Genomic DNA, 130,500 nt, shown 5'->3' with positions numbered 1-130,500 from the left:
CCACGCACGTATTTCTCCCTGGTGCCATAAAGTGAGTCTCATCGGCCCTATAACTGTGCACCCTGCCCAGAATGATGGAGTTCCCAAGCCTCTTCCTGGTGACCTTCTCTGGAGGGACCATTTGAAAAACTTGCAGGCCTTTGTCTGCAGGCTTTATTGTCGGAGGAAGTGCTTTGTGGATTGAGCTCTGTTCCCATCAGTTCCCATTGGGGCTCACTTCCTGTTACCCTAGCACAGATGCGGTACAAGCTCCTTCTTCAGGAGAAAAAACAAAAGCCGAGGAACAGCGAGGCAGGATCAGTTGCTGCAAAAGTCAAGAGAGGAAACTAGAGTCGGGGTGCTTCTCAGCCCGCACAACTCTGTCTCTCATCCCCCTCCTTTGTTTGCAGTTTAGGAAAGGTTAATGAGCCTGCTTGGGAATGGGATCTGTGGGATAGCTCAGTGGACTAAAGAGGGACTTGGGCTCTCCCTAAGCTACTGTCAGTCATGACTTAAGGACATTATTTCCCTGACCCCGTCCCCCTGGGTTTGATGATGGTCTCTACCACATCCCACCAGAATTCTTCAGGGTGGAGATAATCACTTGTTGTTTGAGCTGCTCCTGACTCCTCATTCAAATACTGAATTCAATACACATTTATTAAGGGCCTACTATGTGCCAGGTGATGGGAATACAAATAAGAAAAATAAAGACAGCCCCTGCCCTCAAGAAGCTTACAGTCTAGTGGGGGAAGACAACATATAAAAGAAATTCAGGATTTCCTCATTCTTTTTCTTGGATCAGACTATGATTTCACTGGTATGGGACAGTAGTATCAAGCACAAATAGAAACAGGGCCACTAAAACATCCCTGTGGGCCACATGCTGACTTGGAAAATCCCACGTGCTTATTTATTTTTTTATTAATACATTGGCATTGAGGGGAAGCTAGGTGGCGCAGTGGATAAAACACTGGCCCTGGATTAAGGAGGACCTGAGTTCAAATTCGACCTCAGACACTTGACACTAGCTGTGTGACCCTGGACAAATCACTCAACCCTCATTACCCCACCCCCCCCAAAAAAAAGAGTAAAAAAAAAATTAATACATTGGCACATTAAAATCGGACAGGAACTGCATTTTAATCTGGCTTGGGCTATACTCAGGAGTATTGTGGGCTTCACGTTTGACACCTTGGATAGGGAATTCCTGCTGAAGAAACTCTCTCCAAGGATGCCAATGAGTAATTCATCTGTAACTTAGACTCACTGAGGGGTGGAGACTCACACCCCGTTGTACCCCCAAAAGATATGTTTGGACTCTAGAGTCAAAAGCAGAAATAGGCAAACTAGGAAGACAACTGGGTCACCACACAAGGAGAGACAAAGGGGTACCCAGAACACCCCACTCTCCATAGTACATGGGTATTTATTTTGTGATGAACCAAATCGGTCCATTAAGCTTCTGGTGGACGGTAACCCACTGGGTTCCAATTTTTGAGTCTTACTTAAAGCACATGCCTTATTCCTGAGCTGCTGGGCATGTGCATGTCTCCTAGTTGTCAACCTAATAGGTGAAGATATTTACAAAGCTGGGCCTGACTCCTCCAGCCACTGTTTTTGTGTTCTCCCCTCTTCAATCGTGGTCCCAAGGATTACAGGGAGGAAATCTATATTTTTTGTGCTCCACTCCTAAACCTCCTTCCACACCCCTGTCCTCAGGTTCTTAAATAGCAGGGGGAGGGGACGATTTATACAATTAATCGCGTTCCACTCCCTGTCCCCCCTCTTGTCCTCTTACTCCAAGCTTTATTTCCAAGCTTTTAAATTCTCCCAGAAAGGCATGCCATTTTAAGAGGGTTTAAGAGAGAGATGATCCAAAAGCAGGGGCAATATGCTAGCGTTATCCAGGAAGGCGGAAACATCAACCATCATTAGCACTGCACTTAACAGATAAAATGATCAAATGAGAGATTTAGGGAAGCTCCAAAGAGAAGAGGTGAGGAAGAAAAGGTCACCAGCGCCAGCTAGTGGCTATATGATGGATCACAAGTGCATAAACCCAGTCAAGACAGTCTCTTTTAACTCTTCTTTTAACTTCTTGTGCCTGACTCCTCGTGTTTCATGGAGGGCTGAGCAGTAAAATTGAATGCATGCATGCATGAATGAATATGTGAATGAAAAAAGCACTTATTAAGCACTTACTATATGTCAAACACTAGGACACATACAGAAAAGATATATAGTCCTCAAGGAATTTGCTTACATTCTTTTATAAAATAGTTTGTTACTTTTATTTTTTAAATTATAAGCATTTTTAAAACTAATCTCTCAGGGGCAGTTAGGTGGCACACTGGATAAAACACTGGCCCTGGATTCAGGAGGACCTGAGTTCAAATTCAGCTTCAGACACTTGACACTAGCTGTGTGACCCTGGGCAAGTCACTTAACCCTCATTGCTCCACCTCCCCCCACAAAATTAATCTGCCCTTCACTGTACCCTATTGAGCAAATTTCAAACAAAAAACAAAGCCTTCAGTGTATCACTATACAACTCAAGGAAAACAAATTCCTGCATTAGCTATATCTGGAAAATGCATGTGGCTTTCTATATTTTAAGTTTATTACTTGTCAGGAGATGAGTATCATGTTTCATTGCCATTCTCTTGAACTTGTAGTTTATTATTACATCACAGTTCTAAAGTCTTTTAAGGCTGTTTTTCTTTATTATGTTATTACTGTATAAATTGCACTAGTTCTGCTCACTTTCCTCTGTATCAGATCATAGAGTTCTCAGTTTCCTGATTGTCCATTTTCAATCAATCAATAAATAAACATTTATTAAACATCTACTATGTACCAGGCACTATGCTCTCAAGGAGCTCACAATCTAAAGATTTCTTGGGATTATTTTTATGGTACAATAATATTTAATTATATTCATATACCATGATTTGTTTAGCCATTTCCCAGTAGGACACTCCCTTAGTTTCCAATTTTTAGCTAACATGAAAAGAGCTGATATAGATATTTTTGTACATATAAATCCTTTTCCTCTTTCTTTGATTTCTTTAGTGCATAGTCCTAGTAGTGGCATATGGCTGGGTCAATTTGGTAATTTTCTGGGCATGGTTCCAAATTGCTTTCCAGAATGGTCCAGGACCAATTCACAACTCCACCAACAATGTCCTAGTATATGTACTGGTTTTTCCAGAGGTTATTTACAGTCTAACAGACCAGACTCCCTTAGGCTTTGGTTACTAGGTCAGAACAAGTCAGTTCTATTGACACGTGGGAGACTTTGACTCCTTTTCGTTGGAATCAAATTAGTTAACACTTTAGTTGGAGTCATATTAGTTAACACTATATTGTTAACCCTATATTTTAAGAATTGAAACAGCTTATATCTAGTCACTCAGTTCTCTTAATCATGGTGGATGAGTTCTATGTGAGAATTCTTCCTTCCTCTCTGTAGACCATGCACATAAGACCAAGCTCCAAGAAGGCTGGAGTTACCCAAACATTCCATTTGGAATCTGGGGGTCTATCCTGGCAGCTTGTGGATGTGGTCATGTGGCAGTGCATCTACCTTTGCCCTACATTAACCTGGTCCTTGGGAAGAGTAGCTAGTGATACAGGGCTATACTCACTACACAGAAGCATGTAATTCTGAAACTAGAAGGAACTTCAAAGATCATCTAGTCAAACTCCCTTCCTGAATCTCCTTTCAATAACATTCCCCCATGGTGGTTGGTACATGATGAGTGTGTTCTGATTGAATGGGAATGAAAAATAAAGTATCATTTAAATGTAATATCCGTAATCAGAGAGCAGACAGCAGAAGCAATATGAACCAGTCTGGCTGAAGTCAGAAGAAAAAGGATGGGCAGATGGTTAAGTCTGGAAATAGACCTGAATTGGTCTGAAGGTAAGGACAGGTATCAGTAGTCATAATTGTAGTCACAGTCATAGTCGTGGTGGTGGTGGTGATGTTGATAACTACTATCTATATAGCTCTTTATCTTTAAAGTTTACAGAGGGGCAGCTAGATGGCACAGTGGACAGAGCACCAGCCCTGGAGTCATGAGTACCTGAGTTCAAATCCGGCCTCACACCCTTGACACTTACTAGCTGTGTGACCCTGGGCAAGTCACTTAACCCCAATTGCCTCACCAAAAAGAAAAAAAAAAGTTTAGAGTACTTTACATCCATTATGCTATTTGGTCCTCACAACAACCTCAGCAGATAAGTGCTACAGCTATCATCATCCCCATTTCACAGATGAGGAAGCTAGAGTTCAGAAAAGTGATCATCTGCCCAAGCTCATAGCTATCAGAGGCAGGATTTGACCCCAAATCTCACCTGACTCCCAATGAAGAACTCTTTCCACTACAGTATGCTCATCCACTCAATAGATACCTATTAAACATCAGGATCAGGGCGGCCAGGGGAAAAACAGCAGGAAGGTTGTACCAGTTCCATTATTGGGAGGTCATCGTGACTAAAGGTACATGGATAAGTGGGGCTGTGACTTGTAGAAGTCCCTCTGGGTCTTCCTGTAACTGACTTGTTCTCCTTCAGAGAAATTTGGCATATCTGAAACATTCCCAGCCCTTTGGACAACAGCTTGGTCACTGGATTCAGAACCGGTTGCATTGTAACACTACTGAAAATGGGGGATTTTGGGGGTAGAGTTGACAAGTCTACCTGAAGCCTCTAAAGCTAACTTTAATTAAACTTCCTATGCAAGCCAATCATACAGGCCATGTGGACACAAGCAGACCAAATGGGTGGCTTTCTAGTCTTAATATGAATAGATACACTCTTTTTATCACCTGACAACTTCCATTATATGCAGAAGACCTATATTAGAATTACTCAGCAGAAATTTACTTGGATATTCTCTTAAAAGAGTTAAGAGACTGGAGGTAAACCTAGCTGAAGGCTAAAATTTAACCTATTTAGGATCATCCTAGCACTTTTTTACTTTAGGACCTGGATCAGAGATGGCAACAGGTCCAGAATTAGGAGATGATTAACTTCCCAATATTCTATGACTTCCCCCTTAAAGCCACAAGATCTTAGAATTAGCTCATCCTCTTATTCAGTGAAAGAATTCCTTCCAGGACATCCTAAATGATTGCTCATCTAACCTTTTTGAATACTTCCAGGGACAGGGAACTAACTCACTATTTCTTTTTTTCTTTTCTTTTTTTGCAGGTCAATGAGGGTTAAGTGACTTGCCCAGGGTCACACAACTAGTAAGTGTCAAGTGTCTGGGGCTGATTTGAACTCAGGTCCTCTTGAATCCAGGGCTAGTGCTTTATCCAGTGAGCCACCCAGCTGCCCCTGAACTCACTATTTCATGGGGCAATCCATTTTATTTTTAGTCGGCTCTAATAGTTATTTAAAAAAAAAGTTTTCCTTATGATGAGTTAAAATCCCGGTCTTCTTTATGATAACCCTTCCAATATCACTGGTTTTTACTCTGTTGTCATGGCTCAAGGAAGAGCAACTGATGTATCATTAATTACTTAAGTTTTCTTTTACTTCCATAAAATGTTTTGTAGTTGTATTCATGTAGCCCTGAGTAAGTCTTGGTAGAGAGATTTCAAGATACTTAAGAAGGAGCAGCTATCTGGTTCAGTGGATACTTTATAGGACTTGGAGTTAGGAAGACATGAGTTCAAATCCTGGATCAGACCCTTGCTAATTGTGTAACTCTAGACAAGGGTCTTGACCCTCTCAGCCTTGGTTTCCTCATCTGTAAAATGGGATCAATGGCAATTACCTCAAGGTTGTTTCGAGGATCAGATACATTGAGATGAATATCATTTTATAAACCTTAAAGTGCTATATAGGTAAATGTCAGTTATTTTACACATTCTATAGTTACTTTGAATGGGATTTCTTTTTCTCTCTTCCAGCTGGCTTCTGTTAGCAACACACACAAAGGATGATGATTCTGACGAATTTACTTTATATCCTGCTACTTCATTGATTTGTTTCAATTAATTTTTAGTTGAATCTTCAGGCTTAAGTGCCATCTGCAAACAGCAATAATTTTGTTTCCTCTTAGTCTGTCCTTATTCCTTCCATTTATTCTTCTTGCCTTATTGCCATAGCTACCATTTCTAGAATCACAGGAAATAATAGGAGAGACTGTGAACATCCCCTGCGTACTCTGATCTTACTGAAAACGCCCACTTGTTTACTATGCTTTCTAGTTTTTAATGTGCTATATTTTTGTCAAAAGCTTCTTGTGCATCTTTTCTCCCCTAAATTGCTCGTCTATCATCTTCAGGCTTTTCTCTCCTTTTCCCCACTATTCTTCATTTCTCCTTTTCATTTCCTTTCCTTTTAATTCAGCAGGTCCTAATGGAACATCTGATCTCTGTCACATTTTATTCCCCACCCCAGCCCAGCCCATCTTCTCCCTCATCCCTGCCCCGATCTCTTTACTGCTCCCTTATGTATTCTTTATTAACATCTCACATTGATTGGGGCACCTGATGGTTTACAAAACACTTAACTCATGTCAACCCTTTGAGGTAAACAGTTCCGAAATCAACCTTGAAAATAGAACTAAGGCATGGAGAATTTGTGACTTTCCTGTTTTCACACAATTGAGCTGCGATTCAAAAGTCGGGGTTGGAGACTTTGACGCTGAACATTCCAGATCCCCAACACTGTGATTCCTTGTAAGCAGGCTCTCCAGTAGGGCCAAAGGCCAAAGTCCATAATAACCCAAATCTGCAGGTCTTCAATAAGGGACACTATACCCTGGCCAGATATGAGGATAGAGATCATTTCCATAGCATTCTGGGGAGTGAGGTGAGAGAAGATAATGGTCTGAATGAGCAATACAGGAGAGAAGATCGGGAAGAGTTCTTTTGAACTGCAGGCTCAGGATAATGTAGACTGAAAAGTGATGTCGCTATCAATAACCTGAATTTCAAGCGTTGTTGGTAAAAATGCCATGCTTTTGTCATTGCTGTGATGAATGTGTTTCTTGATGAGTCCTATTGTCTACAAAAAGGGTGGAGATAATCCCGGCTGGGACTATCACGACAGGGACTAGAGCCCGTAGGGACCACATGGTTACTTGTCTCATTGAGGGTATGAAAAGAGGGGTCAAGAAACAGGTTAATTATGAAAGGGTGAAGGAGGTGACACAAGGGCCTGATGAAAATCCTGCTGTCTTCATGAGCCGTTTAGCGGACTCTATGAAGAAATACACGAACTTAGACCCAGAAAAGGAGGGATAACTGTCCTCAATATGCACTTCATTGGCCAATCTGCTCCTGATATTAGGAGGAAACTTCAGAAATTGGAATTGGGCCCTCAAACCCCAACCTCAAAGCTCCTTGATGCTGCTTTTAAGATTTTTAATAACAGGGACCTTGCGATAGCGGCAGAGAAAGAAGAGAAGGATCGAGTACGCTCGATGGAGGCAAGCCTAGGAATGGTTTTGGGGCGACCTCTGTCTTACTCTCTGGTTCAGGTCCTAGCATGCAATCAAGGCACAAAGTGGGGATGGGATAAAAGGACCCTTAATGTAGACAGACACTGCCTATCACAGAATTAGGCTTGAACTCCCTCCTGTAAAGCAGGCCACACCCTGTCCTGCAAAAAGGTCCCACTTGACTCCTGATCTGATAAAGTCCCTTTTCCTTTTTTTGCTCTGGTCAGTTTTAATTTTTTTTTTGTTTAAGTCTGTTCCATCTAGGCTCAAGGATTCATGACACTGTGCCTACGTGTTGCCTCTGGACTCTCTGGGCCCCTCACAACTCCAAGCATTCCAGGCCTTCTCCACTTCTCTCCCCTCCCCCTCCCTTGCGCCGTGATTTCTTCGACCCCCGGTCAGCATGAAGCAGTTTCAGAAGAATCTTCGTCCCCTTTCCTTATATATAGAGAAGTGGGGAATGTCATGGGGCGCAGAGCACCCCAGAATTTCTCTGGGGCACACCGAGGAATCTTCTCCTTGAGAAACTAAACCAGAGGACAGATAAGGCCTAGAGGAACCAAATCGGACTGAGCTAGCTTGGGATTCCTACCCTTCATTCCGGTCTCCCTTATCCTGGGGAGATAAGTTTGGGTGTGGCTTCGGCCTTTGTGTTCTGAAGAGGGATCCGTAGCCACCCCTCACCCAATTCCTCTAGTCACTACTAGTGGGGGATGGTCCTCCACTCCTCACCCAATTCCCCCAGCTACCACCAGTGGGGGATGGTCCACCTTCATTAAAGGAACTTTTCACGGGCAGATGGTCCACCCCCATCAGTCCTCTATAAAAGTACCTTCCGGTCTCCTGTTCGAGGAGATTTGGTACCTCTGAGCCATGTGCTTTATGCCAAATCTCCCCATGAAAAGTCTAAGGATTTCTTTCATGGTTTCCCTCCCCCCACCCTTCCCTTCCCTTGCTCCTAAATAAACTATCACCTTGTTCTAACTATGTTTTGTGTGCAAGAGGGTGTAATTCTTTAAAGAGGAATTCCCAAGAACCCCAACCCCAACCTGTACCCCATTTTCCCACTATATCATCGAAAGACTGATTGAAAAGGGACCAGTGCAAATGTGCTTCTAAGTCCATACACGTTCAGGTGCTAGCCATAGGAAAATAAAAATCAGAACATATTGAAGTATCAGCATTATCTCCTACCAAGTACAGGCTAGCTCTTTCAGATTCTCCATTTCCCAATGAACCTTGCTAACCTATAAACAAGCAAGCTAAGGTGCTGCATTCAAAGCTCTTGACACAGGCCCCACATAATCTAAAATAAGATGCTGTCCCCCTCACCATATTAGCAGAAGCAAATGTTGCAATAAAAAGGCGTCAAGTGTTTAGAGAGCAAACCCCCCAAAAATTTACTCTTTGAACATTACAGGAACACAATGAAGGAAATTACAGAGGCCATGTTACATATACTTATTTACTTACAGTTACACATAGAGTGGAATGAAACAAAATTATTTTTTAAAAAACAGAGAAGCTTTTTTGTTCATGTTTTCCAGAAACCTTAGTTGTCTATTACTGGACCTATAGCATTGTGCAAAGGCAGCAGCACCTGCTGTGTACGAAAGATCCTGACAGGTTTGCAGCATGTTACTTTCCAACAGGTTTGAGGCAGAATTCACTGACTCTTTTTAGTTCTCGAAGGCTGTTAGTAGTGACGGCTGTAGTCTCTATACCACGGTTTCTATGGCAACTCAGCACTTGGGCTATTCTGGGCTATACCTATTCACTAGCCCTTCCATCAACACTATAGTGTTCAAAGGCCAATCTAAGCTGGTGGGAAACACTGAATATTTTATAAAGATGTTTAGATTATACTAATTGCCCAAGTCAAATAAACTCTTGGCTTAGAAAGATTCTCAGATGCTCTAAAACTTGGGGGGGGAAAAAAATCTTCCTAGCACCGGACAATACGATAGTATCAAGTCAGGCTCTAATTCAGGATATTCCTTCAGAGAGAAATAAAGGGGAAAAAGCTCCATCCTTGGGGCTCATTGTCATTCTTCTGTTCATTTTCCACACCATCCCCACTATCTGGATGCTTGCAACTAAGGCAATCAGCTCCACAGGAGCCTGCACGGCCCCCCTGAGGCCAAGTGGAGTGATGGAGGGTGTAACAACATGGCATGGGATGAGAAAGCAGAAAGAGAAGTCCATTCTGCCAATCGCCCTGGAGCACAATTCAAAAAACGATCACAAATTCAACCAGAAAATCCTATTTTTAGTTGCACCCTAATCCTAGGTCCTTTGGAAAGAATCGGTAGAAATAGTTGTTTAGGGTTGGTATCGACAGAAGAGGATGATTTTACAATGAAGACCAATACGATGACTGGGCACCGTGAACTCAAGCTCACTAAAGGAGGCTCTTCACCTCTGAGACTGAACAATGGCCCTATTACAACCAGAATTTCCAAGGGCTTCCCTTTGAACACTAACTCTTAGCCAGGGAAAACACTGTCAGACCTGCATTCCTTCCTCTGCACAGGGTCCACTCTAGGGAAGTTTCAGGAGGTCAAACTAGGCCCATGCTTCCCTAGTGTAGGCCACACCTTCCTTACTTTTACAGCTGCAGTCTTTTTGAAACAGCCCCACAAAGAATCAAAAAGAAAAGGTCCGAAACACTGGTGCCAGCGGTTCTCCATTTATCCCCATCAGTCCCATGGCTCTCCCAAAGAACAAGAGTGGTTCACATTTCCACACAAATACACTGCCTTGAACTGGCTTCACATGAAAAGCCATTCTAACTGACCCTAGAAGGTAATAAAATATGTAAACTGGCTAGAGGCCTGTCCAAAAAGGTGATTTTAACATAGGAAACACATAGACAACAGAGCACATAAACCTAAATAACTTAGTTATTACCCTCCCTGCCCTTTGTCAAACACAAACTTTGGCTCCAATGCAGTACACATACCTCCTCCACTCCAAATGGGAGATCTGTCATGTTGTGGCAAAGGAGAAAAGGCTAAGTCCCTTTTTGAATATGATTTCTCCAATATTAGGTCAGTCTAGGATCACAAGGTAGGAGGTTAACCCCTCAAATTGTACGTAACACCTGCACCTTAACTTTTTTAAGCTAACTTTTGTGAGCAAAATGACCCATGATACCCTTAAGGCAATGAGAATGATAACAAGTCAATAACAGGAAATGCCTCACAAGTTACCTTGCCCAAGGGAGTGGTTAGGCATTACTTTTCTATTACATCGGGAACACCCAACAGTAAAAAATCTTCACCCAAACAACTAATGCCATAATATGAAGTACTTCTCCAGGGCAGCACCAGAAATAACTAACCACCTCATAGACCAGAGGGTGCCAGACTGTCCCTTTCCCCTTCCAAACTGATGTCAGACCATACTGCCAGGGCTCTCTCTGTTCTGAATTAACAGAACATTAAGTTTTAAAAAAAAGAAGACAAAGAAGAATGCAAACAAGCATGGAGTTGTATTTTATTTTTAAGTAAGTGGCAAAATAACTGGGCTCAAGTTTGGATTCACTGCTACCTAGTGGAGAATGGTTATTTATTTGTTTTCACATGGGGGGAAATGTTAGAAACCAAATATGTAATTTGGTTGATTATGAGAAATTTTTTTAACGACCTCGGTCATCTCTGGATGAGAACAGTGCCCCTCAGCTGGCTTATTTTGCTTCGTCTCTCACCTCATTCAAACAAAGCTTCTGCTCTAGCAGACAGGGGGTTCTTACTGTTTCTTACTTGCTTTCACCTCTACAGTTACAGTAGCAAGACAGAGACCCAGAAACCAGAAATGTGTAAGGATGGGCTGGCACTTAAGCTGTATACAGAATACACTTCAACAATCAGGATAAACTTTCATTTCAATGATAACAGGATTTTTTTACTAATTTAAGAAAAACCTCAAACCCAGCTATGTTGGCACCAACAGAGGCAGCATGAAATAAAGTTTCTAACAAAGATGTTTGTTTAGTTAATAATTTTTGCAAGTTCAACTCATAGCCCACGACTGTTCTCACACACACACACACACACACACACACACAATGTGTGTGTGTGTGTGTGTGAGAGAGAGAGAGAGAGAGAGAGAGAGAGAGAGAGAGAGAGAGCCTCCTACTGACCAACCCACATCATTCCACTCAAATCTTTGGCACCGTCTCTGAATAACCATGCACACTCACCCTAATGAGGAGCGAGGACATGAGTATAACAACCATTCCTTTCAGCACAGATTTCATCAAAGGCATCATTCCAAGAGATACCCCAACACCCCCAACTTATTCTCAGGAGCCAGGGAAACATGACTGCATGAGTTCCCCTAAGAAGCCACAGTTTGGTACTTCTACCTCCCCATATGACTCCTTCAACTCTCAATACCAGGCAAGCTGGCTCCCTCCCATTCACAGTACAGAGCTTCAACCACATACAGCCCAGTGGACATAAATTTTAACAGGTCTCCTGTGAGCCATCAGCAACTTTTCTGATCTGATTTCCAGATATTTGAGACAGAGACAATAAAGGGCAAAGGTTCTAAAATGCAAACACAGACGTGTGTTTAGGCAAGAGGCAACTGACTGAAGAGGAGACAAGCTTGGCAACCACACAATTGTTTTGTCATTGTAAACGATAAGGGAAAAACAGAAAGAAAAGTATGTAATAGTTTAAATGGGAAAACACAACATAACCAAAATATTTGTTAAATACTAGAGCATTTATGCAAACTGTTGGTTTTTTCATGCTTTAATTCAGATAAACACATTCCAATCTCTGGATCCCAAGAAAATATTCCAAAAAGAGACTCCTGAACAGCCTCAGATGAAGATATAAACATTGAAATAAGGGATATGAAAGCAAGAGACTACACAGCTTCCCCAAATCCTAAGAGGATTCTTCCTGAAGACAGAAATAGAGGGTCAAATGACATATTCAAAAAATGGCTCAAACCCTCATATGTTAAGACTTTTATCATTGGAAATGAAGGATTTTACACAGGAAAATGACATAACAAAACAAAGAAAAGCCAAAAATATCAGTACAAAAATAAATCTGCCAGTATCCAAAGAAAGCTTGAGGCGATATTTAAAAGATAGATGCTGACAGAGGAACACAAATATCAGACTAAAAAAGACGTTACTGAGCTGCTACAATGCATGAGCTCTCAAGCCCACTTGATTCCAAGTATTCACCCTATTGTGTAAGTTGTCTGTTAGATAGTGGTTTCCCCATATTTTGAAAGAGTAAAAAAATGAAAGTTCACGATACTCTCTCAGAAGGCACAGTTTCCAAATAATCATCCAGTGAGTAGAATTAGAGGTAACAGTCACGTTATAGCATTAGTTGGCTCTGACAATTCCAATTGCAGGAGGCAGCAGGCTGCAAGTCCACGCTTCACTCTCTACGGTGACTCCCATCTAGATTGCACTCAATGGAAGTCTCTGGTTTAGAAAGCCTGAGAGTTCTGGTTTCCTTTACAGGATTCCTAGATGTCAAGAGGAATGAAAGAATTAGTCAACTTGAACAAGTATGTTTAAACATATGACCTTGTGGAAAAAAATAACATGTAAATGTTAGGACATTTGTCCCTGCAATTCACCCTCTCTGAGCGAGCCCTTCAGCAAACCTTTGGAAGGTTTCTCCAGTGACTCCCTTCTCTTCAACTTACCCTTTCCACGTGCATTTGTTCTGACCTTAGCATGCTACCCCATGGACACTGTGGGAGAAAGAATGCTGGATTTGGAATCGGAGGACTTGGATTCAAATTCTATCTGTATCACATCAACTTGGGGACCTCGCATCCAGTCCAGTTTGTGGATCCAGTAGCATATGCGCTTAAACAAAGAGGCCCTCCAGAAGGTCTTATGTTCATGGCTCACTTTAACGTAGCCATGATCTTGATTTCTTGGAGGCAAAGCTAAGCAAACAAAGGCCATGTGTTCCGCTGGCCCGGCCTTCTAGAACTTGGGTCACCTCTGCATTAAAACCAGGCATGGGGGCAGCTAGGTGGTGCAGTGGATAGAACACCGGTCCTGGATTCAGGAGGACCTGAGTTCAAACCTGGCCTCATTCACTTGACACTTATTAGCTGTGTGACCCTGGGCAAGTCACTTAACCCCAATTGCCTCACCAAAAAAAAAAAGAAAAAAGAAAAGAAAAGAAAAACCAAGCATGAGCATATGACTCTCTGGAGGGCTTCTTCATATAAGGCTGTGTATACTGTCCAAAGACCAGCTTCACTAAGTTGGGAGAAGCTCATCATCACATTGGCCATGGGGTGATGGATTTTTTTACCACACCAATTCTCAGAAAATAGCTAAGAAGTCAGAGCATCTGCAGTCTGCATCGATGAAGGGGGTGTCCACACGGCCAAAAGCACAGCTCCTTGAAAGACTGAAGGAGATGTACAAAGAATAAGACAAAGCCCCTGCCCTTCTGCCTAAGTGGGGAGATAAGCTGTAATCACAGGGAACAATATCATAGACTGCCTCATATTTTAGAAAACTACAAAGTGACACCATATAAGCAGAACAGAAATAAGGGTCTCATGTCGATTGATAAATGCAGTGTGTGGGCAATAAATTGAACTAGAGCTATTAAGACAAAAGCAGATCATGGGTTCCAGGTATATCTGCTCAAAGAGGTGGACTCCCAAGAGAAGACTTATGGGAAGATCTGTAGATAACAGGAGAAGGCACTGAGGGACTGCAATCCATCCTACTAGAGTGAATACCCACATTGGTGAGACCACAGATGCATTGAAATAAATATCCTTATGGACAAGAAGGGAAGATGTGGAGAGAGCTAACATGTTAGAAAGACCTTCTGGATGGGCTAACGTGAGAAAGGCCAGTTCTAGTAAAATGGCATTGACTATAAATCTTTAAAGTGCTAAATATGGGTTCAAAAAAAATCAAAAGCATAAGTGCATGATAGTAACATCTTAGGCCACAGATCATCTGGTACCCTACCCTAATTTTACAGATAAGGAAACTGAGGATGGTAGGCATGGCTAGGCAACATAGGGAAAAGGCTTAGCAATAGCAGTGGGGCATTAGTTCAAAGTAAGTCAACAGTGTGGCAGAGCAGCCAAAAAGCTAATGCAATCTTGGGTTGCATTAACAGAAGAACAGCATCCAGAACTGACTACTTGGCCCTGGCGAGGGTACGTGTGGAGCACTGGACATTTCAGGAAGGGCAACCACAGACTAGAGGGCGTCTAGAGAAGGGGGACAATGAGGGTGCATTAAAACCGTGCCATAGCAAGGTCAGCTGAATGGCATGGAGATGTTGAGCCTGGAGCAGACTGAGGGTGAACATGGTGGCCATCTTTAATTAGAGAAGAGCTCCCACAGAAAACGGATTAGACTTCTTTTAACTGAATGCAGAAGTCAGAACAACGGGTGAAGGCTGTAGAGGCAGATTTCGGCACAGCATAAGGAAACTTCCAAATGATCAGAACTATCCAAAAGGAGAACATACTGCCCTGCAGTAACAGCTGACATTGATACTGCACTTAAAGTTTACAAAGTGTTTCTAATCATTACTTTATTTGATCCTCACAACAATCCATGAAGTGTTTCCTACCAACATTATCCTCATTTTACTGATAAAGAAATGAGACTCAGGAGCAGCTAGGTGACACAGTGGATAGAGCACCCGCCCTGGAGTCAGGAGTACCTGAGTTCAAATCCGGCTTCAGACACTTAACACTTACTAGCTGTGTGACCCTGGGCAAGTCACTTAACCCCATCTGCCTCACTTAAAAAAAAAAAAACCACACACACACACACACACACACACAAGAAATGAGACTCAAAGCCTTTTAAGTCACTCACCCAGAGCTGCTTACCTAGCTGAGTGTCAAAGACAGGATTTGAACCCAGATCTCTCCTGATTCTAGTGCTTGGTTTCTTTTCTTTATTTTTTTTAATTTCTTTATTTATTTTTTAGTGAGGCAATTGGGGTTAAGTGACTTGCCCAGAGTCACACAGCTAGTAAGTGTTAAATGCCTGAGGCCAGATTTGAACTCAGGCACTCCTGACTTCAGGGCCAGTGCTCTATCCACTGCGCCACCTAGCTGCCCCTGTTTTTCTTAATAATGTTTAACTATACTATCCATATGGTGTTGAGCTCTCCAGTGCTAAGAGTCTTCATGTAGGAGGCTGGGTGACCATTTGTCAGGAATACTGTAAAGATGATTCCTGTCTCTGTAAAGGCTGAACAAGATGACAACACAATGTAAAGCTCCATGAGGGTGGGTACTCCTGATTTTGTCTGGAGAATGTCTGAGACTGAGTCTAGGCAGAACTAGAGCAGGCCCTGAAAGGCAGGGGAGGCACCAACAGACCAAAGGGCGTTTCATCTGTAGTCATCACTCCCATCTCCTTCTTTGTGGGTGAGGATGGGATGGAAGACATTCCAGGAGGAGAAATAATCGGAGCAAAGGAGGTAAAGCACAAGCAGCATTCAGAAGGCTGGAGATTTAGACTGGGCAAGACTGTACAGGCTTGGAATGCTTAGACTTGATAAGTAATCAAGTGACATTAAAAGTCTGGGCTTCTTTTTCCCCTTAGGGGAGTGCCTTGATTAAAGTGAGATTTTCAATGATTATTTTGATGGTTATGTACAGGGTAGATTGGAAAGGTAAGCTTATTAATGCAATAGTCTGGGACTGGACTTGGTATGTGGGTAATGAGAATTGGAGGAAAGGAATGAAAGCGGGAAGCCTTTACCCATCCTTTGACTTGAGTCTGGGTGACTTGGAGAAGAGTGGCCCCACTTACAGAAAAAGAAAAAGTCATGAAGAGGAAAAGAATGCAGCTCTAGAAATGCTGAGTTCAAGCTAAAAGCAGACTATCCAAACCAGATGTCCAGCTGGCAGGTGAAAACGTGGCAGTAGAGCTCGGGTGAGAAGTCAGGCCTAGACATTTGGCTTGTCAGTCACTGAGCATTAACTAAAGCTATGGAAGTCAGTTTGAGACTTGGTATGGGGAAAAAAGCAGTGATTCTAAGGTATGAGGACCTGGGTTCAAATCCTCCTGATCTTTCCTACCTGAATGGCCTCAGGCAAGTCACCTCACCTCTTTCAGGATCCTCCTCTATAAAATGAGGAGGTTGGGCCCACTGACCTGTAGGGTCCCTTCCAGTTCTAAATCTATGCTCCAAAGAACTTGCTTATATTGGTTCAGAAAATAATCTAACATTCATTAAATTTAAAAAATCATTTTGGGGGCAGCTAGATGGAGAAATAGATAAAGTACCGACCCTGGATTCAGGAGGACCTGAGTTCAAATCCGGCCTCAGACACTTGACACTTACTAGCTGTGTGACCCTGGGCAAGTCACTTAATCCTCATTGCCCCTCAAAAAAAAAATCATTTTAAACAAGTTAGATGTATACTAGGGATGCAAAAATGGTTTCACATTAAGAGAATCATCAGCATAATTAATCATATTAAAAACAAAAATATCCAAAGCCACGTGATTATCTCGAGATGCAGAAAAAGTCTTTGACAAAGAACAAAACTCATTTATGCTTTAAAAAAAAACAACCTATAAACTAATCGCATAAAGGGCCCTTTTTTAAATATAAAAAAATATCTATCTAAAGCCAAAAGCAAGTGTCACATGCAATGGGAATACACTAGAATCTTTTCTAATAAACATGGGAGTAAAACACTTTCCCCACTATTGTTTGATATAGTTCTAGAAATGGCGGCAAAAGAATTAAGACAAGAGAAAGAAATTAAAGGAGTAAGGAAGAGATAAAACTTTTACTATTTGCTGATGATATGACGGTTTACTTGGAAAGTCCTAGGAAATCAGCAAAGATACAAATTAAGATGATTAATAGGTTCAAACAAAATAAACCCTCAAAAAAAAAAACAAAACCAACCCTCTGGGAGTGGACAAGATTGTTAAAAGAAAATGAGTAGAAAAAGAAAACAACGGAAAGCCCAGGGCAAAACTTTGGGGTATGCCTATAAGTAGGGATTGAAAGAAATCAGAGAGAGTTCTCATTAAAAAGAAATGGAGGGGGGCAGCTAGGTGGTGCAGTGGATGGAGCACCGGCCCTGGAGTCAGGAGTGCCTGAGTTCAAATCCAGCCTCAGACACTTAACACTTACTAGCTGTGTGACCCTGGGCAAGTCACTTAACCCCAATTGCCTCACAAAATAAATAAATAAATAGATAGATAGATAGATAGATAAATGAATGAATAAATAAACAAATAAATAAATGGATAAATGAATAAACAAATAAATAAATAAATAAAAATAACAAGAAAAAGAAATGGAGATTTTTTTAGTCACTGTGAAAGGAGAACAAGAAAAGTGTAGCTACAGGAAGAGTTTGAAGCAGGAAGGGTTGAGCAACAATTTTAAATGTTCACAAAATCAAGAAGAATGAGGCCTCAGAGAACAGCACTGAATTTTAAGATTCAGAGAATCCTGGTGACCTTCAAGGCAAGAGCTTCAGCAGAGTGATGAGGGCAAAAACCATACTGAAATTAAGGGTGAGTGGGCAGTGAAGAAATTGAGTCATCCAAAAACTTTGGCAATGAAAAGAAAATATAAAGAATTATGACTTGAAATGTTAAGAGTCAAAAGAAGATTTTTACACATAAGGAAGAATCCTTACATGTTTGAAAGGAGAGGGGCAAAAGCAGTAGAAAAGGAAAGACTGAAGATGATAAAAAGAGAGGGAAATGCTGAAGGGATACAGAGGCAAAAAAGTGTAGGGATCGAGCACTCAGAGGGGCTGCCTGACTTGAGGAAGAATACTTCTCCTCTTAACAGGAGGGAAGGCATGAAAGATGCAGGCAAACAGACTCTATCATGAATGTTTGTTGGTTTTATTTTATTTTGGTTTTTATTTATTTATTTTATTTATTTATTTATTTTGCAGGGCAATGAGGGTTAAGTGACTTGCCCAGGGTCACACAACTAGTAAGTGTCAAGTGTCTGAGGCCGCATTTGAACTCAGGTCCTCCTGCATCCAGGGCTGGTGCTTTAATCATTGCATCACCTAGCTGCCCCCAAATTACACCTTGTTGGTTTTATTTTAAAAGAATAAGATTAAATAAAGTGGCAATTTAGGTGAGAAATATGATGTATAAACTCATTCTAAGGTATTCCATGGACATTTCTCTCTTCATTCCCCATATTTCTCTGGCTTATAGTCCCTACTGGTCACCCAAAAGCCAGCTGGCTGAAGACAGAATATGACGGATCCCAGAGGATCTATTCTAGGATAATGAAATAGCAAAATGAACTGAACTGAACTTCATTTTTCTAAAAGGATGACAAGTTTCTAAAAGGATGTTTTTGTTCATCTTCTCTGGAGTATCACAAACAACTGTCCTCAGATTTCAGTAAAGTTAGGCCTTCAAACTAAGACACTTTGTTCATGCGGAGACATTGTAACTACATAATAACCAAGTTCCACCCAGTGTTCCTTAGAGTAAAGAATGGTAACCACCACCCATTACAAAGTTGTCTATCATTCCTTTGGGCCAAAAGTAACTTGACTGAGACGTTACATTATGATAATTCAAATGTCCCTCAGTAGGAAGAGGAAGTTGGATGTTACTTAATTAGTAAGCCACAATGACTCTCATTAGAGCAGTTGTAACAACTCTTAAAACAGAATTCGCTGCCTGCTCACAAAACCTTGTTCAGTGTTTGATATTTGATTCATCCTGAATGACGGTGACCACTCTTTTTACTGTGCATTCCCTCAGCACTTATCTACTTGGTCTGCATTATAACAATTTACAGCAGCCTTCTCGCTGAAAAGAATTACTCTGTGGGTATTAAGCCTTTCCAAATAAGTGAAGTCTCTCCAACTAGACTGCAAATTCTAAGAGCTCAAAGATCTTTTGAAATAATTTTGCAAAGTACTAGAACACATTATCTCAGATAGGCTTTACAACAACCTTAGGAGCCATGTACGGGTTATTATCATTCTCTCCATTTTATACATCACCTGTTAAGGGCTAAAATTCTAGCTAAACTGTCTAAAATATCTAATGAGTGGTTGCCAATAAATTATAAGCTTTAGCAAGAGTTAGACTTTTAAGCATTTATTAAGGAGAATAAGAATTTGGTAAAGAGAGAGAAAGGCCTAGATTCCTATCTATTAAAGGGAGAGCACATTTCTAGCTCTGCTCTCCACCAGAGTACAAAGGCAAGAGAGTGAGAGCGAGTGGAGTGCCAGTCTCTTCCTCCCTCCTCTACTAGCCCGCGTCACTACCTGACGCCAAAGAAAAGACTCCTGGTCTTGCCCTCAAAGACCTTCGCTTCATGGGCGGAACTCTTCTACAGTAAGTCTCCAGCAGGTGGCGTTATTCCAATAGTTGCACAGCAAAGGGAGGTTCTGAGAGGCTTCCTGGCTTGCCCATGGTCACAGGGGATAGTAAATACCAGGGGTAGGATTGGAATCCCCGTTGTCCTGATTCCAAAACCAACATTCTGTCCACTGCCACGCTTACCTCTCTTGCTCCCCAATAGCACCTTCTATAGTATTCTATACACAGTCTCTTTTCAAAAATGTTATTAAGGGAGTGAACGACAACTAGCTGAAAAAGTCTATGCCTATAAGGAACAGTGGAGACTATGGGAGACTACCTTTTCTCCCTTCTTTCTTGCTTTCAGGCAATTTTAATCTTGCTGGTGTCACCTTCAATGCTGGAGATCCAGAACAAACCTGGAACACAAGACAGGTTTTACAGTGACTTCAGTGTTCTAGCATCACAGATTTTGCTATCAAAGAAAATGTTTTATTTATTTACATAGGTCAGACGGGAAAGTATTTAAATATCACTCTAATTAGTTTATATCCTATGAAACTTCTAACACATTCAGTTGCTGATCTACCAAAATACAAATATCTAAGTATGGTACATGATTAATGACAAGAGCCATGTAGTTCTAGGCAAACAATAAGGTCCCACAAAGAGAAGAAAAGAATCAGCAAAAGGGAATATGTGAGGAAAATGAAAACAAAGCTAACTCAAAGGGCCATTGACAGAAAGAAACTGAGGACAAGAAAGACATCAAGACTTTTCTGCTTATTCTTATGTTAATTTCCACAAACATAAAAGACAAGAACAGTCTCTTACTAAGTTTACATTTTCTTTGCTGGATCTGTCCAATTCACCAATGTCCACAGATTCTGGAGTACAACACTTATTTTTCTTTTCCATTATTATCTGATTCCCCAGAACTTTGCGCTAATTTAAAAAGAAAAAAATATATTGTTAGAAGAAAACAAAGATCATAGCTGTAATACCAAGATACATTCCTCAGGTGAAGAGAACATATCTTTCTAATTAATTCTGCACAAAAGCTGGAAGAAAGCTTGCACACCAGGAGGTCAGGAATTGTCCAAGTCTCTAAAAACAAAGTATTTCAGTGTTCAAATGACCACTTAATCTGAATAACTTTAAAATGGAGGGAAATGTCTAAAGGGCAGATGGGTGAAACAGAAACAACATTAAGATCAATTTGAACTAGCTTGTCTAAGTCAATTCCAAAATGCTTCTGGAAACCCTAGTGGGGAAGTGGGCACTGGACCATTGTTAAAAAAAGACTCAGCTTTAAAGAGTTGCGACCATTGTGCATGTTTGTATTTGTTACAACCCAAGGATTCCCTCATTAGGACTTGTGGCAGAAATCTGTCTTACTCTATTTAAAACACATGATAAATTCTTTGATAAGATCATCTTTAAAATCTTGTACTCTCATCAGGATACACACTCTTGGAAATCAGTTCTGAGGAAACATTTTTGAAGAGCAAATCTGTCCACAAGGCAGTTTGGAAAAGTCCCTGCGCTGTGAAGGAGAGTTCTACTGTATTCACACTGCCATCAAAGTAAAGGTGTTTTACACACACACACACACACACACACACACACACACACACACACAGAGGAGATTTCCTAACCATTACAGAAAATCACTCTCCTCTAACTGGTTTCCACCTCTCACCTGCCAACAGTTACATAATTCTAATGAAACATGGGCGAGAGAAAGAGAAGAGTGAATTTTTCTAGCTGACAAGGAGATGAGTAGAACATTCCTTTAATTAATTCAAAGAGCCTCAACAGAACCCAGTCATTAAGGAGAAAATTCTGATGCCAAGAGTCTGCATGGAATAGGTGTTCAGTCAACACTGGTTGAAGAACTGGGCTGGAGATGCTGAACATCAACAATCCCCAGAACAACTTGCCAGAATAAAGCTTCAAGGTGGTTTAAGAATATTTGCATTTTAATGAAATAGAGCACTTTGTAAGTGTTGCTATACAGATATATTTTAATAGGTTTTGCCCCACCCCCCAGACCCCCAGGATAAGAAGTAGAAAAATATGTGAATCCCTCTCCCAGTGAATCATGTCTCCCCGAAGCCTGGTAATTCATGTTCTATGACCAATGCATTTACTACCACCTGGTGGTAGCACATCTTAATTAAAGGTTCAGCTCTTTGAGTGATGAAAACAAACCTTTAAAAGGATGACTATGGACAAATGAGGAATGGCAATACTACCACAATACAAGAACAAAAAATATGACTAATATGGGTGTGTCAGCTTTTCAAAATTCTGGGTCAAGAATATATACTAGATTTAAAAGATTTATCAGTTTCTAATGGGGGATAGGATGGAGGAGTGGAGACAAGCTGGCTTCAGGACAAAAAAGACCCCAATTCAAGTCCTACCTGACACATACTGTCTCTGTCACTCTGGGTGGGCCACAGGCCCTCAGGGCTCTGGGCAGAGGAGGTACCAACCTGCTTTGGTAGAGGGTAGTTCTCTATACCAGTGAAATCACAGGCCTCGTCCCAGTATCTCCTTATCCTTATCAGTTTTCAGTTACTCCCCCATCATAAAACTTCCCACAGGGATGTAATACATAGCAAGCCCCTTCCTTGATCACATGCTCCTTCCAGATTAAATCTTTTTTTTTTTAATTAATTAATTTATTTATTTATTTATTTTTCAGGGCAATGAGGGTTAAGTGACTTGCCCAGGGTCACATAGCTAGTAAGTGTCAAGTGTCTGAGGCCAGATTTGAACTCAGGTCCTCCTGAATCCAGGGCCGGTGCTTTATCCACTGCGCCACCTAGCTGCCCCCCAGATTAAGTCTTAACAAACTTTAAGTTTGTAAAGATAGAGGAAAAGAAAAACGTGTCCCATTACTGAACAAAAGAGTTATTTCATAGGCACAAAGGAAGCTGGTATAAAATGTCAATGTCAAGACTGAGAATCACCCTTGCTTTGTGGCTGTGTCAATCCTCACTATTTTAATGATACTACCAAGTACTACAAGGACATTCCCCCATCTCATTTATACATCAAAATGCCTATCATGACAACAGTTTTCCCAAACTCCATCCCAGCATCCCTGATAATGTACCTTTTACAGAAATGCCAAAAGAGTAGGAAATTATTTCACAGATAGGGAAAGGATCAACACAAGGTTCATCTCTGTCAAAAATTCTTTGGATAATACTGACAAACACTGTGACTGGACCTACCTACCTTAATAAGTCCACTGAAGGAGCTTGAACGGGTCCGTCTCTGAAACTGGGGAGTAAATCCATCTGCTCCTGGAGTTTGAGCTGTTGGCTGCTTATTAAACTTGGAGAAAATAAATAAAATAGTTCATTATTATTTTCCTGGCAACAGATTGACTCTCCAAATATCCAAAAACAAATGCCAAAAAGATTCCCAAATTATATGCCTCTCAAATCTATTGTCCAGGAATATATGCATAAAAACAGAAATATGTGTCAAAAAAAATACTCTTGCAGTATCCAAAGTTCATTTACACTACCATTTGCCTCACTTTAACATAAATGATTGAAAATAATAAGGACTTCTGAAGCTTAGAAAGGCCCTGGGACTGAAGATGTTTTTTCTATTCACTCACTTATTTATTCATTCATTCATTCATTCATTTATTTTTGGCATTCTTTGCTTTTTAAAAAAGGCAAGCAATATGATATTAATTATGTATGTGAAATCATGCAAAACATATTTCCTTATTGGCCATCTTGGGGAAAAAGTGAGAAAATTATACTTTTATTTGCACTTGATTCATCAGTTCTCCCTCTGGAATTGGCCAGCATTTTTCATCATGAGTCCTTTTGAATTGTCTGGGATCACTTTATTGGCCAGAGTAGCCAAGTCTTTCATAGTTGATCATCACTACAACATTGCTGTTACTGTGCACACTCATCTCCCATTTCTTCTCATTTCACTTTGCATCAGTTCATACAGGCCTTGCCATCTTTTTCTGAAAACACCCCCTCTGTCATTTCTTATAGTACGATTGCACTCCATCACAATCATATACTAGAACTTGTTTAGTCAGTCTCCAATAGATAAGCATCCCTTGATTTCCAATTCTTTACCACTACAAAAAGAGCTGCTATAAATATTTTGGTACATATAGATTCTTCTCCCTTTTCCTTGATCTCTCTGGGGTACAGACCTAATAGTGGTATTGCTGGGTGAAAGGGTATACACAGTTTTATAGCCCTTTGAGCCTAGTTCCAAATTGGCTTGGTCTTCCCTGCAACTGCAGTAGCTTTTTATGGTTTGTTGTTTGCTCATTTTTCCAGTCATTTCTTGACTCTGAATTTTATGTTTAAGCTGGGCTCTGCTCAGCTTGGGGTGGGGAGGCACTGTCCCAAGCTTTAGCCTTTTTCAAGCTGCTGTTTTCAGAGTTAGTTCTGGAGTTCTGCAATTTTTTGGTACTTCCAAGGGGGTGTGATCCAGGGAGAAGTGTGGTCATTGCTTTCATGGTCTGTGCTGTAGCCTTTACCCAGGAAGGGCCCCTATTCCCCTGTAGCTGCAAACATTAGCACTCCTCTTGGGCCTGGAACTGTGACCAGAGTCCCTGCTCCTTCATGACCAACCACAAGCACTCTTCTCTACCCTGGAATTGTGACCCAGAACTGTGTTTGAGCAATAGAGTTACCAATCAGTGCCAGCTGTACCCAGTGCCAGCAATGGGTCCCCTGTAATCTCTTTATAAGCAGTTGAGCCCCTTACTGTCTCTGGGCTGAGAGCTCCCAAAACTGCTGCTGCTATCATTGCCACAATGGATATGCACTCCTAACATGCCATTCCCTCATACTTCCTGTTTTCTTGGGTCAGAAAAATCTCTCACCTCGACCTTTTGTTGGCTCTGCCACTCCAAAATTTGATTTAAAGTTATATGGAGAGGAATATTGAGAGATTTAGTTGGTTTGTGGCTTCTAATCCACCATCTTGGTTCCATCCTTTTGAGACTGAAGATTTGTGACCATTTATCAGCATTAGCCCCAGAAGAGCTGTATTTCATGAATACAAACTCCTCTGAGTTATTTCAACTCCATAAGTCATTCCCTATTGGGAGAAATATAAAGTATAGCAGAATTCTACCCAAAGGAATCAGCTTTTTCTCTTCCAGAATGCTGCTGCTTCTTTTTTGTTAATTTAACTCATAAATGGTGTCTCAATACATAAACCCCCGGTGTACTTTCACTGAATCTCCCAATGTACAATCCCTGGAAACAGTTAAATAAGACATCAATCAGAGTGTGTGATTGTGATAGTCAGCATAGCTACCCTTATTACTTTGGTACTTTTCTGTTCATTAAAACAAAAGTGTATGCTTTATATTTTAGCATCAACATTCTCCAATGTTTATTATCAAGTGTTTTGCCATTCAGATTTATTGTCATTTATATATTGTAATCATTGTACATCTTTTTGGTTCTGCTTTGTCCACTCTGCATCACTTTATACACATCTTCCATTATTTCTTTGAATTCCTCATATTCACAGCTCCTTGTAATGTAGCATTGTTATGAATATTGTCACACAAATAGGTCAGCTTGGGGTATAGGTACAACAATGAGATCAGTGGATCAAAGGGTATGAAAAGTTTTCCACCTTTCTTTGCATAATTCCAAATTGTTTTCCAAAACAATGCATCCCTTTTACAGCTTTACTTAAGGCTGTTTTCCTGCATCCCTGTCAGCAATGAATTTTTCCATCTTTGACAATTTGATGGGTACAAAGTGATATAAACATTATTTTAAATCTAAATTTGGGGTTTTCTACCAGCAATTCTAAATTCTTTTTAGACAGTTGTTGATAATTTTTGTTTCTTCTTTTGAGATTTTTCCATACTGGGGAATGGATCAATCTTCAAAGATCTGTAACGATTCCTTATAGATTTTAGATGTTAGATTTTTATCAAAAAGGTTTTATGCCAAGATTTTTCTTTTCTGATGAATAGTTTTGTGTATACTGCATTTTTTATGTTTCTTTTATTTGTGCCAAAAGTTTAAGTTTATACAAAATTGTTTACTTTGCCTTTTGTAATATTCTCTCTTTAACAATTACAAATACATTCCCTTCCCATAGTTGTAAGAACTATTGCAAAGCCTCCATGCTGACTACTGTAGTAAAAACGGTTTACAGACCAAGGCACAAAACCCATAAACTGAGAAAAGCAGACAGAAGTTTTAAACACTTCCTTTAAAGACCATAATTAGATAAATATTTTAATTATTAAAGGAAATAAAAGATGCAGATTTCAGTAAGGACTAAAAATGACATCCTAAATAATGAAGGCAAAGAACAAATCATAGAAGCAGTAAAAATTTTACTAAAGAGAACAAAAATAAGGAGAAAGCATACAAAAACTCCTGGTATGCAAGTTATATTTGGATCTGAAGAAAGCAGTCTCGATTGATCATCCCTGGGCCTTAGTCTCCTATTCTATAAATGACAGGAGTTGGCCTAAATGACCTTTAAAGTCTCATCCAACCCTGACATTCTATTAGCCCCAATGCCCACACAGACAACAGTACTGCTTAGTTCAAGAGGCTGGTTTTTCTCCTTATCATCTCTAATGATCAGTGCAGACCTCAGTGGAATCCTAAATGAACCTACTCTGCTGAGGATTAAAATCAGCACTCTCTTTGAATATGTAAAACCGAACAGACTGCTGCTTTGGCATAATCTGTCACATCTCAAATCAATTTGGGGGACAAGGGCAGGAGAATTCTTCTTAAATAAGGATGTTTTCTTACCCAGCTACTAAGAGAACAAAAATCTCAAGCCGTGATTTTCTGCCTCACCCCCTTTCCTTCAGCCCAAACTCCAGTGGTTCTACTTCACCATTTTTCTTTGTTACAAGAGGGGAAGGTTCAATGCCTTCTGGTAATGTTGAGATGAGGGAAAGACTGTCCAGAAATGACTGTAATGCAGAAGTAAACTAACTAGATAAATAACTGAGGAATCCCTAACTCTGGCTACTGTTCCTCTTTTACACAGCCTAAGATAGCATTAGCTTTTTGGACTGCCACATTGTAATCCTAACTCCTAAGGAACTCACAGGCCACCAAGACCCCAGGGTCTTTTCTTCTGAACTTGTACTGATGAAATTGATCTTGATAACCCAAATCTAAGACTTTACATTGACTCCTATCAAATTTCACAACTGGAACCCCAAATGCTTTGCTTAGAGTACACTGTAAGCATTCCCCTCATATGCTCCTCTGGTGATCCTATCAAAAATGAGGTTAGTTCCACATGTAATCCTTGCTATCAGACTACTTTCATTCTCTTCTTTAGAATAGTTGCCTCTCTCCAATCTTGTGACACCTCTCCATTTTCCTCATGTTTTCAAAGATCATTGATGATGTTTGAGCCATCAAAGGTACCAGTTCTTCCAAGACCCTGATGCGTAGCCCCTCTGGGCCTAGTGACTAGAATCCATTAATGACAGCTAAGTGCTCTCTCAAGATATTCTTCCTAACCTTGGGTATCAACTCCCTAAAGGTCATTTTTGTTCTGTCCCTTCCAGTCCAAAAGTCAATCTTCTTGGCAGAAAAAAAAAGGGGCGAAATAAGGGTTGCATGCCAGCTTCCTCCCCTATACGGTCAGCTTTCAGCCTGTCTACTCCAAGAAGCTGTCCTTTGTCTCTGAGGCGTCTCCTTTGCTTATTAGCTCAATATAGCTTTATTTTGTTTTTGTTGAGTTTTTTGTTTTCTCTGTTCCAGACCGAGTTTCCCTATCTCAGCACAGCTGGAAGCACAACAACTTCTCACAGGCCCAATCCCGATACAGATTGGTCCAGAGAAGCTTTAACCGGCTGCCTTTTTCTGATCTGGGCTGGTTCATCCCTTCTTAGGCAGCACGGTAGCACCCCTCTCCCACTCCCAGGGGTGTCACCACGCTGGTGCTGAACTTAGTGGAGACCCCCAAACAGCATTAGCCTGACTGCTGCTGAGGGCTCCCAAACTCAAGTGACCCTGCAGCCTCAGCCTCCCCAGCAGCAGGGACCATGGGCTTGCACCACCACGCTGGCCTCAGTGTAGCTTCAAATGAACAAACGAAATTACTCTTTCTTCTCCTTAGTATTCCTCAACGGCCTCAGCTCATCCTGAGTGTGGTACACCTGGCACTCGTCCCAGAGGACCGTCTTCCTGTATTTCAGGTCTCAACAGACATTCCCATTTATTCCGGCCTAACAAACATCAGGGTCACCAAGATTCCCAACTATTGTACTCTTAGAAAACCGAGATTCAATTCAGACTCTACCATTCTCAAAAACATTCTGTCAGTCCTATGGTCATGATCGTTTCCCCAGATCAGTGTTACTCATTCTCTGCTTCAGGAGAGATACCTGTCGAATTAGCTTCTTCTTCTTTGCGGAGTCAGGCATGTTGTGAACATGTCGAAATAACTCTTTGAGGGCCTCCTCTGTACGTTGTTGCGTCTCTTCCTGTTGGAAGCAAGTGTTCATCCGGGTCCTTTTATGGGAGTTTGAAAGCTGAAAGTCCTTACTACTGCATGAGGCGGGCAGATCCAGGTCATCCTGGAGAAAGTTGAAAGAAGAGGGGTTAAGGAATCCTACTAACTCCTATTTGCAGACTAAACCCAAAAGGGAAAGAAAAACAGAAATATCCTACAGTATCCGCCTGCACTTAGAAACACAGCCATCCTACCCCCTGTTTCACCCGGGTCAATTTCATCTAACTCCCACAGGTTTCATTAATGGAATTCCTGTCCCACCCAAACAATCCCAACTTCCTTCAGCACAGGCTCAGACAAGTACAAGGATATGACAGCAGGAAAGACTCTGGATAAGACAGGCTTCAATTTTAACTATTTGGGAGGTCACGCTATATGTTTGCCTGGTTATTTTTAATGTCTGATAAATGTGATGGAGAAGCAACCCAAAAAGTAACAAAAATAAGCAAAGACCCAGAAGGAAAGAGTGGCAGCATTTGTAAAAATCCTTAACCTTGTCCTAGATAAAGTCCTTGGCAATTGAGAAAAGCTTTAACCTTTAACAACTTGGTTTCTGAGCATATACAGAAAATCTGCAATTTTTCTGCTAATGAATGGTAGACTTTCTTCACAGTCTGTATGGGCTGCAATTCCAGATTCGCAGGCTATATAGCCCCACGTTCAGAGTGGCCCTTTGTTTGTCACTGGATTAAAAATAAGAAGACAATATGTACAATTGTGTGACTTAGCAGACCCGACCTAGAACAATCCTATTTCCAAATGCCATTTCTAGGCTGGCTCTCTTGTGCTTCTAATTTGGAATGTTTAAAACACTCAGGTGTGTGATGAAGACCTTTGGAGGCCTTGTGGACTACAGATCTTTTCAACCATTCCTATATAGCATCAGCAGAAAATTCTTAGAGCAAAGAGAGAGACAGAGGCCCCATGATTTCCATACCACCCATCATCCCCTTCTCCTTCCTAGCCGCTCTTTCACTAAGCTCAAAGTGACTGGTTATCTTTGAGTTGCAACACTTAGCAAGTACCCAAGAAAAGCAGGTTGAAGCATTGCATTCTTCCATCTCACCTTGGCTTGAGTCATATACTGGCTTTCACTTTCCCTCGCTTAATATAGTGTTTATTATTAATCAGGGCTTAGCTTTAATGCTGTTTTCTTGTTTGGGCCTGACTTCCTGTGTTTCAGCAAGAGCAATTCCCTATGCTTACCTTTGATGCATGAGTCCTAGAGCCCAGATAATGTAGCCTGGCACATTCTCGAACATAAGCTGGAGCCTGCATAAGACATAAAAAGAAAGCAGGACCTAGGATGAAGGAGTTAAGCATAAGTGGAAACTGAAATAAGACTGCAGACCTGGGTCTAAACCTGACCCACATCACTTAATAATCTCTGAAATTTAGTTTTTCCTCTACAAAATGAAGATGTTGGACTAGAGCAGTGGTATCAAACTCAAAAAGAAAAGGATCCCTGCAGGTCCCATATTGACTTAGACAACCACAAATTAACATTATCTCTGTTGCACTGTGTTTTTATTTATTTTGTTAAACATTTCCCATTGACATTTTACTCTGGTTCAGGCTGTACTCACTAGTTTTGTTTGATATCTCTGAACTAGCTGTGATCTAAGCTACCTTTTCCAACTCTAAAAATTCCATTGTTATGAAATAGAAGAAAAATACACCAAAAAAGCCTCAAGTCCAAAGGCAGCAGAGGCGGGTAAAAAAGCCGAGCTAGCAGTACTAAAATCCAGGATGTGTTTCTGGAGACACATAGCTGGCTTAGCTTATGAAAGTGAGTAAATGATTTAGTGACCATAACCCAAAGGAAAATCAATTGGCCAGCAAGCATTGATGAAGCACCTACTATGTTCCAGGCACTGGGGACAAAATGACAAAAGCAATCCTCGCCCCTTCCCTCAGAGAGTTTACTTCAGCTCCTCCCCACCCCCTCCAGCCAAACTGAGAAGGATATCTGAAAACCCTAAGAAGTCAAGTCAAAGAAACTGCTGAATGATCCTCCCAGATGAACTGTAAGCTCCCCCAGTGCCTCACTTCACAGAGCAGCACTTCGTGAGTGCTTGTTTCCAGACAGGGACTAAAGGAAACAACTCAGCTATCTCAGGTTTTAAACCTGTGCTGGCCGAATGCCACACGGTCTATGGACACCTCCTAGCTTGGATCCCATGCACAGTCGTTAATCTGCCGTGCTCTGAAGGTAACTGCATGTGCTCGGCTACAGCCAAATTAGGGGGGAAGGCCCACTGGCAAGGGTGAATCAGTGAGGGAGGAGCCATTCTTTCACACCAGCGGCCCCTTCTTCCTCCATGCCAGTCTGGTATCCCTGTGGCCTCTGACTGCAGACTCAGCCCAACCCCAGGCCAGCTGAGGATCAAGCACAGGCTTGCCGCTGGTTCTGTGTCCATCACAGATGCCCTTGTCAAGACCCAGACCTCTGGTTACTCAGACATTCTGCCCAGAGCTTCTGCCTCGATTCCTAACCCTCTAATTCCCAGTCTTTTAGCCAGGGTCACCAAGTCCACTTGGCTGAGCTTCATGGACTCTTTTACTCCTGCCTACACAGCTCAAATGGTACCTTTGTTTTATCCCCAACTCGGCCAATCTTTATGAATTTAAGCAATGGTCTGTCCACCAAACTTAGGGCATTTCTCAGCTCTATTCCCGTCTAACTGAATTCTCTCCCTATTGGCACTACCTTCACTGCTGCCCAAGTTCTAGTGTAACACTTACCTTAAAAAGCTTCTGAGAGTGCTTAATCATAAAAGCCATCCCATTATTCAGCTTTGTGATATTCTCCTGAAGGTCATTCGCAGTGACCTGCTCAAAGTACAAGAAGTGATAAGACATTGTTGGATAGAGGAGGGAGAAAAACCTCATTTATTTACAAATAAACTTTTTTTCCCCCAAACAGTAGTCCATAGTAGCTACTATGATGGGGCTATCATGTTTGAAAGAGCCCTTCCTTCCTCCCCCCCCCTAAAAATTGGGGGATGTAGAAATTTTCCATAGGACATGAACTTATCAAGGAAGAATCAAATGATCTTGACCCCTGGAATTACTAAGAAATCCATGAGAAAATTAATTTTCCTGTTTTTTTTTTTTATCCTGTCCAAGGAGCAAACAAGGAAACAGAACTATTAGAAGGCATGTCATTTAAGGCTCAAATAGGCAAGAAGAAGGAAAGTTCTACCAGCTTAGTGCAGTACACAGAGCATTGGGCCCAGAGTTAGGAAGACCTGAAAGGAAATCCAACCTCATGCACTCACTAGCTATTATTACCTTCAGAGAAGCTGAGATTCCTCTAAAGATAAAATTGAGCCATCCTTTTTACCTGGCAGCAAAGTAACATTTTAGTTTCCTACAAATACAACAAACTCGGGGGCAGCTAGGTGGCGCAGTGGATGAAGCACTGGCCTTGGATTCTAGAGGACCTGAGTTCAAATCCAGCCTCAGACACTTGACACTTAACTAGCTGTGAGACTCTGGGCAAGTCACTTAACCCTCATTGTCCTGCAAAAAAACAAAAAACAACTCTTTTTTTTGTGTGTGTGCCCAAGATTGTACAAGTCTGTACCTCTCCTGGCCCTCTCCTCTTAACAAGGTCCTGCCCTCTCCTTGTTCGTGGCCCATCTGGTCTTTCCTTCCTCTAATCTTGGAGAAGTGCCTCCAAAAGTCTTTCAATAGGGTACATTTGGAGACCAGATGATGCTATGTCTTCTCTTCCCTGAGATGCCTGTCTTTTACCCCGGAACATGTTATTAGCTTTCAAAAACCATTTGTTATGCAAAATATTCCACATCAACCCCTGAAAATGTTTCACTCTCCAATAATCAGAGAAATATAAAGTGAAATAACATAAAATTCAATGCTAGTAGGAGCTGTAAAGAAACAAACCATTACACTGCCTGCAGAGGTATGAAGTAAGGCAATCTTTTTGGAAAAAATATGACAGTGAATAATAAAAGCTATAAAGCTGTTCACACCCTTTGATCCCACTACCAGGACATCATAATGATCTTATTGAAATAGGAAAAAATACTTCTCTGTATAAAATTACTCAGAGCAGCTTTTTTTTTTAATAACAAAAAAGTACAATCTATATATCCAATGATTCTGGAATGGCTAACCAAACTAATAAGAATGGAATGGAATATTATTGCATCTTAAGAAATAACAGGGGCAGCTAGATGGAGCAGTGGATAGAGCACCGGTCCTGGAGTCAGGAGTACCTGAGTTCAAATCCGGCCTCAGACACTTAATACTTACTAGCAGTGTGACCCTGGGCAAGTCACTTAACCCCAATTGCCTCACTAAAAAAAATTTAAAATTTTTTTTAAAATTAAAAAAAAAAAAGAAATAACAAACATGAATACAAAAAAAGGAGAAGAAATACAGGATGCAGAATGATATAGGATGAAGAAAACTGAATCATATTATTTACAATATGATAATGATGATGAAGTTGATGAAGATGACAATATGGTGACAACAACAATAACAAAAACCAGGGCAAAATACGAAGAAAAAATAAGTCAGAAGAAGACACAGAAACGAAAAAGTATACATTTACTATTACTTTGTTAAAGTTTATTTTAAAAATAATTTATCGGGGCAGCTAGGTGGCACAGTGGATAGAGCACTGGCCCTGGAGTCAGGAGTACCTGAGTTCAAATCCGGCCTCAGACACTTTACACACTTACTAGCTGTGTGACCCTGGGCAAGTCACTTAACCCCGATTGCCTCACTAAAAAAACAAAAACAAAACAAAACAAAAAAAATAATTTATCAGTGATTTTAAGGGTATTATTTTATGTATAATCTTTACTTTGCTTATCAGAATGTTTGTTTTGTTGATGGCTAAGTTTGAAATAAAAAATTAAAAACAAAAAACTTTAATAAAAAAGAAAGTTTGTTGTTTAGTCATTTTTAGTCACATCCAACTCTCTGTGACTCCATTTGGGGTTTGCTTGCCAAAGACACTGGAATAGTTTGCCATTTCCTTCTCCAGCTCATTTTAGAGATGAAGAAACTGAGGCAAACAGAGTTAAGTGACAGGGTCCCACAGCTAGTAAATGTCTGAGGCCAGATTTGAACTCAGGAAGATGAGTCTTCCTGATTCCAGGCCTAGCACTCTATCCACTGCACCATTCAGCTGCAACCCACCCCCTCAAAAAATAAATGGGGTCATAATGAATCAGACATGATTGAAACAACTAAACAACAAAAAATAAAGTTACTCTTTTAAAAACCTAAAAGTGACATGGGCTAATGGCCAGGTCCCTAGTGGTCCAAAGCCCTTTCCACTACATAACACATGACTCTATAAGGATGGATAGAAATATGGCAGTATCACTTCACAATGGGAGAACTGACAAAAATCAGTTTTAACTCTGTAACCCTGAGGAGAAGATACAAAGTACTGAGATAACTCATGAGGTCCAAACTCAAACAGCCCACCAGCCTTACAGCACAACTTCAGATATGTTGACACTTACGTTTTTTGGCCACAGGATGTGAGGGGCAAACATCAGGGCAAGGTTGTGGGCAGACATCTTGTTCTTGTCTTGTTTCTTTGCTGTCTGGTAGAGAAGGTCAAGAAGCAGCTTTAGCAAATTACGATTGGGTGGTGGAAGAATCAGGAAGAGCAACTGCAGGGCTTCAATTTGGCGCTCTTTATCCGGAATGCTGGTCTTGTTTCCTTTATCATCAAACCGCATGAGATCTTGGAAGCCAAAGGATCATAATTTAGAGGAGAATAATTTAGAGGAAAATAAGCCAGAAGAGTTCATTTCAGCAACTCCACACATCAGATTCACAATAAGAAAATTCAAAGTGTGCAGTGAAATACAGTAAATTAATAAGGTCACCATTTCATCTTATTCATAAATCATGAAAAAGATGTGTATGCCCCTTTACTGATTTGGGTGTCTACATGTTCTTTTAATGTCAAGCTGCTTGTTTCATGAAAGAAAGACATTTTAAGGCAAAGATTCTTGCTTTGCTTTGGAAATATTTTACAAATCAACATGATCTATTTTCATAATGTCCTCCCTCTCCTGTTACTGTATTAGAATGAAAATAAAAACAAACCAAAAAAGTGCATTTCCAGATAGTAGAAAAATGCCACATCCATCCATCTGTCCGTCCCTCTGATCTAACATCACTGTTATATGGCCATACAGTGTGAATATATTCACCAGGGGATGAGTGAGGCCAACCGAGACAAAAAAAAAAAAAGCAGCTCCCATTCGTCTCTTACAATTGTCTGGCTCCTCACTATCTTCTACTGATTGGTTTCAGGTCCAGCCTACCCCAGCCAGGAAGGCTAGGTCAGCTCATTTATGACTAATGACAGACGGTCAAAAACTACTGTACTTTTAACTACATAGTGAGATGAATGCCAATGTTTGATCATCCCATGAATATGAATGGAGGTGTCTAACATCATGAAGACCAAAGGCAATGCTACAATGATTTAAAATAACACAATCTCCAAAAGCATTGACTTTGTTTAAAAAGTGCTTCTTGCATCTCCTTCTTACTTTGACTCACCTGCAATTTTCAGGTGTGCGTGGAAATGCCGGTGGGTTAGCAGGGGCTCTGGTAACTCCCCCAGAAACATCTTCAGCAGTGAGGCCACATCATTTGAGTGAAACTCCCCAGACTCCAAATCAACGTCAGCCCCATTGTTAAGAGCATCCCTTAGAATTTGTTGTCGGACACTGTTTCCCGGAACTCTAAACAAGCCCTCTACTCGCAAATCTTCTCAGTATTGAGGAAACCGGTAGAGGAGCAAAAGAGGCCAAAAGAGAAAGACAGAAAGGGTGGGATCCAAATATGTACCATTTCCATAGTTCGTGGGCTTTTCACTGGCCTTTATAGTGGCAGTGATATTGTTACAATAATAATAGTAATAGTAATAATAATAATAATAGGTGGCACAGTGGATAGAGCAATGGCCCTGGATTCAGGAGGACCTGAGTTCAAATCCGGCCTCAGACACTTGACACTTACTAGCTGTGTGACCCTGGGCAAGTCACTTAACCCTCACTGCCCCACCAAAAACAAACAAATAATAATAATAATAATAATAATAATAATAATAATAGAACTTACATGCATATAATTCTTTATAGTTACCAATCAACATCACCTTAAGCCCCTGGGACTGTCCTACACAAGTCCCCTACTCTCACCCTGAAGATAGTTCTAGGCTATATCACCAGATGGAATTGAAGTAATTCTGGAGAAAGGTAAGCTCTACTTTGACCTCATCAATCTGAAGAGGCCTGGAATGATCACAGTAATCCATCCCCACATGACCAGCCTGATTAAAGAGGAGGCCTATGGCAATAACACTAATAACAACTAGAGTTTATCTAGTGTTTTACAAGTTTGCAAAGCTCTTTGTATGTGTTATCCCACTTTGATCCTCACAACATCTCTGGGCAGCAGGTCTCCAGGATAGGTGGGGACCAAGCAGGGACCCTGGATCCACGAAAAATCCCAATATTCTTTAAATTCACCTTAAGATGTATGTACCATAGCCATCAACATAAATACATCTCACCACTGTATACTATCAGCATCAACAAAAAAGTTATTGCTTTAGAGAAAATCTTATTCTCTGTTGCTCACTGATGGGGTCCAGCCTAAGCCTCACAAACCCAGATCTATTTCACTAAACCCAGTTCCAGATCTTCAGTTTCTATTATGACACTTCTGTTTTGCCTTTCTTTCAGTATTTACCATAACACCTGTGACATAGTCAAGTGCTTAATAATGCCTGTTCACTGGCTGACTTCTAGTTGGGTTATGTACACAACCAAGGACAATCTCCAACCACTTAGCCTGCAGTTTATGAGAGTAACGGCATTTCTTAGAATGCAACAGAAACATTTTTGAAGGAGCCCCATTGGTCCTTCTCTGGCAACTATTTGGCACAATGCATAGAGTGTCAGGCCTGGAGTCTGAAAGACTCATCTTCCTGAGTTCAAATACAGCCTCAGACACTTACTAGGTGTGTGACCCTGGGCAAGTCACTAAACCCTGTTTGCCTCAGTTTCCTCATCTGTAAAATGAGCTGGAGAAGGAAATAGCAAACTATTCCAATACCTTTGGCAAGAAAACCCCAAATGGGTCACAAAGAATCAGGTACGACTGAAACAAATGAACAACGATAAAAATTGGTTCTACTAAGTAATAAGAACTTATTAAATGGTCATTAGGTCAATAAACATGTATTTACAGCATGCATAAATCCATGAAAGAGATAAAGATACCTTTAAAATAGTATCATGGAACTGCATCCATCTTCTAGCCTCTATTTCCATTCAATCCAACAAATATAAAGAAAGAGAACCTACTCTTTCTCTGCACTGAGCTGGGTTTCCTATTTCAAAAAGTATTTCCACTTGTTTCTCTTCACTGAGGATACACAGTGCCAAGGCACAACATAGATGCTTAATAAATGCTGATTTACTGAGTGAAATGAAAACTTGGAAAATATCATAACTATCCTGCCAAACAAACACAAATTTACTACATGATCTACTTTCATCACAGCATGTTAGAAGAAGGAAGAAGCTGAGAGATCATGTGGCATAATGGTGACCTCATTTTGGAGATGAGGCTACCGAGGCCCACAGAGGTTGATGGCTTCTCCCTTGGTTACTAAGCCATCAGTATCAGGGCCAAAACTAAAATACAGACCTCTTTGATTCCTAGTCCAGTGCTTTTTCTGGGCTTCTGAGAATCAATCTGATTAATTTCTTTTAAAGGGATTATGTGGGAGAATTAGGTTACACAGACTATACATACAGCATAATGTTCCAGTAATTGTGATTTTTATGATGCATCAGAGCCAGTATTTTTTCAGCAAGAATCTTTCTGAACACAATAGGACAATGTAACTTGACACATGATATAGGCTTTTTTCATATACACCTTTTCAAGAATACATATCTAATGTATGAAGCAGTCAAATGATACATGAACTGTTAAGTACACAGGCATGTCATAGAACTTCAAACCCAAATTATGTATGGGAAGCTACTTTCTTGCCATGGGGTAGCTCATCTGTCAGCAAAAAACTACACATTCCTTCTTTTTTTTTTTTTGCTTTGTTTTTTTGGTTTTTTTAGTGAGGCAATTGGGGTTAAGTGACTTGCCCAGGGTCACACAGCTAGTAAATGTTAAGTGTCTGAGGCCGGATTTGAACTCAGGTACTCCTGACTCCAGGGCCAGTGCTCTATCCACTGCGCCACCTAGCTGCCCCTACACATTCTAATAACAAAAAGGACAGCAAAATTGGAGGGAAACTTACTTTTGTGCAAATATTCAATCAGTTGGTATATTTGAGCAATGCCCTCTTCTGTTAATGGTGATCCAAATACAACTCCTTTTTCTAGAAAACCAAAACACAAGGCAGTGAACAAATTTGTACATACAGTATAGAATCAACTACTTAAAGCCTTGCAGCATTCTAGAGAAACAGAACATAGCTATGTGTTTTACTGAGCTATAAAATAGTTTTACAGGGTCAAAAAAAAATCATGTTAATTTAAAAGTTCACTGTGAGGTGAATGCACTGTACTAAATAATACTAAGCAATATTTACTTCCGCTTAACAGTTCTATTTACTTGGAATATATATAAAAAACTTTATGACTACATTACAATTTCAGGGGGGAGGGGATTTGAATGGTGTTAGATACTCCTAGTGAGGAAACTACTTTTAACTCAAACCAGCAACTATTCTGTAACATATTTATATAGTCTTGGAAAGTTTCCTGGAACACAGAAAGGTTAAGTGACTTCCCTCCAGAATGGGTCAGAGGAAGTACTTGAACTTGGGTCTTCTTACTCCTAGATTGGCTCTTTCCACTAAGATGCACCACTTCCCATTGTGATTTGATTGTTTATTATAATGAAAAGACTACACAAAAATCCCTTGCATAGACTCAAACTCCTCATTTGGGACTGCACATCTCTTTGATATAAAATCAATAGAGAACCACTACTGATGAGAATGTTTGGGGAAATGCAGTATCCTGGCTGTCCTGAATAAATCCATTTTCCCACCTTTGCGCTTGAGAGACATGAGCGATCTGAAGAATCCTGACGTTGTGCCAGCCCCGTTGGGTAACTTCAGGTCTACCTCCCCCATCAACTGAGCCAATTCTGTCCCCGGCAGGTCAATAAGTCTGGTGATGTTGCTAACCACTAGCTCGGTGAAAACATCAGGCTTTTCATGTCGGAGCTTCTCCACAAAGAAGTCAGGGTTAAAGATGATTGGCTGTCCTCGAAGAGAAACATCATTGCAGATGACAAAATTACAGATGGCATCACTGAAAAAAAGAAAAAAGCATTTTCTGTTTAAATTTTTGGATGTATTTTACATGCCTACTTAGGCAATAAAAACCATTCAAACAACATAATCAAAAACTTTTGCTTCCAAAGAGGAAGAAGACAGTCCACTACTTGTTCAGACTCTCATCACCCCTAATTAATAGCACTTGTGAGTACAGCCGCCCAGTAAAATTGCCAGATTATTTTCATGATGTGGTCTGAAACCCCCTCCAGGCCCTTTCAGCTCTCAGCCTATGATCCTACATTTCTAGGCCAATGGGAAGGAACTCCCAAAGAGGGAGAAATTAAAGACACACACAAGAGAGGGAAGGGTGAAAGGAGGGAGGCTCTGGAAGAGTCATAAGGAAAGAAAAGCTATCATACATAGTTTAGGGTGCATATTTATCACAGGGGTACATCTAGAAGAAGGTGGCCAGCACAGTGATAATGCTTGCAACATTTGTAGCATTAAGGATCAGATGAACAAACTAGATATGTTCAAAGTATAAAAGAAAAGACTTAAGAAGCATGTGGGTGTCTCTAAGTACTTGCAAGGTTGTGACATGTAAGTGGGACTAAATCTATTCTTTAAAGCCCCAGTGGGCAATGCTAGCAGCAATAAGCAGAAGTTGCAGAGGCAAATCCTCATAGCCATTAGAGCCATCCAAATGTGGGATAGGCTGTCAGGAGATGGGGACAACACTCAAAGCAGGTGGAGGGAGACTGAAGGATTGTTTGTCAAAGCTGTTCTAGACAGGGAAGAAGGGAACAAGCATTGATATAGTGCCAGACACTGTGCTAAGTGCTTTACAATTATTATCACATCTTATCCTCACAACAACCCTAGGAGGTAGGTGCTATTACTTTCCCCCACTTTACAGATTAGGAAACTGAAGCAAACAGAGCCAAATGACTTGATCAGGGTCACACAGCTAGTTAAGTGTCTGAGGTCCAGTTTAAACCCAGGCCCACACCAGAGGCAAGTGACAGGAAAAGATTTTCTTTCAGATAAGTGTTCTTTCCAACTCTTAAATTCTACAATTCTTCTCATTTTCCTAAATCGAGCAAACAGCATACACAGATATAGATCCTATCGGACTTGTAGGTGCAATTACAGAAAAAGTACTAAAACCAGTACTTGTTTTGACCAAATTTGTCAATTTTTATTACTGCCTTATTCATGGATAGGAGAAGAAGGGAGGAAAGGGCAAAACAATCTTGCCTGTCACTTAGATGGGGGCTCAAGGGGCAACGTGGACTAGAAGCGCAAAGGTGGATCATAAGGCCTGGTTTCAGAAATGTCTAACAGGGCTAGGAGTCACGGAAGTCAAGAATCCAGGCAACTGAGGTTCAAGAGAAGCAGGTCAGGAGTCCAGAGTCAATGGCCTTCCTCTCAGTAGGACCCAAACAGAGCAGGAAGGTAGTTCCTTGCCTAAGGATGGTCCTAAAGCAAAATTTTTTTAATTTATTTATTTAAGTTTTAAACCTTTGTTTAGATAAGATTTCCAATTTTACATTTTTTCTCCCTCCCGCCCCTAGACAGCAGGTAATCTCATATATAACATTAAACATATTTCTGCATTAGTCATGTTATACAAGAAGAATCAGAGCAAGAAGGAAAAACCTCAAAAAAGAAAAACAACAGCACCAAAAACAAAAGAGATAGTATGGTCCAATCAGCATCCATATTCCACAGTTTCTTTTCTTTTTTTTTTTTTTCCTGCATTTGGAGAGCCTTTTCCATCATGAGTCCTTTGGAACTTTCTTGTACCATTGGATTGGTGAGAAGAATCTAGTCTATCACAGTTGATCAACACACAATGTTGATGATACTGTGTACAATGTTCTTCTGGTTCTGCTCATCTCACTCATCAGCCCATTCAAGAGCCTCCAGGTTTCTCTGAAATCCTCTTGCTCATCGTTTCTTACAGCACAATAGTATTCCATTACATTCATATACCACAACTTGTCCAGCCATTCCCCAATTGATGGGCATCCCCTCAACTTCCAACTCCTTGCCACCACAAAAAGAGCAGCTATAAATATTTTTGTACATGTGGGTCCTTTTCCCTTTTCCATGATCTCTTTGGGGAAAAGACCCAAAAGTGGTATTTCTGGGTCAAAGGGTATACACAGCTTTATAGCCCTTTGGGCATAATTCCAAATTGTAGAGCAAAATTTAAAAGGTCTATATATAATCCTGCTTTAATCGGGAGACTCCGGTGACCCCTCCCGTGGTAGGCAGATGTAATTTTAAAAATCAGCACTTTCTCAAACGAATCTTCTTAGTTCTTAACAGGTTAGAGAAATTCACATGATGGTTCAGGGAATGAATCTTCAGCAACCAATGGGACAAAAGTCACATGTAAACTCTGCAAATCTTTCATTGGTTAAGTTCTATAACCTACCTCTCTGACTCCCCAGTCATCTAAGCAAAAACCTTAGATGCTAAGCGCATGCCCCTACCACTTCTTCCAGTAAATAGGTAATATGGGAATGCCACCAGGCTCATCCTTAATCATCTCCTTACCAGGCAGCAAGACTGGAGACCATGTGCTAAAACAATGGTTAGAAAATTGCTCTAGGACCAGTAGATAAATCCATCCTGCCACCTGTTTTTATATGGCCTGACAGGTAAGAATGGTTTTTACATCTTTAAATTAGGTTTTATTGTACAAAACACAATATAAAAATTGGTCATACAAAAACAGGCTGTATGCCAGATTTGACCCTTGGGTCACAATTTGCTGACCCTTGCCCTAGAGAACTAAAAACTTTCATTTCCTGAACTCTGGTTCTCAGAATCTTGGGTAGAAGGGGTAGGTCTATCAGGACTTCAGAAGACCAACTATATCAGTCCAGACAAACTCCAAACATGCCTCACTTTATATGTTGGCCATCTCATCATTAGCTGCCTTGCCCCAGTTCAAATACTTTCCCTATTTTAAAAATAAGCTAAAACATTTGTTATAGGAAGAGCTTTACAGCAAGGTTTACTGGAATTCTTGGAAAAAATGAATCAAGATTTTTAAAATGATTATTAGATAAAATGAGAACTCTTAAGGAAAAAAACTAGAAATTAAATATAAACTCAAGAGAAAAGAATTGGAAGGAGAATAAACAGTTTAGTAGACTAAGTGTGAAAACTTATCCAAGTAACACTTCTTGAAAATTAGAATGGTCCAAATAGAAATCAATTACTCCATGAGACAACAAAAAACACCAAAACAAAATAGAAAAACTGAAAAAGTAGAAGAAAATATTTCTTATCAATAACAACTGAACCAGAAAATAGGTCAGGTTAAGCCCATCTAACTATCAGAGAAAAAAAAAAAAAAACCAAACCCTAAATCTATGATCTTTTAATCCTAAGAAGCCTGGGTACCATATTTTTTTTAAATTATGAATGAAAACCTCCTAGAACTTTTGTAAACAGAGAGCAAAATGAAAACAGAAAGAATCCATTCACTACCTCAAATAAATCCCAAAATGAAAATTGCCAGGAAAGTCACAGCCAACTTCAGATCTTCCATATTAAAGAAAAGATACTGCAAGCAGCCAGAAAGAAAAAGTTCATGTATCAAGGAACCACAGTTAGGACTATGCAACACTTGACAACTACCACCATAAAGGGGATGGGGGGAACTTAGAATGCAATATCTAAAAGACAAAATAAAAAGTGAATAATTCAATCAGCAAAACCAAGTATAATCCTAAAGAGGAAAATTGACCTTTTAATGAAAAGAGGACTTCCAAGTACAAAGAATGGGAAAATACCTCCTCACAATGAGCTTACGTCTAACTCCCTTCAAGCCACATATACTGTGCTCCCAATACCACCACTCACCATGCCCCAAAATTTGTACCACTCCTCTTTGTGTAGCAGACTCAATGGCCTGTATCCATCTTCCTCATTCAATATCCAAGGAAACTAAGTGTTGTTTCAGTCATGTCTGACTCTCTGTGACCGCATTTGGGGTTTTCTTGGCAAAGATACTAGAGTGATTTGCTATTTCCTTCTCCAGCTCATTTTACAAATGAGGAAACTGAGGCAAAGAGGCTAAGTGACTTTCCCAGGGTCACACAGGTAGTAAGTGTCTGAGGTCAGTTTTGAACTCAGGAAGATGTCTTCCTGACTTCAGGCCCAGGACTCTAACTACCACACCCCCTAATTGACCAGGAAACCAGGTGGTAATGCATAGTGCTGGCCTTGAAGTCAAGTCAACAAGCATTTAATAATCGTTCATTATGTGTCAGTATGTTAAGCAATGGGGATACAAAGAAAAGCAAAAACAGACACTGCCCTTAAGGAGCTCTTAGTTTAATCAGGAAAACAACATGCAAACAAGATCATATATAGGCCTGGCCGTGTCATTTCCCAGTCCAATCCATTCCAGTGGCTCCCATATGCTTTTAGGATCAAATCTAAACTCTTCTACTTGGTATCTTTAGCAGACCTTTAGCAGCCCTGTCCTGAGCGGCCCTTCCGCCCTATTACAACTGCTCACCTTCACACTCCCCAGTCTGGCCACACCGGCCTTTTTGCTGTACCTCACACAGGACGCCGTCTTCTCCTCACTTTTGCATGAACTGGCCCCCAAACCCAGAATACGTTCCCCTTTCCACTTCTGTCTCTTGGAAGCCCTTGTTTCCTTCAAGGTTCAGTTCTGTCACTGCCTTCTCCATGAACCTTTCCTGATCCTCCCAGCTAGTAATACTTTATTAATATTTAATAATAAGTATTATTTAATAATAAGTATTATTTAATATTAATAATATAATCCAAAATTATATATACTTTATGAAAACCTGCATCTGTATGTGTTGTCTCCCCATTGGGGTATAAATTCATCGAGCAATTGTTTCATTTTTGTCTTTGAATCCCCAGGGCCTAACACAGTGCCTGGCATAGAGTACTGAAGTGAGGAACAAGGAGGCCAATCAGGCCAGAATGAAGAATTCAGGAAAGGGAGTAATAATATATCACAAGGCTGAAAAATTAGATTAGGGCCAGATTACATCAGGCTTTAAAAGCCAAACAGAAGAGTTCATGTATAAACCTAAAGGGGGAAAAAGAAGCCACTGGATTTTATAGTGTAGGAGCAATGCCAATTTCAGATCTGTGCACCTTAGCAACTGTGGGGAAGATGGACTAAACTGGGGAAAGATGAGCAGGGATATCATTTAAGAGGCTGTGGCAAAAGATGTCAAGAAGTTTTTTTATTATTATTATTATTTTTTTGGTGGGGCAATGAGGGTAAAGTGACTTGCCCAGGGTCACACAGCTAGTAAGTATCAAGTGTCTGAGGCCAGATTTGAACTCAGGTCCTCCTGAATCCAGGGCTAGTGCTTTATCCACTGTGCCACCTAGCTGCCCAGTATCAAGAAGTTTAACTAGAGTGGTGGCTATGTGAACAGAGAGAAGGGGCCAGAGGCAGAAAGGACAAAATTTGGTGACAAATGGGATATGTGCAGTGAGGAAGAGCAAGGAGTCAAGTCTAACCTCCAGGTTGTGAACCTATGTGACTAAAAGGATGGCAGTATCCTCCACAGAAACAGGAAAAAAATTAGTTCAGCTTTGGACATCTTGAGTTTGAGATACTTATGGGACATCCAGTTTGAAAAGTCCTACAGACAGCTGCAGATGTATAAATAAAACAGAGCTCAGGAAAGAGACGAGGGCTACAAATATAAATCTGGGAGACATCTGCAGAGAAATGCTAACTGGATTCAAGGGAGGTAATGATGTTACCAAGGGAGAAGGGAGAGGGAGAGGGAGAGGGAGAAGGAGCAGAGGGAGAGGGAGAGGGAGAGGGAGAAGGAGCAGAGGGAGAGGGAGTGGGAGAAGGAATGGGAGAGGAGAGGGAGAGGGAGAGGGAGAGGGAGAGGGAGAGGGAGAGGGAGAGGGAGAGGGAGAGGGAGAGGGAGAGGGAGAGGGAGAGGGAGAGGGAGAGGGAGAGGGAGAGGGAGAGGGAGCAGGAGAAGGAATGGGAGAGGGAGAGGGAGAGGGAGAGGGAGAGGGAGAAGGAGCAAAGGGAGAAGGAGTGGGAGAAGGAATGGGAGAGGAGAGGGAGAGGGAGAGGGAGAGGGAGAGGGAGAGGGAGAGGGAGAGGGAGAGGGAGAGGGAGAGGGAGAGGGAGAGGGAGAGGGAGAGGGAGAGGGAGAGGGAGAGGGAGAGGGAGAGGGAGAGGGAGAGGGAGAGGGAGAGGGAGTGGGAGAAGGAATGGGAGAGGGAGAGGGAGAAGGAGCAGAGGGAGAGGGAGTGGGAGAAGGAATGGGAGAGGAGAGGGAGAGGGAGAGGGAGAAGGAGCAGAGGGAGAGGGACAGGGAGAGGGACAGGGAGAGGGAGAGGGAGAGGGACAGGGAGAGGGAGAGGGAGAGGGAGAGGGAGAGGGAGAGGGAGAGGGAGAGGGAGAGGGAGAGGGAGAGGGAGAGGGAGAGGGAGAGGGAGAGGGAAAGGGAATGGGAGAAGGAGCAAAGGGAGAGGGAGAGGGAGAGGGAGTCCAAGACAGAGAGCCTTGGTAAACCAGTCACAGTTAGGAGAGAGAGAGATGATGACCCAGCAAAGGAGACTGAGAAGGAACAGTAAGACAAGCAGGAAGATAACCAAGGAACAGTGCTGACAACAGAGAGGAGAGAGCATCCAGGAAAAGAAGGTGGTCAGACATGTCAAATGCTACAGGGGAGGATAAGAATTAGTAAGAGATCATTGGTGACTTTGGATTGAACAGGGTTAAGAAATGAGAACAGAGAGTAAACAGCTTTTTAGGAGTTTTGTTTTGAAAGGGAGGAGAGAGATAGGATGACAGCTTGATGAGATGGTGAGGTCTGAGGATTTTTTAACGACGGAGAAAACTTGGCATCAGAGAAGGAACTAGTAGTTGGGAAGAGACTGAAGATTAGAAAAAGGGGGGTAATGCTAGAGAAAACAACAGGGGATGGGATCAAGGGTGCATGTAGAGGGGTCAGCCCTGTGGAGAAAGGTCACTTCTTCACCAGACCCTGGAGTGAAGAAGGTGATAACATGGGAAGATGTCGAGGGGTTTTGAGATCCAAAAAAGGGAAAAAGAGGGAGCTCCCAGTAAATAATCTCTATTTTCTCAGTAGAGTATGAGATAAAGTCCTAAAGAATGAGCTGCTGAGGGAGGGGGGGAAAGTGGTAGGGGAGGCTTGAGAAGCAAAGATGAGGCTTTTAACAGCTTCTGTAGGAAGTAGAATAGAAAGCCAATTAGGAAGAAGTAAAAGAACTGCCTCACTACAGTGACAATTCACTTAAGATTAGGCAACAAATTTAATGTACAGAATTATTTATAACAACATCTTTGTGTTAGCAAAGAACTGGAAACAAAGTGGTTCCTCATAGCCTGGGGAATGGCTGAACACAATCCAGTATATGAAAGCAAGGGAATGTTACTGCTTCATTTAAAAATCAAGAATATAAATCATTCAAAGAAGCTTAAGAAGACAGAAAGTGATGCAGAGTAAAGCAAGTAGAACTAAGAAAACAATCTACACAACGACCACAAAAATGTAAAGGAAAACAACTCCATAAGACAGAAGGACCTGAGTTCAAATTCGGCCCCAGACACTCAATAGCTATGTGACCCTGGGCAAGTCATTTAATCCTGACTGCCTAAAAAAGAAGAAGCACTCTAGCACAATGAGTGGTCTGTTGACTGCAGAGGACTGAAGGCAAAGCAAACTTTCTCCTCTCAGCAGGAAGATGGGGAGCTTTGGGTGAGAAATGAAGCCTTCTTTAATCATCAGACCTAATCAATGTTTTCGTTGGTTTTATTTGTTACAAGGGAGGCATGGGGTGCAGTATAGGGAGAGGGCCAGGCCAGAGAGTAAGGACTGGAAAGTTACTCAATGCTAAATTTTTTTTAATCAATAAAATATTTAAAAATAACAATGGAGGGGCAACTAGATGGCAAAGTGGATAGAGCACCAGCCCTGGAGTCAGGAGGACCTGAGTTCAAATCTGACCTCAGACACTTAACATTTACTGACTGCGTGACCCTGAGCAAGTCACTTAACCCCAATTGCCTCACCAAAAAAACAAAACAAACCAAAAACAAACAAAACCAAAAAACAATGGAACCCAAGGGAGACCTTCATAATGCAAACCAAGTCAAATATAAATGTCTATTCATTCTTTATGTTCTCTTTCCTTGTTCTTTCTATTCTGAGATGTGATTCTTCTTATATAAAAATAAGGATGCCTCTAAATCTATGACCATATAGTTACTGCATAAACAAAATAAAAGAGGATCCAAGGTTAATTTTTCATTCTATGATGCTGACTGGGACATTTTGGGATTTTTTTGTTTTGTTTTAAATCATAAAAGTATTTTAGTATTTTCCAGTTACATGTAAAGATAGTTTTCAACATTTGTTTTTATGTGTGTGTGGGTTTTTTTTGGGGGGGGGAGGAGGGGAGGGGGGGAGGCAATTGGGGTTAAGTGACTTGCCCAGGGTCACACAGCTAGTAAGTGTTAAGTGTCTGAGGCTGGATTTGAACTTGGGTCGTCCTGACTCCAGGGCCGGTGCTCTATCCACTGGACCACCTAGTTGCCCCACAACATTTCTTTTTATAAGATTTTGAGTTCCAAATTTTTCTCCCTTCCTCCCTTCCCTCCCCCCTTGCCAAGACAGAAAGCAATCCAATATAAGTTATATATGTACGATCACATTAAACATATTTCTGCATTAGTCATGTTGTGAAAGAAGAATCAGAACAAAAGGAAAAAACCTCAAAAAAGAAAAAATAGTAGGAAGAGTCTGCTTCAATTTGCATTCAGATTCCATAGTTCTTTTTTTCTAGATGTGGAGAGCATTCTCTATCATGAGTTGACTGGGACATTTTGTCAAGAGAAGTAGTAAGCTTTTCCCTAATTGCCTACAATCCAACAACTGACATGTTTTCTTCTATTTTTTTTTTAATTTCAGCTACTCATAGTCAAGAAACAAGATCTAATTCAGCATCATCACACCCAGACTCTACTGATGTTTCAAAGTTAGCAGCAGAGTCTGTCCTCACAAGAACAGACTGAAGTTAAGCCACCTATGGCAAATGGTCATTCCTAGTAACACAAGGACCAGTCTTACAAGTCACCTTGTTGCTCAACAGAGACCATCTCTTTCCCCATCTCCAACCTGAAGCAGAGAAATTCAAGTGGTCAGTTAATAGTGATAGAGCCACACAAAGATAACTGAAATACAAGAGAAAAAATAAGTGGGATTCCGAGTGTCCAAAATATGTCCTTTTCCCCCTTTTCCCTTCCTACCCATGTTAATCCTTCTGATTCTTTCCTTTTCTTTCCTCTCTCTTCCTTCCCCTTCCTATTTTCCAGAACCCCCAAAAGAAGTAGCAGTCAGAGGATGCCTACACAGGGCTACACATAGGGAACAAACACTGAAGGAAAAAGGAAATGGTACCGAGGGTGGAAGAGTGGGGCCAAATTTCTTTTACATCTGTATTATATCCTGAAGTCCCCAAAAAACCATGATGATACTCTTTCTAAAAAGGTAAAGATATTAAAGAAAACATTTAAGCACCCAGAAACATTTTACAGACACACAGACACACACACACAATTGCTGACTGCTAACTCAGACCATATGGAAAATTTAAAATAATTACATTTCATCAAAAACAACTTGCTATTCTACAATACCTTTTTATTTTAAAAGCAATGGAAAGTGTGCATTTTAAAGAAAGATATCAATTTCTTACATGAGTGCTGAAAGCTTCTGGCGTGGCATTGGTGAAGCAGAGAGCCCGGAGAAGAACTTGCTCCTTGTTTACAGGGACAAAGAAACCCTCCTATCCCTACCCCAGCACAGCCTGCACAAATTCCAAGCATGCTAAAGGATACAAGAGCATATTATAGAACCTGAAAGACGGCACTTGTTGGGAGACTGGGCATTGGTCTGCGTGTAGGAACAAAACAGAAATGAAAAGCTGGGCGAATTGACTCCATTTGCCAATGATCCATGTAGATAGAGACTAAGGGAAATCATTAGCAATGATTAAAATGTCTCCAAATGAGAAAATATAACTATCAACCAAATTTAAGAACAAACTGAAAAAAAGGGGAAAAAAAAAAGAGCAAACTGACAAGTAGTTTAAGCCTATATCTTAAGTCACTAGGTGACTAGTACAATTCAACACCTAGAGACGATGGTTAAATCCATGGAAGCTGATGGGAGAGAAGAAAAGAGGGCTTGGCCATATTCACAGTTTGGAGGTGATACATGGATAATAACTTAGCAAAGGAGAATGAAAGAGCAGTCAGACAGGTACGGGGAGAAACAAACAAGGGAAGGGTCACAAAAATAGACAGGCCGAAGTATCCAAGAGGAAAGGGGTATCAAGATTATTAAATGCAGCAAAAATCAGAAAAAAGACTATTGGATTTTGTCTATAAAATCACTGATAACTTGGGGAGGGGCACAGTTTCAGTCATGTTGCAAGGGGCTGAGAAATAAATGGGGGAAGATAAGGAGGTAAGAAGTATAAACAGCTTCTTCTAGGAGTTTGGCTGGGAAAGAGAGGAAAAGTGAAGAACTTGAGGGATACAGCTCCTCACAGTAATTTTTGATGGACTATCATCCTTCTCCCAATCCTTAAACAGAAGTGTCCACCCAGGCTACCCCACAGGCCTTCTCCTCCCCCGACCTTCCTGCCCAAAGTGAGCTAACCTAGGACCAGGGCCTTGCACACAGGTCTAAATTAAAATATACCCACCCCTTAAAAAAATGTTAAATTCCGTTTTTTAGGTTCACATTCTCTCTGTTCCAGCTCCCCCCCCCCCAATGAGAAATCAAGGAAAACAAAACCCGTTACAAATATGTATAGTCAAGCAAAAATACGCTTTACACACACACACACACAAAGATATAGACTGGGAGGTGGGAGTGGGGATCTCATCTTCATTTTGAATCCATTACTCCAAAATCTGGAGGCTGGTAGCATGCTGATCATGAGTTCTCTGGCATTGTGATTGGCCATGGTGTGGATCAGAATTGTTTGTCTTTCCATTATTGTTACCATTCTACAGATTGTTCTGCTCACTTCACTTTGCATAAGCTCATACAAGTCTTCCCAGGTTTCTTTGAAACCATCCCCTTCGTCATTTCTTACAGCACAATAGAATTCCTTCCCATCTGTGGACTACAACTTGTTCATCCATGCTCCAGTTGATGGGTACTCCTACCTTCTCAGCTTCCAATTCTTTGCTGTCACAAAAAGAGTTGCTATAAATATTTTTGTGAACATGGGACCTTTTCCTCTTTCTCTGATCTCTTTGAGGTACAGACGTAGTGGTAGTGCCACTGGACCAAGATGTAGGTCCAGTTTAACTGCTTTTTGGACACAGTTCCAAACTACTCTCTAGAATAGCTAATGACCACCCCTTTTTACTCATTTCCTTCTCTTCTCTATCCTTCCCTTCCCATCTCATTCCTTTCCTCTCCTTCCCTTCCCTTCCTTCTCAGCATAAGAGATACCATTACAGTGCTCACTTCAGAGGCACATATACTAAAATTGGAACAATACAAAGAAGATTAGCATGGCCCCTGCACAAGGATGACACACAAATTCGTGAAGTGTTCCATATTTTTACTGAATTAATACTTAAGTATCTGAATTACTGATCTTGCTGTTTTGATTTTAATTTGTTGGCCTGAGCAATAGCTAAATTGGTGCTTGAATCTGTAAAATGTATAAGATACAATTCCTGAAGTATCTCATTCTTTCAAAATGATAAGAGTATAATCAGACAAAAGTAAACGAGCTTGAGAAGCAAAGATGTGAGTCTGTTAAGTAGTAAGGTTAAAGTCAGAAATCTTTTGCTTTTGTTTTTTGTTTGTTTGTTTGTTTGGGGTTTTTTTGCGGGGCAATGGGGGTTAAGTGACTTGCCCAGGGTCACACAGCTAGTAAGTGTCAAGTGTCTGAGGCCGGATTTGAACTCAGGTACCCCTGAATCCAGGACCGGTGCTTTATCCACTGCGCCACTGAGCCACCAACTTGCTTTTGTTTTAAGGAATAGTATTTCAGTAGTCAGCTATTAGTGAACAATAGTAATTGATAGGAAGGAATGGTTTACCACTCAGATTTATGGAAAGGAGAATAGTTTATGACTAAACAAGAGATTATTGTGGGGCAGCTAGGTGGCACAGTGGATAGAGCACCCGCCCTGGATTCAGGAGTACCTGAGTTCAAATCTGACCTCAGACACTTAACACTTACTAGCTGTGTGACCCTGGGCAAGTCACTTAACCTCTATTGCCTCACTAAAAAAAAAAAAGAGAGAGATTATTATGAAAAGCAAAATGGATGATTTTGATTACATTAAATTAAAAAGGTTTTGTACAAACAGAATCAATGCATCCAAAATTAGAAGGGAGACAGAAAGCTGGGAAATAATTTTTATAGCCAGTATTTCTGACAAAGGCCTCATTTCTAAAATATATAGAGAACTAAACCAAATTTATAGGAATCCAAGTCATTCCCCAGTTGAGAAATGGTCAAAGGATATGAACAGGCTGTTTTCTGATGAAGAAATCAAAGATATCTATTGCCATATGAAAAAATTCTCTAAATCACTATTACTTAGAGAAATGCACATTAAAACAACTCTGAGGTACCACCTGGCATTTATCAGATTGGCTAATATGACAAAAAAGGAAAATAATAAATGTTGGAGAAGCTGTGGAAAAACTGGAACACTAATATATTGTTGGTGGAGCTGTGAACTGATCCAACCATTCTGAAGAGCAATTTGGAACTATGCCCAAAGGGCTATAAAGCTGTGTATACCCTTTGACCCAGCAATACCACTATTAGGTCTTTTTTCCCAAAGAGATAATAAAAAAGGGAAAAGGACCCACATGTACAAAAATATTTATAGCTGCACTTTTTGTGGTGGCAAGGAATTGGAAATTGAGGGGATGCCCATCAATTAGGGAACGGCTGAACAAGTTGTGGTATATGAATGTAATGGAATACTACTGTGCTGTAAGAAACGATGAGCAGGAGGAGTTCAGAGAAACCTAGAGGGTCTTGTGTGAGCTGATGATGAGTGAGATGAGCAGAACCAGAAGAATATTGTACACAGTATCATCAACATTGAATGTTGATCTACTGTGATGGACTATATTCTTCTCACCAATGCAATGGCACAAAAAAGTTCCAGGGAACTTGTGATGGAAGAGGATCTCCAAATCCAAGGAAAAACAAAAAAAGAACTGCGGAGTATAGATGCTGAATGAACCATACTATTTCTTTTGTTTTGGGTGCTGTTGTTTTTTTTCTATTTTGAGGGTTTTCATCATTGCTCTGATTTTTTCTCTTATGACTAATGCAGAAATATGTTTAATGTTATTATGTGTATGTATATATATATATATAACCTATATCAGATTACCTGCTGTCTAGGGGAGGGGGGAGGGAGGGGAGGGAGGGAGAAAAATCTGAAATTGGAAAGCTTGTATAAACAAAAGTTGAGAACTATCTTTACATGTAACAGAAAAAAATAAAATACTTTATTAATTTAAAAAAAAAAAAAGAAACGATGAGCAGACAGATTTCAGAGAAACCTGGAAAGGCTTACATGAACTGAGTAAGATGAGCAGAACCAGTAAAACATTGTACACAGTATCAACAGCATTGTGTGTTGATCAGCTATGACAGACTTGATTCTTCTCAGCAGTGCAATGGTGCAAGGTAGTTCCAGGGGACTCATGATGGAAAATGCTCTCCAAATCCAGAAGAAAAAAAAAAAGAACTGTGGAATCTAGATGCAGATTGAACCATGCTATCTCTGTTTTTGTTTTGTTTTGCTTTTTTGAGGTTTTTCCTTTTTTGCTCTGATTCTTCTTGCACAGCATGACTAATGCAGAGATATTTTTAATGTGATTGTACATATATAACCTATATCGGATTGCTTGCTGTCTTGGGGAGGGGGCAGGGAGGGAGAAAAAGTTGAAACTAGCAATCTTATAAAAACAAATGTTGCAAACTATATCTACATGTAACTGGAAAATAATAAAATACTTTTATGGGGAAAAAAAGAAAAGAAAAAACCAATAGTAATTGATTATTTTGTCACTCTAATGGGAAATCTGATTTTACCTATGTTTGTGACTTAATCTGGATTTAAAACATGTAGAAATACATGCAAACTAAGTTAAGAGCCACTTTAAGGTTGTTTGCATCATTTAAAAGGATTCTAAGAGCAATAGTCTATTTTTATGGCCATTTGAATATGGTTAATAACTGAACATGTTTTACTATATACTATTACATAAAACGTTGTCTAATATGTTCTCTGTATACAATTTAGGATTATTAGATTTATACTTCCCATCCCAAGTGAGATGTATAATAACGAATTTAGGGATGAAAAAGCATCTACTTAGCATAAGTACTAGTTATAATAAGGTAAGATGTGATTTTGCTGTAATTAATTTCTTACTGCTACCAATGTGAGATTATAGTCAATATTTATCTAGGATATATGATCCTTGAGAGGTGAATTCACCTAAAACACTAATTATAGGAACTTATTATATAAAACATTATGGGGGGGCAGCTAGATGGCGCAGTGGATAAAGCACCGGCCCTGGATTCAGGAGAACGTGAGTTCAAATCCAGCCTCAGACACTTAACACTTACTAGCTATGTGACCCTGGGCAAGCCACTTAACCCTCACTGCCTCACCAAAAAAAAAAAAAGACATTATGGGACTGTTAACTGATATTATTCTGAGTCTGACTCCAGGTATGATCATCAAGGAATGCTAGTGAACCAATAAGCCATGATGCCAGCAACACTGTGAGGTTTTACATGCATAAATTACAAGTGGAGTTCTCATGGAAAAGGCTGGGAGAATGACTATTGGCAAGGGCTAAAGTAGGATTCTCCTACCTTAATAAATGTACACACACACACACACACACACAGTAAAAAAAGCAACTTGGAAACTTAGATACAAACAGAAAATTAGGACCCAATTTTTTTACTTAGCATTATTCAATCTCCCATTAGGAAGATGAGGTTCCACTAAGAAATCTCAAAATCCCTTTTATAAGAAAATGGACTCCAATACAAAAATGAATTCATATAAAAGTTGCTAGAATAACTTTAGTTGTAACAAAAAGTTCAGAGATCATATACAAAAGCACACTGAGTTAATTAATTTTACAACAGTGCATACCAAGTAAGTTAAAGAAAAATTTTCAACTTCTGACCATGTTCAAATGAATAACCTCTAACAAAACTGGATATCTCTTTAAGGCATTTGCAAAATAGACCACAAGCTATGCTGATGTTTCTCTCCTTTACACAGAACTCAGACAATTGTGATATTAACTAAATAACAAAATCATATCCTCATTTCAAAAATCTTTGCATCAATTGCTTAATTATCCCCATACCATTATAAGAAATTAAAGGACCTTATTTTACACAGAAACATAGAGCTAGTAACAGATGTCAAGGCTCAATACTTAATTATTAGTTGTTTGGAATATAGAAAGATTCAAAATTCAAGGCCAGATAGCTCAAATCTTATACCTTCATCTCACTATATTAATACAGATGTAGTTCAGCATTAACCTAAGAGATAAGGATCCAATACTGTGTCCATCATATAACATCCGACATGATTATAGGAAGCAACCATAAAATAATAAGGATATAACTATATAGTAAGGAAATAATTTTTTCTCTAATTTCATGACAATTCAAGGCAAAAATTAATGTAAGATGACCAACTGCATTAAGTCAGACTTAAAGTCAGCCAGGTGGGATATTTTTCATTCCATGTGTCATATTTGGGAAATTTCACCTCTGCATAGCTCTTTTTATTTTTTGGTCTTTTTTCCATCAACAAAACTTCCTGCAGTATCCATTCCTCATCCTCCAACACAGCTATTTCATATAACAAATATTTTTAAAGACAAAAACACCCTGCAAAACTGAATACATGAAAAAAGGCATGAAAATATGTGCAATGTACCACACTTGTGGACCTTCCATTTCTGCAAAAGAGAAGAGTATTAGTCAGTATCTTCTCATTTCTTTGAAGACATGCTTTTAAAATTTTTTTTAAATTATTTTGTGGTTCACTCTGCATCAATCAATGTAGATCTTTCCATGGTTCTTAGACTGAATCATATTTGTCACTTGTTACAACACAGTAATATTTTATTACATTCATGTACCACAATTTGTTTAACCATTCCCCACCAATAAATGGGCATTTCTTTGGTTTCCAAGTTTTTGCTATCAGAAAAAGTACTGCTGTGAATACTTTGGTATATAGAGGTACTTTCTTCTTATCAATGACTTCCTTGTAGGGATAAGCCTAACCATGGAATCTCTGAGCCAAAAAATATGATCATTTTAGTCACTGTATTTGCATAATTCCAAACTGCTTTCCAAAATGGTTGTACTAATTCACAGTTTTACCAACAAAGCAAAAGTGTACTTATCTTCCCACAATTTCTCCAACATTGACTATTCCCACCTTTTGTCATCTTTTCCAATTTTGGGGGAATGATGTAAAACTCAGTATTGTTTTGACTTGCGTTTCTCTTACTATTAATAATTTAGAGGATTCTTTCATTTGGTTTTTAATAGATTATGATTTTTTTGAGAACTGTGTTTCATATTCTTTGACCACTTATCTATTAAGGAATGACTTTTAGTCAGAGATAGAGACCTAGAGATAGAAATATAGTACTTAATACTGTGCCTGGAATATAGTACTTATTTTAAAATGTTTATTAATTGGAGCAGCTAGGTGGTACAGTGGATAAAGCACTGGCCCTGGATTCAGGAGGACCTGAGTTCAAATCTGGCCTCAGACACTTGCACTTACTTAGCTGTGTGACCCTGGGAAAGTCACTTAATCCTCATTGCCTCACCAAAAAATGTTTATTAATTGACAGAGAGATATATAGATATAGATATAGATTCATTATTGTTAAAGGCTAAAATTCTAGCTAAACTGTCTAAAATATCTAATGAGTGGTCGCCAATAAATTATAAGCTTTAGCAAGAGTTAGGCTTTTAAGAATTTATTAAGGAGAATAAGAATTTGGTAAAGAGAGAGAGAAAGGCCTACACTCATCTATCTATTAAAGGGAGAGTGCATTTCTAGCTCCACTCTCTGCCAGAGTCCCCAGGAAAAGGGCCTAGTCAGCGTGCCAGGCTCTTCCTTCTTCCCCCCACCAGCAAACGTCACTTCCTGATGCCAAAGAAAAGACTCCTGGTCTTGCCCTCAAAGACCTTCACTTCATGGCGCAGCTTTTCTACAGTAAGTCTCCAGCAGGTGGTGTCATTCCAATCATTATATTACTTATATATCTTGTATACCAAACTCTCATCAAAAAAATTGATACAAAGATTTTTTCCCACCCAACCATCTCCCTTCTGTCCCTAGGTACATTAATTTTGTTTGTGTGGGGCAGCTAGGTGGCACAGTGGATAGACCACCAGCCCTGGAGTCAGGAGGACCTGAGTTCAAATCTGGCCAAAGACACTTAACACTTACTAGCTGTGTGACCCTAGGCAAGTCACTTAACCCCAATTGCCTCACCAAAAATAAAAATAAAAAGTTACAAAAATTTTGTTTGTGTACAAGTTTTTCAGTTTCATGTAATCAAATGTATCTATTTTATCTTCTGTAATTGCCTCTCTCCCTTGTTTAGTTAAAACTATATCTCCTAAAAAAAACAAAAAAGCAAAAGGACCTATAGGCACAAACACATTTATAGCAGCTATTTTCTGGTGGCAAAGAATTGTAAATTGAGGAGGTGCCCATCAATTGGTGAATGGCTAACCAAATTATGATACATGATTATGATGGAATATTATCGTGCTATAAGAAATGATGAGTAGGAAGCTTTCAGAAAAACCTCGAAAGACTTACATGAGCTGAGGCAAAGTGAAATGTACTGTGTACAAAGTAACAGCAATACTGTAAGATGATCACCTAAGTTCAAATCCAGCCTCAGACACTTGATACTTACTAGCAGTGTGACCCTGGGCAAGTCACTTAACCCTCATTGCCCCCCCCCCAAAAAAGGGAGCAGCTAGGTGGCACAGTGGATCAAGCACCGGCCCTGGATTCAGGAGGACCTGAGTTCAAATCCAGCCTCAGACACTTGACAGTTACTAGCTGTGTGACCCTGGGCAAGTCACTTATTATTGCTCCACAGCCCCCCCCCCCAAAATACTGTAAGATGATCAGCTATGAATGACTTAGCTATCCTTAGCAATACAATGATCCAAGACAATACTGAAGGACTTATGATGAAAAATGCTCTCCACCCCCAGAGAAAGAACTGATGATGTCTGAATACAGATTGAAGCATAACTTCTTTTAACTTTCTGTATTGTCCTTGAGGGAGTTTTTTGGTCTGTTTTCTTTCACAATATGACTAATATGGAAATGTTTTGCATGAGTATCCATATATAACCTATATCAAATTGCTTGCCTTCTCAAAGGCGGAGGGGGGGGGGGAGGGAGAGAATCTGGAGCTCAAAAGTTTTAAAAATTGATGTTAAAAATTGTTTTTATATGTAATTGGGGGGAAATAAAATACTAAATAAAGAAAAACAAAAAACTCTATCTCCTACCCATAGCTGTGAAAAGCATATACTTCTCTTCTAATTTTTAAACTATCTTTAAAAAAGAAAAAATTCACAGACCCAAGAATAAAAACTCCTGATTTCAACCTAGCTCCTCATTTTATAGGGAAGAATAATGAAGATCACAAAGGTTAAACAATTTGTCCAAAATCACAGCTAGTCTATGGTAGAGCTGAGATCAAACATCAGACCCAGTCATCTTGCTCTATCTCATTCTTTTCCCTTATACCATGCTTCCCTTTTATTGACCTTGAGATGATGAAGGCACTAACAATATAGGAATGATGGGAATCAGGAAATTAGGATTCCAATCCTGGCTCTGCCTAACTAATTAGCTGAATGACTTTGGGTGGTAATTTTACTGTTTCCATAATCTATAAAATAATAGGGCTAGATGGTCATCTCTAAGTCCCCTTCCACCTTTAACAGTCTATGGGAGAAGGTTATAACTAGAGATAATGAGATTTGGGAATTATTCACGGAGTAATTTTTTAAGATCTTAGTGGATTAAATATAAAGTGAAAAGAACAGAGGTCAGGAAGAAGAGTTGAGAATCAGTAAAGAAAGTCAAAGAGGCAGGAAAAGGACCAAGATAAAGAGAGTCAAAGAGATCAAGGGAAGAAGTTTAAAGGAGTATGTAGTCAGTGTCAAACAATGATGAGGATGTATGTTCAATTCAAGAAACACTTATAAGAGCACCTATTCAAATAGTACAGAAAGAAGGCGAGGAAGAATGAGAGCTGGGAAAAGACCATTGGATTTGGAAAGAAAGTGTTTACTCTCCTAAGAATTTCAGCAAAAGGGGGCAGCTAGGTGGTGCAGTGGATAGAGCACTGACCCTGGATTCAGGAGGACCTGAGTTCAAATCCAGCTTCAGACACATAACACTTACTAGCTGTGTGACCCTGGGCAAGTCACTTAACCCCAATTGCCTCACCAAAATAAAAAACAAAAACAAAACAAAAACAAGAATTTCAGCAAAAACCAGCATACAAAGTAGTCCTCAATCCCAAATATTTTTATGTTTACCATTCCCCTCCCAACTCCCTAACTTGGGCAGAAGCACATGACTCCCTTTGGATGACAATGGAAGTAGTATCTTATCCTGGGCTGCAAGAACCCCAGTAGAACAGACGGGGGATTTGAGTCCAGTCCAGGGAAAGATGTTTCATGACAGCACAGCCCCTAATGCCCCCAAAAGACTTTTCTGCTGAATTGAAAAGGATTCCCTCTAGATGGCTCCTTAGCATTGAAATTTTCTCAGAATCACTATTCACAATGAATAGAACACTAGGGTTCCACAGGATGCTGTCAATCAATCAAACAACAAACATTTATTAAGTTTATTATTAAAACTATTCAGGAGGCATGGTTCTCGGCACTGGGGACGGGGTCAAAAGTGGAACGTTCTTGTCCTTGAGGAAAGTACAGTCTAGCCTAGATTGTGTGTGTGTGTGTGTGTGTGTGTGTGTGTGTGTGTGTATCTGCACACACATTTGTATGCAAAAGTGATACAAGATAAAGGGAGTGTTGGGGTGGCAACTGGGTAGATTAGAAAGGGTTTCATGTAGAAGGTGACACTTGAAATGAGCCTTGAAGGAAAGTAGGGATTCTACAAGAGTGAAAGGAGAAAGCAGTGCATTCCAAACATGAGGGACAACTAACCCAAAGACAGGAAATGGACTCTTTTATATGAAGAAGAGTACGAAGGCCAAGTGGGCAAGAACAGAGGCATGAAGGGGAATAATACATAAATAAGACTGAAAAGGTAGCTTGGGGCCAGATTGTAAAAGCCTTAAACCACCAAAAGGAGTAGTTTTCCTTTGATACTCGAAATAACAGGGCCTGGAATTTACTGTGTAGGGGATCGCCATGGACAGACCCATGCTTTAGGAAAATCACCTTGGCAACTATGAGGATAGAGTGGGGGAAAACTTGAAGGAAGGAGACCAATTAAGAGGCTAGAACAGTAGAAGGGAGAGATAATGAGAACCTAAACCAAGGTATCCTAGAACATATATCTATATAATCCTAAAATATATATACCTAGGAAAGGATACTTTAAACAAACAGCATCATTTTTCCAAATTCTAGATACCACCTACAAGGTAACACTAGCAATTTCTAACTGGATTTTGATGTCGTACCTATTTAAGGGCCCTAGAAAGACCTAGAGTGAAGCATTTTCCCAACAACAACCACAAAAATGTGTTCAATTTCTCAGGATAATAGTGAAGACACAACCAAAGTGATAGCTAAATGGCCTAACTGCACAGTACACAGTGTACTTGACTGATACAGAAAATTCCTAGCTTACCCCACTAATTCTAATCATATTATTTATCTTTGTGACTTGGCAGAGTTTAAATAAAACATCTGAAGGAACAATTAAAGACTTTTATCACCCTAATGACCTACCCACCCTTGAAAAAGAAAGCTTTTTTATAACACTTTGGAAATAAAACCAAATTTGCCTGCATGAGTCACTACACTGTGCCAGAACCTAAAATTGCTGGTGGAGTCCACTCACTCCAAAATAAATATCTCCCAGATGCATTCTATAATAAAGAAAGAGTAAAAAAATCTTCCCTGAATTCATTCATGGCACCCAGTAACTAGTATTATACACAGTGGAGGTGAATGATGAGCAATAACAGTGAATAGGTTTGTATAAATCTTCCTTTCTTGCCAGAAAGTAGATCTGTTTTCTGGGTATACATAGATGCAGGAACTTTCCATGTTACAAACAGCAGTTTACCCCATTCCATACTATTACAGACTCCAAAACTCAGAGTACTTTATAGCCTCACCAATAAGTAGTTCTGGGTTACTTGCCCCACCTGGTGGCCAGGGTGAGAAGCTAGCCAGCTTCTCTCAATACCACTTTTCTTTCTTAGGGAGATCATGCAGATACTTTCTACTTTTTCTACTACAGAATCTCATATTTGGAAAGGTCCTAGAGATGAACTAGTGTAACCTATACCTGAAAAGGAACCTCCTTTCCATCATCTGTGTTGAGTATTCATCCTCCATTATCTTAAAAGATCTATAATGATGAGAAACCCCCTACTTCCATCAGAAAATGTAGAATGGCTTAAGAAGCTTTTCTTTACTTCAAACCCAAATCTGCCTAGAGGCAATTGCTATCAATTGCTACGACTTCTGTTCTCTGGGGCAGGCAGAATAAGTCGGGTTGTGGTGCATAAAAGCCCTAGAAATACTTGAAGACAGCTTAATAAATCAACAGTGGAATCTGGTAGTCAATATACATACATGAGAGAGGTGATGATTACCAATTCACTCTGTCTTAGTCAGACCACACCACAGTATTGATAAGTTCTAAGTACATTTTAGGAAGGACATTTAGAAAGTACCCCCCCCAAAAAGGTCAAATAGGAAGGAAAGACCTTAAATCATGCCATATAAGGACTGGCTAAATGAACCAAGCATGTTTTGCCCAGAGAAGTCAAGACGTATGGGAAACATGACACTTGTTTTCAACAATTTGAAGGACTGTCATTTGGAAGACAGACTTGTTCTTTGCAGCCCCATAAAGCAGAACTAGAAACAATGGGTATAAGTTACAGAGTGACAAATTTAGACTTGATATAAGAAAAAAATTTCCTTGGAATAGAAGCTAAGTGGGGCAGCTAGATGGCGCAGTGGATAGAGCACGGGCCCTGGAGTCAGGAGTACCTGAGTTCAAATCCGGCCTCAGACACTTAACACTTAGTAGCTGTGTGACCCTAGGCAAGTCACTTAACCCCAGTTGCCTCACTTAAAAACAAACAAAAAGAATACAGTGCTCTGTTAGCTAGCTTTCTCGCATAGATTGTAACCCTTAAACCAGTGATGAACAAGGGGAGGGTCCATTTCTTGTTAGGGACTAGGGATTAAAACGGGGCCTCACTCTCAGCATTTGAAGGCTGTAGCATTTATTTGCAAGTGTCCATTCTCTCGAGAATGAAAATGAATGAGCCTTTGACTCATCGCCACTGAGTTCCAGAGAATTATTGAGCAAGGGTCACTTTCCTCTCACTGATAATCAGGCTATTAAAAAAATTAGAAGAGAAACAGCCCATATACCTCTCACGGCTATGGGTAGGAGATTTATTCCAAACCAAACAACAGATAGAGGCAATCACAATAGACGTAAGAAACAGAAAATATCGATTATTTTTAAAGTGTGAAGAAAAAGATACAGGATCATGTAATAAATCTATAATAAAGTGCTAAGAGAACAAATGAAGAAGAGATCACACCCAGCTTTGCAGGAGGTGTAGAACCAAGGAAGCTTCACAGAGAAGAAAGTGGAAGGACTGCAACCAGCCCTCCACCCCCATCTTCCATCACCTCTTTAAGCATCTTCAGGCAATTTTTCTTCAATTCCTTCATCTATTGGAAAATATTTTAGCAACTATATAAACTAAATAGACTTTTGAAGCTAAATCGAGAGCCTAATCACCATTTATAATGTAGTTTTTATTGGAAAAATTAATTCAAATTTCTAAACCATCTGTTGTTGTTCAGCCATGGCTGACTCTTTATGACCCCATTTGAAGTTTTCCTGGAAAAGATACTGGAGTGGTTTTCCATCTCATTTTACAGAAGAGGAAACTGAGGCAAACAGGGTTAAGTGACTTACCCAGAAAAACGAGTCTTCAGACTCCATGCCCAGCACTCTATCCACTGTGCCACCTAACTGCCTTCTGAACAATCTAGAAACAAATTTTTGGAACAAAACCTAATTATAAACTATGGGTTAAAGAAGGCCTGCTCAGACAGCTATAAGAGATACAGAAAGAAGGCCAAATGAAGATGACAATAACAACAATAATAGCTCGCATCATATAGCATGTTACAGTATACAAAGTGCTTTCCTCGGGACAACCCAGTTCATAGGCAATGCAAGTATTATTACCCCCATTTTGTCATGAGGAAACTGAGGGCAAGAGAAGAAGAAGTAAGTAGTGAAGACAGAGCTCAAACAGGCCTCCTGACTCACAGTCCAATGTATGTTTCACTAATCATGCATGGATAGTAAAAGATATCAATGTTACCATTTGTATTCTAAAAGCACACTAGGCTAAAAACCTGAGTGGGAAATGGAAACAGAAATACCTCCAAGCATTGTTGGCATCAGTCATTATTTCATCCAGGTATTTTTAAAAAATTAGTAATGCGGGGCAGCTAGGTGGCACGGGGCAGCTAGGTGGCACAGTGGATGGAGCACCGGCCCTGGAGTCAGGAGGACCTGAGTTCAAATCCGGCCTCAGACACTTAACACTTACTAGCTGTGTAACCCTGGGCAAGTCACTTAACCCCAATTGCCTCACTAAAAAAAAAAAAAAATTAGTAATGGTCTCAGTATACTCATCACTACCCAAAAAGCAATTACTGGATTGTATCTCACAAACCAAACATCATTATGAGGAAATTCTATAGTCCAGATGGTATGGCAAAAAGAACATGCCAATACAACATCAGGCCACATCACATCATGGAGGACTTTATAATTACATACTTCCTTAACTTTCTCTTCTCTCCTCTATAGAAATATCTTGGATGAGGTCCAAGACAAACCCACTTCACAGCAAATTCTGCTCTACTGTAATAATTACAAGAAAGATTCTGGTGTATTATGTTTGTTTATCTTAATGAAGATCTTAAACTCTGAAATTCCCAACTCTGACAAAAAAATCTCCTGCCCCATCCTACCTAACTTGCACAGAAACTGCTCATTGTAATCCTCAATCAAGCAACTAACAAGCATTTAAAGTGTCTATAATATACTGGGTTCTAAAATGGTGCTTGTGTAAAAAAAATACAAAAAGAAAACTGTAGTCCCTGCTCTCAGTGAGTTTACATTCTATTATTAGGAGGATATAATATGTTCACACATAAGTGCCTACAATAGAACTGAAAAGAAAGTGAGTGTCCGTCAAGCAGAAAATGTCTACACAAATTGTGGATTATGAGTATAATCAATTACTGTACTGTAAAAAATAAATATGACAGATACAATGAAACCTGGAAAGACTTCATGAACTAATCCTGATTAAAGTGAATGGAAACCGGAGAACAATTTACACAACCAAAATAATGCAAAGTAAAACAATTCTGAAAGATTTAAGAGCTCTGATCATTGAGGTTACCAATTATGACTTCAGAAAGCTAATGCTGAAGCATGCTTTCCACCTCTTAGCAGAGAGATGAAGGACCAGAGATTCAGAAAGCGTTTCGTTTTCAGTCACAGCCAATGTGCTGATTTGTTTTTACAAAAGCTGTAGGTTTCTAGAAAGGAAAGAGAAGGAAAGGGGAGGGAAGGGGAGGGGGAAGGAGAAGGAGGAGTAAGAGGAAGGAAGAGAAGGGAAGAGGAGGGGAGGGGAAAGGAAGGGGGAAGGAGAGAAAGAGAAAGGAAAGAAGAGAAGGAGGGACAGAGAGGAAGGGAGGAAGGAAGGAAGGAAGGGAGGGAGGGAGGAAGATAAATGAAACATTTAAAAATGCACAAAAGGTACCCCAGTTGATGAATGGTCAAAGGATATGAACAGGCAGTTTTTCAATGAAGAAATCAAGATTATATATAATTGGATGAGAGAATGCTCTAAATCATTACTGATTAGAGAAATGCAAATTAAAATAATTCTGAGATATCATCTTACACCTATCACATTGGCTAAAATGACAGACATTCTTCCGTTGGGGAATGGCTACACAAGCTGTGGCATATGATTGTGACAGCATATTGCTGTGATAGAAGAAGTGATGAGTTGGTCGATTTAGAAAAACAAGGAAAGACTTTGGACCTATGAAGGAAGAGTTTATCCACCCCTGGAGAAAGAACTGACAAATAGAAATATGCATAGTGTGGTCTTATATTTATGTGTGTGTGTGCTCGTAGATGTGTATGTGTACACACACACACACACACACACATACACATATATTCACGTTTAACTGTAGCCTTCTTGGGGAGAAAAATAAGATTGAAAGTGAATACGGGGGCAGCTAGGTGGCACAGTGGATAGAGCACCGGCCCTGGAGTCAGGAGGACCTGAGTTCAAATCCGGCCTCAGACACTTAACACTTACTAGCTGTGTGACCCTGGGCAAGTCACTCAACCCCAATTGCCTCACTAAAAAAAAAAAAACTTTAAAAAAAAAAAAAGAAAGTGAATAGCAGGGGGCAGCTAGGTAGCGCAGTGGATAAAGCACTGGCCCTGGATTCAGGAGGATCCTAGTTCAAATCCAGCCTCAGACACTTGGCACTTAACTAGCTGTGTGACCCTGGGCAAGTCACTTAACCCTCATTGCCCACCCCGGCCCCCAAAAAAGTGAATAGCAGAGAACAAAAGAAAACCTAGAAGGAAGCACAGAAAAGTTGAGTTGCTTTCAAAACAATGTATAGGATTTATTACATAGGTTTTCATTAAATGGAAATTTATTATTTTATACTGAATCCTCTCTTATGTTCTGCTGTGTACACAGAAATGTTCTTTTTTCTTTTTTTGTTTTGTATTTAAGTTTAAAATGAATAAAAAAAGCTTTTAAAAATGTATAAAAGAGAGAGGTGGGGGCAGCTGGGTGGCGCAGTGGATAAAGCACCGGCCCTGGATTCAGGAGGACATGAGTTCAAATCTGGCCTCAGACATTTGACGCTTACTAGCTGTGTGAACCCGGGCAAGTCACTTAACCCCCATTGCCCTGCAAAAAAAAAAAAGGTAGCAGAAAAAAAAAGAGACAGGTACTGACAACCTAGCAATTTGGGTATTGTTAAATTTAATCTACACTTTAAAAAACAAAGTATGTAACAAGGTCACAGAATCTTCTTTTCTGTTATTAAATGTTTGTATTTGTTGATGTTTAAGTTCATAATAAAAAAGAACAGCAGGTAGACCAGTTTGGGCAGAAGGCCAAGGGAAGGACAGGACATGATGCTTCTTTTCATTTCCTTCATCACTCTGTCCAGCGTTGAGGGGCAGCTAGGTGTTAAAGTGGATAGAGCACCAGCCCTAAAGCTGGGAGGATCTGAGTTCAAATTTCACCTCAGACACTTATTAGCTATGTGACCCTGGGCAAGTCACTTAACCCCAACTGCCTTAAATATCCAGGACTATCTCTAGCCATCCTGATCCATATCTTGCCACTAGACCAGATGGCTCTGGAGGAAAGAGTGAGGTTGGTGACTTTGCACAGCCCTCCCTCATTTAAATCCTGTTTACTGTAAGTCATGACATCACCTCCCAATGTCAAGGTCCTCTTTGAGAACAAAGGATAAACAACAATCAGCAGAATATCTCCAGTGTGGATACCAGGGTCAGCAATGAGGCTAGGGAGGAATGTGAGAAGAACATTAGATTAGAGTCACAAGACCTAGACTCAGCTCAGCTATCCTACTTACTTATGTGGGTGACTTTGACCAAGACACTTCCACATCTGCCAAAAGGGGAGATTGGACTCGGTGGCTTTAAAGCTGCTTCCTGCTCTAAGTCTATCATTCAGGGACAAGATGACCTCTAAAAGCCCTTCAAGCTCCGACTCCTCTGATCACTGAAGATTTCTCCCATGCATTCACAAGCACCTACCTTAGAATCTCGCCTCCTTCAAGTTTAGCTTTCTAGGTCTACTAATGAATCTCCAGTCTTAGTAACTCCAAACCCTGAAACCATGCTGACTGAATCCACTACCAAGTCACGCTATCCTACATGGTCTGAGCCTTCAATCTTATCAGGGCCTAGTTCATTCTCAATAATAGCTGTGCCAAAATTTTTCTACAATAAATAGAACAGCCTTTCATGGCTAAATTCCTGGAGAAAGTCACCTACAATCAAGGCCTCTACTTCTTTTCCTCTCATGAAACAGCTGGGTGACCCAGTGAACAAAGTACTAGGTCTCAAATCAGGAAAACCAGAATTAAAATCCAGCCTCAGATAATTACCATGAAATCCTAGACACGTCACTTACCTTGTTTCTGCCTCAGTTTCCTGAACTGTAAAATGGGCGTAATGGGGCAGCTAGGTGGTGCAGTGGATAGAACACCGGCCCTGGAGTCAGGAGTACCTGAGTTCAAATCTGGCCTCAGACACTTAACACTTACTAGCTGTGTGACCCTGGGCAAGTCACTTAACCCCAATTGCCTCACTAAAAAAAAAAAATGGGCATAATAATAGCATCAACTTTCCAAGGTTGTTGTAAGGATCAAATGAGGTATTTGTAAATGCCTATTCTTCTGTGTGTGTGTGTGTGTGTGTGTGTGTGTGTGTCTCTGTCTGTCTGTCTCTTCATCCCCATATCCAATCATGTGCCAAGTCCTGTCTATTCTATGTTGATGACATCTCCTCAGATACTGCCATCATCCTGGTGCAAAGTCCTCACTCCTGGACCATTATAATAACCTGCTGGTTAGTCTCCTTGCCTCAGGTCTCTCCCTGTTCTAGCGCTGCCTCCACTCAGCTGCCAAATCAATATTCTGACCAATATTCTCTATTCCACAAACTTCAATGTCTCCCTATTACCTCCAGGCTCAAAGATAAAATCCTCTGATTGGCTTTAAAGTCCTTTATCTCCTGGCCTTCTCCTACCCTTTCAGCCTTCTTTCACCTAACTCCCCTCCATTCTGATCTAGTGACTTGGCCTCTTCATTGTAGCTCACATGAAACGGGCCATCTCTCAACTCCCTGTATTTTTCTCAAAGCCTGTCTCCTGTGCCTGGAATTTTCTCTCTCTCTCTCTCTCTCTCTCTCTCTCTCTCTCTCTCTCTCTCGTCACCTCCATATCCTGGATCCAGCGTCTTCCTTCCAGGCCCAGCTAAAACCCCATCACCTGCATGGTCTTCCCCAATCCCCCGTAATGTTAGTGCCTTCCTTCTAAAATTATCTCTAATTTATCATATAAATAGATCAATATAGTTGAATCTGTAGTTATTTGCATATATGCATACACAGATATATATGTATACACATACACATACACATATACACATATATATTTATTTATGTGTTTATGCATTTGTTTATTTATTGCTCAGACATTTCTGTTGAGTCCAACTCTCCATGACCCCATTTCGGGTTTTCTTAGCAGAGATGCTGGAGCAGTTGGACATTTCCTTCTCCAGCTCTTTTATAGATCAGGAAACTGAGGCAAACAGGATTAAGTGACTTGCCCAGAGTCTGAGGCCACATTTGAACTGGGGAATAGGAGTCTTCTTGCCTCCAGCTCCCTATACCCTTCTCCACCTAGCTGCCTGTGTGTAGTTGAGTTAAACTATCAGCTCCTTGAAAGAAGAGACCATTTTTGTCTGTCTTTGTGTCTCTGGGGTCTAGCACAGTGCCTGATGCTTAATAAATGCTTTTTGACTTGGCTTGACTTTAAAAGTCCAATAGATAATTTTCTATTTGATCCTGGGAGTGTTGGGAGTTTACTGACCATCAAGGAGCCAGGGTCAGATCTCCACTGTGGGAAAATCCCTTTGGCAGCCTGGGTGTAAGTGATCGGAGTCAGGGATCCACCTGAGTGAAGGAGACCAACCAGAAGGCTCTAACAGTACTGCCGGGGCAGGTGGATGGCGGGTGCCTGCACCTGGTGGCAGCGGTGTGGATGGAGGGAGACAGAGATGTTGCGAAGACCCAGAGGACCACTCCTGACAACGGCCTGGATGGCATCTAGTTTGCAAGCCTGGGTAACTGAGAGGATGGTGGTGCCCTTGACATGAACAGGAAAGTGTGGAAAAGAGGAAGTTGGGGGGAACCCCCCAAGATATTGAGCTTTGTTTTGAACATGAGTTTGAGACGCGATGCAGTTAGAACTGGCCAGTAGGCAGTTGGTAATACGAGACTGGAGCTCAGGAGAGAGGTTAGGGCTCAGGAATCCATAGGAGCTGGTGACATCATCAAGAGAAAATTGAGAAGAAGAAATAAGAAGACACCCAGAGAAAAACCTAGGGTAAGCGGTCTGAGAGGTAGGAGGCTGGGCGCATGCGCAAAGGGTAGGACCCGCGCGCAGAGGGCAGGGTACGCGCCCCAGTGCCAAGAGGCGCAGCTCAGAGCGCGCCTGAGGCCACGTGACCTAGCGGCTGCCCACCACCGGCGAACCGGCGTTACTACGGACGCGCTGCCCTCGCAGATTGCGGCCGAAGAGACAAAGAAAACCCTCCCTCGGCGCCGGCGCCGGATCCCAGGGCAGCAGCAGCGTCCACCCGACGACCCGGGCTCCGGGGGAGCCATCTCAAGAACCTCACTCACCGCCTCTCCTGTCCCCGATATTGCACCTCCCCGTCACTGTTCGATTCAGTCGCCATCTTTGTAATCATCCTCAGCCTCTCCTCCCGCCCACGGCCCCGCCTTCCGCTCCTTCTGATTGGCTTATAGTCGCGAGCCTCTTGCGGGGGATTGGCTGAGGATGGGCTGCTCCTGAACCACCCTTCCCATTGGTGTATTCAAATAACTAACCTCCCGCGCTATAACTGGGGGTACGGATCTAAGGTTGCCTCAGTTCAAACGCTTCGGGCGCCCGCCTTGAACTTGAAGCCGGAAATGCCCACAAATACTGATTGCTTCGGGTGGGATTCTCAGCCCCTTCCCATTTCTGTTGTCCCACCTAAGTTCCTCATAAATTCTTTCCCCCTGTTTTTTTGCCGTTCGACACGTGTGTATTAGGCACCTACTACGTGCGCGACTGTGAGGAGTCAAAGAAAAAAATGACATTTCGGGGCCCTCAAGAAGCTTAAAATATAGTAAGAGGACTGAGGGAGAGAAACACTTGTAAAATTATTTTCCAAAGGGACCTTTTCTGTTGTGTTTTTTTTTCTTTTTTTTTTTTTTTTGGTGGGGCAATGAGGATTGAGTGACTTGCCCAGGGTCACACAGCTAGTGTCAAGTGTTTGAGGCCGGATTTGAACTGAATCCAGGGCCAGTACTTTATCCACTGTGCCACCTAGCTGATTTTTTTTTTAATAAAATCTTTATATCACAAGCACCTAGCACAGCACCTGGCACATAGTAGGAGCTTCATAAACGCTTGCTGAATGTACTCAGAAAATATGCAAGGTAAGGAAATAAAAGAGGGCAAAGGAAAGATCCAGACAAAATGCTCCAAGAAAATCTGAGACCTTTGTTAAGTACCTACTGTGTGCAAAACTCAACTAGATTTAGAGAGAGGTGTCCCCGGGGATATATTGAGTTTATATAAGATCAGGTCCCTGTATTAAAGGAGCCTAGAGTCTAGTCAAGAGGACAAACAATCTCAAGCATGACGACTTTCTTCTCCCTAGGACCCTTTTAAAATTAATGAGTACCATATTGTACCCAAAATGATATTCTGGGAATCCATTGTCTTCAGCAAGTCAAGTCCACAAGCGTGTTTTAAGCACCTACTATGTGCCAGGTGCTCTGTTGGGTGTTAAGAATACAAATTGCAAAAAGTCTGGAGTTTACACTCTTGGGAAAGCTAAGATGCAAGGATATAGGATATAGACAGGATAAACTGGAGATAATCTCAAAGGGAAATCATTAAGGGGTATGGAAAAGGCTTCTTTTGAAAGGTGGGGTTTTATATGGGACCTGAAGGAAGCCAGGAGAGTCAGGAGATGGAAATGAGAAGGGAGAGAATTCTTAGAGTGTGGGGGACAGGAAGCAACAATGCAAGGAACTGGGTAATGGAATGGAGCCCAGTGTTACTAGATTGAGAGGTACTCTGAGGGGAGAAAGTTGTAAGAAGATTGAAAAGGCAGGAAGGGGACAGGTTATAATGAAGGGCTTTAAAAGCCAAACAGAAGACTTTATGTTTGATCTCACCTCAGACACTTACTAGCTGTGTGACCTTGGGCAAGTCACTCGACCCCAATTGCCTTAAACATCTGGGGCCATCTCCAGTCATCTTGATAACATATCTTGCCACTGGACTCAGATGGTTCTGAAGGAGAGTGAGGTTGAAGATCTTGCACAGCCCTCCATCACTTCCATTCAATTCAGTGCAAGTCATGACATTAGGGTGATGTCCTCTTCCGGAACGAAAGACAAACAACAACAGATAATAAAGAGCCAGTGGAATTTATTGAATGGTGGGGTGGAGGGTTGTGACAGGGTCAGACCTTCACTTTAGGAAGATCACTTCTGCAGCCTAGGGAAAGATGGATTGGAGAAAGAGCAGGCAGGGAGAACAACCAGAAGCTTATTGCAATAGTACAGACATGAGGTAATGAGGGCTTGCACCAGAATGGTGGCAGAAGAAAGAAGGGGGTTTATAGAAAGATATGACAATAAATAAGAGGCCCCAACTCTCCCTCACCACCCATTCTCCCTAGAAGGACCCCTGGATTGTTAAAATAGCTATAACGGGTAGGGGGAGCTTCTGCCTTACCTCAACTGTCTTGAGTTTGAGGGAACCACTTAGATTTGCCCAGGGTCACACAGCTAGTGTCTGAGATCATATTTGAACTCAGGTCTTCCTAACTCTAGGCCCTATACTCTTTCTACTGAGCCACCTAATTGCCTCTTTAAATGAAGAGAAACCTATTTTCTCTTTCCCCCTTTTCGTTGGGTAAGGTTATCGATCAGCTTCTAGTAGCCTCTTACCATATTAAGTTGACTTCCTGGTCCCCTAAGAATATAAAAAGGCCCACCAAGTTGGAGTTGTAGCCCCTTCAACTTGGTGGATGTCCCAAGACAGCCCTGACAGATTTCCCTATGGAAGGGAGAGGTAGCTGCCTTTACCCAAGCTAAGTGCTGCAGTATCCTTATTAAATATCCTTTCTAGACTATAGCTAAGTAAACCTCCTTTTATTAATAGCTGAATGACCTAGGAGCACCTCCTTTTTAAAACAGAATTTAAACTAATAGGGTTTTGGCCTGAGTCAGGCCTGCCTATCATATCTTCCATTCTGGTTTGATGAGAAAAAGACCTCCTGGTGGCATTTTAGAGCCATGTATTTGTTATGGACCTGGCTACCTCATTTGAATGGCCCTGGGTACCCCAGAAGTCCTCTGGGGTACATCATAGAACCTTCTCATTGAAAAACTAAAGCAAAGGACAGACACACCTCAAGAGATAAGTGGCACCTGATTGGGACTGAGCTAGCTCCTTCATTCCAGCCTCCCCACCCCTGGGGAGATAAGATTAGGTGTGGCTGCTGCCTTTGTGTTGGGAGGAGGAGAGAGATGGCTTGAGAGATCTGAAGCCACCCCTCACCCAACTCCCCCAGTCACCGCCAGTGGGGGATGGTCCTCCCTCAATAAGGGAACTTTGTGAAGTCAGATGGTCACCCCCATCAGTCCTCTATAAAAGTATCTGTCTCCTGCTCAAGGAGATAGATATCTCAGAGCCAAGTCTCTGTGCTATGCCTTCTCCCCATGAGAAGTCCAAGGATTTCTCTCTTGGTCTACTTTCCCTAGCACCCTAAATAAACTATTATTTTATTCTAATTGGATTTGTGTGCCAGAGGGTGTAATTCTACCCCAAACCCCTACCCCTATCCCAAACCCCCACCTATTCACCCCATAACATAATCATTATTAATTTTACAACCAATTTAATTACCTAAAAGGAAAGAGAGGATTTCCTTCAGTCTGGGACCATTCAGTTCCCCTACAACTAAAAGAGCCTAAACTGTAGCCAGAAGAGGTGGGGTCTCACTTTGGCTAAACCTGTGGCTAAACCATCTTCTGATTCCTGACACTGAAGAAGGTGGGGATCAAAGAGAGTAATAAAAGGTAGCTGAGAGGACCCCAGCCAACTCCAGCAGACAGAGCTTTCTGGTTTAGGAGCGTTGTGAGGTGAGCACAGATTCCCTCGGGCCATGCCCCCTCCACAGTAACACCTAAAGGCAGGACCCTTTCTCTATTATCCATTAATAATGCCTGCCTAATTAACCGATTCTTTCATTTTCACTTTAACTCATCTTCCCCTGTCATTCATGGCAAAATACAAAAGAAGGGGTAGGGAAAGGGAAGAATCCCATCAGCACATGAAGCCACAAGTCTGGGTTAAAATCGTGATGCTCTTTACTTTGGATACACAGAAAACTCCACAGCTGCCTCAGAAATTCATACTAAGCTATCCTCCTTCCCAAATGAAATACATTGAGTTAAATGTGCTCATTGGCCACTTCCTTTAGTCTGCTTTTTATTTCATAAACTTCACTGATGCTTTTCATTTTTTACACCACATTCATTTCCTGGTATACCTCTCCCTTGTAGCAAAAGAAAATAGGACTGCAAAACAACTCTTCCTTCAGCATCCTACATCTACAATCCCCCATCTCTTTGTTGAAAGGAGGGAAGCGCTTCTTCATTTGTTCTCCAAAACCAAGACTGGTCACCATAATTCATCTCAGTTCAGCTGCTTTTCTGGGTTGTTTTTGTAAAAATTAACTACTATTTATTTATACAGCATTTTAAGGTTTGTGTTATCTCATTTGACTCAGGAGACCTCCACCTACAGTTTACTCTAAATGCCCATATTTGTGGGAAACTGGGGTCCCTGGTTCTCATACAAAAACTCAAAGTAACAAATGCATATTGGATATTATACAGTCTTTATTTCACTCGACATCATTGTTATTGAGTTGTTTCATTCATGCCCAACTCTTTATGACCCCGTTTGGGGTTTTCTTGGCAGAAATAATGGAATGGTTTGCCAATTCCTTCTCCAACTCGTTTTACAGATGAGAAAACTGAGGCCAACAGGGTTAGGTGACTTGCCCAGAGTCACACAGCTAATAAGTGTCTGAAGCTAGATTTAAACCGGGGAAGATGAGGCTTGCTGATTCCAGGCACTGCGCTCTATCCACTGTGCCACCTAACTGCCTGAGGAATCTTAGGAGCCCACAAATAAATACAGAAAACTTTTGGAGCTTTCAAAGACTCACAGGAGCCCATCATAAAGTAATCAAAAAAGTTCCCCTCAGGAGGAATCGAAATTGGTGTTGATAGCAGTCAGTCAGACAACCAGCATTTCTTAGGCAGGCACCTAATATGAGCAGACACTGTGCTAAACTCTGGGGTTACAAAGAAAGGCAAAAAACAGTCCCTGCTCTCTAGGAGTTCACATTCTAATGGGGGAGACAACATACAAGATAGATCTAGGATAAACTGAGGGTAACCTCAGAGGTAAGGGAAAGGCTTCTTGCAGAAAGCTGGACTTTACCTGAAACTGAAGGAAGCCAGGGAAACTAAAAGACACAGATGAGGAGGGAAGAGTGTTCCCAGCATGAGGGAGGGGCATTGGAACCACTCAGAGTTGAGAGATGGGAGTGTCATGTTCAGCTGGAAGTCCTGTTTTCACTGGATCACAGGGTATGAGGAGGGGACTAAGAGATAAAAAGACTTCGGGGCAGCTAGGTGGTACAGTGGATAAAGCACTGGCCTTGGATTCAGGAGGACCTGAGTTCAAATCCAGTCTCAGACACTTGACACTTAACTAGCTGTGTGACCCTAGGCAAGTTACTTAACCCTCATTGCCATGCCCCCCCAAAAAACTGGAAAGGTAGGGAGGGAAGAGGTTATGAAGAGCCCTTAAAGCTAAACAGAGGGCTGATTTGTTTTTTTTATTTGATCCTAGAGATAATGGGGAGTCATTAGCGTTAGTGAAGAGGGAAGGATAATAGGGAAGATAATATGATCAGACCTATGACTTATTTAGAAAGATCAATTTGTCAGTAGAGTGGAGAACAGATTGGAGTGGGGAGAGACTTCAGGCAGTAGAACTAAGCAGCTGGCTATTCCAATAGTTCAAGCATGAGGTGGTGAGGACTCAAATTAAGGCAGTAGCCATGTCAGAGGAGAGAAGGGGGACTATATAAGATATGTTATGAAGGCAAAGAAGACAGGACTCCATAACTGACTGGATTTGGGGGGTGAGAGACTGAAGAATAGATGACACCCATGTTTTGAGTGTACGTGAATGATACTAAAAAAGTTCAGAAGAATGGAAACTTTGAGGAGAAAGTGTGAGAGAAGAGCAATCCACTTCTCAATAATTCTGGGGAACTCAGCAGCAGGGCTCTTTTATTTCCTTCTCCTGAGAAGGAGGCACCCTAGTGTGCAGCTAGTGGGTGCAAAGAAAGGGGGCTTGCAAGCCCTGTTTTATACCCTAGTCCCTAACGTGAATGGACCCTCCCCTTTTTCATCATTGATCTGATTACTCAAGGGTTACAATCTACTCGAAAAAACTAGCTAATGGGAACGCAGTATTCCCACCCCTCTTCCTTATATGGGTATAACTCAGGAGTGGACTTTATTCTTCCTTATATGGACACAACTCCAGAGCGGACCTTATTGAGACCAGGGCTCCTTGAACCATGTGATTTTGTTAGCCAGAGAGGGAGGAGGGGATCTGAGACCTTTGTCCTACAAACAGGTCAGGAGGAGTATGATTTTTTTTTTTTTTAGTGAGGCAATTGGGGTTAAGTGACTTGCCCAGGGTCACACAGCTAGTGAGTGTTAAGTGTCTGAAGCCGGATTTAAACTCAGGTCCTCCTGACTCCAGGGCCGGTGCTCTATCCACTGCGCCACCTAGCTGCCCCTAGGAGGAGTATGATTGACTGTTATATCCTCATTGAGAGGAGACAACTACCCATTTCCTCACAGAAAGATAATTTCAGTTTGAGATACGCTGAGTTAAAGATGTCTATTAGACATCACTTTGAGATGACTAATAGGCAGTTGGAAATGTGACACTAGGGGTCTGGAGAGAGGTTAGGGCTGAATGAGTAGAGCGATTCATCTGCATAGAGATGAGGAGTGAATCAATGGAAGCCAACGAGATCGCCAAGTGAAACAATATAAAGAAAGGAAGAGATCCCAGGGCAGATCCTTGGGGAATACCCACCGTTAGCAGATATAACCTGGGCTAAGATCCAGCAAAGGAGAAAGAGCAGTCAGATAGGTAGAAGAAGAACCACGAGAGATCAGTGTCACAAAATAGCAGAGAGCCGAGGGCATCAGGGAGAAGTGGGTGACCTGTGCCAGAATTTTCAGAGAGGTTGGGAAGAATGAGGACTGAGAAAAGGCTGTTAGATTTGACAATTAAGAGATTACTAGTGACCTTGGAGAGAGAAGTTTCATTTCACACAGTTAAGAAGAGAAATGAATTAGGGATGGCTAGCAGGCAACTCTCCAATAATTTAGGGAATCCTTAGCTCTCCAACTAAGTCCTATACAATTCCAACCAGACTTAATAGTGCCCCTTGATTTGGTCTCCCCTAAACCACACTTTGGAGCCTGCTGGAGAGGCAACCCTCTTCCTGTTTGGCTCGTGCTACATGTAATCGAGAGGGATGAGAATGACAGTAAGGTTCCAATCTCTTATACCTGCTGTGTTGTGACTTTATATCTCCTCACTGCTCCTCTGGCCATCGGGTTACTAAGGGTTACTGTCTGTCATAGCAATCCCCAAGGCTGGCTGGTACTACCCAATAAATCTAGCTCTTTTGCCTGGAAGACTAGAGTCTAAAATTATGCTACTCAGGAAATCAAGATTCTCCATCCTTAACACAAGATAATAGGGTCCTAAAATATAGTTCATAAAAACTCTACTCTCAGACCACATGGATAAACATACATTTGTGAAACAGCCAGATGGTTCAGTGAATAGCTCATTGGATCTAGGGTCAGGAAGATATGAGTTTAAACTCAGCCTCAGACACTAACTGTATGACCTTGGGCAAGTCATTTCACCTCCTGTATGCATCAGTTTCCTTGTCTGTAAAATGGTGTCAATCATAGCACCTACCTCCCAGGGTTGTTGTAAGGGTAAAGAGATAATATTTGTAAAGCACTTTGCAAACCTTATATGAATGCTAGGTGTTATTACTACTGTTGCTATTATTCTTTTTTTTTAATTGAGGCAATTTGGGGTTAAGTGACTTGCCCAGGGTCACACAGCTAGTAAGTGTTAAGTGTCTGAGGCTGGATTTGAACTCAGGTCCTCCTGACTTCAGGGCCGGTGCTTTATCCACTCTCTGCCATGCATTCTTACAAGACTCTTTTTTAATTGCTTTTGTTAGGAACTTGACAAATATGACCATTCCAACATTCAAAGAACAGAAGGAGTCTTACATATGAAACTGAGAACTTCCAATACAGTTTGTTTCTTCAATATGTATTAAATCCAATACAAGAATAACAAAACTGCCATGCCTGTCTGTGTCCCCATCTGAAATGTCCACTTCTTCCTGTTGCAATCTAGCTTTTCCACCACTCTACTGGTTGCTGACATCCCTTGGGATTAAAAGTTTTATTTTTTATATTTATACATTTTTACCTTCTTGGACAAGCTACATATCCTTTGACCCGGTGGCCTAGGAAATATCAGCATATGCCAAACTCAGACTAGTCCCATCTTTTTCTCCCTGCCTCCTGGACTTCTGCTTCACGCTACTGAAACCCTTTCTGTCTTGATTTTCCATCCAAAAAAACGGTTTTAAGGAACAAGGCTTAAGTAGGGGGAAGAGAAAGGGGTAGAGGAGGTTGAGGTAGGCCAGAAAGCAAGGCCATGTGCTCTCAGTGGTTTACCTGTAGAAGGAAAAGCTTGTTAAAGGTAAGTTATTGTATTGCTAGAGTTTGGGGTACACCACATTGTTTTAACTGGTTCCCCAATTCTCTGCACGCCAAAGTGGCAGGGGTTTCCGAATTATCATTGATTTTTCCAATGCCGTGGCTTTGTCTGTACCACGAATTTGCCATAGGGGTTTATTCACCTGGTGAATGATTACATTCAGCTGCTCATCCAGGGTCAGGTTTACTCACTAATACTGATCTAGAGGCTCCTGTATCTAACAGCCATAATACATGTCCCCAGCTTTGAGGGTCACATGAGATTCGTTACTCTGCGGAGGTCAATGGATTGGTATAAGGGTGTCATAGAATCAGGGTCTGGGAATATGTAGCTTTCAGTATCCATCTTCCCTCCCCTTTGTCTCATCAATCCTGTGCCCCCCTCTGAGGGAGTCCATGATTACTCTGATTCTGGTTCTGTCCTTCTGAACATCTCTTTTTTTTTTTTTTTTTTTTGCGAGGTAATGGGGGTTAAGTGACTTTCCCAGGGTCACACAGCTAGTAAGTGTCAAGTGTCTGAGGCCAGATTTGAGCTCAGGTCCTCCTGAATCCAGGGCTAGTGCTTTATCCACTGTGCCACCTAGCTGCCCCTGTAACCTAATTCTTATAGGCAAAGATATGCTGGTAAAAGTTTAACAACAGACTGGGGGCATGAGCAGAAAGAGCCAGATACATTTTAAAGTTTAATCTGCATTATTAATATTTCTCCATCTAAGGGCAGCTAGGTGGGGCAGTGGATAGAGTACCAGCCCTGGAGTCAGGAGGACCTGAGTTCAAATCTGGCCTCAGACACTTGACACTCACTAGCTGTGTGACCCTGGGCAAGTCACTCAACCCCAATTGCCTCACCAAGGGAAAAAAAAAAAGTCAAACAAAGTATTTCTCCATCCATACCTTAAATTTAAACAATCAACAAAACAATAAATGAAGCCTTGATTCATAGCATTTGCTGATTCCTGAGTGTAAATGCCCACCCTGAAAATTTTACAATCTGCTTTCCCAAGCTGGCTCCACCATGCTCCACAGGGGCTCCAACAGCAGCAAATGTGTAGGTGCCACTGAGAAAATCTACTCCACCCCCTTTCCAGCAATCCTATCCAGTGACCACCAGATCACCATGTGACAGTGACAGTCAGAAGAGCTCTGTCTCACTCCTTTTTGTTTTGAACAATAGAACAATCTCTCTGAGAAAGCAGGGATGTGTTTCAACAGATCATACAATCTCATTACATCGTTTTTCTTCCCAACCCCAGCTCCACCTTTCTTCTAAATGTCCCAGTTATACTCTAGGGTACCACCATCTTTCTAGTCACCCAGATTCACAACCTTGATTCCATCTTCCACCTGTCACTTTCATTCAATCCACATATCCAATGTGGCTAACTACCCAAAGTAGCTAAATTTATTGGTGCCTCCACAGTTCTTACATATATTCCCTTCTTTCCTCTCACCTAACCAACCACTCTAGGCTGAGAGGGACTTATCGCCTCTTTCTCAGACTATTGAAATAATCTCCTAATTGGTTTCCCTGCCTCAAGGCTCTCCTCTTCCCAATGCAGCCTCTACACAGCTGCCTCAGTGATTTTATTAAAATGCAGGTGTGGTACTATGTGACTGTCCTGCTTGGTAACCTGCAGAAATGACATGCTAAGATCAAAGATCATTTTTATCTCATTCTTTTTAAAGGATATGTAAGTTTCTATAAATTTTATAATGTACATTATTAGTATTATCAGTACATGTATGTCATTTATAAATAAGTAAATATACACATATGCACACAGGGGAACATGATCAAACATTTTATACTGATTGAATATACAATCACAAAAGTTTAGGAACCATTGCTTTAGGTTAATTTTATGTTTTGTTTATGTTTATGTTTATTTTTAAATTCAATTTAATTTTATTTTCAGGTCTTCATTCTTTCCTTCCCACCTCTACCCTCCCCATCAAAAAAGCAAGAAAAACTAAACTCCTGTTACAAACATGTAGAGTCAAGCAAACCAAAGTCAATCGATCAATAAGCAAACATTTATTAAGCACCTACTATATGCCAGGCACTGCACTAAGCATTGGAGTCCAGCATTGGTCACATTCAAAAATGTGGATACATTTCATTTGCATTAGGCTACTTTAAAAGAGACTTTTCTCCTTCCTCCCCATCCACCAGAACATTTAAAGAATGCATTTTAACAGACTATATCATGGTTTTTAGGGGGAGAACATAAAGTGCTATCTTCACATACTTTCATGTTCTCACAAAAATGTTCTGATGCAAGAAGGACACTTATTAGCCTCTTTGGCAGCCAAGGACAAGGAAATAGAGAAACAGAAGCATTAGGTGACTTACTGCAAGTCATACAACTAGTGACAGTGACACGAGACTGCAGTCCACTGGCTCCTGATCCTTTGCTACTTAAATTGGACCACAAAATATTCAGCACAAGAGAAGCAACCTGGTATGGTGGAAAGAGGTTGGGAGAGCTGAATTCCAGCTCTTTTCTGCCACTGGCTCTAGTTCTGTGGCCATGGACAAGCCATTTACCCTCTCTAAGTCTCAAATTCTTCATCTGAAAAATGGAGATAATAATAGTTGTGTTGCTTACCTCCCAGGATTGTTGTGAAGATCAGATGAAGCATTAATTTGGTGATCATGAAATAAAAAGTACATTATAGCCATAAAGTGTTATGGAAATGCAAGGTATTATTATCCTCATTAACTCAAGTGTTTTGAAATCCTTTTCCCTGCTTCCTCTTCCAGAAGTTGGAGTCTGTGTTGGACCTGCTGCTAAGGTAGTTGGGGCTTTCCAGTAATGTACTAAAAGCTGTAATTCCCTGGTTTCCTTGAATGGAATGGTAGAACCAGATGTTCTCAAAAATCTTCCCTTGCCCCTCAGTTTCAGAAATGAGTCTATTCTATGAACTGAAGCCCTTCAATATAGGGCTTCTTAAACTTTTCTCACCCACTACCCTTTTTTGTCCAAGAAATTTTTATGCAACCCCAGGTATATAGGTATATAAAGTAGGTATACATAACCTTAATTTTTTAAATTTGCAAAAATTGTGTAATTTTTTTCAATCAGTTTTCATATTCTAGATCCTTGAGAGATACAGCATCACTTGGATCCTGTGTCCAATGGCCTTAGCAGGAAGATTGCTTCTGAACTTGGCCCGAACCATTCCACTATTACCATGAGCCTGAGTAACTTTCCCCCAGATCATTTTTGTTCTGTTGGGTTTCCCACCAGGAATCATTGTGTTGTTTTTTGCCTTGTATACATAAGCGCATCTCTTGCCCAAATAGAATTCAGTTTCATCCCGAGCATGGACTCCTTCAATTTTCACAAGAGCTGTATGTTCCCTCTGGTTTTGCAGTCCTCGCTTATAGCCAGCAAAAATGGACTTGGACCGCAGTCTTCCAGACATTTTGCTGTTCTAGAAGTCCTGTTTCCAGGAGGCCTCTGAGGCTCCAAAATGGAGGGAAAAGTATACATAAACTTTTATTGTTGCCAAATTTTTCATGACCCCCCACATTCAGTTATGTGACCCCATATGAGGTCAAAACCCACCGTTTAAGAAGCTTTGCTTTTAGGGGGCAGCTAGGTGGTGCAGTGGATAAAGCACTGGCCCTGGATTCAGGAGGACCTGAGTTCAAATCCAGCCTCAGACACTTGACACACTTGACACTTACTAGCTGTGTGACCCTGGGCAAGTCACTTAACCCTCATTGCCCTGCCCCCCAAAAAATTAAATTAAATTTTAAAAGAAAAAGAAAAAGAAGAAGCTTTGCTTTAAAACACTTTCACTAGATCTGCTCCATCACCAGGAGGATTTAGTACACTATTACTCACCACTGACTCACTACCAGCTAACAGTAGTCAACCTCCCTGGGAAAAATAAATCTCTAACAGTTTTCTTTCATTTATGCCTATGAACTCTAGATGAACAAACATGAAACCATTACAATTATACTCACATTTCTATAACAGTATGTGAAATAACTTCCTGACAGCAACCATAAGAGGAGGTAGTATTGGTTTTATTGACCCTATTTCACAGATGATAAAACTGAGGTTCAGAGAAGTTAATTAATTAACTTCATAGGACTGGAAGAGAGCTCAGATGCCATCTAATCCAACCCATCCCTGAATAAGAATCCCTTCTACCTTAGGCAAAAGTAGTTGTCCAGTTTTTGATGAGGGAGAATCTACCACCTCTCAAGGCAGCTTATTCTAGATTTAGATATCTCTACTTTGTCAGTAAGTTTTTCCTACACATACCCCGATCCTAAATTTATCTCTTCTCAGCTTCTATGCTTTACTCCTACTTCTGTCTTCTGGGGCCAAGAAGAACAAGTCAATTCCCATTTCAGTGTGACAACCCTTCAACTACTTGAAGGCAGCTATAAAGAACTAAATCTTCTCTTATCTAGCCTAAACATGGCCAAAATTGATTTTCATGTAACATGAACTTGAATCTTTTCATATCAAGGAACAGAACATTTGATTTAAAATGAGGAGATTCTATTTTGGCCAAAACAATCAAGAAAAGAAAGAAAAAAGTAGCCTCACAATTGATTGCAAAAAGGACATTTGCCCAAGTAAGTGCTGAAGTCAAGCTTTGAACCTGAGGCTCAAAAATCTTAGAATCACAGAGTTGAAAGGCAACCAATCCAACCCCAATCCATTGTTCACGATGATACTTCTACAAGATACCTAACGTGTAGTTTCATCTAGTCTTCCCTTAAAGGTGTCTAGTGAAGAGGCATCCACTGGATTCTGAAGTGGTCCATGCCACTCTGGGATAGCTCCAGTGGTAACAAGGTTTTCTTTACATTGAGCCAAAGTGGACATCTCCATCATTTTCACTTATTGACTCTAGTTCTGCCCTCTGGTAATAAACAAAAACGAGCCTAATCCTTCTGCATAATGAGAACTCTTCAAATGCTTGAAGTCAGCTAGCACATTCCTCCCCTCCCCCCAAATTTCTTCTAGTGCCTTCAACTTCTCCTCCTATGGCATGTTTTTCAAAGTCATGACCATGCTGGTCACCCTCCTCTGCATAATTTACACATTAATAATGTCCTTTCTAAACTATGGTGCCTAGAACTGAACACGCTATTTCAAATATATGCCATCTGACCAAGTCAACCTAGAAGCAGAAACATCACTCTCCTCATCCTTGACACTATGCCTCCATTAATGCATCCTAAAATTGCAAATGAGTCTTTTTATGCCATATCACACTGTTGACTCATATTGAGATTATGAACACTAAAGCCTCTAGACCTTTTACAGATGAACTGCTATCTAGCCAGGCCTTTCCCATCTTATGCTTGTGAAATTTAACTTTCTAACTTAAATGAGGAGACTTTACATTTATGCCTATTCGATTTCATCTTACTAGTGTGGAAATTTATTTTGATTTCTGGACCCTACCTTTAGGCTGAGATTAGAAAGCCTTAGGCCCTCAGGGTCTCCTCTGTGTGGGAGGTGCTGGTGCCCCTCCCCCTCTGCTTCAGCTGAGCCAAAAAGCCCCATGGGACAGCTGGGGGGAGGGAGCGCTAGTTCCCTCCACCCTGAGAGGAGCTATCCAAGAGATCCTGGGCTCGTCCAGGCCGGGCTCTGGCATAGCCTGTGCTGAGGCATGTGATGCTCCAGCGTCCCCCCCCAGCCCCAGCCGCAGCCCTGGCTGACGGATTAGCTTGGTCTGTGGGGACGCAGGAAGTCCCGAGATTTGAGTGGAGAGAAGAAAAGAAATATATAGACCTGGGAGTTAGACAGAGGGGAGGCTACAAGGACGCAGGAGAAGACTAAAGGGGGGTGGACAGGAGGACTGGAGGCGGGGTGACAAGATTAGAGGGGCAGCAAAGATTGGAGAAGACTGACAGGGAGGCTGCTACAAGGACACTAGAGAAAGTGAGAAAGGGCTTTCCAGTTAGAAGAAGGTCCATTGGTACACAGGGAGAGGCCAGCAGATGAGAAGGAATGGGAACAGAGAAAAGAGAGGCCGACAGGTTGTACATTTTATTTCCCTGTATTCTTAATTTTAAATAGTATCTCACCCAATCAGTCAAAATATTTCTACACTAGATTCAGACCAATGTTCTAGACTTTTGAGATTTTTTTGAACCCTGATTCTGTCACCCAACATGTTAGATATCCCTTCTAGCTTTGCACTAGCTCCAATTTGATAAGTATGCTACATCTCTTCTTACTCAAGTATAAGGCTTATGCTATCCACACAAGGTGCATATGTCAACATGTAATGTCTAATAGGTAACCATGGAGGAATATCTCAGGAATCTTACCTGCCCCTTTCCAAGGGAGACTGATTCCTAACTGAAGAGAAGCATGAGGAGGGACCAGGAAGTCCCTGGTCTGTTCTCTTACTAAAGGGTCTGGGATATTAGTCCCTTCTTAATTAATTGCTCTTCTAAATAAAATAGCCTGTGGCTAAATGCTTGTCAGAAGCTTGTTTCCAGAAAAGAAAATTAATTTGCCTCTAAAGGAGAGCTAGAAACGAGCCAGGTTCTGATTTTCTCAGAGATTCTGAGTGAGAGAACAAGCCAAGGAGAGTACTCATTATTAAATAAGCCTTTAAGACTGACCCTGGGTCAATGTCAACATGCAGCTCCAGGTCTGGATGATAAAGAACAAATCTAAGAGCATGAGAGAGACAGAAGCAAAATGTTCTAGAAGCCCTAAGAAAAAACATATCCAGTCAACAGTAAGTAGGAAAAGAAGGCTCTATGGTGATAGAGTATGTGAGTTGGACCTTAAAGGGAAGAGTTAGGGGCACAGAGGGTAATTGAAAGCATCTGGAATCATGTGACCAAAGGCAAAAAGGCAGAAAACTGTAGGATGTATTTCAAGAACAGTCAGTGCTTACCCTATATTACAAGTGAAGCTGATAAATCATCAGCAGTCCCCAAGTTCCCAAACTTGATATATACAGAGTTAGTTGTGATTCATCCTTTATTTTTGTTTTTGTTTTTTTGCAAGGCAATGAGGGTTAAGTGACTTGCCCAGTGTCACACAGCTAATAAGTGTCAAGTGTCTGAGGCAGGATTTGAACTCAGGTACTCCTGAATCCAGGGCCGGTGCTTTATCCACAGTACCACTTAGCTGTCCCTATTCATCCTTTATTTTTGAAGAGGACCAATGACATCTCAATGTTGGGGTCAGGATACAGTATGTTTAGCCAGGGCTAATCAATGCAGTATGAGTTCAGAAGACTCTACCACAGGTTGGACACAAGTAGTCCATTAGAACACTTGGGATGGAGATGTCTCTGGATTTGTGCAGCTCGTGTTTCCTTTATGCTACTGTGAATCTGCTCTACTCATGAAGTACAGTACCTTCTTTAATTCAGGCATGCCATGCTGGGTGGTCCTGTGCTAGCATCTCTCATGTCTCACGATTGATATCATTATTATTTTTTTTTTCTTTTGGAGGGCAATAGGGGGTTAAGTAACTTGCCCAGGGTCACACAGCTAGTAAGTGTCAAGTGTCTGAGGCTGGATTTGAACTCAGGTACTCCTGAGTCCAGGGCTGGTGCTTTATCCACTGCGCCACCTAGCTGCCCTCACGATTGATATTAAAGTTCTTCAGAGAGATCTTGAGAGTGTCCTTGTATTGCTTCTTCTGACATCCGTGTAAGCACTTGTCTTGTGAGAGTTCTCAGTAAGATAGCCTTTTAGGTAAGCATGTGTTTGGTGTGCAGGCTACATGGCCAGCCTGATTCTGTCACCCATGCTCCCATATACTCTACAGTTTGAATGCTTGAAAACTAAGTCCAAGAGAAGACCTTAGTGTCCCAGTACCCCATATTGCCAGGTGATCTTCAGGACCTTCCCAAGACAATTCAAATGGAAACAATTCAGTTTCCTGGCATGGCACTGATAAACTGTCCAGGTTTCACAGGCATACAAAAGTGATGTCACCACAATGGCTCTGTGGACCTTCAGTCTGAGAGGCAGCCCAACACCTCTTTTCTCCCATACTTTCTTTTGGAGTCTTCCAGATACATTGTCCATCTTTATAAAGGAAAAGGAAACAAGTGATCCTTTGACAATCACAGGGGGTCTCTCACTTAGTCACTGCTGGTAAGATCCTTGCTAGAGTCCTCCTTAATCAGCTCATCCTTTATTTGGAAGATGGTCATCTGCCTGAGAGCCATCATGGCTTCAGAAAGGACTAAAGAATGGTCAATATGGTGTTTACTGTGTTTGTTGACTGACAACTCCAGAAGAAATGCCAGGAGCACAACAGAGGTTTATACACAACATTTGTTGACCTGATCAAGGTCTTTGATACTTTCAGTTTGTGAGGGCTTGTGGAAGAAAATAGTGAAATTTGGTTATCCAGAGAAGTTGATCAGTATTGTACACGTGTTTCATGATGGCAAACTCATACAGGTTCTGGATAATGGATGATGCTCTCATGCTTTCCCAGTCACCAATGGAGTGAAGCAGGGCTGTGTGCTTGCTCCCATGCTTATTTAGCCTAGTTAGTAAAATTGGTACAAAGGAACTCTTTTAGGGCCCAGGAATGAACCCTAAGAGAATTCTTACCTGCAGAAAGAAAATTCGATATTCTTAAACCATGGAGTATTCTTTTATATATTATTTTGGCAGCTAGGTGGCATAGTAGATGCCAGGATCTAGAGTTAGGAAGACTTGAGTTCAAGTCCAGCCTCACATACTTATATGACCTTGAACAAGTCACTTAACCTCTATTTGTCTCAGTTTCCTCTACTGTAAAGTGGAAATAATGATAACACCTACCTCTTGCAGGGTTGTTATGAGGATCAAATGTGAAAATTTTTGTAAAACTCCTAGCATAAAGCCTGTCATATAGTAAACACTATATAATTGCTAGCTATCATTATTATTGTTGTTATTTCTGACCAGAAAACATTCAGAAAGAATATTGTTCTTCTGTGCTATGTAATCTTATTTGAATGAATATGTGGTTGAGAGGAGGAAAAGAGTTTTGGGGGCCACAAAGGCCTACTGGCCATTTTAAAAGTTGTAGGAAAACAGTCAAAAAAATCAAAACTGTTTTCTCTCACAACTAGCTAATATGGGAATTTTTCCATGACTACTCATGTATAACTTATTTTGAATTGCTTGAGCTCTTGTGGGTGGGGGATGGGAATGGAGGGAGGAAGAGAAGTTGGAACACAAAGTTCTTAAAAATTGATGTTAAAATTTTGTTTTTACATATATTTTGGAAAATAAAATACTATTAAAAAAAAAGTTGTAGTAAATCTACCTTCCAAAAGGTGCTACCTAACCAACCTTATTTTCAATTTACTAATCAGATACCCCTAGACAGACTGTCCCTTTGCCATTGCTTCATCCAACCTTATATTAATCGCCATTTCCTTGTCTTTCTTTATGCTATCCCTCTCCAATCTTTTTTTTTTATTTTTTTTTTAGTGAAACAATAAAAAAAAGTAGAAGCAGTATGGTTCAATCTGCATCCAGATTCCACAGTTCTTTTTTCTGGATGTGAAGAGCATTTTCCATCATGAGTCCTTTGGAATTGTCTTGGATAATGAGAAGAGTTAAGTCTATCATGGTCTATCATTGCACAATGTTGCTGTTACTGTGTACAAAGTTCTCCTGGTTCTGCTCACTTCACTCAGCATCAGTCTACTCAAGTCTTTCCAGGTTTTCCTGAAATCTGCCTGCTCATCATTTCTTACAGCACAATAGTATTCTATTACATTCATATACCACAACTTGTTCAGCCATTCCCCAATGGATGGGCAGCCCCAAGGAGCTTATATTCTACTAAGGGTAGTTGGATGGGTATTGTACTTGAGAAGCAACATGACAGTGTTTAAGACACTGGACTTTGAATCAGAATGATGCGGTTTCAAGTCCTGCCTCAAGCGCTTATTAATCATGTTGTTGTTCTGTCATGTCTATCTCTTTGTGAGCATGGGGTTTTCTTGGTAAAGATACTAGAGCGCCATTTCCTTTTTCAATCAATTAAGGTAAACTGAGATTAAATGATTTGCCCAGGGTCACACAGCTATTAAGTGTCTGATGTCAGATTTGAACTCAGGTATTCCTGACTCCAGGCCCAGCATTCTAACCACTGAACCACCTACCTCCACTTCTTCTCATTATACAAATTCACAAATTCAGTGCCATCTTCTCCTCGCTCTCAATCACTCCACATTCAATCAGTTGACAAAACTTATCCCATCTCTACATTATTTTTCCATTCACACAGCCACCACCCCAGAGCAAAACCTTAACTGGCTAGAGGACTGGGCTTGGAGTCAGGAAGACTCATCTTCAAAAGTTCAGATCTGGCCTCTGACACTAGCTGGGTAACCCTGGGCAAGTTACCCTGTTTTCCTCAGTTTCCTCATCTGTAAAATGAGCTGGAGAAGGAAATGTCAGAGCACTCTAGTATCTTTTCCAAGAAACCCCTAAATGGGATCACAGAAAATCAGACGTGACTCAAAATGACTAAACAACAACTAGATTATTGAGATAGCTTCCTATTTAGTGTCCTTGCTTTTCCCCACTTCAATCTATCTTCAACAGAGCCAACAAAGTTATCTTCCTCAAATGCCAGTCTGTTCATATCACTCACCCCACCCTTACTGAGCAAATTCTAATGGCTCCTTATTGTTTGTAGAATCAAATGGAAACTCCTGGGTTTGGTATTTAAACCTCTTCCTATTTTTCCAGTCTTCTCACATTTTATTTCCCTCCTTGAGAGATCCAGCCAGCTCAGCCTATTCATTGTTCTGTGCACAGGATACTCCATCTCTAACCTCTGTGCTTTTTCACTGGCCATCTCCCATGCCTGTTTTACAGGCCCTGATCATTTCCACCTCCTAGAATGCCTGGTTTCAAGGCTCAGCTCAAGCACTACCTTCTATACGAAACATTTCCTGTTCCTCTCCCCTCCCAGAACTACTTTGTACTGTGGAGACCAATTTTTAATTGGGGAGTGTTAGCTAAGAGGCTCGCCGCAATATTGGGGCAAGGAAGGAGACCCGAAGCCTCCCTCAAAACAGAACAGGATTTATTTTAACAAGAACAAACTTAAAGATACCACCGCCCAGGAATCAACTGAGAATACCCAGCAGACCTCCTATTGTTCCAGAGTCCCGCTAGAATGCACAATTTTCCTCCCCCAATCCCAGAAAAAAAACCCCACACAGCCCCAGCCAATGGGATGGCTGCTCTGACAGTCACATGACTGCCCTCACTAGGCTTCCAATCATTATAATTTTGCCAGGCCCACATAGGCATTGTCGAGTGATGATGCTACTCAAGAGGGGCCAGCGCCATGGCAATGGCTACAACCAGTGGGTGGAGCATCGCTCAGTTTGCTTGTTGTCTCCTCCATTGAAATGTAAACTCTTTGAAAGCAGGGACTTCCCTTTTATCTTTGGATCTCCATGACTTGGCACAGTGCCCGTCACATGGTAGATACATACTAAATGCTTAATGATTGAATATAAGTCAGCAGTGTGCTGTGGCAGCCAAAAAAAAGCTAATACAATCTTGGGCTGCAATAAAAGAGACATTGCTTCCAGGAATAGGGAAGTGATAGTCCCATGGTAATCTGCTCTTATCAGGCTTTATCTGGAGCATTGTGTTCAGTTCTGAGGGTTGCAGTTTCAGAAAGATATTGATAAACCAGAGATTGTACAGGGAGAGCAACCAGGATGATGAAAGGTCTTAAGTCAATGTCATAAGAGGATTAGTTGAAGAAACTAGGTACATTTAACTTAGAGATGATTCAAGGCAGACTATGAGAGCTATCTTTAAGTATTTGAAGAGCTTTCATATGCAGGAGGAACTGGACTTTTTCTCTGGCCCCAAAGGGAAGAACTAGAAACAATAGGGAGAAGTGACAAAGAGGAAAATTTAGATGTCAGAAAAAACTTCCTAAGAATTCAAGCTGTCCAAAAATGCTGAGTGTCTCAGGCTGCCACAAGATGTAGTGCATTTCCCCCTCTTTAGAGTTCTGCAAGCAAAGGCTAGATGACCTACTTGATAGTGGAGATTTCTTTCCCTAGATCAGGGCTTCCTAAACTTTTTTCCACTCAAGGCCCCTCTTAGACCCAAGAAATTTTTATGTGACCCTAGGTATATAGGTATATAAAATAGGTATACGTATGCTTTTACGGTTGCCAAATTTTTCATGACCCCCACGTTCAGTTACATGATCCCATATGGGGTCAAGACCCACAGTTTAAGAGGTTTTGGACTAGATGGTCACCAATTGATGACCCAAATTCTGTGATTCTGTGAGGGAGTCAACCAGAGATGTGGAATAGTAAGAGCCCAGTTGAAATTGGCTAATATGACTTTGGGAAATGCCCATCAATTGGGGAATGGCTAAACAAGCTGTGATATATGATTGTGATGGAATATTATTATGCTGTAAGAAATGACAAGCAGGATGATTTCAGAAAATCCTGGAAAGACTTATATGAACTGATGTATAGTGAAGTGAGCAGAACCAGGAGAATGTTGTGCCTGGTAACAGCAATATTGTTTGATGAAGAACTGTGAATGACTTAACTATTCTCAACAATACAATGATCCAAGACAATCCCAAAGGACTAATGATAAAGCATACTATCCACCTCCAAAGAAAGAACTGATACGGATTCAACATAGACTGAAGCATGCTATTTTTCACTTTCATTTTTTCTTTTATTCAAGTCTTCTTATACAAAATTACTAATATGGTAATGTTTTACATAATTGCACATGTATAGCCTATATCTGATTGCATACTGCCTTAGGAAAGGGGTGAAGGGAGGGAGGGAAGGAGGGATAGAATTTGGAACTCAAAATTTTAAATAAAAATGTTTATTATTATTTTTTTCAAACCATGACTCTGGAACAGACTGCGTATGACTTTATGATATCCATCAGCAATTTAGGAGTAGAAGTGGGTATGACACAGGACTGAAGAAAGATGCTTCATATTCCACCTGACTAACCATACCCACCCCTCTTTGCCATCCACCTTGCAGCCTTACCACAACTCTTCCTAATCAAGTTCTACCTCTTATTGTAGAAACAATAATCAAATGAAGACTATGTGGGGGGCAGCTAGGTGGCACAGTGGATAAAGCACTGGTCTTTGATTCAGAAGGACCTGAGTTCAAATCCAGCCTCAGACACTTGACACTTACTAGCTGTGCGACCTTGGGCAAGTCACTTAACCCTCATTGCCCCACAAAAATAAAAAAAATAAAAACAAATGAAGACTATGTGGCTTCTTGAAACTTGACTTGAAACTGACTGGCCCCATGGTTCCACTCATTATTCAGGTAGCTTCCCAAACCAAAACACCCCTTCCTAGCCCACTCTCTTCAATGTGTTTTCTCCCCCAACTAGAATGTAAGCTTCCTGGAGGGATGGATTGCCTTGCTTTTTTGTTGGTATCCGGGTGCTTAATAAGTACTTTGCTTTGACATGCTTTTCAAGAAATTTAGAGATTCAGGGCTGGAAGAGAGTTGTTTTTTGTTTTGTTTTTGTTCTCGTTATTAACTCTAAGATCAAGACAATTGTGGAAGGAAGGAAGTGAGGCCAGAACAAGCATAATTACTGAGAGATTAAGGAAGGACTGGGGAACCGGAGTTTGCAGTGAGGAACAAGAGACTGTCAGCCAAACAGGGGGATTTCATAATTTATCTCAGAGATATAACAGTTCTGGGTGACGATGAGATCCGAAGTGTGACCATCCTAGTGAATAGCTGAGGCAAAATGCACACAGAGGTCATAGGAGTTGAGAAGGTTACTTAACCAGGAGGCCAAGATGTTAGAAAAATTAATTGAATATTGAAGTCACCAAGAATGAGGTAAGAGCTTGGGGTCAAGAGAAAAACCGGGAGCCAGGTGCTGAACTCATCAAAGAGAAAGGGAAAGGGATCTGGAGTCCAGGAGAAAAGAAGATTTGGGCGTCTTTAATGTGTTATGTTTCTCAACTAGACTGAAAGTTTAACATCTGGGGTCATTTCTTATAGTCCTTTTGTTTCCTTCAGAATGACTGACAGGGCACTAGGTACAAAGAACCATAAGTAAAAATCGTTGCCTTTGTTTTGTTTTTTTTTGTGGGGCAATGGGGGTTAAGTGACTTGCCCAGGGTCACACAGCTAGTAAGTGTTAAGTGTCTGAGGCTGGATTTGAACTCGGGTACTCCTGAATCCAGGGCCAGCGCTTTAACCACTGCGCCATCTAGCTGCCCCCAAATTGTTGCCTTTGAAACCCATGGTAGGAAAGGTGCCCTCAACTGAAGTGGGGTATAGGGAGAAGTGTCATAGGTTGGGGGGAGCCAAGAGACAGACCCCTGAAAGAGAGGCCACAATGATAAGGGAGGAGGTCACCCTGGCCTTCTGATCCCTTCTTATTTAAATAATCCTTGCTCACTAGGTCCTATGTTCTCTTGGTTCAAAGCAGCTGAAGAACTGCAAACAGTGTCAGGCTTCCAACTGCAGGGTCCTGGACCAAAGCCCAGAGGATCGATAAATATTTGTGGATAGGTGTGAAACATCTTTACACCTGCATAGGTCTCCCCTATGCTGGAAAAATTAAAAAAAGACAAAACTTAATGACCTTGCATTAAACCCCTTAAGTTACCATGACATCATTCTCCTTTTTTTATCTGACTTTTCTGTCTCCATTTGATCACCCCCGTTCATTAAATTGATGATACTACTCCACCGTCCAATTTAATAAACCAGCAGAGCCTTCCCTCATTTGGGGAGCTCTTGCTTTAATAGCCTACCACAGCACTAAGACTTTTGGACATTCTCTGACTACCTTGTATCCATTTTGTTTTTACTCTCCATCTTTCTGTATATTTACATAAGTGCATGTTCTCTCTCCTGATGGAATATAAGCTCCTTGAGGGCAAGAGTTGGGCTTTTTTTTCCCTTTGTGTCCCCCAGTGCTTAGCACAAAGACCCACACAGAGCAGACCCTTAATGTTTGTTGATTTATGTTAACAAAGAACTTTGGAGTTCACTGGGATAAGAGAAGGGATTTCAATTAGTTTGGGGATAAGGAAATTCTCTCTAGCAACCTAGGTCAGTACCTTCTCTGCAACTTTCAATCACCTAGAGCATTGAGAGGTTAAGTGATTTGCCCAGGGTCTCATTGCTAGTATATATCAAGAAGCAGGTTCTGAACTGAGGTCTTACTGTTTTCAAAGTCAATTTTCTTTATTTACCATATCAGCACGGCCTCTGAGGTGGTCAGACTTTTATAAATATTGTCTTATTTGATCCTCTCAAATGTAAAGTAGGCAGGGTAGAAATTAGTATCCCCATTTTACAGAAAAGGAAACCGAGGCTCGGCGTGAAAAAATATTTTTCCCAAGGTAGCAGCTAGTGAGGTATGGCTGAAACCAACTCTTCCAGCCAGAAGTCCTTCTCAGTCTTCTTTCTACTCATCGGAAAGATTCTTGCCACCCCTGAGTTTTCTGACTCTTTCTATAGCTCCATTGCTTCCTCCCTCCAATTCATGCTCTATCTTTGACATTCTGCTCTTCTCCCTGGATTCGATCTCTTTCCATGGCTTCAGCACTCTCACTGGAAATTCAATTCAACTTAACAAGCATTTAATATGTCTACTACATGTAAGGCACTGTGCTAGGTGCTAAGAATATTAGACAAAAACAATTTTTTAAAAAGTTTCTGCCTTCAGAAGCTTAACTATACCATCAGCCCAATTCCTAGTCCCCTTCATCAGAAATCAATCTGCCAAATAGTTGAGTCTTATCATACACAAGAAGACAGTGTGCTGGTCCCTGTAGTATACAACAAAGGAAAGAAATGATCCCAATACTCAAGAAGGTAGTATTTTGGGGGGGGGGCGGGCAATGAGGGTTAAGTGACTTGCCCAATATGACACAACTAGGGTCAAGTGTCTGAGACTGGATTTGAACTCAGGTCCTTCTGAATTCAGGGCCAGTGCTTTATCCACTGCACCACCTAGCTGCCCAAGAAGGAAGTATTTCACTAAGAGAATACACAATTAAAATATATAAGCAAACACAAAGTATATACAAAGTAATTTCAAGAAAGAGGAAAAAAAAATAAAGGCCATGTGTAGAAGATAGCACCTGAGCTAAGTCTTAGCAAAAGTTATAGATTCTTCTTAAAATTATTTGTATTCATTTATTTTAAAGATTCTTTTCTTTTTCAATTTTGAATTCCAGATTCTCTCTCTGCCCTTCACCCACCTCCACCCACTGAGAAGGCAAACAATATATCAATTATACAGGTGAAATGTAAAACATTTCCATATTAGCTATGTCACCAAAAAAGAACAAAACATGAAAAAAAGCTAGAAAATTATACTTTAATTTGCACTCAGTGTTCATCAGTTCTCTCTCTGGAACTGGACAGCATTTTTTCATCATGATTCCTTTGGAATTGTCTTAGATCATTTATTGATCAGGATAGCCAAGTCTTTCATAGTTGATCATCATTACAACATTGTTATTACTTGTGCACAATGATCTCCTAGTTCTCACTTCACTTTGCATCAGTTCATATGGGTCTTACCATTTTTTTTTTTCAGAAACCACCCCCTTCATTATTTCCCACAGCATAATTGTATGGAGTACTATTACAATCATATACCACAACTTGTTCAGCCATTCACCAATTGATGAGCAGTATCCCCTAGATTTCCAATTCTTTTCTACCACAAAAAGAGTTGCTATTAATATTTTTGTACATATAGGTCCTTTTCTTTTTTTCTTTGATCTCCTCGGGATACAGACCTAGCAGTGGTAATTCTGGATTCAAAGGATATACATGGATTAACAGACCTTTGAGTTTAGTTCCAGATTCTTCTCCAGAATGGTTTGACTAGTTTGCTATTCTATGAACAATTTAGGAATGTACCTGTTTTCCCTCATTCTCTCCATCATTTGTCATTTCTGATAGGTGTGAGGTGGTACCACAGAGCTCTCTTAATTTACATTTCTCTAATCAATAGTGATTTAGAGCATTTTCTCCTATTATTATAGATAGTTTTGATTTTCTTCTTCATTTCCTTTGACCATTTATCAACTGGGGAATGACTCTTATTTTTATAAATGTGACTTAGTTCCCTATATATTTGAAAAATGAGCCTTTATCAGAGAAACTTGCTGTTAAATTCTTTTATATTACTTCACCATTTATTGTGCCTTTTTGGTTTTTTTGTTTTGTTTGAGGCAATTGGGGTTAAGTGACTTGCCCAGGGTCACACAGCTAGTAAGTGTCAAGTGTCTGAGGCTGATTTTTTGAACTCAGGTCCTCCTAAATCCAGAGCTGGTGCTTTATCCACTGCGCCACCTAGCTGCCCCTATTGTGCCTTTTAGCAAAAAATATAGTTTCCCTGGTTATCTCTTAGTGTTGCTTTTGCTTTGATGAGATCATTATTGCTTTGTTGTTGTTCAGTCATGTCTGATTCTTCATGACCCCATAAAGGGTTTTCTTGGCAAAGATACTAGAGTCATTTGCCATTTCTTTCTCTAGCTTATTTTACAGAAGAAGAACTGAAACAAATAGGACTTTCCCAGGGTCACACAGCTATTAAGTGTCTGAGTCTGGATTTGAATTTAGGTCCTCCTAACTCCAGGGCAGGCACTTTATCTGCTACACCACCTGGGTGCCCTTCACAATTGTTACCCCTGCCTTTTTTACTTTAGCTGAAGCAAAACAGATTCTGCTCCAGCCCTTTATTTTAATTGTGTGCCTTTCTGTTTTAAGTATGTCTCTTGTTTTATTTTTTATTTTTATTTTTATTTTTTAGTGAGGCAATAGGGGTTAAGCGACTTGCCCAGGGTCACACAGCTAGTAAGTGTTAAGTGTCTGAGGTCGGATTTGAACTCAGGTACTCCTGACTCCAGGGCTGATGCTCTATCCACTGCGCCATCTAGCTGCCCCTAAGTGTGTCTCTTGTAAACAACATATTGTTGGATTCTGGTTTCTAATCCATTCTGATATCTTCTTCCATTTCATGGATTAGCTCATCCCATTCACTTTCACAGTTATGATTACTAATTGGGTACTCCCCTCTATCCTGTTTTCTTCTGTTTATCCTTCTCTTTTTATCCTGTTCCTCCTCAAAAGTCTATTTTGCTTCTGAACCAGTCTTTCCTAATCTACCCTCCCTTTGGTCATTCCCTCCCTATCTCTCTTATCCTCTTCCTCTCCTATTTCCCTACTGGGTAAAATAGATTCCTATGCACAAGAGTGTCTGAACCAATTCCAATGAGAATAAGATCCTAGCATTGCCCACCACCCTCCCATTTCTCTCCCCTTACCCTCCCAATTGTAAAAGCTTATTCTTTTATGTAAGAAAATTTTCCCCATTCTGCCTCTACTTTCCCTCTTTTCCCAGTACCTCCCTCTTTCTCACTCCTGTGTTTTTTTAGATTATTCCAACATAATCAATTCACACCTCTGCCCTCTGTCTAAATAGAGTCCTTCTAACAGTCCTAATAATGATAAAATTTTTAAAAATTACATGTATCATTTTCACATAGGAATTTCATGTTTACTTTTTATGCTTCTCTTTAGTCTTTGGTTTGAATGACAAATTTTCTATTCAGCTCTGGTCTTTACGTCGGGAATGTTTTTTAAAAGTTTAAAAATGTTTAAAAAGTCCTCTATTTCCTTAAATATTTATTTTTCCCCCTGAAGGGATTATACTTAGTTTTGCTGGATAGGTTATTCTTGGTTGTAATCTTAGCCCCTTTGCCTTTCAGAATATCATATTGCAAGCCTTCTGCTTCTTTAACGTGAAAGCTGCTAAAACTTGTGTGATCCTGACTGTAGCTCTACAATAATTTCTCTCCTTCTGGTTGCTTGAAATATTTTCTCCTTGACCTGGGAGATGATTTTGGGATCTCTTTAAGGAGGTAATCGGTGGATTCTTTCAATTTCTATTTTACCTTCTGGATTTAAGATATCAGGGAAGTTTTCCTTGATAATATCTTGAAATGGATGTCTACCCTCTTTTTTTTGACTATGGCTTTGAGTAGTCCAATAATTCTTATCTCTCCTTAATCTACTTTCCTAAGAGATGTTTCTTATTTTTCTCATTCAAGATATTCCATCTTTCTATAAGATATTTCACAATTCTATTTTAAATTTTTTTTTACTTTGGTTGTTTTTCCATGTCTTATGGAGTCATTAGCTTCCAATTGCCCAATTCCAATTTTTACATATTATTTTCTTCAGTGAGATGGTGTATCTCTTTTTGGCTAATTCTACTTTTTAAGGTGTTCTTTTCTTCGGTTAATTTTTGTGCTTCTTTTTACTATTAGGCCAATTCTGTTTTTTAAAGTGTCATTTTTTTCAATATTCTTTGTTTTTTTGTGGTTTTGTTTTTTTTTTTTTTTTCAGAGCAATGAGGATTAAGTGACTTGCCCAGGGTCACACAGCTAGTAAGTGTCAAGTGTCTGGGGCCATATTTGAACTCAGGTCCTCCTGAATCCAGGGCCAGTGCTTTATCCACTGCACCACCTAGCTGCCCCTCTTTGTACTTCTTTTACCAAACTATTAAGTCTCCTTTCATAGTTTTCACGCATCACTCTCATTTCTTTTCCCAATTTTTTCTCTACCATTCTTTTCTTTTTCTTTAACTCTTCTAGGAATTCTTGTTGGGCTTGGGTCCAATTAGCATTTTCTTTGATCCTCTTTTAGCTGTTTTCACACTGTTTTTGTCTAAGTTTATATCTTAGTCTTCCCTGCCATCATTGTAGCCTTTTATGGTCAATTATTTGTTGCTGTATGCTCATTTTCCCAACCTATTTCTTCATGTTGAACTGTTAAAGTTGGGTTTTGCTCACCTCTGAGTTAGAAGGCACTGTGCCCAGCTTTAGGCTTTTTTTGTGCTCCTGTTTTCAGAACTAGTTCTGAAGGTCTGCAAGTTTTGGGTGCTTCCATGGTGGTATAATTCCGGGAGAAGTGTGGTCACTGCCGTCCTGGTCTACACTCTGGTCTTTACCTAGGAAGGGACCCTGGTCATGGAACTGTGATCAAGGCCCCTGCTTCATTGTGACCAATCACAAGCATTCTTCTCCACCCTGAAACTGCAACTCAGAATTGCTTATAGGCAATAGAATTGCCAATAAGCACCAGCCATACCCAGTGCCAGCAAAGTGTCCTCTGTAATATCTTTCTTTTTTTGTTTGTTTGTTTTTTTACTGTAATATCTTTCTGACCAGTTATCTGGCCATCCCACCTCCCATTCTCTAGGCTGTGAGCTCTAAAAGCTGCTGCTGCTTTCACAGTCACCTCTGAGGCCTATGCAGAAGCTCCTGCTGCACTCTTGAGCCTGTGGTGTTAGAGACCTCTCCTAAATTGCAGCTCCTAAATTGTCCAGAAAAATATCTCCTTCTAACCTTTTGTTAGCTCTGCTGCTCTGAAATTTGGCTTGAGGTATTATTTTTAAATTGTTTGAAGGGGGAATGTTAAGGGAGTTCATCTAGGTCCTAGTCCTAATCTTATCTCTAATATTATGCTAAATTTAAATCCAAAATCTAACCCAGTCCTAATCTTTTTTTTTAATTAATAAAGTATTTTTTTTCTGTTACATGTAAAGATAGTTCTCAACTTTTGTTTATACAAGCTTTACAATTTCAGATTTTTCTCCCTCCCTCCCCTCCCTCCTCCCTCCCCTAGACAGCAGGTAATCTGATATAGGTTATATATATATATATATATATATATATGTATGTATATATATATATATACACACACATAATAACATTAAACATATTTCTGCATTACCCAGTCCTAATCTTAACCCAGTCAGAAGATTATTGGATTTTAAATTCAAGGGTCTAGGTTCAAATGCTGCCTCTGGAACTAATTGTATGACTTGGGTAGGTCACTTAGCCTCTCTGTACCTCAATTAAATCTTCTATAAAATGACGGGATTGAAATAGATGACTTCTAAAATAGCTTCCAGCTCTAAACCCGTGATTCTATGATTGGAAAAGATCTTCCACTTCTTCCTATTCCAATCTCTCCTATCCATCCTTTCCTCTTTAGTCCCACTGTCATCCTTTATCCCTATTACTGCAGTGGCCTCCAACAGTCTCTCACATTTATTAAATCAGGCACAGATCTAGGAGCCTATGACCAGGCTGGCAGTAGCATGTACAACAGATCACGACTCCCGCGCCCCCCACACAGCCCAGCTCATGCTTGCTACCCCTTAGCCGGTAAGAGCAATCCCCTTGCTCTACCTGGAGGCCGAGCTTGCCTCGAGATTCCCACCTTCTGGTCCCCACGGCCCTGAGGAAAAATAAGTCCCTTGCAAGCACTGGGACTAAGGAGGCTACGTATAGCAGGTGGTAGAATAATCTCGAACTCTCTTGCTTTCTTTCCCTTCCACTCCACACTGACCCCTTTCCCTCTCTCAGCTCTGCGGCCCTTGTTTTCCTCCTGCCTGGTACCTTCCACCGCCCAATACCCAGCATTTTCCCCTCCCCCATCATACCCATTAACCCCAGACCCAGAGACAGTACATCCCACCCCCTAGCCCACGACCCCCGGGAAAGGCCGAGGGAGGGGGCCGGGCGAGTCCAAGCGGAGAGTATACGAGGTGGAAGGCGCGCGCCTCGGTCTGTGTGTTGGAGCTGCCAAGTCTAGTGCACGTAAAGTGTCCATAGCGCAGGACCTGGCGGCCTGAGTGAATGAATATCCAGCCATCCGCGTCCAGCGGAGCTCCCGCAGCGCGCCCTCCCAGGGATCCTTCCAGACCTCCGAGCTGAACCATTCCCGCGCCCCCCCGCCCTGCAGCAATGGTAGCGCCCGAACGCCCCGCGTCACCCATTGTTTACAAATCGAACTGAACCGGCTGAGCTCCAGTTCCCGGAGCTGCGGTGGAGGCGGCGGTGGCGGCTGCGGCGCGCTCGGGAGCCCCGCACGCGGCCGGCTCGCTCCGAGACCGCAGCGCCCTGTCTTCGGGAGCTGTCGCCGGGGCCCGGCGGGGAGCGAGGAGCGGTCCTAGTGGCAGCGGCGGCATCGGCGGCGGCGGAGTTCCGGGGTCCGGGCTGCGGACAGAGGCCATGCCGTGCCGGAGGGAGGAGGAGGACGAGGACGACGAGGCGGCGGCGGCTGGAGAGGAGGAGGAGGACGCCGAGGGGGAGGGGGAGGAAGAAGAGAGCTTCCTCCTGCTGCAGCAGTCGGTGACTGTCGGGGGCTCGGGGGACGTTGACCGGCTGGTGGCCCAGATCGGGGAGGCGCTGCAGCTGGACGCGGCGCACGGGAGCCGGCCCGCCCCCCGGGGGCCCCTGGCGCTCAAGCCGCCCCCGCCGCCCCCGCTGCGGCCCCCGGTCCTGCAGCTGCTGCTGCCTCCGGGGTCGGCTCCGGCGCCCCTGCAGCCGGCCGGACCGCTGCAGTGCGCGGGGAGCGGGGCCCGCGCTGCCCTGCCCTGGACGAGCGACGTGGGCGCCGCCTCGCACCCTCCACTTCGGGTGCCATCGGGTCCGTGCGCCCCGGGGGGGGCCCCGGCCCGGAGCGGGGCGTCTGGCCCGCAAGTCTGCAAGCGGGGCTTCCCGCAGCCGCTGCCGGGCCCGTGCCGGCGCGCCTGGCTTCGGGGCGCCACCGCCTCCCGCCGTCTGCATCATCATCAGCACCACCAGTACCGGTACCGAGGACAGCCGGGACTCCGGGCCGGAGACGATGACCCCCACCAGCTTCTGCAGCAGCTTGTCCTTTCGGGGAACCTCATCAAAGAGGCCGTTCGACGACTTCATTCCCGACGAGGCAGGCAGCACTTTGGGGCCAGGGCCCCAGTGCCCCTAGCGCCGGCCCCTCCTCCGCCTTTGCCGCTGGCTGTGCAGGAGGCTCAGGAAGAAGGGACTCTAGCTCACTGCAGCCTTCGACGGCCAGCCTGCTCTAACCCGGAGGGCCTCCGCAGCCAGCTAGTGCACAGACTTGCAGACGGCATCTTGGTCCCAAGCAGCTAGTGAGCCCAGCAGGTTCAGGGGCAAGAAGACAGGAGGCTGAGAGAACCTGAAAGCCCCAGCTCCAGAGATTGACATGAATGAACTTGGAGTGGGGAACAGGGGTTCGAAGGCAAAGGGAAAAGATGGGGTACCTTTTTCGAGGTTATGGGGCGGGGAAGGGTGATGTAGAACAGAACTATAGGTTGTGGATCTGGGTGGTTTGTAGGGAATTGCCTGGTAAACAAAGGCCTCATAGGGCCGAGAATTAGAGCCCCTAGGTCTAATTAGGATGAATATCCTAGTTATAGACAGACTACACTACTGACCCAAGAGCATCCATAGAAGATACTCTTTAACTTGTAACTAGTGGTGCTGACTTACTCTGAGCCAACCGCAGCACATTAGCCTGGTTGCCATGTGACCAACAGCACAACCTTCGCAGGACTCCTTAACTGGCCATCTCCACCCGGTGCCTTTGGAACCAAGTTGTTTTTTCCTCTGTGCAATATTAACTGGCCTTTTAATAGGAGTTACACCTTCTTCCATCTTGGCCTCCTTAGCACATGTTCTATCCTACTGAGCTAACCATTAGGGATGAACTCAGAATGGAGAATTATTCCAGTTACCTGCTTTGACTTGACCCAGTTTGTTTTCACTACTGGTAGTTTGACTCATTTGGGGGGGAGGGGGTGGAGTGGGAAGGGAGAGAAGGGTTTGAGAGCAGCAAGAAGGAACAAGATGTCATAACCTGACTTGAAAACTGGATAGCATTTTCCAAACTAGTTTTGGTTCTTCTGAGTTGTGGGTTCTTACTGCATGAACACAATCCTATGAAAAGGGTAACTTCAGTAAATGTGAAGAGAAAGAAAATGAGTAAAGCCTGGGGGAGTGTGTGTGGGGGGGAGGACTTAAAGCGGATTGCCTGCCAACCTCTTCCTTCTGCCCTTGTATTGCAACAGCCTGTTGTTTCAAAGGCTAACTGGGGAATGTTCACACCCGGTCATAGTAGGGAATGAGAAGGGGAAAGGATGTGTTTGTGGGGAAGGAAGAATTCGAGGCTCCACAGCATGCCTGTCTAGAGTGGCTTTGGAAAATCTGCCCTTGCAATCTGTTTTGAAGATCCTGGTTTTCCACACACCGTGCTGTGGTTCTCTGGCCAAGGGAGTAGCCATAGTATATTCTGTGCCTCCTCAGGGAGCCCTGTGTTTTGAAACTGTTGAGAGTCTCTTAAGGACATGCACCTTGTGCTTGTAGGTACTAGTTGGGAGGGAGAGCTGTGCACATGTATGTGTACACATGTCCACAGGCTTGTGTGTTGACACTATTCCCGATTTTGCTGCTCCTGCCTTTTTTTGACCAGGGAGTAAGATGTCCTAGAACCTGACATGATACTGCCAGTCACTAAGGTTTATTTCTAGGCCATTCTTCCTCCCTTGTTTATACTTTTGCATTATTAGTAGGGGACTCAGCATCAAGGAAGAGGCCCATTTGACTGTGTGTGTGTCTGAGGCTATTTGTGGTTTCTCCTGTAGCTCTCCTGAATGAAAGGGGTTTGTTTGCTCCTTTCTCCAGTCCATCCCTCACTTTTTTGAGTGAATTCAGTATTCTGAAAATGTGACCCTCTGCGTAGAACTGCAAGCATTCTCCTTTAAGGTGGCTCAGACCTTTGTTTTTTTGTTGTTTCAAGTTTCAATGGCTTGGTCATCATCCAGATGTGGCTATTGATACACATACGCTTCGCAGCGGAGTGTCTGAAATTTGTGGTGGTCCTGATTTATAGGATTCTAGCATTACTGAAGTATCTATGTTAAATAAAGTTGGCTTTTTTGTTTTGTTTGTGTTTGTGCAAAAGGAAGCCTGACCAGCGTATTTCCATGGGGATGAAAACACATGTCAGCATGGATTATGCATGCCAATTAGCCTGTGTTCTGTCTCATTCTGCTCTCCTCTGAAAGGATAGGACAAATGCATCTTGTAAATGCTTTTAGAGCTAGCTCAAAATTAATTAAGATCAAATCCTAGGACCCCCCCTTCCCCCCACACCATTTATCAAAACAACAGACAGTAATGAGGGAGTGAAATGTCATACAAATCTTTCTCAACCATGCATCTTAAGCACATTAGTAATAGGCATCTGCTACTTTTGGAGAATGAAGGTTTGTTCCCCAAGCATCCCCCTACTCCAGAGGTGGAGGTGGCAAGAGTTATGTTGTAAGCTTTCCTTTATCCCCCACTTTTCTAGTTATTAACATCCTCCAACATATCTTCTCATTCCAACCACTGATCTAGGACAGATCTGGCTTATGTGTGTATGTGTGGGTGCCAGTCCGGTATTGAGTAAGCCATTTTGAAGTACGTTAAAGGACACATTAATCTATATTCTCATATTCTTGGACCAAAACCCACAGTATGGCTACTCTGTAAAACATATGGGGTATGTTTTGAATCAGCCTATGCCCTTTAAAAAAGCAGGCACCTTTAGAGGCATCTGCTGAGGAAATGAACTTTTGGCTGCCCGGTGTAGGCAGCCAGGAAACATAGTTCAAGCACCATCCAATTTATTGGTTTTTTTGTTGTTGTTTTTTTTTGGGGGGGGGCAGTGGGGGTTAAGTGACTTGCCCAGGGTCACACAGCTAGTAAGTGTCAAGTGTCCGAGGTCGGATTTGAACTCAGGTACTCCTGAATCCAGGGCCAGTGCTTTATCCACTGCGCCACCTAGCCACCCCACACCATCCAATTTAAATGATAGTATTTTGATCTGTTCCCAAGAGGGTAAACAAGATAAGGTCTTGATTTCTTAGCTCCATGGTTTGATACTCCCCACACCCTTGCTGTGAATGCACAACTGGGTCTTGCTAGGAGTGCCCTACTCTGCCCATGGCTACCCATATACTCCGCAAGGATCCTATTCCCTCTACTCCTACCAATCCGTCATCAGAATTGTCACAAAGGAAATAAGCTTTTGTGGTACACTGAAAATGTGATCAAGCATTTCTGCCAAGACCTAGCTATTGACTAGTTTTGCTCACATGATATAATTTCCATACTTCTTCCCCCAACACACTATTCTGATCATTCTTGGAACACCCTTCAGCTGACCAGTGACTAGCTTGAAATATAGTGTCCAGAACTGACTTCGGTGTTTCAAATGTTGACAGTGGCAAAAATACAGAAGGTCTATCACCTCCCTGCATTAGGCTACACTAATTATGACCAATGGCTCCCAAATGATCCCATGTATTCCCAGACTAGCCATGATAGGACTCTGTGACATTTGTTCTGATCAGTAGACAGTAAGGGCCTTCTGGGTACAAGCACTGTATGAGGTGATGGGGGTACAGAAGTGTGTACATTCAAGGAGTGGGAGGTTACCATATAATCAGGTGATAAAGGGGAGAATATGATGTGTGAAGAAGTTGAAAGAAGAAATCCAGGAAAGAGACCTATTGTCATTTTATGCCAAAGGCTTTCCTACTAAAAGAAGAAAACACCCCAATCGGGCTCTGAAGGGAGAGAGACTTCAACAGAAAGAGATGAGTCCATACTCGGAAGCACAAGGCAAGACCAGAACAGAACAGTTCGATGGAGCTAGAACAAAAGCACACCCAAGGGAATACTACGAAATAAAGCTGGAACCATTCATTGGTAAAGGGCCTTGTGTACCAAGGTGGTACAGTGAGAAAAGCACAGGCCTTGGAACCAGAAGCCCTGAGTTTTACTACCAGCTGCTATTTATTGGCTTATGATTTGGGGCAGGCCACTACATAACTCTTAAGCCTCGGTCTTTTGATTTTTTTTCTTAAAATGAAATTAAGTTTCAATTCACCCCAATGAGAAGGTATGGAAGATTTACAAGGAATGACATGATAATGCAATAGAAAAATCATGAGGGTGGCAATATGGATGGGACAGATTCAATTCAAAAACTGACCAAGTGCCCAGCTGTCAAAAAGCTTAGGTGTCAGGAAGGCCGAAGTGGTGGTTTGGTTTTAATTGAGCCAGACCTGTGATGTCATTGATGTGGCAAGCCACAGGTGAGGAAGCTTTCTCATCTGAAGCAGACTGGCGTGCACCTGCTCTGCAATTGAAGCACTTCGAGATTTGTCTGAGAGTACTGGGAGGTTAGGTTCATAGACTCCTAAATTTAGAGTTGGAAAGGCCCTTGGGAGGTCTTTTGGTCTAACTTTCATTTTATAGATGTGGTAACATAGAGAATCAGAGGCAGGATTGGAAACTAGGTCTTCCCAATTCCAGGTTCCAGCACTCTTATCCACTATGCAACACTGTTTCTCAAAGCAGAGCATACACATGGAACATAGAAAATAATTGGAGGGGGGCTAGTAGCTAATTGGGGTATTAAAGACAGTTCTCATGTAGGAGGTGGCTCTTGAGCTGAACTTTGAAAGGAGCTGGGGATGCCAAAAGCCAGAGATGAGGAGGGAGGGCATTCCAGGCGTGAGGAGACAGCCTGTACACAGGCATAGCAATGGAGGGGGCAGGTGGGAGTAGAGTGTTGTATATGAAGAACAGCAAGTGGACTGGTTTGTCTAGAATATCAGTTTCATAGAGCAAGGGATGTTTCTCCTGGAGAAGATGAGATGGAAGAAGCAATGTACTTGGTCCATAATAGCACCAGGTAGATGTTGCAAAAAAGGTAAGTTTAGGATTGATGTAAGAAAGAAATTCTTAAGAATTAGCTAATTTTTTTTTAAAAAAGGAATTAGCTAAAATATGGGGACAGCTAGGTGGTAAAGTGGATAAAGCACCAGCCCTAGATTCAGGAGCACCTGAGTTCAAGTCCAGTCTCAGACCTTGACTGTGTGACCCTAAGCAAGTCACTTAACCCTCATTGCCCCACAAAAAAGAAAAAAGAATTAGCTAAAATAGGGATGGTGTCCTAGGGTGGGGTTAGGTTCCCTCTCACTGGCTGTCTTTTCATCAAAGGCTGGATGATCAGCTGTCGCCTATGGTACAACATAAAGGAACTTTGTTTATGTATAATTTAGGCTCTGAGGTCCTTTCTGATACCGAAATTCTGAGCATAAGACCTCACAGCAGTGGGCAGTGCCAAGAAGAATTTCAGACAATAAGACAGAACAAGGAAGGAAGACCCCCATGAAGATTTCATCCAGGGAGAAGTTTGCGGATGAGCCTCATATCACACTAGGCCATCAGGAAACGTAGCAGAGGATTCTTGGAAATAACAGTTACCAGACTGCCCCAGACATAATTTTGCTTTAACCAATTCAGGTTTGCAGTTAGAATAACACCTGGTGGAATACATTCTCTCTGCACCCCTCTCCATCCTATTAGACATGAGACTAGGCTTTTTCATCTTTTTCTCTTTTTTTAGTCAATGGAGTTATCTCTTCTTGGATTATCTGTTCTCTGGGAGCTGCATGGACCAACTAAAGAATCAATTGACAAACCTCTACATATTCTTTTCAGGAAGGCAGTTCTACAAAACTAATCAACAAATCAACCAGTCCTGACAGTAGAAGCAATATTCTACTTCCATAGTCCCCTATCTCTGCAAAGAAGGAAGGGAGATACTTCAAACAAACAAACAAAAACTTCTCCAAAGTTAAATTTGGTCATAACAATTACATAGCATTAAATTTCAAATGTTTTTATTTTTTAAAAAAGAGTAACACCTGGCATTTATATAGCATTAAGATTTGCAAAGTTTTTTCTATACATTATCTCATTTGATCCTGACAACAAATCTGTGAGATAAATATTTCAGGTATCCATTTTATGAAGGAGGATAAAGTGTTTGAGGGATATTAGGTGACTTGCTCCTGACCACATAGCTAGTAAGTGTCAAAAGAGGTCTTACCTGACTATCTCCATTCCCTCTTTCCAGTGCTGGGCTGTCCTTGTAGTGATTTTGATGATATACTATAACCAGCCCATAATGCTCTGCTGCACCAATAACATCAAATCCTGGGGAGAATCTCTCCTCCCTCTGGTTGGGTAAGAGCAGCAAGTCTGGACAGTCATAAAATCTTAGCCTTTTAACATGTAGAGCTGGAAAGGATCATCTCATCTACAGATAACAAACCCACAGGGCCAGTATGTGTGGCTAGAACCAGATTAAAATGTAATTGGGAAATATTTAACAAAATCAATAAAAATACAGCAGGGTATAGGTAATGTTAATTGCTAGTTTTCTAAGTCAATATGTAACCTACAGGAATCATGTGTTTAGTGGCCTGGTTTCTATTTCAGTTTAACACCATTGATGGAGTCCAACACCATCATTTCACAGATGAAGAAACTAAGCTCCCCACCCCTCTCCATATGCATATCAGTAATGACATATTAATAGTAATGGGAATAGTAAAAGAGCAGAAATTTTACTTCAGACAAAGTACAGAATATATACAAAATCATTTTGGAGATAGGGCATTAAGAAAGAGGGTGGGATGGGATGGAAAATCAGGAGGAGTTGGTATTTGAACTGTCTTGAAATAGGGATATAAAAAGTTGTAAAAGTGAGAACATAGAAGACTTTTTTTTTTTTTTACAAATAGGTCTTTTTCTCTTTTGGGGGATCTCTTTGAGATATAAACCTAGAGTGAGTATGCCTTTGGGCATAGTTCCAAATTGCTCTCCAGAGTGGTTGGATCAGTTCACAACTCTACCAACAGTGGATTATCATCCCAGTTTTTCCACATCCTCTCCAACATCCAATATTTTCCATTTTTGTTAGATTTACCACTCTGATAGTTGTGAGGTGATGCCTCAGAGTTGTTTTAAGTTGAATTTCTCTGATCAATAGTGATCTAGAGCATTTTTTCATATGACTATAGATAGCTTTGATTTTTTTGTCTAAAAACTATTCATTTCCTTTGACCATCAATTGGGGAATGACTTGTATTTTTATAAATTCAACTTAGTTCTCTATATATTTGAGAAATGAGGCCTTTATCAGAGATACGTCTTTCAAAAATTCCCAGTTTTCTGCTTCCTTTATAATCTTGGTTATATTAGTTTTGTTTGTGCAAAAACTTTGTAATTTTATATAAACAAAATGACCTGTTTTATATTTTGTTTTGCTCTCTATATCTTCTTTGGTCCTAAATTCTTCCTCTGCCCATAAATCTGACAGATAAATTATTCCATGCTCTCTTAATTTGCTTATGGTATAACCCTTTATGTGTAAATCATGTACCCATTTTGACTCTATTTTAGTATATGGTGTGAGATGTTGGTCTATACCTAGTTTCTGCCATGCTGTTTTCCAGTTTTCCCAGTGGTTTTTGTCAAATAATGTTTTTGTTCCAAAAGCTTGGATCTTTGGGTTTATCATATACTGGATTACTATAGTCATTTACTATTGTGCAATTTCCACCCATTCTATTCCACTGATCCACCTCTCTATTTCTTAGCTAGTATCAAATTATTTTGATAATTTCCACTTTATAATATAGTTTGAGATCTGGTACTTCTAGACCACCTTCTTTCATATTTCTTTCCATTGATTCCCTTGATATCCTTGAACTTTTGTTTTTCCAAATTACTTTTGTTATTATTTTTTCTAGATCTATAAAATATTTTTGATAGTTTGGTATAGAACTGAATAAATAAATTAACTTAGATAGTATTGAGAGAAGACTTTTTTCTTTTTTTTTTTCTTTTTTTTTCTTTTTTTTTGTGAGGCAATTGGGGTTAAGTGACTTGCCCAGGGTCACACAGCTAGTAAGTGTTAAGTGTCTGAGGCCAGATTTGAACTCAGGTACTCCTGACTCCAAGGCTGGTGCTCTATCCACTGCGCCACCTAGCTGCCCCAAGACTTTTTTTTAAAGAAATATTTTTATTGGTACCTTTTTTTCACATCACCAAGATTTTCCTATGTATCCCTCCCTCTTCCACTACCATGGAGTCATCTCTTATAACAAAGAATTTAACAAACAAACAAAAAAAAAGAGGAAGAAGAGAAAAAAACTACAAAACCAACTGATACATTGAGGAAAAAAAAATATGATAGTGTTCTACTTTCATGGATCTTCACCTCTTCAAAGGAATAGAAGGAGGTATCTTGATATCTCTTCTTCAGGCCAAGCTTGTTCTTTATAATTTTGCAACATTCATTTTTTGTTTGTTTTGTGGTTTTTCTTTCCACTTACATCATCTTAGTCATGTATATTTTTTTTCTTGGTTTTGCTTATTCATTCTGCATCAGTTCAAGTAAATCTTTCCATCCTTCTTGGTACTGATTACATTAGTTATTTCTTACAGCACAGTAATATTCTATTGCATTCATGTCCCACAGTGTAGCCATTCCCCAATTGATAGACATCTACTTTGTTCCCAGTGCTTTGCTACTACAAAAAGTGCTGCTGTTAGTATTTTGATGTAGATCGTTGGGAACTTTTATGGTCAATCATCTCCTTGGGGATGGAGAGTATTTCAGATTTAGGGAATGGCCTGGGCAAAGGCATGGAAAATGAAGGTGGAATATGACAGACAGAGAACAGAAAGTACATAAGTTTTGTCTGTGATAGAAAGTGCAGAAGAGGAAATAATGTGAAATCAAAGCTAGGGATGCAGCGGATGATCTCATAAGGTCCTCTCCAGTTCTTCACTTATGATTCCCATTTTACAGATGAAGAAACTAAAACTCAGAGAAATTGTGTCTGTCCAAAGTCACACAGAGTTGGTTTTCAAATCCATTTCCACTGACTCCAACTTCATTGCTTCTTCATGACCCCTGACTTCAATGAACTTACATCCTACTGGAAAATTTGACATTTTACTTATAAACATCCATACTTTCAGAGTTAATTTTCAAAATAGTGAAAAGATGTTTATGTTTTCAGACAGAGACAATTAGAATTCTATGAAGATTTCAGAAAGCCCAATTTCATACTCATAATGGGAACGCTGATAGAATAATAGTTAGAACACATTAAAGGATCTTGAGTTAGGACAAGTAAAGAGAGGCAAGATGACTGAGGTTCTCCATGCTCTCAGGAGCCTTGGAGAACAAAGGGAGATCACTAAATCAATATGAAAATAAGAAACTACCCAGTTTGCATTCCTAGAATGACCAAGGGATCTGATTTAGACATGGGAAGGACTTTCAAGGTCATCCAGTTCAACTGCCTTACTTTATAGAGGAAGGAACTGGGGCCCAAGGAAGTCAAGACTTAACTCGGGAAACAAAGAACCAGAGATTTTAACTCAGGTCATCTGTTTCCAAAGTCAGTGGTATTTCCATTCCATGGTGCTACTTCTCAAAACCTAATGATGCATCAAAATCTAAAATGATTATGTTCAATTGAAAGGGAAAACTGGAGTTTTGGACTAGGCAAAAGGAATGTTACTTCAGAGTGAAAACCTTGAATTTTGTTTTAACCTAGAATTGTTAACCCTCAAGTATCATCATCATTCCCCAATAGAATGGAAAGAACACTAGGTCTGAAATCAGAAGACCTGGGTTCAAATCCTGCCTTTGATACTTCCAATATGAGTTTGGGATAAGTCACTTAACTCGCTATATCTTAGTGTCCTCATCCATAAAATAAAGAATATAGGGGGCGGCTAGGTGGCGCAGTAGATAAAGCACAGGCCTTGGATTCAGGAGGACCTGAGTTTAAATCCGGCCTCAGACACTTACTAGCTGTGTGGCCCTGGGCAAGTTACTTAACCCCCATTGCCCGCAAAAAAAAAAAAAAAAGAAAAAAAAGAAAAAAGAAAGAATATAGATCAATTCTGAAGCCCTTAACAGCTATAGATCTATAATTCTGTAATTGAACCTATTTATCAAAGGAAAAATTAAGTTTAGGACAGGTCTAGAAGAGAGCAGTTGTGTACTTGAGGGCTCCTGAAGCTCTCAATCTGCTCATATTTATTTCAAGGCCAAAATATTTATTTTGGGTTTTAATTCAATATTAACTAATTAATAATTGAATGACTTTTTTCTTTTTTTCAATGATTATTTAATTGTTTTGTTCAGTATTATTAAGCATCATCTATATGCAAGATCCTAGGGATACAAGGACAAAAAAACAGCCCCTGTGTCCAAGGAGGTTACGTTACTTAGTTATCACTATTGCAATGAAAAAATAATCACATTCCTACAGCATTGTAAGGTTTTTTGTGTTTTTTGTTTTTTGATGAGACAAGTGGGGTTAAGTGACTTGCCCAGGGTCACACAGCTAGTAAGTGTCAAGTGTTTGAGGCTGGGTTTGAATTTAGATCCTCCTGACTCCAGGGATAGTGCTTTATCCACTGCACCACCTAGTTGCCCCTCATTGTAAGGTTTTTAAAGTCCTTTATAAGTATTAGCTCATCTGTTCCTCACAACACCCCTGGGTAGTAGGTATTATTATCTCCATTTTACAGATGAGAAACCTGAGACAGAGAGAGGTTAAATGACTTACCAAAGTCACACAGCTATCTAAAGCAGAACTTGAATTCAGGTCGTCCTGACTCTGATTGCAATGATGTACCACTTAGCTGCTAAATCAAATCTGGAATTCAGGAGGAAAATGCTTGCAATTAATTAATTCTGCCTGGATTAATACCAGCAGACTCTTTTTAGAACTGATTAATTAGTTCCCCTTAAAAAGGAGGAAAAACAATTGTGTGTCATTGGCCAAAGTAATCTTTACTCCCAGTCTCACTTTTTCTAGGGATCATGAAATTTTCCTTCTTGATAGTTAAGTATATCAGGTCCTAATCTGGGTGAAAAGCCCTTTAGTAATTCATCTTCCATTGACATACAATATTGTGGTCTCAAAAAAACATTAAAATTTAATTGTCCAAAAACAGTACCAAAAATGGAAGAATGGGGCAGAGAGACAGAGACACAGAGAGATGTTATAAATGGGAGTTATTATGGAAGTGGAATTGTTTTTATAAAAAAAGTGCTCAAGGGACAGCGCAGTGGATAGAGCACCAGCCCTAGAGTCAGGAGGATCTGAATTCAAATCCAGCCTTAGACACTTACTAGCTGTGTGACTCTGGGCAAGTCACTTGACCCCATTGTTTAAAAAAAAAACACCCCAAGAACCCAATAGTACTCAAAATATTTCAGAACCTGTATTTTAATTTTTTTCTGATTTTCTAAACTTACAATGAACTTGAAAGATAAATAATACTTCAATTATTACCTCCCTGAATTGTTTTGAGAAAGTACTTGACAAAGAGTAACACGGGTGGATCAATGGGAGGTATTATTAGTATTGATTGTGTGACCCTAGATGAGTAAATTAGCTTCTCAGTGTTCTAGGCAGAGAAGGTGCTAAGATGCATTGGCAGACAGAGGAAGTTCCTTACACTAATGAAATCATAGAACTCATCCATACCCCAATCCCTAATAAGAACAATAAAGATTAAATATTGATATATTTAAATTCTATTTAATCTCTATTCCTGAGTAAACACTGAGAAAAGCCACACAAATGTATTAAGTACCTGCTATATGTCGGGCCCTATGCTCAGTGCTGAGGATATAAAGACAAAAACACAGTTCTTGCTCTCAAGGAGCTCACATTCTAATGGAGAAGGGAAGGCTAATAAGCTAAGTGCTAAGCACTGTGCTAAGCCCTTTTTACAAGTATTATCTTATTCAATCCTCACAAAAACGCTTCGAGGTAGGTGCTATCATTATCTCCATTTTACAGTTGAGGAAACTGAGACCATTACAGGTTAAGTGACTTACCCAGGGTCACCCATCTAAGTAAGTATCTATGCCTGGATTTGAACTCAGATCTTCCTGGCTCAAGGCCTAGTGCTCTATCCACTGCATCACCATCTGCCTCTTTTTTAATGTATGGAATTTTGGGGGAATTTTTTTGGGGGGGTGGGGCAATGGGGGTTAAGTGACTTGCCGGGGGTCACACAGCTAGTAAATGTCAAGTGTCTGAGGCCAGATTTGAACTCAGGCCCTCCTGACTCCAGGGCCAGTGCTTTATCTACTGTGCCATCTAGCTGCACCCCCCACCTCTTTTTTAATGGAGGAGAAAACATGCAAGAATATCTCTAGGGGCAACTAGGTGGCACTGTGGATAGAGTGCAGGGCCTAGAATCGGGAAGATTCATCTGGCCTCAGACACTTACCAGCTGTGTGACCCTGGGCAAGTCACTTAACCCTGTTTGCCTCAGTTTTCTCATCAGTAAAATGAGCTGGAGAAAGAAATGGCAAACCACTCCAATATCTTTGCCAAGAAAACCTCAAATGGAGTCATGAAGAGTCAGACACGAATGAACAACTATATACATGCATACATACATACATACATACATACATACACACATACATGGATATGGATGGATGTGTGTATGTATATCATCAATAAGCTAGAGAGCCATCAAAAGAAGGGCAAACAGAACAGTGAGTATTCTCAAGACCATGCATTATAAGGATCAGGTGAAGGAGCTAGAGATGTTTAATCTGGAAAAGATAAAACTTTGGGGGTACAGGGTAGATAAGGGAAATGTTTGCTATTTTTAAGCACCCCAAGGAGTGCCACAATAGGAAAAGACTTCTGCAGAAGGAAAGATTTTAACTGAATCTTGAAAGAGGACAAGGAAAACGGGAAGCAGAGGTGATAGGGCAGAGCATTTCAGGCATGGGGGTCAACCTATGAAAAGTTACAGAGGCAGAAGATGGAATGTTGGGATCAAGGAATGTCAAGAAGAAGGCAATGTCACTTCTGTCCTCTCTGGCAAGGGCTCCATACAACCCTATGATAGTTACTGACCCTCCATTTCTTTGTCATCTTCAGTTCTTCCTTTTCCCCCATCCTCCATCTCCAATCAGGGACCAACCCTTGTTGATCTCTCTGCCTGAAAGACTTACCTTACATACCATCTCTTTCAAAAGGCCTTTTCCTGATTCTCCCAGTTATTAGAGTTCCTTTCCCCACTCAAATAACTTATATTTCATTTATCAATCTTGTGTAGCCTTTTGTTGTCATTTGTCTTTTGTTCTTGAAGAGGGCCTATGTGTGTGTATATGTATATGTGTGTATGTACATATATGTATACCTGTACCTATACCTACATACACATACACACACACACACATATATATATATTTCCACCCCCCCCCAGTGGAATGTAGTAACCTCCTTAAAGGTAGGGACCAATCCATTTCTGTATATCCCTCTGCCCTTCCAGTGCCTCATACAGAGAAAATTGATCAACAAATTCATATTGAATCAAGTCAGGAAAAGTTGCCATGGCAACCAAGTTTAACTCAGTCTTCTCTATCTTCCTTTATTAATATTCAGTATCTATCAATCAATCTTTTTTTCTTCAAGTCATAGAGCATTTATTAAGCACTTCTATTCTCCGCTATCTCTCGAAGGCTGTCCAAATAGTCATTAGTAAATACTAATACTTACAGATTTGAAATAATGAAGACCACACACAGCAAAAACACCTCGGTGCAGGAGCTTCTATCTAATCCAAGCAGAGCTGACAGTAAGTTCCAATTACTTGGCCAGTGTCATATTATGACCAGGTGTCATCCTAGGTCCCTTGCTCCACTGATGGAACCATTCATTAAAGGACCTCTCCTAATATAGGTTGTAAAAGTCCTCATTAGTCAGATAAGGACTTTGTTCTGGCTTGGACAAGTTTCCTTAATAAGGTATAAAATTGCCTCAGAGAAGTAAATAACTCATTGTTAAGGTGTGAGCTCACCTTCCCCATATACAACAATGAGATTGATTGATGATTCAAAGCTCATTCACCAGCTATACCCTTGGGCCTTGCCCTTTGAAAGGAGACTAGGGGCTGGGCAAAAAGAGACTTGTTGGACACTTGGTCAAAGATAGATAAAATACCAACCCTGTTTTCAAAGAGTTTACAGGCTAATGAAAAGTAAGTACTTAAATAACTGTGTTACAAAGGAAAGTGAAATAATTTCAAAGGAGAGATATCATGCAAAGAGCTAAAAGAAATTTAATTTAGCAACTTCCGCACATTGATAGGCCTGGAGTTAGGAAGACCTAAGTTCAAATCCAGCCTCAGCCACTTATAAGCTGTGTGACCATGGGCAAGTCACTTAAGGCTATTTGTCTCAGTTTCCTAATCTGGAAAATGAGCTGGGAGAAGGAAATGGCAAACTACTCCAGTATCTTTGCCAAGAAAATCCCTAATGGGGTCACCAAGAATCAGACACAACTGAAATACTGAAAAAATGACAACACAACACATTAGTCCTACTCTGCCCTCTGTGGTTAGACAAATTCCTCTTCTGAGTGATACCCCTTTGGATTCTTTTTTTTTTTTTCCAGGCAATGAGGGTTAAGTGACTTGCCCAGGGTCACACAGCTAGTAAGTGTCAGGTGTCTGAGGCCGAATTTGAATTCAGATCCTCCTGAATCCAGGACCCATGCTTTATCCACTGTGCCACCTAACTGCCCGCTTCAGATTCTTCTTCTTCTTTTTTTTTTTTTTTTTTTTTTTTTTTTGCGGGGCAATAGGGGTTAAGTGACTTGCCCAGAGTCACACAGCTAGTAAGTGTCAAGTGTCTGAGGCCGGACTTGAACTCAGGTCTTCCTGACTCCAGGGCCGGTGCTTTATCCACTGCGCCACCTAGCCTCCCCCCGCTTCAGATTCTTAAAGACAGTAAACATCCCCCTGGCCTCACCCCCAAAGTTTTATATTCTCCAGATGGGGTAGCTAGGATGCACAGTGAATAGACCACTGGGCCTGGAGTCAAGAAGTCCTGAGAAACTTGGAAGGTTAAAGTGGACCTGCCTACTTCTTCCCCTGAGACCCTTCCTCTGGAATTGAAATTATTAGAAAATAATTCCTATACTACACGTTGTACTGGCAAACCTGTAGCTGAATTTAGTATGGACTGTTTGCCTGAGGCTCCAACTTTTTTATTTTACATTTATATTTTTAATTTATTTATATGCATATTTATCCATATCTATATTACCAAAGGGTTACTTTTATTTCCCCAAAGCCTCGAGAAAGGTAGGGAGAGGAAAATCTGACACTAATGTTCCTAAGAATCGAAGCTGAGAGATGAGCAGTCTAGTGGTAGATGCGTGTGTGTGCCCTGTTCCAAACTCCTATTGTCCTTCAGGCCACACCGGGAATGCCCCTCTCTGAACCTCACAGTTGATTCCACAGAAAGAATCAGCAAAACTGTAGATCATGGAAACTCAAAGGGACCTTGGATATCATTTATTCTATCCCCCTTCCTTTCATTGACTGTCTTGCATTGCTATCTGAAGGTTTCATGTATGTATGACTTGTCTCCTCGAAGAGATGATAAATTCTTTGAGGACATAAGAATGATTTAAATGAAAGGGATGTTTTAGGAAGATTAATTTGGCAGCCGTGGATTAGAAAGGAGGAGAAACTGCAGTCAAGGGAAACCAGGCTGGTACAGTCATCCAGGCTTGTAGTGATAAGTGTTGGGGAAACAGGAACAGAAAAGGGAGGCCTGATAGGAAAGGCATTTTTTAAAAAAAGGTTCTATTAACACCCTAGTCACTTCCCCAAATGTTTACACCCACCCCACCCTACCCCACCTCCACCGACCCTCCCTGGTAATAAGGAAAAACCGTTAAATAAAATCAAGCCAGGGACACAGCAACTGAAGCTGTCAGGGCAGGCAACATTTGGTGTGTGTGGCCCTTCCCCCCATCCCTTCCTCCAAGGGGTATGTTTCATCATCTGGAACCCTGGAACCAGTATGTTTCATCTGAGTTTAAGCTGCCTTTTCATCTTTACATTATTGTGGTAATTGTGTATTATGTTCTCCTGGTCTTGCTTTCTTCACTCTGCATCAGTTCATGCAAGTCTTCCCATGTTTAGGAGAGACATTTTGAAAGAAGTAGCCACAGGATTCAATTATAAACAAGATATGTGAGAGGGGAGAAATGCAGCCCAGGTTTTAGCCTGGGGTGGGAGGTTGATGGGGGGGGGCAGTTCGAGGCTTTGAAGTATGACATTAATAGAAATAAGGAAGTAGGCATAGGAAGCAAGGTTGTGGAGGCAGATAATGAGTTCAGTTTTAAACACATTGAATTGAAAGTGAAGGCAGGCTTCCTTGATCAGACATCAGTTCTTGGGCTGCTCGTGTCTTATTTATATTTGCAAATCCCCAGAGCCAGTACAATCCCTAACACATAGTAGTCAGTCAATGTTCACTGCATGAATCATTGAATGAATGACTGGATCTCCTTGACCCACTGGGCTCATTAATACAGGAATACTCATGATTCTGCCACAGGTTTAGGATGGGGAATATGGTGGAAATTTGTGGTTGGCATAATGGTCTGCCAGTTCTACTAGTTCTGAGATCTAGTAGCAAGGTAGAGGGAACAACAAATCAGGAACTTTTGTTGTTCAGTTTTCTTGGCAAAGATGCCAAAGTGGTTTGCCATTTCCTTCTGCAGCTCATTTTACTGATGGGGAAACTGAGGCAAACAGTGTTAAGTGACTAAGACAGCTATTGTCTAAGACTGGATTTGAACTCATGTCTTCCTGACTCCAGTCCTAGGTAGCTGTTCTCGTTAACACTTTAAAATAGCTTTTGGTTTTATATTGATTTCATTTACCATTTTCCTCCCCTTTCCCTCTCCCAAGAGGGCCATCCCATTTAACAAAGAATTTTTAAAAATGAGACAAGAAAGCTAAAAAAACTAACCAACACATCAACTAAGTCTGACATTGAATTTCACACCTGTAGTCCCTACCTCTGCAAAGAAGGGAGGGGATGGAGCCTCATCTCTTCTTTGGGGCCAGATTTGGCTTTTATATTTTCATAGCATTTAGATTCCCCCCCAAAAAAAAAATCTTTATTTTTAACATTCTTTTCTTTTTAAATTTTCGAGTTCCAAATTCTCTCTCTACCTCCCACCTCCTGCTCTACCCACTGAGAAGGCAAGCAATAATGATATCAATTATACATGTAAAATCAAGGAAAACACATTTATATATTAGCCATATTTTTTAAAAAGCAAGAAAAATAAAGAAAGTGAGAAACTTATTCTTCAATTTACACTCAGAGTTCATCAGTTCTCTCTCTGGAGGTGGATAGTATTTTTTCATCATTGAGTCCTTTGGAATTGTCTTAGATCAAAGTAGCTGAGTCTTTCACAGTTGGTCATCATTATAACATTGCTGTTACTGCACACAATGATCTGCCAGTTCTCACTTCACTTTGCATCAGTTCATATTGGTCTTGCCATGCTTTTCTGAAATTATTCCCCTCTTCCTTTCCCACAGCACAATAGTCCTCCATCACAATCATAAGCCACAACTTGTTCAGCTGTTCACCAACTGTTGAGCAGCATCCTCTCAATTTCCAATTCTTTGCCACCACAAAAAGAGCTGCTATTAATATTTTTGTCCCTTTTCTTTTTCTTTGATCTCTTTGGGATACAGAACTAGTAGTGGTATTGCTGGATCAAAGGATATACATAGTTTGTAGACCTTTGGGCATAATTCCAGATTCTTCTTTTTTTTTAGCGAGGCATTTGGGGTTAAGTGACTTGCCCAGGGTCACACAGCTAGTAAGTGTTAAGTGTCTGAGGCCGGATTTGAACTCAGGTACTCCTGACTCCAGGGCCGGTGCTCTATCCACTGCGCCATCTAGCTGCCCCCAGATTCTTCTTTAAAATGGTTGGAACAATTCACTGACTCCACCAACTGTACATTAATATACCTAGTTTCCCTCATCCCCTCCAGCATTTATAATTTCTGATATGTATGAGGTGGTACTTCAGAGATCTTTTAATTTACTTTTCTCTAATCAATAGTGATTTAGAGGGGGGCAGATAGGGCGCGCAGTGGATAAAGCGCTGGCCTTGGATTCAGGAGTACCTGAGTTCAAATCCAGCCTCAGACACTTGACAGTTACTAGCTGGGCAAGTCACTTAACCCTCATTGCCCTGCAAAAAACAACAACAACATGATTTAGAGAATTTTTTCCTATGACTAGAGGTAGCTTTGATTTCTTCTTCTGAAAACTGCCTATTCATATCCTTTAACCATTTATCAATGGGGAATGGCTCTTATTTTTATAAATTTGACTCAGTTCCCTCTATATTTGGGAAATAGGGCCATTATCAAAGAAACTTGCTGTATTTTTTTATATATTACTTCATTGGCTATGGTACCTTTTAACAAAAAATGTAGTTTCCTTCCTTATCTCTTTTGATTAGAGTTATATTTGCTTTTGCTTTGTCTGGGATCATGATTGCTGCTCTTCCTTTTTTTAAGTTCAGCTGAAGCATATTAGATTCTGATTTGGCCCTTTATTTTATTTTATTTTTTTTTATTTATTTTTTTTTTTATTTATTTATTTATTTATTTATTTATTTATTTATTTATTTATTTATTTATTTATTTATTTATTTATTTATTTTGTGGGGCAATGGGGGTCAAGTGACTTGCCCAGGGTCACACAGCTAGTAAGTGTCAAGTGTCCGAGTCCGGATTTGAACTCAGGTACTCCTGAATCCAGGGCCAGCACTCCATCCACTGCACCACCCAGCCGCCCCCTGCGGCCCTTTATTTTAACTATTTGTGTGCCTTTCTGTTTCAAGTGTGTCTCTTGTAAACAACATATTTTTGGATTCTAGTTTCTAATCCATTCTACTGTCTGCTTCCATTTTATGAGTTAGCTCATCACATTCACATTCACACTTATGATTACTATCTGTGTATTTCTCTCTATCCCATTTTCTTGTTTCTTATTCTATCTTTTTTTATCCTGTCTTTCCTCAAAAGTCTATTTTCCTTTGTTAATATGAATATATGGATCACCTGGATTTGATGGAGGTGCCTTATTATCCTAAAGTATTTTTTATGAAACCCTAAGTTAATAGGAGCAAATTGTCCTTCAACTGAACTCCAAACTGAACCCAGATAGCTATCAGATAAAAGTTCCTACCTGGTAACTTCTTTTCCCTAAGGATAGCAAGTCCCTATCTTATGGGGACATCTGGGCATCTTCATCCTTGCCAAACCCTTTTTTGGAATCTTGTAATCTTATCATGATGCTTCTATATTTCCTCAATACTTATTGTAACTGAAATTGTTAAACTGCCTTTGCTTTTGGATTGAATTTATCATACTATTGAAATTGATAACACTCTGTAACCCATGGACAAAAAAACCTTATATACCCTCAGAAAGAGGGAGTCCCCAAGCTCCCTTCTGAGGAGGGGGGTCTCCAACATGATCATGTTCTATTTATTTCTGTGATCAAATTAAATTGGTATTATGTTTTTTCTGTCTGTCTCTAATCTGGTTTTTAGCCATGTTCTCTGATCTGTTTTTGGTAGGAGACTTATGTTCTCTGATCTGGTTCTTTGTAGGACAGGTATGGAAAAAATTGTAGGAGATATTATAGGATATTATAATTTCTCTGATATGTTTATTAATTGTTTGTAGGAGGCAGGCAAATTAAACTATATTTTAATTTTCAACACCTTTTAACTACTGTCTCCTTTAATCTGTTCTCCTTCATTATCATCCCTCTAACCCCTGCTTTCTTTTATCCCCTTCCCCTTTTATTTCTCTACTGGGTAAGTTACATTTCTATATAGATTGGAATGTGTGTGTGTGTGTGTGTGTGTGTGTGTGTATTTTTCCCTCTTTGAACCAATTCCAATGATAGTGAGGTTCAAGCATTGCCTGTCACATACCCCCTGCATTTCTCCCTCCACTGTAAAAGTTCTTTCTTCTGTGACTTTTTAAAAAAAATTATTTGTTTGTTTGTTTTTTAAAATGTAATAAACATTTTTATTTATAGTTTTGGGTTCCAATTTTTATCCCTCTTTCCCTCTCTCCTCTCCCCCCTCCCTTAGGTGACAAGCAATCAGATATGTGTTATACATGTATGATTATTTAAAACGTTACTATATTTGTCATTTTGTATAAGAGAACTTGATTAAAAGAAAAAAATGAAAGTAAAAAATAGCTCTTTTATGTGTCAAAAATTTCCCCCATTCTACCTCTCCTTTCCCCCTTCTCCCAGTGCATCCTTTTTTCTTACCCCTTCATTTTTTTTGAAGTTCATTCCATAATCCACTCACATCCATGCCCTTTGTCTATATAAATTCCTTTTAACTGCCCTAATAATGATAAAGTTCTTAGGAGTTACATCTATCATCTTCCCATATAGGAATATAAATACTCTAACTTTGAGTCCTTATGATTACTCTTTCATGTTTACCTTTTTATGCTTCCCTTAAGTCTTTTGTTCGAATGTCAGATTTTCTATTCAGCTCTAATCTTTTCAACAGGAATTCTTAAAAGTCCTTTATTTTGTGAAATATCTATTTCCCCCCCTGAAGGATTAGACTCAATTATATCAATAGTATTTAGAGAATCTTTATATGACTATAAATAGTTTTATATAATTATATATCAAAATATAAATTTTGACTTTTCATTTCAGAATATCATATTCCCCCATTCCTTTAATATGGAAGCCACTAAATCTTGTATGATCCTGATTTGACTCCACCGTATTTGAATTGTTTCCTTCTGGATGCTTGATGTATTTTCTTCTTTGATCTGAGAGCTCGGAAATTTGGTTATATTATTATGAGTTTTCATTTTGGGATCTCTTTCTCTCACTCTTTTTTTTTTTAAGTGAGGCAATTGGGGTTAAGTGACTTGCCCAGGGTCACACAGCTAGTAAGTGTTAAGTGTCCGAGGCTGGATTTGAACTCAGGTACTCCTGACTCCAGGGCCAGTGCTCTATCTACTGAGCCACCTAGCTGCCCCCTTGGGATCTCTTTCAAGAGGTGAATGGTGGATTCTTTCAATTTCTATTTTACCCTCTGGATGTAAGATATTGAGGCAGTTTTCCCTGATAATTTCTTGAAACATGATGTCTAGGTTCTTTTTTTGACCATGGCTTTCAGGTAGTTCAATAATTCATATTATCTCTCCTCAATCTATTTTCCAAGTCACTTGTTTTTCCAATGAGATATTTCACATTTTCTTCTCTTTTTCCCTTTTTGGACTTTGTTTTATTGTTTCTTGATGTTTCATGGAGTTATTAGCTTCCGGTTACCTAATTCTAATTTTTGAGGGATTATATTCTTCAGTGAGATTTTGTACCCCTTTTTCTATTTAGTCAATTCTGCTTTTTAAGGAGTTATTTTCTTCAGTGAATTTTTGTGCCTCTTTTTTTTTTTTTTTTTAGTGAGGCAATTGGGGTTAAGTGACTTGCCCAGGGTCACACAGCTGTTAAGTGTCTGAGGCCGGATTTGAACTCAGGTACTCCTGACTCCAAGGCCGGTGCTCTATCCACTGCACCATCCAGCTGCCCCTTTTGTGCCTCTTTTACCAAGCTATTAATTCTCTTTTCATATTTTTCTCGCATCACTCTTATTCCTTTTCCCAACTTTTCCTCTATTCTTATGTCTTTCTTTAATTCTTAGAGGAATTTGTGTTGGGCTTTGGTCCAATTAGCATTTTCTTTCAGCCATTTTGGTAGCTGTTTTCACACTGTTGTCTTCTTTTAAGTTTATAATTTGGTCTTCCCTGCCACTATAGTAGTTTTTCATGGTCAATTTGTTGTTGTTATTGTTATTTGCTTATTTTTCCAATCCATTTCTGGACTTTGAACTTTATGTTTGTTAAGGGCTAAAATTCTAGCTAAACTGTCTAAACTATTTAATGAGTGGTCGCCAATAAATTATAAGCTTTAGCAAGAGTTAGGCTTTTAGGCATTTATTAAGGAGAATAAGAATTTGGTAAAGAGAGAGAAAGGCATAGATTCCTATCTATTAAAGGGAGAGCACATTTCTAGCTCCGCTCTCCACCAGAGTCCAAAGGAAAGAACGCGAGAGTGAGCACCAGTCTCTTCCTTCCTCCTCCCACTAGCCCGCGTCACTTCCTCACGCCAAAGAAAAGACTCCTGGTCTTGCCCTCAAAGACCTTCGCTTCATGGGTGGAACTCTTCTACAGTAGGTCTCCAGCAGGTGGCGTCATTCCAATCGTTACATGTTAAAGTTGGGCTTTGTTCACCTGGGAGCAAGGAGGTACTATGCCCAGCTTTAGGTTTTTTTGTGCTCCTGTTTTCAGATAGTTCTGAGGGTCTGCATATTTTTGGTTCTTCCAAGATGGTGTGATCCTGGGAGAGGTATGGTCACTGCTCTTCTGGTCTGTACTCTGGTCTTTACCTAGAAAAGGCCCCTGGTCCTCTGCAGCCATGAAGAGTGAAGCAAGGATGCCCATTTTCACCTCTGTTATCTAATATTGTATTAGAAATGTTAGCTATACAATTTGGAACTATGCCCAAAGGGCTATGGGACTACTGTCCATACCCTTTGACCCAGTGATACCACTGCTAGGTCTGCATTCCAAAGAGATCATAGAAGAGGTAAAAGGACCCACATGTACAAAAATATTTATAGCAGCTCTTCTTTGTGGTGGCAAAGAATTGGAAATTGAGGGAATGCCCATCAGTTGGGGAATGGCTAAACAAGATGTGGTATATGAATGTAATGGAATAATATTGTACTGTAAGAAATGATGAGCAGGAGGAATTCAGAGAAACCTGGAAGGACTTACATGAACTGATGCTGACTGAGAGGAGCAGAACCAGGAGAACACTGTACACAGTAACAGCAACACTGTGTGTTGAACAATGGTGATAGACTTGGCTCTTCTCAGCAGTGCAATGATCCAAAACAGTTTCAAAGAACTCATGACAGAAAATGCTATCAACATCGAGAAAAAAGACCTGTGGATTATGAATGCAGATTGAACCATACTGTTTCTACTTTTGGGATGGTTTTTTTCCCTTCTTTTTTGAGGTTTTTCTCTTGTGCTCTGATTCTTCTTTCACAAGATGACTAATGCAAAAATATGTTTCATGTGATTGCACATATATAACCTATATCCAACTGCTTTCTGTCTTGGGGAAGTAGGAGGGAAGGGAGGGTAGAAGAAAAATTTGGAACTAAAAATACTATGAAAACAAATATTGAAAACTATCCTTATATGTAATTGGAAAATAATAAAATACTTTTATTTATTAAAAAAGAAATATTAGCTATATCGATAAGAGAAGAAAAAGAAATTAAAAGAATTAAAATAGTTAATGAGGAAACAAAATTATCACTCTGCAGATGATATGATGTTATACTTAGACAATCCTAGAGAATCAACTAAAAAGCTACTTGAAATTATTAACAACTTTAGCAAAGTTGCAGGATACAAAATAAATCCACATAAATCATCAGCATTTCTATATATTACCAATAAAGTCCCGCAACAACAGATAGAAAGAGAAATTCCATTTAAAATAACTGTGGCCGGGGCAGCTAGGTGGCGCAGTGGATAGAGCACCGGCCCTGGATTCAGGAGGACCTGAGTTCAAATCCGGCCTCAGACACTTAACACTTACTAGCTGTGTGACCCTGGGCAAGTCACTTAACCCCAATTGCCCCACCAAAAAAAAAAATAAATAAATAACTGTGGCCAATATAAAAATACTTGGAGTCTATCTCCCAAGACAAATACAGCAACTATATGACCAGAACTACAAAACACTTCTCACAGAAATAAAGTCAGATCTAAACAAATGGAAAATATTAATTGCTCATGGGTAGGTAGAGCCAATATAATAAAAATGATAATCTGACCTAAGTTTATTTATTTATTTAGTGCTATACCAATCAAACTATCAAAAAATATTTTATAGACCCTTGCAGCCATGAGCACTTAGGCTCTCTTTGCCTTTGAACTGTGACCAAAGCTCCTGTTCTCTTGTTACTAACCACAAGCACTCCTCTCTTCCCTGGAACTGTAACCCATAATTGCTTATGGGCAATAGAATTGCCAATCAGCACCAGCTGTACCCAGTGCCATCAAAGGGTCCCCATAATCTCTTTCTAAGCAGTTATCTGACCTCCTTACCATCTCTGGGTTGAAAGCTCCAGCTATTGTTGCTGTTGTTGCTGCTGCTGCTACTATGGCCACTATTGCTATGGCTGTTTGTGGGGGCTCCAGACAAGCTTCCACTATAGTGTCACAACCTCCCAAGTTTTCTCAGGCCAGAAAATTGTCTCAACCTGACTTCTTGCTGACTCTGGCCCTCCAGAATTCAATTTGAGGTGTTATTTTAAAGATGTTTAGAGAGGAATTTTGAGAGAGTTAGGCTGGGTTGCCTCTAATCCACCAACCATCTTCCATAGCATTCAGTTTTGATGCCATTGCTTATTCCACTTAAATTGTTGTCGTCCTTGTGTGTATTATTTTCCTGGTTCTGCTTGCATTGCTTTATATCATCAGTTCATAATAAGCCTTGCCATGTCTCCCTGTTTTACATACTTGAAATAATAAGACCATGCTCATAGTTTCTTACAGCACAGTAATATTCAATTCAGTGTGAGAGTAACAGGAGGAACTATCCAGGTTCATATCCAGGCTCCGACCAACACTTATTTCTTATCTGATACTGGCTATGTTCCTTAACCTCTGTGCCTTGGTTTCTTCATCTGCAAAATGAGGGGAAAATATTTAGCTGGATGGACTCCAAGGTCTCTTAGCTCAAACTCTATCATGCTCTGAATTTGTTTAGATGGGCACATATTTTGTTTCTACTTCTTTGCTGCTACAAAAAGCAACATGTTTACTGAGTAGTACCATGCAGAAAGCATTGTGATAAGCATTGGGGGAAGATAGCAATGAATAATATAGCTTACATTAAAAAAAAAACCTACAGAGTTACAGAGCATTGTCCATATAGTATCTCAATTGAAATATATGTACATATATATTTCAAATGATCCATAATCTCATTAATGTGAGTTACTCCCTCCAATGGTACAAATCAGCCCTGTCCATGAAATTGTGTGCTGGTAAATGTCAAGCAACCAGTATCCAGGAGAGGAAATGTATGCACAGCAGAGTTTAATCTGCATTATTGTTTAAGTTTAATTCACAGTATTGACATTTTCTCTATCGCTTTCTTAAGGCAATCAACAAAACAATAAATCAAGAATAGATTTGTAGGGGCAGCTAGGTGGCGAAGTGGATAAAGCACTGGCCCTGGATTCAGGAGTACCTGAGTTCAAATCTGGCCTCAGACACTTGACACTTACTAGCTGTGTGACCCTGGGCAAGTCACTTAACCCTCATTGCCCCGCCAAAAAAAAAAAAAAAAGAGAGAGAGAGAACAGATTTGTAGCATTTGCTGATTGATTCCAAGGCATTGACTCTCTCAACTCAGTTCAAGCTGGTTTGAGGTGGCTCTGACACACCCCTGTATCCTTGGCTTCTTATTCTATATGACTGCCCATTTGCTTCCAAATATCCTCTATGGAAGATGTACTCAATGTGCTAGACATATATTTGCTTGTATATTTTGTGTTTACTTTTCCATGTTCACATTATTTCCTCCTAAAATAATGTAACCTCCTTATAGGATGGGACTCTTTCATTTTTGTTTTTGTATCTCCATTATCTAGCATAGTGCAAGGTATATAGTAGGTATTTAGTGTTTGTTGAAGGAATAAATTAATAAGCTCTTCCTTTATATCTTTTAATACCCTGTTGTTATTACAGAAGCAACTAGACTGTTCATTTGTTATCACCTTGACCTCACTATTTCGGTGCCTACCTTCTTTTCTGATCATATATTTCCTGCATGATACCCTCTATGCCACTCCTCACAAGTATGAGCCATCATTAGTTATATGATCTAGTGTTTACTTATTTCATCGATGTTGTCATTACTAACATGTGCCAACAACTGTTTCTCCCTTGGCCATTGGGACATTCACTACTTAAGTTTTAATTTTTTTCATTGATTTTTAAAGACATCTACAACTTTTATTCTATGGCAATTGTGATGCTCCATTATCCAGAGCCACATAGCATTACCAGGATAATACTGATATTTTAAAAATAGTGTTGATCCACTGTTGGTGGAGCTGTAAACCAATCCAACCATTCTCAAGAACAATTTGGAACTATGCCCAAAGGGCTATAAAACTCTTCATACCCTTTGGTCCAGTAATACCATTGCTATGTTTATATCCCAAAGACATTAAAAAAGAGAAAAAGGCCTATTTGTACGAAAATATTTATAGCAGTTCTTTTTGTGGTGGCCAAGAATTGGAAATCAAACGGATGCCCATCAATTGGGGAATGGCTAAACAAGTTGTGCTATATGATTGTAATGGAATATTATTATGCTATAAAAATGACAAGCAGGATGATTTCAGAAAGGCCTGGAAAGACTTACATGAACTGATATATATATAGTGAAGTGAGCAGAACTAGGAGAACTTTGTGCACAGTGACATCAATATTGTTTGATGAAGAACTATGAATAGTCAGCAATACAATGATCCAAGACAATCCCAAAAGACTAATGATGAAGCATACTATCCACCTCCAAAGAATCTTCTTATACAAAATTACTAATATGATAATATTTTACAAAATTGCACATGTATAACCTTTATCTGATTGCTTACCACCTCAGGCAGGGAGATGGGGGGAGGGAAGAGAGGAAGAGAGTGATAGAATTTGGAACTCAAAACTTTAAATAAAAATGTTCATTAATTAAAAAAAGATAGCATCCCAGTCAATGGCATCTACTTAGGGAGACTCAGAGATAACTATGAAATAAGCAAATCTGCCAATAATGTTAAAAGTAAAAGGATGCATTTTAATTGACATATGAGATGGTACTTGAGAATTCCAGGGGGAAATAAGCAGAGGGACAAGGGTGCAGAATTACAGTATCATAGTACTTCCTCTGGGACAATTTCCTCAAAAACACCCCATTGTCAGGCTGGTTCTCCAGAGGGTAGGTGATATCACTCCCAGGGTTCCAGGGATAACCCTAAGGGGCTAGGAGCATTGTTGTTCACAAGCTCCCACCCTGTGCTTTCCATTAACATTGGCAGACAGACTTGAATTAGCTTTTCTATTAGAAAAAGGTATTTGGGGGCAGCTAGGTGGCACAGTGGATAGAGCACCGGCCCTGGAGTCAGGAGTACCTGAGTTCAAATCCGGCCTCAGACACTTAACACTTACTAGCTGTGTGACCCTGGGCAAGTCACTTAACCCCAATTGCCTCACAAAAAAAAAAAAGAGAGAGAGAGAAGATATTACAAGAATAAAAATACAATTTAAAAAAAAAGAAAAAGGTATTTAGTAAGGTGGTAACATAATGAAATTATGAGAAAATTCCTTAATACTTAGGGTAATTGACTGATTGATTGGGGTAGAGGTGAAAGCTCATCCTACAGTAGAATTTGAGAGTAGAAAGGGACTTCAGCATCTATCCAGTCCAACCCAAGAGGAATCCCTCCTATAAATACATGACAAGAGGTTATCTAGCCTCTGCTTAAAGACCCATAGCCCACTGAGGACAGTTGTAGTTAGAAAAGTCTTGCTGACATATAATCTGCCTCTTTTCAACTTCCACACCTTGCTTCAGGTTCTATCCTTTGAGGTCAAACAAAACAAATACGATTCCTCCTCTGCCATGACAGTCCTTCAAATGGTTGAATGAATCAAATGAGCAATCCTACCACAAACATTTATGTCCCAGGCACTGAACTAGGCTCTGGGACTACAAATAAAAAGGATAAGGACAACGATCATGTCTCCTTGAAGATTGTGTTCTCTGGGCTTCATATGCCTAGTTCCTTCAATAGTTTTCTTTATAGGAATGCAAATCACCCAAGATTCAAAGATACAACTGGATCTCTTGAGGGACAGGATACATTTGTGGCTTTGCCAGTAGGGAAGTCTGGGCCTCATGTGAGATGACCTTGAAGCCCCAGCCAAAGAAGGAAGGCAGTTAACAATCCTTTGAGGGTTAATGCCCAGGTTATGTCAGGCTCTCTTTATTGCACCATAATTTATCAGTTAATATTCCCAGGTTAGTCCCACACAACTGGGTCACTGAACAATATGGAAAGAACTTGGGTGTTTTATGGGGAAGGTCAGGGTCTTTCTCAGACATGTGTGATTGTTTTCTTATCTCTAATGACTGGCAACAGTAAGCTATGAAGCTAGAAGTTTTAGAATATGGATGTTTCAGAGAAACAGAAGGCAGGTCAGGATCAATGAAAGTGCTACACAATTTCCTAAATGCAATCTAGATTACCCTCCTTCTAGCATCTTATCCATCTATAGTGTCTATCCAAGACATTTGAACCAATGAACTAATCCAGTGGGCTACACATCAACCTCCATGCCATAGCCTGAACAATATATCTTTATCCACTTGTTTTTAGGGTTTCTTTCATATAAATTGTTAGATCAGGGGGCAGCTAGGTGGTGCAATGGATAAAGCACTGGCCCTGGATTCAGGAGTACCTGAGTTCAAATCCAGTCTCAGACACTTTACACTTACTAGCTGTGTGACCCTGGGCAAGTCACTTAACCCCCATGGCCCTGCAAAAAAAAAAAAAAAAAAAAGAATTACACCCTCTCACACACAAATCCAATTACAATAAAATTATCTTTAAAAAAAAATTTGTTAGATCAGTCTTTTTTTTTTTTTTTTTGGTGAGGCAATTGGGGTTAAGTGACTTACACACACACACCCCTATTGTACCAAATGACACAGGCTCCATGAAAAAGAGCTGTATAAAGTTCTATGCAAGTGTGATGAAATAATGGGATTTAGCAGATACTCAAAGACCCACCTGGAGATTAATCTATACTGATTGAATCAAGTGAGAGTGATTGACTGCTGATTAAGCCTATTTCAAGTTAACTGGATTGTAATCACACCTGGCTAGCCCTTAAGAAGGTATTGTTCTCAGAAGCTAGACTTTGAACTCAACTTGAGAACACCTTCAAGTCCAGTGAACCAATGGATTTGGATGATGCCAACCAATCACCTTGAAGCAGTGTGTAAGGACCGCCTCTGTTCCAGATCTATAAAATGCTTCCACAGTCAGCTTGCTGGAGAGTTCCTGATTAAAGCAGGCTCGTGGAGGAGGACTTGAGGAAGAACCCAACCAGGCTGCAACTCTAGGCTAGGTAGGACTTCTTTTTCTTAACTTTCTCAACTCCATGTGAATACCTGTATGCTTTAATAAATGTTTAATGCCCAAAGACTGGTGCTGAAGCTTCTAATTTAAGGCGATCACACAATATAGATTTTAAACATCATAGTTTGGCAACCAGGAAGGAATCTTAAGGACCCTCCCACCCTCCCTAGTTTGGCCAGGAGCTGGCTAATTTGGTGGACTTTCACTTACCTCCCCTCACTGACTTTCCCTCATTTGCCTAATCTCCCTTGCTTTAAGCCTCTAAAAGCTGTGCTTCAGGAGAAAAACCAGTCCATTTTAAAGGGCAACATGTTTGAATATTTTTTCTTCCTCATGCTTTTCCTCATGAACACAAAAGGATACTTAGCAAATCTTTTGCTTTTTTGTTTTTGTTTTGGGTTTGGGTTTGGGTTTTGGTTTTGTTGTTTTGCTTTTTACTTTTATTTATTTTGTTTTCTTTTTAACTCAATCTTGTAAACTGAGTGAATTTCAAAGACATTTTAAGTATATGCTGTGGGGTCATTGGGCCTCAGAAGCTGAAGAGAACCATGAGTTTAATGATTATGGTATGTTTTTTTTAAAAAAAGGATTATTGAAACCTATTGCTTGATTTATCAATGGACATATTGAATATTGAGTCTTATTTCTTTTTGATTAATTGTTTATCACTTTTTAAGTATCTGTTACTGTCATACTAGATAGAGAATTCATGTATAAGATAATGTGTTTATTTGCTAAAAGAAGATTATGTAGTAATGTCTAATATTATCAGTCATTTAGATTCATTTATCATTTACATGTCATTGTGACTATGTATACTCTGGGTATGGTTTGGAATTATTGTATATATTACAAGTATATCCTCAGTTATGCAGCATGACATATATTTTTACCATCATACTGTCTTTGGTGAAATTAATATGAGATTTATGAATTATGGAAACTTATCATTTCAGAGACTAACTGCTCTTACAGTGAGTTTGACACAGGCCCTGGAGAGAATATATGTACAACAGGAGGAGAGACAGGTACATGTAAGTCCATGGTTTGCTTATGATGGCAACTATGTAGACCACAATTGCTGGACACAGTCCAGTTTCTTCTCTCCCTCCTAAAAGTTTTCTTTTTCTTTCACTCAGTCTGATGGCATAGTCAGAATCCATCCACCTGTGGCCTAGCACAATCACTGGCTGTCTTGAAACCATGAGATGTGATATGATAACCTTTCCATAACATTTTCAGGTGTCATGAACACGTTACTAAATTTGGCTTTGATCCAGACACATGGTGGTAAGAAGTGTTATAGATTGCATAACTACCTCAACCCTCTATTATATAAATATAATGGAATGTATTAAATTTGATCATTGAAAATGCTATGCTAAGATTTAGTAAAAAAATCCAGCAATTCAAACAGTTAAAGAAGAGAATCCAGCTTTCCATTCCAGAGTCCAGAGCCCAGTTTTCCAGACCAGAATCCGGCTTCCTCCTGATGACATCTTACCACTCTAAGAAGACAAGAGAACTGAGAAAAGACTTCCAAAGACTTAATTATTTTTTCAAGGAACATCTCTTCCTAGAAAAAACAAAGGGGAGAATGTGATAAAATAATTGGATTTAGCAGATACTCAAAGGCCCACCTGGAGATTAATCTAAACTGATTGAATTAAGTGAGAGTGATTGACTGCTGATT

The 130,500-nt window shown here is 40.7% G+C and overlaps 3 protein-coding genes and 1 non-coding gene across 5 annotated transcripts; 2 read left to right on the top strand and 2 right to left on the bottom strand.

Moving 5' to 3' along the window:
- Window positions 1–8,890: 8,890 nt before the first annotated feature.
- ARHGAP19 (Rho GTPase activating protein 19) lies at window positions 8,891–68,617 on the bottom strand. Of its 2 annotated transcripts, none has more exons than XM_043981409.1 (12): window positions 68,549–68,617; window positions 38,379–38,644; window positions 37,621–37,701; window positions 34,848–35,057; window positions 33,791–34,017; window positions 31,026–31,112; window positions 29,487–29,552; window positions 28,153–28,344; window positions 23,004–23,102; window positions 20,595–20,696; window positions 20,092–20,170; window positions 8,891–12,946 (listed from the first exon to the last, which is right to left on the bottom strand). In XM_043981409.1, the coding sequence occupies exons 1-12, from the start codon at window positions 68,614–68,616 to the stop codon at window positions 12,936–12,938; spliced, it is 1,488 nt and encodes a 495-aa protein (XP_043837344.1). In that variant the 5' UTR covers window position 68,617; the 3' UTR covers window positions 8,891–12,935. The 2 variants fall into 2 exon arrangements, with proteins under 2 accessions (XP_043837344.1, XP_043837345.1); XM_043981410.1 differs by lacking the exon at window positions 68,549–68,617 and adding an exon at window positions 48,382–48,426 and having other exon boundaries at window positions 20,586–20,696.
- Window positions 50,164–50,270, top strand: LOC122744770. Its single transcript, XR_006355117.1, has one exon. It is a non-coding gene; the product is annotated as a U6 spliceosomal RNA (small nuclear RNA).
- Window positions 68,618–79,954: 11,337 nt separating the features above from the next.
- Window positions 79,955–80,287, bottom strand: LOC122740072 (60S ribosomal protein L35a-like). The gene has a single exon (XM_043981894.1). It carries the CDS (start codon window positions 80,285–80,287, stop codon window positions 79,955–79,957), a length of 333 nt encoding a protein of 110 aa, XP_043837829.1.
- An 18,167-nt stretch (window positions 80,288–98,454) lies between these two features.
- On the top strand, window positions 98,455–101,665 carry FRAT1 (FRAT regulator of WNT signaling pathway 1). Its single transcript, XM_043990357.1, has one exon. The coding sequence runs from the start codon at window positions 98,944–98,946 to the stop codon at window positions 99,844–99,846; it is 903 nt and encodes a 300-aa protein (XP_043846292.1). The 5' UTR covers window positions 98,455–98,943; the 3' UTR covers window positions 99,847–101,665.
- The last annotated feature ends 28,835 nt before the right edge of the window (window positions 101,666–130,500 follow it).

The sequence above is a fragment of the Dromiciops gliroides genome, chromosome 2 (genome assembly GCF_019393635.1).
Source record: "Dromiciops gliroides isolate mDroGli1 chromosome 2, mDroGli1.pri, whole genome shotgun sequence".
Lineage (NCBI taxonomy): Eukaryota > Metazoa > Chordata > Mammalia > Microbiotheria > Microbiotheriidae > Dromiciops > Dromiciops gliroides.
This window is presented reverse-complemented; position numbering and strand designations above follow the sequence as displayed.

Excerpts from the sequence above, each read along its gene's own strand:
- LOC122740072 (XM_043981894.1), bottom strand. The coding sequence starts at position 80,287 with ATGTCTGGAAGACTGCGGTCCAAGTCCATTTTTGCTGGCTATAAGCGA.
- FRAT1 (XM_043990357.1), top strand. The coding sequence starts at position 98,944 with ATGCCGTGCCGGAGGGAGGAGGAGGACGAGGACGACGAGGCGGCGGCG.
- ARHGAP19 (XM_043981409.1), bottom strand. The coding sequence starts at position 68,616 with ATGATTACAAAGATGGCGACTGAATCGAACAGTGACGGGGAGGTGCAA. Across the intron at positions 29,553-31,025 it reads ACTCTCAGAAGCTTTTTAAG|GCTCCAGCTTATGTTCGAGA; the intron begins GTAAGTGTTACA and ends TGTCTTATGCAG. Across the intron at positions 20,697-23,003 it reads CCTTCAGTGGACTTATTAAG|CGCAAAGTTCTGGGGAATCA; the intron begins GTAGGTAGGTCC and ends TTTTTAAATTAG.